At 41.2% G+C, this 125,761-nt stretch overlaps 1 protein-coding gene across 4 annotated transcripts; it reads left to right on the top strand.

Annotated features, from left to right (window-relative positions):
• The first annotated feature begins 1,863 nt into the window (after positions 1-1,863).
• On the top strand, positions 1,864-108,219 carry LOC112231416 (collagen alpha-1(XXIII) chain). 4 transcript variants are annotated; one of them, XM_042311294.1, is made up of 26 exons: positions 1,865-2,400; positions 4,643-4,712; positions 26,381-26,464; positions 77,198-77,242; positions 88,505-88,512; positions 89,809-89,835; positions 91,642-91,668; positions 91,864-91,890; positions 93,475-93,501; positions 93,718-93,744; positions 97,867-97,926; positions 98,943-99,059; positions 100,272-100,307; positions 100,390-100,416; positions 100,701-100,754; positions 100,844-100,906; positions 105,075-105,140; positions 105,339-105,383; positions 105,488-105,532; positions 105,946-106,035; positions 106,147-106,199; positions 106,320-106,376; positions 106,783-106,809; positions 107,057-107,125; positions 107,898-107,960; positions 108,192-108,219. In XM_042311294.1, exons 1-24 carry the CDS (start codon positions 2,122-2,124, stop codon positions 107,076-107,078), a joined length of 1,383 nt encoding a protein of 460 aa, XP_042167228.1. In that variant the 5' UTR covers positions 1,865-2,121; the 3' UTR covers positions 107,079-107,125; positions 107,898-107,960; positions 108,192-108,219. The 4 variants fall into 4 exon arrangements, with proteins under 4 accessions (XP_042167229.1, XP_042167230.1, XP_042167228.1 ...); XM_042311295.1 differs by lacking the exon at positions 100,390-100,416 and having other exon boundaries at positions 1,864-2,400; XM_042311296.1 differs by lacking the exon at positions 97,867-97,926 and having other exon boundaries at positions 1,864-2,400.
• Positions 108,220-125,761: the final 17,542 nt, after the last annotated feature.

Raw genomic sequence — 125,761 nt, forward strand, 5'->3', positions numbered from 1 at the left:
CCAATTAAGGTCCCATCAACCTCCTGTGCTGGAAAGCTCTTAGAGCAGGGTGTCAAACTCATTCCATAGAGGGCCTAGTGTCTGCGGGTTTTTGTTTTTTCCTTTCAATTAAGAACTAGACAGGTGGGGGGAGTTCTTTACTAATTAGTGACCTTAATTCATCATTGAGTTACAAAGGAGGAGTGAAAACCAGCAGACACCCGGCCCTCCATGGAATTAGTTTGACACGTGTCTTTGGCTGCGTTTAGACAGGCAGCCAAATTTCGTATATTTTTTTTCAATCATTGTGGTTTTGACCAATCAACTCTGAAAAAGTTATGATGTAAAAAAAATCTGATGTGATTGGTCAAAAGAATTGGGCTGCATGTGTAAACACAGAAATTCTCACAGCTGTAATCGCTGCCAAAGGTGCTTCTACAAAGTCTTGACTCAGGGGTGTGAATACTTATGTAAATGAGACATTTCTGTATTTCATTCTCATTACATTTGAAAAAATGTCCAAAAACATGTTTTCACTTTGTCATTCTGGGGTTTTGTATGTAGATGCATGAGAATAAAATCTATTTAATACATTTTGAATTCAGGCTGTAACCCCAAAAAATGTATTGATGATATTGGATGTATTGGTGATAGATTGACAGTATGGTTGAGGCGGTATGGCTGAGGAGCGGATCAACGCATCCGTTTTTATTTTGACAAGGGATTAACCCAGCCAGAAATGGAATTATGTCTGTCAGCTATAGATGGCTTCCAGTTTTGGCTCCAATACAATCCAATTTCAAAGACATGTAAAAGTGTGGTTGAACTACTATTTTAAATTGATTGAATGTGGAATGTTAACACTGAGGTCTGTGGTTGCAGACTACCAATTAAAGTTTACCAAAGTTTACCAAACTACCAATAAAAGTTGATTTGAATCTCTTTAATAGTTTTAACAGGGATGTTGGCTTGTGAATAGCAAGCAAAAACACAAACAACAATTAACAAGTAGTAAAGAAAAGGGAAACTAGTAAAACAGGTGACGTGTTGTGGATTCTAAAATACTCCAACATTTCATAAAGGCTACAGACTATTTCGTCATTATACCCACAAATGGTGGGCAAAATGTTGTAGAAGGACAGCTCCGCCGTTCATCTCACTGACTAGACACACTGTATCATGTGCAGTTTATTTGGAATTTCTATTTCCTTATTTTGTCATTATTTGTCTTTTATTTCTGGGGTTTTGATGAGAAGGCCCCGGCCTGTACATTAGCACCTGGCTACAGATGTGCACTAATCAAAAGTCTTAGATCTGTGTGGAGTCTTGCTGCCTTTGGTCCACTAGGACACTGCTGTCAATGTATCACCAATACCCCCACTCTTATTTATAGAGTTTACCTCATGATCTCGACAAAAACACCTTTTGTTATGTTGTGATCATGAGATAATTAAATCATGATCACAACATAAGGAGGGAATAATTGTTTAATTCATATGCCCTCTCTGGCTTTCTGTAGATTTTGAAAAAGGACATGTATTTTTTGTTTGAACAACCTTTTGAATAAATAACATTGAGTGCTAGTCCCCTTTCATGGTTATGAAGTGATATGAATTTCATATTTCAATTATTTTCTCAAAGTACACAACACTGAAATGTATTGTGTATTATGTCAAATGTTCATGTCTAAAATCAATTCATGTTTTCACTCAGGCTATTGATTTTTTTATGGCACATTCATTGGGTAAGAATACGAGTTGAAATACTCTGGTTCTCAATCCATTCACCAGAGAGATGTATTCTTAGGAAGACTCATTTTATTGAATGGACTTCAGGAAGTGATAAAGAACGATTTAAAGGGTATTTGGCATCATGTCTGTGACTGGTCCAAATCGCGCGAGCGCATCCGTAGCCTACACAAGTCCTCGTGCAGCTGTTGTTGCACGCTGTTGCATCCCTTCATGTATCCACAGTTGCGCAGAGATTAAACATTCATTCTTGTGATGGCTCCGCTACAGTAACAAACTGGGATTACAACAATCGAAATATTTCTATTTGGAAATTTGACATACAGGAAAATAGCCTATAATTCATTAACGGAATTTTTTTGCAGTTTGCAGTAATTTTACTGCAGATGCCAGGATGGGATCCCCCGCAAAATCTGACGAAAAGACCATGGAATCAATCAACTACAACAGCCACAAATCCAATTTTTCGCATTGTTTAGGCGGGCTACCAACCGCATTTTGCGTCATTTTGTCGGTGTGTTCTATGGCATTTTGTTTTTTGGTAAACTTCAGGACAGCTCACCTGGAGTACAGAGTGCAGACTTTGGAGATGGAGAGAATGTCCCCGATCCCTTCCGATGAGAATGGAACGGTACCTGGTCTTCAGGATATCATTGAAAAACTAGTGCACGAGGTGAGGTTGACGTTAAAGTCTAATACGATTTAATGAACCTCTTTCAGACAGTGACGCAAGATCAGATGCCATATTTGGAAAGGATTATCTCTCACGTTAGAATGAGCCTACATTAAGGTTGCCTATTTCATCACAACATTGTAGCCGATCACCATAATCATGTAGGAACATGGCCTAATTCATCTAGTTTAACTGCTCATTTGACACCTCAATTCAGACTGATTCGGTAATTTGGAGTCCAATTTGACATCCGTTAAAAAACGATTGTCATGTACTACCACTAAAGAACAATTAGCATGCACGATGGGTTACAATTACAGTGGGATTGACACCCTTGATAAAGTTGAGCAAAACAGACTGTATAAAACAATTATACAAATATCCTGAGCTGTATTGTATGCTCTAAAAAAATTGGGAAATTATATTTTATACAAAATCTGAAGAACATAGGTACTTTCCGCAGGTGCGGGAGTTGTAGGCAAACTCATAGAAAACCGCACACTGCTGCTCATGCTCCCAGGTGTCAACGTTATTAATAACAACGTTTCGACCCTTAGGTCACGGATGCCTGATGAACGAACACCTAAGGGTGGAAAGGTTGTTAAAAATAAAATCACCTGGGAGCATGAGCAGCAATGTGCTGCGTTTTCCTTTCTGTTTTTCATATAAGATTTCTACTAATACAATTGCTCACTGAAATAGATTTAGTTTAACAAGTAATATATATTTTTCTCAGAAAGGTAGGGGTCAAAATGACTGACACCTCTGTTTTCAATACCTTTCAATACCTCATTTTAGGAGGATAATGGCACTGACCCCACAGGGCACAGTTCAACATGTAGTTTTTATTTCCTTTTGGTTGAGTTTTCAACTAACGTGAATTCAACGTGAAATCAACCAAACATTTCACCATGTTATTGGATCTAGGTAAACAGTTGGGTGAAAAAATACGAAATGTCCTTACATTGATGACTTTTCAAATCCAATTAGTTTTCCACTTTGATTCAACGTCATCATATTGGTTTTTTGGGGGGGTTGAATTGAAGTGGAAACAATGTTGAATTCAGACAGTTTTTGACAAGTGGGGAGCCTTTTTCTAAAATGTGTTATGAGTTGGAGAACACATTGGGAGGGATCTTAGACCATTCCTCCGTACAGAACCCCTCCAGATTCTTTTCATACCCTTCCTCTGTTATAGAATTCCATTTTCATGTCATCTGACCGGAGCACCGGTTCCAATCCAAGTGCCAACACCACTTAGTAAACTCCAGGTATTTACATCCATCTCAAGGGGCTCCCTAGTGGCGAAGCAGTCTAAGGCACTGCATCTCAGTGTTAGAAGTGTCACTACAGACCCTGGTTCAATTCCAGGTTGTATCACAACTGGCTGTGATTGGGAGTCCCGTAGGGTGTTTACATTTTTGTGATGAAATGAAAATAGAGCTCTTTGGCCACATACACTATTGAGGGATTTGACGTCAAAATGAGAATGCATGAGCAGAACAGAGCCCCATACTTACTGTAAAATATGTTGGTGGATCTATGATGTTATGGGGCTATTTTGCTTCCACTGGTCCTGGGGCCTTGTTAAGGTCAACGGCATCATGAACTTGACCCATTACCTGGACATTTTAGCCCAAAAACTGGTTGTCTCTGCATGGAGATTGAAACTTGGCCTCAGGTGGATCTTCCAGCAAAACAATAACTCCGAGCACACATCAAAATATACAAACAAATCATCATTTTGTAATGGCCATCTCAGTTTCTGGACTTGAAACCTATTGAAAACCTGTGGTTTGAAGTGAAGAGTGTAGAACATAAGTGCAGACGAATGATATCAAGGATCTGGAAGGATTCTGTACAGAGGAATGGTCTACGATCCCTTCCAATGGGTTCTCCAACTCATAAAACATTTTAGGAAAAAGCCCAGTGCCTTGATCCTCACAAGGTGATGCGTTGAAAGGTATTGAAAACAGCTGTGTCAATCATTTTGACACCTACTTTTAAATAAAATCAAAACAATACTACTTGTTGAATAAAATCTCTTTCTCTGAGCAATTCTATTAGTATAAAATAATCTATTTTCATTTTTATTTTTGCGTACAATATAGCTTAGTATTTTAATTATTTATTTTAAACAGTCATTTTTGCTCATCTTTATCAAGGGTGTCAATAATTTTAGGCCCCACTTTACATCTAACATCTCACATTATTCACTGTGGCTCTTGTTGTTCCCTTTCAGAGACTGACCAAAGCACTGCCCAAACTTCGTGCTGCCAGAGATGTCATTCAAGAGTGCTCCTGTCCTCCAGGTATGTCCCCTGCCCTATGAAAGGCTTCTATGCCCAGGTTTATGGAAGGAATTGAGAATATTCAATATCCAGGGCCTTTTACCTCAGTCCCATGTTCCCTCAGTCCCATGTTCCCTCAGCCCTATGTTCCCTCAGTCCCATGCTCCCTCAGCCCCATGTTCCCTCAGTCCTATGTTCCCTCAGCCCTATGTTCCCTCAGTCCCATGCTCCCTCAGTCCCATGTTCCCTCAGCCCCATGTTCCCTCAGTCCCATGTTCCCTCAGCCCCATGTTCCCTCAGCCCCATGTTCCCTCAGACCCATGTTCCCTCAGCCCTATGTTCCCTCAGTCCCATGCTCCCTCAGTCCCATGCTCCCTCAGTCCCATGCTCCCTCAGTCCTATGTTCCCTCAGTCTTATGTTCCCTCAGCCCCATGTTCCCTCAGTCCCATGTTCCCTCAGCCCCATGTTCCCTCAGCCCCATGTTCCCTCAGCCCCATGCTCCCTCAGCCCTATGTTCCCTCAGTCCCATGCTCCCTCAGTCCCATGTTCCCTCAGCCCTATGTTCCCTCAGTCCCATGCTCCCTCAGCCCCATGTTCCCTTAGCCCCATGTTCCCTCAGTCCCATGCTCCCTCAGCCCCATGTTCCCTTAGCCCCATGTTCCCTCAGTCCCATGTTCCCTCAGTCCCATGTTCCCTCAGCCCCATGTTCCCTCAGTCCCATGTTCCCTCAGCCCCATGTTCCCTCAGTCCCATGTTCCCTCAGCCCCATGTTCCCTGTTGTACCTATGTAGTTTCCCTCCTTAAAATGAAATTCTTAAAAAACTGCCTTTACAGTTATTAGCCCAACGCTCTAACCACTAGGCTACCCTGCCCCCATTATTAGATAATGCAATGTAACTGAATTTCGAGAATTAGAACGATATTCAAAATTCAAAAAGTTGGTCCAACTGTCTGTCTCTGGTTCTCACTGCAGCCCTATTTGTTCAGTCTCATCTCAATGTTTTGGTCTCCCTGGTAACGTACTGTATGCCATCATTCTCTCTAACAGTCCTGCCCCATTACCTACTGTATATTTGGTGAATCCTATATTTGGAGAAGCAGTGCAGTCTTGCGATCAGTGCTCACTGCTCATCATGTGTTGAGAATAGTAGAAGAGTGACATTATAGGCCAACTGACACTGTGGTCAAGGCCACAAGTTGAATAATTTCATAGATTTTATACAGCAAGAAGCCCTCACATGTGGAAGTTATAAAAAGGAAAATGTGGTTTTCAGATCCACAGAGACTGTTTGACAGCCTGGATTTACTGAGCAAGATCGGCCATAGAACATTACGATTTATAACCGTCTGTTGAATGACAGCGGAGAAGACAGGGTATTCTTAACCTTGTATGAAAAAGTACACACTTTTCTCTCATCTTTTATTTATTTTCCCAAAACGTAGTGTTTCGCTTGAAACAAGAATGACAGGTATCCTACAGAATAATCCAAAGTACAGTACTTGTCTCACCATTGCTTTGAAGCATAATGTCTGTCTCTATGTGATTTCACAGCATCATAGCTCACCTTTAAATTGTGGTGCTGCAGGTAGTCTAGTGTTTAGAGTGTTGGGCAAGTAACAAGAAGGTTGTTAGATCAAATCCCTGAGCTAACAAGATACAAATCTGTCGTTCTGCCTCTGAATACGGCAGTTAACCCACTGTTCCTAGACCATCATTGTAATCAGCATTTTTTTCTTAATGAACTAATTTGGCTAGTTAAATAAAGGTAAAAAAAATAGTATGAATAATTCCTCCATTGTACAGCCTCTGCAACATGGGGCAAGTTTAGTTCATTGGCATTGCCAACATTCAGAGGTGGAATGGTTTCATTTCAGTGGGACCTGCCTGAAGGTAGATGACCTAAGTTCAACCCCTCATTGGGAACTGAAAGGATAATGCTTGTGCAACCTCATGACCATTGGTTTGAAGAGCATTGGCCTCCCAATTAAGAGGTTAGACCCAAATAGAAGACAGAATTCTGGACTGAGAGGCCGGAGGTCTTAGGACTCACAAAAGGATCTATTTGGCCATAGCTAGGTTGGCCTCAGGAAAACACTTAAACGGGCAGACAAAGGATGGAGATGGCGAGAGAACATGAACTAATGACGCCAACAAAGCCTGTTAATGGCCTCCTGTCTATGCTAGCTGCACACTCAAATGTCAATTGGTTTGATTTTCATTGACAGGCGGTGCTTGTGCGTTGGTCCTTTGCATCTTAAGGAATTAGCACTTTGTTGTGAAGGAAGGAAGGCTCCATTGTTGGTATAACAGACAGGCTTTGTAACCCTCCATCCTGAGAGAGGGACACTGGTTACCTTGCGTCCGTTCAGATTAAAGTTTGTTCTGGTTTATGATAAACTTTAGTCAAAGCTCAACACACCGGTGGGATTGTCAAACGTTTGCCTGCCGACAGTACTTAGCACCTCTGAACAGGGTGTTGGCAGTCAACCTCTTTTGTGTTCACACAGCAAAGACCTTGGAAGTCATCAGCCACTCAGCCTTGTTAAAACACTCCAAACCAGAAGGTGGCAGTAGCTTTATTTAGCATTGCATAGCCGTGCATATTGCTTATGGTCTAGATCCCACGCTATCTGTGCTAATGTTTCTATTTTGTAGAAAGTCCTTGTTGATACTATCCAGGTGGCCACAGCTAGATAATTACATAGGAAGATGACAAAGAAACTATTTAATTCCCTCTCTATAATCCCATACTGCCAGTGCCAGCCCATAGCCAAATATTTAGCTAGCTAGCTAACGTTAACATATTTACTAGCTAGCACAACATAGCTAGCTAGCTAAGGACACTGCACTCGGCAGCTAACACAGGCAGCTGTTTCATGGAAACTAGCTGATCCATTGTGATTTAATTATAATGTCAATACTAGCTACAGTGGTTAGCTAGCTTGGGGGAAGTATTTAGTGTTGTGTGCATTGTGTCTGTGCACTTAGCTAGCTACCATCCCAAGTGTCACTGGCTCATCTGTGGATGTATGAAGAAAATGCCCTATTTAAAAAAAAATGGCTCAAAGTTAAGTTGTTGGCCACTGACGAACATTGCAATTCTACAAGTAGAATTGGTATGTTCGTTGCTACCAGGTCGACACACAGCAGGTACCACTTTTGTTCTAGCAAGAAAAGGAACGGCCTCCCACTGTGATAAGTACCTATAGGCAGTCTATTGGCAGTGAGATTCTCGCTGTGTTTCATGCTTTACAGTATGTAAACCCGGTTCTCTGAAGGAGATGAGGGCGACATCTCACTATGGGACAAGCCCTTGTGTGGGTCCTTTGCTGAAGCCTTTTTCATCTATCAGCTGAACCTTCTCCTTTCTTTCAGTACCACAGAGCATATTTAACTCCGGTCCACGATGCAGGTGGGCCTTTACTCTTCATCACTGAATTTTTTCACCTATGGAACTGTGGGAAAAGCTAGTCTCTGTACAAATGTTGACATTGTGCATCTCTCAAAGAGACATTGGAATATTTCAATAGATAACTTCTTGAGGGGCTTGAAGTGGAGGCCTCACATTAACTGCTGTTTTCTTTGGTGCTGGTTTGTGACGGAGTAAACAGGCAAATGGCTCTGGAACAAGACTGTCTTACTCTTACTGATATACCTTTGGGTAGATTGTGTAATTTATGCATAATAAGTGTGTGTATTATCTAGCTAGCGCCTAAAGGAATTTGGTTTGTACTCAAACCTCAGACCACTATGTCAAATGCCACTTGTGTACTATTAGAACTAAACAAAAAACAAAGCCTTTTTCGGTGGATGGTTTATTGCCTATAATACTTCACATATCACCTAGGCAGTACATGTACAGTATACAATGTGTTTATTACTCTATCATAATCTTTATTTACAGAATACTCTATCGTAATCTTTATTTACAGAATACTCTATCGTAATCTTTATTTACAGAATACTCTATCATAATATTTATTTACAGAATACTCTATCGTAATCTTTATTTACAGAATACTCTATCGTAATCTTTATTTACAGAATACTCTATCATAACATTTATTTACAGAATATTCTATCATGATATTTATTTACAGAATACTCTATCGTAATCTTTATTTACAGAATACTCTATTGTAATCTTTATTTACAGAATACTCTATTGTAATCTTTATTTACAGACTACTCTATTGTAATCTTTATTTACAGAATACTCTATTGTAATCTTTATTTACAGAATACTCTATTGTAATCTTTATTTACAGAATACTCTATCATGATATTTATTTATAGAATACTCTATCGTAATCTTTATTTACAGAATACTGTATCGTCATCTTTATTTGCAGAATACTCTATCATAATATTTATTTACAGAATACTCTATCATAACCTTTACTTACAGAATACTCTATCATAATCTTTATTTACAGAATACTCTATCATAATATTTATTTACAGAATACTCTATCATAATATTTATTTATAGAATACTCTATCGTAACCTTTATTTACAGAATGGAAGCCAACTCAGAGAAGTCCGATGCTGTAGCATGGGACTGTTTCACTGCTAAGCCTGTGGCCATAATAGACATTAAGAATTTGAGTGTGTACTGAAAAACACTTTTAGTATTGTAGGTCCATGTAATATTTTATAAACCTATTGTTTTTCATAACTAGAGCTTGATATTACATTCTGACGATGGAGAAGAGAGAAGGGGATCGATGCTGAGAGAGGGGAAGAGAGGGAGAGGTGGCAGGAGGGAGAAGTGTTTAGCGTAACTGTTCTGTGACCTGTGCCTCAAGGCTTCAAGGGATGTAAAACCAGTTACCGGCACACGTCCGCTGAGCGGGTCAGAGAGCAGCGCTCAGAACAGGCGAATCAGCCCGGATAACTGTGCCTCTTAACAATGTAAAACCCATTTTATAGGACTTCCCTGGGAGAGGCCTGTAGCTGTAAAACTTCCTCCAGAAGCTGCTGTGAATGTGTATATGTGTCGGACTCTTTGTATATGTTTGTGCGCACACATGCACGGTTTGTATGTGTTGTAATATCCCTCCTCCACACTACAGGGGTTTGTTACTTCTCCTCGACCCCTCATGCTTTTAACCAAAACGTGATAAATACAACCTCAAAGAAAACTCCCTAAATTGGAATGAAAACATAGATAACTAGAGAGGGGAGTGAATTTTTTTAAACAGCTTAGTTACTTGACAAGGTAATCCTTACAAAAAAAAGATAATGGGCCACATGATTTCTTAGGGGGCTCAAAAATGCAATGTACATGTTGGCTATCAGTGTGGATAAATATGCCTACAAACGTCCATGGTTTAGAAAGAAAATGGAGTCTTGAGTCAGGGGGTTTATTGAAATAACCAGTCTGTACATATTTGTCTCAAAATATGGGTAAAAGAAGCAATAAAAGCGTGGTCCTGTAACGTCCCTTATTGAAAGCATCTGTCCAATGGGCTGTTACGGCATTTGGCTGGCTTTCAGCTCCGCTGTAAAATCTCTCTCCCTCTTTTCTCCTCAACATTTCACAATTTCATTGAATAAAACGTGGGGGCTTTTATTCTCTGAGATGGAAAGGGGTATGGGAACAATTATGGCATGTTAAGTTTAATTATCCAGAATCCTAGGTGATTGTTTGAATTGTTAATCGTGTGGCAGATTGAGAGAAATACCCCCCTCTCACTGGGTGTCTCTAGGGGTAGTAAATCCTCAAATCAGGACATGCCTGCTCATTCATTTTAGGTGGATGTTTTTTACCCCTCCACTAAGCTGCTCTGTCCCTTCAGAGTTTTGCAAGGGAAGCCTTATCATTCACTACAACATAGCTTTTATGGTGGTACTGAAATAGACACAGTCCTTGTCACTTAAATCCATGTTTTATTTTTATGTGTGGTACACGCTTTGCATAGCTTTCATTGCTCTTTCCTTTCTAAACATTTCATTCTGTCCTACATATATTTTGTCTCCCAAAAAGTATTGGCTTCGGATTGGACTTGGCAAGACTGTTGCTGTCATAATTTGTTAAACAACCATTAAAGTGCTTGTTAAGCATGTGCTGTGGCCTCACAAAGGTCTGGGGGAAACATGTCCTGTGGCCTCACAAAGGTCTGGGGAAACATGTCCTGTGGCCTCACAAAGGTCTGGGGGAAACATGTCCTGTGGCCTCACAAAGGTCTGGGGGAAACATGTCCTGTGGCCTCACAAAGGTCTGGGGAAACATGTCCTGTGGCCTCACAAAGGTCTGGGGAAACATGTCCTGTGGCCTCACAAAGGTCTGGGGAAACATGTCCTGTGGCCTCACAAAGGTCTGGGGAAACATGTCCTGTGGCCTCACAAAGGTCTGGGGAAACATGTCCTGTGGCCGCACAAAGGTCTGGGGAAACATGTCCTGTGGCCTCACAAAGGTCTGGGGAAACATGTCCTGTGGCCTCACAAAGGTCTGGGGAAACATGTCCTGTGGCCTCACAAAGGTCTGGGGAAACATGTCTTCACGGTTCACAGGCTGGTCCTACACTACAGGTATTCCTGCCATACACACCAGTTCTACACACCAGTCATCATCAGCAAAGTTGTACTTTGTAGTCTGCTTTGTAGTCTGATAAAGTTAGATGTGTCATTTTATGTTTGTGGTTTGTGTGTGTTTGTATGTGTTTTTCAGAGAGAGAGTGTGTGTGTGTCAGAGAGAGCAAGAGAGGTTGTGTGTGTGTGTGTGTGTGTGTGTGTGTGTGTGTGTGTGTGTGTGTGTATGGAAGTGTGTGTGTGTGTGTGTGTGTCAGAGAGAGTGTGTGTGTGTTCATGCGTGCAACTGAGTCTGTTTGTCCCTGTCTATATCTGTTTGTCCCTGTCTATATCTGTTTGTCCCTGTCTATATCTGTTTGTCCCTGTCTATATCTGTTTGTCCCTGTCTATATCTCTTTGTCCTTGTCTATATATGTTTGTCCTTGTCTATATATGTTTGTCCCTGTCTATATCTGTTTGTCCCTGTCTATATCTGTTTGTCCCTGTCTATATCAGTTTGTCCCTGTCTATATCTGTTTGTCCCTGTCTATATCTGTTTGTCCCTGTCTATATCAGTTTGTCCCTGTCTATATCTGTTCGTCCCTGTCTATATCAGTTTGTCCCTGCCTATATATGATTGTCCTTGTCTATATCTGTTTGTCCCTGTCTATATCTGTTTGTCCCTGTCTATATCTGTTTGTCCCTGCCTATATCTGTTTGTCCCTGTCTATATCTCTTTGTCCCTGTCTATATCTCTTTGTCCCTGTCTATATCTCTTTGTCCCTGTCTATATCTGTTTGTCCCTGCCTATATCTGTTTGTCCCTGTCTATATGTCTTTGTCCCTGTCTATATCTCCCTGTCTATATCTCTTTGTCCCTGTCTATATCTGTTTGTCCCTGTCTATATCTGTTTGTCCCTGTCTATATCTGTTTGTCCCTGCCTATATCTGTTTGTCCCTGTCTATATCTCTTTGTCCCTGTCTATATCTCTTTGTCCCTGTCTATATCTGTTTGTCCCTGCCTATATCTCTTTGTCCCTGTCTATATCTGTTTGTCCCTGTCTATATCAGTTTGTCCCTGTCTATATCAGTTTGTCCCTGTCTATATCAGTTTGTCCCTGTCTATATCAGTTTGTCCCTGTCTATATCAGTTTGTCCCTGTCTATATCAGTTTGTCCCTGTCTATATCAGTTTTCCCTGTCTATATCTGTTTGTCCCTGTCTATATCAGTTTTTCCCTGTCTATATCTGTTTGTCCCTGTCTATATCAGTTTGTCCCTGTCTATATCAGTTTGTCCCTGTCTATATCAGTTTGTCCCTGTCTATATCAGTTTGTCCCTGTCTATATCAGTTTGTCCCTGTCTATATCAGTTTGTCCCTGTCTATATCTGTTTGTCCCTGTCTATATCAGTTTTTCCCTGTCTATATCAGTTTGTCCCTGCCTATATATGTTTGTCCTTGTCTATATCTGTTTGTCCCTGTCTATATCTGTTTGTCCCTGTCTATATCTGTTTGTCCCTGTCTATATCTCTTTGTCCCTGTCTATATCTCTTTGTCCCTGTCTATATCTCTTTGTCCCTGTCTATATCTGTTTGTCCCTGCCTATATCTGTTTGTCCCTGTCTATATGTCTTTGTCCCTGTCTATATCTCCCTGTCTATATCTCTTTGTCCCTGTCTATATCTGTTTGTCCCTGTCTATATCTGTTTGTCCCTGCCTATATCTGTTTGTCCCTGTCTATATCTGTTTGTCCCTGCCTATATCTGTTTGTCCCTGTCTATATCTCTTTGTCCCTGTCTATATCTCTTTGTCCCTGTCTATATCTGTTTGTCCCTGTCTATATCAGTTTTCCCTGTCTATATCTGTTTGTCCCTGTCTATATCAGTTTGTCCCTGTCTATATCAGTTTGTCCCTGTCTATATCTGTTTGTCCCTGTCTATATCAGTTTGTCCCTGTCTATATCAGTTTGTCCCTGTCTATATCAGTTTGTCCCTGTCTATATCTGTTTGTCCCTGTCTATATCAGTTTTTCCCTGTCTATATCTGTTTGTCCCTGTCTATATCAGTTTGTCCCTGTCTATATCTGTTTGTCCCTGTCTATATCTGTTTGTCCCTGTCTATATCTGTTTGTCCCTGTCTATATCTGTTTGTCCCTGTCTATATCTGTTTGTCCCTGTCTATATCTGTTTGTCCCTGTCTATATCTGTTTGTCCCTGTCTATATCTGTTTGTCCCTGTCTATATCTGTTTGTCCCTGTCTATATCTGTTTGTCCCTGTCTATATCAGTTTTTCCCTGTCTATATCTGTTTGTCCCTGTCTATATCAGTTTGTCCCTGTCTATATCTGTTTGTCCCTGTCTATATCTGTTTGTCCCTGTCTATATCTGTTTGTCCCTGTCTATATCTGTTTGTCCCTGCCTATGCAGGCCAGATTGATATCTTTAAGTCTTTTCACTTTTAAAAATCCTCTTGACTTGTTCTCATCCATCAACACAGGTACTGTAGACCTCCCTCCCAGCAACAAGTTGTTCAAACAGATTTAAAGGTCATTTAGGGTGAAAGCCCTCTACTCTCTGATGCGTGGCTTTAAATGAGTTGGGATGTCACTGAATGGTGTCCAAAAGAAACAGTTCACTATCAGAGCTCTCCTTTTTCGTTGTGTTGCATCACCTACCACTCTTAAGATACTCTATTTACCCCTGGCACGGTCTCAGGTATTCCCACACCCTCCTCCTTGGCCAGGGAGTCTAAGTTTCAAAGAAGGATCCCTGGATCTCCAAGAGGCTCCTCCTTGACCAGGGAGTCTAAGTTTCAAAGAAGGATCCCTGGATCTCCAAGAGGCTCCTCCTTGACCAGGGAGTCTAAGTTTCAAAGAAGGATCCCTGGATCTCCAAGTGGCTCCCCCAGAGGAAATCTGAAAGAGGGTGTGATTGCAGATGTCACCCGGCATGCTGTCAGCTTGTGTGAGCCTGCTGCTGTGTGTAAGAGCCTGATCAGTTTCAGCGCCGCCAGCTTTAATCTTAAATGCAAATCTCTCAAATACCTCCAGTCAGCCAGAGTATTCCATTTTTTTTGTTTTCCTCCATCTGTGTGGCAGCATGCCATGTTTCTTCACAGTTTAACATCAAGCTCTGCGTGACCCCTGATGTTACCACTGAGATGTTTTTGTAGCCGGGCTGGAGACCTGTAGACTGTGGACTGCTGTTTTCTGCCTGGGGACTTGACTGCGTTTATTATTGTGTTGTTGTTGTTGTATAAAGTGGAAATATAAAGGTTTGTGCTTGGCTGCCCAGAGCCCTGTCTCTTAGCCTGGACTGCTCATACACACACAGACAGTTTATTTAGCTCCTCTCTCTGTTTACTTTTTTCACCTGTTTCATAGTGTTCCATTGCCAAATCTCACCATGTTGATATAATTTAGTTTATCGCAAAATTAAACACAATTTATAAGGTTAATATAAAAACTAAAATGTTATTCAGAGTGTGTACAGTGCCTTGCAAAAGTATTCATGCCCCTTGGCATTTTTCCTATGTTGTTGCATTACAACCTGTAATTTAAATGGATTTTTATTTAGATTTCATGTAATGGACATACACAAAAATGTAAAAAAAATTAAAAACAGAAAAGTGTTGCGTGCATATGTATTCACCCCCTTTGCTATGAAGCCCCTACATAAGATCTGGTGCATCCAATTACTTTCAGAAGTCACATCATTAGTTAAATAAGTTCAACTGTGTGCAATCTAAGTGTCACATGATCTGTCACATGATCTCAGTATACATACACCTGTTCTGAAAGGCCCCAGAGTCTGCAACATCACTAAGCAAGGGGCACCACCAAGCAAGCAGCACTATGAAGACCAAGGAGCTCTCCAAACAGGTCAGGGACAAAGTTGTGGAGAAGTACAGATCAGTGTTGGCTTATAAAAAATATCAGAAACTTTGAACATCCCACTGAGCACCATTAAATCCATTATTATAAAATAAAAGAATATGGCACCACAACAAACCTGCCAAGAGAGGGCCGCCCACCAAAACTAATGGACCAGGAAAGGAGGGCATTCATTAGAGAGGCAACAAAGAGACCAAAGATAACCCTGAAGGAGCTACAAATCTCCACAGCGGAGATTGGAGTATCTGTCCATAGGACCACTTTAAGCTGTACACTCCACAGAGCTGGGCTTTACGGAAGAGTGGCCAGAAAAAATAAGCAGACATGTTTGGTATTCACCAAAAGGCATGTGGGAGACTCCCCAAACATATGGAAGAAGGTACTCTGGTCAGATGAGAATAAAACTGAGCTTTTTGGCCATCAAGGAAACCCAACACCTCTCATCACCCTGAGAACACCATCCACACGTTGAAGCATGGTGGTGGCAGCATCATGCTCTGGGGATGTTTTTCATCGGCAGGGACTGGGGAACTGATTAGAATTGAAGGAATGATGGATGGCGCTAAATACAGGGAAATTCTTGAGGGAAACTTGTTTCAGTCTTCCAGAGATTTGAGACTGGGACTGAGGTTCACCTTCCAGCAGGACAGTGACCCCAAGCATACTGCTAAAGCAACACTCTAGTGGTTTAAGGGGAACCATTTAATTGTCTTGGAATGGCCAAGTCAAAGCCCAGACCTCAATCCAATTGAGAATCTGTGGTATGACTTAAAGATTGCTGTACATCAGCGGAACCCATCCAACTTGAAGGCGCTGGAGCAGTTTTGCCTTGAAGAATGGGCAAAAATCCCAGCTTGGCTACATGTGCCAAGCTTATAGAGACATACCCCAAGAGACTTGCAGCTGTAATAGTGTCACGTTCTGACCTTAGTTCCTTTGTTTTGTCTTTTGTTTTAGTATGGTCAGGGCGTGAGTTGGGTGGGTTGTCTGTTAGTTTGTCTATGATTTTCTATTTCTGTGTTTGGCCTGGTATGGTTCTCAATCAGAGGCAGCTGTCAATCGTTGTCCCTGATTGAGAACCATATTTAGGTAGCCTGTTTTCCATTGTGTTTTGTTGGTGGTTGTTTTCAGTCTTAGTGTGTCTGCACCAGACATAACTGTTTCGGTTGTTTCTTTGTTGTTTGTTATTCAGTGTTCAGTTTTTTCATTAAATAAGATGAACACTTACCACGCTACGCTTTGGTCCTCACCTTCTTCCCACGTTACAAATAGCTGAATAGTTCTGCACGCTCAAGTTTTCAGTTTTTTTGTCTTATTTCTTGTTTGTTTCACAATAAAAAAATATTTTGCATCTTCAAAGTGGTAGGCATGTTGTGTAAATCAAATGATACGAACACCCCAAAAATCAATTTTAATTCCAGGTTGTAAGGCAACAAAATAGTAAAAATGCCAAGGGGGTGAATACTTTTGCATGCCACTGTACAGTAATCATAGCAACCATATTTGGATTTAATTGAAAAAATCTCAATTCTCTTTTGCATGACAAGTATCCCTTAGATGGGCATTGGGCATTTATTTTACCATATTAACACTAGCAAATTGTTCCAGATTATTAGTATCAGTCAGTCCTATGTTTGTGAGGCAATGCTGTGATCTACAATGCTTGGCAATGGAAGTCTTTGTGCAAAATAATGGCTCCTGTTGGTGGATGTACAGTGCATTTTTTCCAGATTTTGTTACGTTACAGCCTTATTCTAAAATAGATAAAATATTTTTTCCCTCATCAATCTACACACAATTCCCCATAATGACAAAGCGAAAAAATAATTACCTAATTTACAATGGTATTCAGACTGTTTGCTGAGCTCAGGTGCATCCTGTTTCCATTGATCATCCTTGAGATGTTTCTACAACTTGACCTGTGGTAAATTCAAATGATTGGACATGATTTGGAAAGGCACACACCTGACGATATAAGGTCCCACAGTTGACAGTGCATGTCAGAGCAAAAACCAAGCCATAAGGTCGAAGGAATTTTCCGTACAGCTCCGAGACAGGATTATGTCGAGGCACAGATCTGGGGAAGGGTACCAAAAAATGTCTTGAATGGAAGAAGTTTGGAACTACCAAGACTCTTCCTAGAGATGGCCGGTGGAGAAGGGCCTTGGTCAGGGAGGTGACCAAGAACCCAATGGTCACTCTCACAGAGCTCCAGAGTTCCTCTGTGGAGATGGGAGAACTTTCCAGAAGAACAACCATCTCTGCAGCACTTCACAAATCAGGCCTTTATGGTAGAGAGGACAGACGGAAGCCACTCCTCAGTAAAAGGCACATGACAGCCCACTTGGAGTTTTCCAAAAGCCACCTAAACGACTGTTAGACCATGAGAAATAAGATTCTCTGGCCTGATGAAACCAAGATTGAACTCTTTGGCCTGAATTCCAAGTGTCTCGTCTGGAGGAAACCAGGTACCGCTCAGCACCTGGCCAATGCCATCCCTATGGTGAAGCACGGTGATGGCAGCATCATGCTGTGGGGATGTTTTTCAGCAGCAGGGACTGGGAGACTAGTTTGGATCAAAGGCAAGATGAATGGAGCAAAGTACAGAGAGATCCTTGATGAAAACCTGCTCCAGAGCGCTCAAGACCTTCACCTTCCAAAAGGACAATGACCCTAAGTACACAGCCAAGACAACGCAGGAGTGGCTTCGGGACAAGTCACTGAATATCCTTGAGTGACCCAGCCATATCCCGGACTTGAACCCGATCGAACATCTCTGGAGAGACCTGAAAATAGCTATGCTGCGATGCTCCCCATCCAACCTGACAGCTTGACAGGATATGCAGAGAAGAATGGGAGAAACTCCCCAAATACAGGTGTGCCAAGCTTGTAGCGTCATACCCAAGAAAACTTGAGGCTGTAATTGTTGCCAATGGTGCTTCAACAAAGTACTGAGTAAAGGGTCTGAGTACTTATGTAAATGTGATATTTCTGTTTTTTATTTTTAATACATTTACAAACAATTCTAAATACCTGTTTTTGCATTGTCCTTATGTGGTATTGTGTGTAGATTGATGAGGAAAAAAACGATTTGATACATTTTAGAATAAGGCTGTAACGTAACAAAAATGGTAAAAGTCAAGGGGTCTGAATACCTTCCGAATACACTGTATTTGTTGTTGTTGTTGCCGAAACTGGCAAAGTCTTTATAAAAAAGCCTAACTGTTGTTGGCGACTCTTTTGGATAGTTTGCGTGCTGAGGTTGTTTTCTGATGACAATCTCCTAATAATATGTACGCAGTGGAGATCTGTGATTGGTTGGGGAGATAGTTGGACTAATCCCCTTTCCACTCTCCCATCTCCATTGAAGAGGCACTTCAGACATTGTTGACACTGAGCGCTTCACTAGGATGTTTTCACTGCTGTTTATTTGTACCACTCTCTCCCCAGAGAAAAACACATGCCTTGATGTCCGATGGCATAATGAAGTGCTGACAGAATCGGGTTAGTTTATCCTTGTCGGGGATACTAACACCTGATAGAATGCGTACAAACTCTGTTGTCACATGGAGATGAATAACATCATGGTCTTTGGTTGAGTGAAAATACATGTGTCTGTTTGCCATTTCTTAGATTTTCAAAGTACTTTCCCTCTCACTCCCACGCGCTAGTTCAAGGAAGTGGAATGGTAAAACCCTTTTATGTGAAATCTCATGGGGCAATGTTGTGGGTGAATTAGAGTTTTTATCACAGATTGTATTACATTACGATCACAATGCAGATATGCAAAACTTATACCAACTGGGACCTGAGCCAAATGTGAAATGGTGCAATTGAATCATATTCTTGGCTCTGGGGAAAAAAAAGAAGAAATTGCTCAGGTGTGATAGAAAGGTGTGACATTACGAAACACTTAGTCCCACTTTGCATTACCTTCAACAACCAACGTATTACCAAATACTGTGTCTAGTATCTACATGAATGGTCATTCTAGTTGTGGTTTGTAGGTTTCTGTTGTACTGGTGACTCAGACAATCACAATATTGACGTGGCAGGGCTCGTGGTCTGACAGGGACCTATAGGCAACCCCAGGGTGTTAGTTGTGACCCTATCCAAACACCCTAACCAGCATGTCATTCTATGTCAGCACGTCACAACTGTATGAAGGAAGTGTGTGTGTTATCCCTGACAGTTTTGCTCTGTTTTCCCCCACATCACGCAGTTAAACAACCATTGAGCAAAAACATTTTATGAGGGTCCAAATTGATGAGGTTAGACAGCCCTGTGATTATGTGGTGTTATCACTTGAGTTCCCTGAGAGATTGATAACAGTGGATTAGGAACACCACACTGACTGGACAGCCTCCTGTATAGTGATATGTCTAACCCATAGAGATAGATAGAGTCCTCGTCTTTGTATCTGCGGTCACGGCATCTGTAACGTCTCCATTTCAAAGTAGTCCATTTAAATTTTTTTTTAAATAGCATACAACTTGCTTTGTTGATTTACCACCAGCAGTGCAACCAATATTGTCATTCATTCATTGTGGCCATTAGATGGAGGTGATATAGCTTAAAGCCATTGCAAACCTTACAGATGTAGGATTGTAATTTGATTGCTCTTTTGTTGCTGGGAATTTTCAGAAAGGAAATGCAAACGTGTAGTGTATTTGAGTTTGAAAAGCATTCTAAAGTTTGTAATTTCCACTTTAAAATTCAGACATTTACCAAACAAAAATTGTCCATGAATTATAATCCATGTAATAATTCACATGTCCTGTTGCTGCAGGATTATTTTCTTGTTGTAGCAAACTGGCTCAATTTAAAAGCCTATATCTGTAGGCATCCCAATTTGAAGAAGAAGACAATGCTCTGATCATTGGCTGACTGCTGCCAACCCATAGGAATCCCCACACAGTTAACTACTTTAAAGATGGAAGCCCTCAAAGGCAATGTCTAGAGTCCTCTATATATCTCTATGGTCTAACCAGACCCGCAAGATCAAATGGTTATGTCAACTGACCAGTCCCCTCCCTCTCAGTTTGGAGGAACACCATGAAGGGTCATTGACAGGTCAGGTTTAGTAAACAAGTCAACCTCCTCCAACAATGGCTTTTGGCCAATTACATAGAATTTATGACCTGACTGATTCATGTTTTTCCTGTAAATAGTTTAACAAACTACGGGGATTTAGGGAATGGTTGTTTTATCACCGCAGTGGAGTTGTAGGGATTTGGATTCTGATAGCTTAGATGTGTTCCAACCTGGTCTCACAGCATTTTGTATTTTGTACGTAGATCCGAGACACTCTATATATGATATGTTACGCTCCATATGGTATGTATTCATTTGTGGATGTCCATAATCCATTCCATATGATATCTTACAAATTACAATTTGTATAATATGTTGCGAATTTGCTAAATGTGCAAAATGTTCTAAATGTATGATATGTTACGAATTCTATCTTGGTGGCTAACATTAGCTAGCTGGCTAACATTAGTCAGGCTAGGGGTTAAGGTTAGGGTTAAGTTTAGGAGTTAAATTTAAATGTTAGGGATAGGAGAAGGATTAACTAAAAGGGTTAGGGGAAGGTTTAGCTTACATGCTAAGTAGTTTAAAAGTAGCTAAAAAGTAGTAAGTAGTTGAACATTTGCTAATTAGCGAAAATACTAAAGTTGTCCATGATGAGATTCGAACTCACAACTTTTGGGTTGCTAGACATTCACATTACACTTTCGTTTTTGCCTTAAGAAACCATCTGTCTTATGTAACAATACCAAATGTAACATATCATACTAATTTGAGTATCCCGGATTTTCATTTACTAAGTTACATCTAGTCTATGAGACCAAGCAGGTTTTTCAGTGTGTCTGTCAGTCTGTGTATAGATCTACTCTACAATCTGTGTGAGTGCGTATGGTGGACTGTGGGGGAGTATGTGTGACCTGTTGAGCATCTGTCTGCTCAGCTTGGGACAGCAGGCCATTCCTCTCCATCAGCACCATATCTGTCAACACCCCCTCCTCCTCCTCCTCCCCCAGTAGGGGCTGACCCCTGGGGGATCTGGCTTCTCTCCAGACTGAGGACATACTGACGAGCCAGCCTCGAGGTCAGACCGTTTTGTAGGAGGTTAGAAGTCAGAGCGACAAAGGGGGTTGCATATGTAAGAGTTAGATTGAAAGTGAAAATCGTAAAGTATGTGACCAACCTTTAGCATGACAGACTCGTTTTACTAGTTTGATTCCTGTTAAAGCTCTTATCTCAAAGCTCTTACTGTGGTTTAAAGTGATGCTCCAGACCTTTTGTATAGTTTCAGCCAGTAGTTTTGAAAATGGTGCTCACGAGCCAGAACGGGTCTCCATTTTCTGTGTACTACGTCATCAAATTGTCTACTATGTCATCCATTTTGTATGATATTTTACATTCTGCAAATGTTTGTATGTCTTATGTTATGTTATAAGATATACATTTCTATAATATGTTATGAATTTGTTGTACTTAAGATCCCGGTCTGCGTATTTAATACGTTTACATGATACTCATCCCCTGCTACTTGCAGTGTGGTCTAAAGTTGTGTTCCTCATCATGTCGTCAGTGTGTTTAATGGCTCCTGGTATCTCTGCTTGACCTGGATCAGTGGATCAGGGGCTGGACCGTAGTTTTAATCAGTAGGACCTTAATCTGCTATTTGACATACCAATCAGCTAAAATGTCTGACAAACTGTGTCATTCTGATGCATAGCGACTATAAGACATCAGCGTATCTAGGTTTCCATATCGATGGGCTGTACAGACAAGCAGGCTCGGGAAGCCCGACTGACAGACAGTACTGCTAGCGAGCTGGCCAGCTAGTGAGAACATCACTGCAGAGCTTTTTTACATTTTTATATCAGGGACAAAGTGTTGGAAATAAAGAAGACAGTAAATGTCAGAAACTAGCCAACTGAAAAAACAAGGATCCCTTTTTCTGTGGCACATCAATGGCCTCTGGAGCATATTAGAGTCAACCCTGACCTTTTACTGGCCACCTTTATCATCACCTCGTGTCATCCCTGAACTAATCTCATAAAGACCAACAGTGACATCACAATGTGTTCCGACTCCTTCCATTTCCACACATTTCGCATTATGTTGGGGGGGGTCATACGATATGACAATGTATAAACTGATTCCAGACCTGCTTGCGGGTCGTGTGAGACTAGAGGAATTCTCACTGTGCAGGGGCGCGCAGCCACAGATGTATAGATTAGTTACAGAGGCAAGAGGTAACCGTACGAATGTCTTCATGCCGCACATGAGTGACGCATGTCTTCCTGAGCTAGTTTCCTCCCATGTGACACAGCGTCCTGAAGGACAGGTTGGGCTGTACGGAGAGAGGGAACAGTTCAATTAGGAATCAACACTTGCTGGGTCACAAGTTTATGTTTTTATTTACAAGAAAGCTCTTCCTTTACTAATCCATTCCAGAAATTGTTTTCCGTATTGCTTCGTTGCACAGGAGGCTGGTGAGGGGAGGCTCATAATAAGGGCCGGAACGGAGTGAAAGGAATCAAACCCCTGGAAACCATGGAAACCATGCGTTTGTTGAATTTGATACCGTTCCACTTATTCCACTCCAACCATTACCACGAGCCCGTCCTCCCCAATTAAGGTGTCACCAACCTCCTGTGGTTTGTTGTGAACTTGTATTGTGCATGTGGTGCCAACACTTAACCCACCAAGTCCTCACACATCCCCTTATGTATAAATTCATTACACACCGTCGTAGATGTAGTTTGCTGGGGTGGGTGTAATCTCTCTTGTACAGACTACGTAAACATAAATGGTATCGAGCATCAGACCATGCATTGCCAGATGGTATGGAGCATCTGAACCGGGACCACCCATATGTTAAATGCATGCATGACTCTTGTGGATAAAAGCGTCTGCTAAATGGCTTAACAGATTTTTGTTAAAGTGATGCTCCAAAGGTTTTGTATCATTTCAGCCAGTAGTTTTGAAAGTTGTGCTCATGTGCCCGAAATGGGTCCCTGAAAATTCTGCACGATTGTGTACTACGTCATCAAATTGTGTACTACGTTATCTATTTAGTTTATGTAAAAAAAATTGCTACAATTATATGATATGTTACAAATTCCAATTCATACAGTATGTTATGAATTTGTAAGTGCTTAAGATCCTGATTGCATCTTTAACTGAGATTAGGGTGGGTGTGGTGGGATTGTTAAGGACAAATCCCAGTTTAATCTCCACTCTGGGCCAGATGAGATGGACTGGCAGCAGTGGTTGTATCACCTAGTTATCTTAAGATGAATGCAGTAACTTGTATGTCGCCCTGGATAAGAGCATCTGCTAAATGACTAAAATATCAAATGTAATGAATGTCGGTTTCTACCTTGATGATGAAAGCCAGGGTGGTTCTGAGATGGCCAGGCCACCACACTATGCATGGAATGCCTCATTGCCATTAGAGATATCTGCAGCAGTAACTGGAGGGGCTCAGAGCAGAGCACATAAATTTACTGTGCTGTCATGGCATGGGAACAGGGACTGAGCAGACAGACATTTCAGTACCAAGCCTCACCGTTGGACTATCAGGATATGGTTATGTCAGTGTGTTCCACTGATCCACATTCTTAAGTGCTTTAACCTCTAAGGAGAACTTTAACTGCCCCAATTAAGCAAACAGAAAATACAATTTAGGAGCAGTTATAGCTTTAAATAAACCTTCAAACATGACTCTGCCATTATAAGTGATTTTAAAAGGCTATTTGTTTCTCATTTCCTGACGATGAACATTGGTGTGTTTTTTTCAGAGGTGCACATGTTTAAGATAGGAGGCACCTGCTGTCCATTAAGTAAAACAACAATATGTTTTTTTCTCCCGCAGTTTGCCTTGGAATATAAACTATAGTAGGTTACTGCCTACTGCATACAAAGTTACATGTATTTTACTTGATTATTGAACGTGTTTAAGAATTATGAATAACCTTTAAAACTATATAAATTGTTACTATTAGTACCTTGGTTTTTCCGCTTTGAATGTAGAATGGTGGTCACATGCTCTTAATGAGAAAGATATCAGATTTTGAATGGCTAGTTTGTGTGAACCATGCCACAGCCTCAGGCAGGTAGAGAATTTCAGACTGAATGCTGAGCAAACGAGCACCTGTTTTTCATTGTCCTAGAAACTTTTCATGAGTAAATATCACGAAGGCCTTTATTAGATTGCTGCATGCTTTTGGGAAATCTATATGCACCAATGAGATGTCCTGTAATTCTGGACTGGTCATTTCTGTGGAGCTTCTGGAGAAAATGAATTGATTTAGAACGTACTCATACTGTACACTTTTTGTCCTCTAGCACAATGTCCTAACTCCCAATACAATCCTTCTCAGGCACCAGTCATTTTCCAACATTGCTAGAGCAGTGCCTGTTTGGTTCCTGTGTCTTACGTTGTCTTGAATGCAGTGGTACAGCATTGTCTGATGTCAGATAGTGCAACAATTCCATCTGCAATGTGGGTAGAGGGGCGAGCAACGCGTAAAGTGGTACAGTACAGTACCTCTGGGCCAGAACCCTGTGCAGTATCTGTGTGGTCTCTCACTACAAGTAACTCCCCCAGCTCTCTTTAGCTCGACCATGTTAAGAGTTGGCCCCACAAAAGCCCAGAGGCACACCGTAGTAAGGGCATTGTGCTATGAGACTTTCCCTTATAGTATGTGGAGGGAGGGAGATGGGGGAGACGGTGCAGTGGAGAGGTCACCTTGTTGAGTCTTATTTGGATCCCAGCCCACAATGTAAGAGAAGGGGAGTGCAGGACTCCTCCATGCCTGGGGTCCATATATCTCCTTCACAAACACAGTTTCACCATCACTGTACTCACAGGAGGCTGTTGAAGGGAAAAGAGCGTCTGCTAAATTACTAAAATGTACATGTAATAATAATGGCTGGAAGGTGTGAATGGAATGGAGTGAATGGAATGGAGTGAATGGAAAGGAATGAATGGAATGGATTGAATGGAATGAATGGAGTGGAATCAATGGAATGGAGTGAATGGAATGGACTGAATGGACTGGATTGAATGGAATTGAGTGAATGGAATGGAATGGATGGAATGGAAGGGATTGAATGGAATGGAGTGAATGGAATGGAGTGAATAGAATTGAGTGAATGGAATGGAATCAATGGAATTGAGTGAATGGAATGGAATGGATAGAATGGAATGGATTGAATGGAATGGAGTGAATGGAATGGAATGGATGGAATTGAAGGGATTGAATAGAATGGAGTGAATGGAATGGAATGGATGGAATTGAAGGGATTGAATAGAATGGAGTGAATGGAATGGAATGAATGGATTAAATGGAATGGATTGAATGTGATGGAATGAATGGATTAAATGGAATGGATTGAATGGAATGGATTGTATGAAATTGAGTGAATGGATTGGAATGAATGGAATGGAATGAATGGAATGGATTGAATGGAATTAATGCAATGGATTGAATGGAATTGATTGAATGGAATGGATTGGATGGGATGGAATGAATGGATTAAATGGAATGGATTGAATGGAATGGATTGAATGAAATTGAGTGAATGGATTGGAATGAATGGAATGGAACGAGTGGAATGGATTGAATGGAATGGAATTAATGGAATGGATTGAATGGAATTGATTGAATGGAATGGTATCAAGCACTTGGAAACCATGTGTTTGATGTATTTGATACCAAACCATTAACTCCTTTCCAGCCGTTACTATGAGCCGTCCTCCTACAATTAAGGCGCCACCAGCCACCTGTGTCCATACTCAGCAGGCTGATTACTGCGTCAGGTGACGCAGTTTAGGTATCGTACGCAGTACCTCTCTTGAAAAAAAAAACATGTAAAGAGAGATTAAATGTTGTTTCATTTTGTTCTATGATCATTTCAATACAACAGCTGCAGCTGAATTGTATTGCTTTGGTATAATCACTGCAGCTGCAATCTTCCTGATTATGGTAGAGTGGACCTGTAGTGCTAGGTTACTGCTAAAGAGAGGATAGAATTAGCCGAAGCATTTCCTCCATCTCTAATAGGGTTTTAATGGTTGGGGATTGCTGCGGGGTGGTTTGTGGAATCGGTTGTTGGTGTTGTAAGTTCTCACTGAGAGTGGTCTGCTGGTTCTGCTGGGGCTAGGGACCCTTTGTCTCCTCTATGGCTGGGGTTCCTGTATTGACTGGAACCCGGTGCCGCTGTTGTTGTTCCTCATGCTGTTGTTTATTTGGCTCTCTGCAGGAGATTGTGGCGAGTTAACGCCAACACACCGCTTCATCGTGTTGGTGGAGGCCCAGGAATTTCAAATCAACTCAACACAATATGGTACCATTCTGATCACTATGCTGATTCTCAGGGTGGACCCATGGTCTTTCCTCTCATATCCTGCACTGTTTACATATAACTACTATGTTTTAACTTTTAATAGTCTGTATTCATTAGTCTTTCACTGTAAGGAAATTAACCTTCAAAGCCTTTAAGATCCTTTCGGACAATTTATGAGCACTGATGCCCTTTGGTCTCTCTCTCTCTCTCTCTCTCTCTCTCTCTCTCTCTCTCTCTCTCTCTCTCTCTCTCTCTCTCTCTCTCTCTCTCTCTCTCTCTCTCTCTCCTCTCTCTCTCTCAATTCAATTCAATTCAAGCTTTATTGGCATGGGAAACATGTGTTAACATTGCCAAAGCAAGTGAGGTAGATAATATACAAAAGTGAAATAAACAATAAAAATGAACAGTAAACATTACACATACAGAAGTTTCAAGACATTACAAATGTCATATTATATATATATATACAGTGTTTTAACAATGTACAAATGGTTAAAGGTGGTTAAAGGGCACAAGATAAAATAAATAAGCATAAATATGGGTTGTATTTACAATGGTGTTTGTTCTTCACTGGTTGCCCTTTTCTCGTGGCAACAGGTCACAAATCTTGCTGCTGTGATTGCACACTGTGGAATTTCACCCAGTAGATATGGGAGTTTATCAAAATTGGATTTGTTTTCGAATTCTTTGTGGATCTGTGTAATCTGAGGGAAATATCTCTCTCTAATATGGTCATACATTGGGCAGGAGGTTAGGAAGTGCAGCTCAGTTTCCACCTCATTTTGTGGGCAGTAAGCACATAGCCTGTCTTCTCTTGAGAGCCATGTCTGCCTACGGCGGCCTTTCTCAATAGCAAGGCTATGCTCACTGAGTCTGTACATAGTCAAAGCTTTCCTTAATTTTGGGTCAGTCACAGTGGTCAGGTATTCTGCCGCTGTGTACTCTCTGTTTAGGGCCAAATAGCATTCTAGTTTGCTCTGTTTTTTTTTGTTAATTCTTTCCAATGTGTCCAGTAATTATCTTTTTGTTTTCTCATGATTTGGTTGGGTCTAATTGTGCTGCTGTCCTGGGGCTCTGTAGGGTGTGTTTGTGTTTGTGAACAGAGCCCCAGGACCAGCTTGCTTAGGGGACTCTTCTCCAGGTTCATCTCTCTGTAGGTGATGGCTTTGTTATGGAAGGTTTGGGAATCGCTTCCTTTTAGGTGGTTATAGATTTTAACGGCTCTTTTCTGGATTTTGATAATTAGTGGGTATCGGTCTAATTCTGCTCTGCATGCATTATTTGGTGTTCTACGTTGTACACAGAGGATATTTTTGCAGAATTCTGCGTGCAGAGTCTCAATTTGGTGTTTGTCCCATTTTGTGAAGTCTTGGTTGGTGAGCGGACCCCAGACCTCACAACCATAAAGGGCAATGGGCTCTATGATTGATTCAAGTATTTTTAGCCAAATCCTAATTGGTATGTTGAAATTTATGTTCCTTTTGATGCAATAGAATTCCCTTCTTGCCTTGTCTCTCAGACCGTTCACAGCTTTGTGGAAGTTACCTGTGGCGCTGATGTTTAGGCCAAGGTATGTATAGTTTTTTGTGTGCTCTAGGGCAACAGTGTCTAGATGGAATTTGTATTTGTGGTCCTGGTGACTGGACCTTTTTTGGAACACCATTATTTTGGTCTTACGGAGATTTACTGTCAGGGCCCAGGTCTGACAGAATCTGTGCATAAGATATAGGTGCTGCTGTAGGCCCTCCTTGGTTGGTGACAGAAGCACCAGATTATCAGCAAACAGCAGACATTTGACTTCGGATTCTAGTAGGGTGAGGCCGGGTGCTGCAGACTTTTCTAGTGCCCGCGCCAATTCGTTGATATATATGTTGAAGAGGGTGGGGCTTAAGCTGCATCCCTGTCTCACCCCACGACCCTGTGTGAAGAAATTTGTGTGTTTTTTGCCAATTCTCTCTCTCTCTCTGTCTCTCTCTCTCTCTCTGTCTGTCTCTCTCTCTCTGTCTCTCTCTCTCCTTCTCTCTCTCTCTGTCTCTCTGTCTGTCTGTCTGTCTGTCTGTCTCTTTGTCTCTCTCCCTGTCTCTCTCTCGTTCTCTCACACACACACACACACACACACACACACACACACACACACTGTATCTGTCTGTATCCTATTATCACTATGCTCAGCCACAGAGGAACTGCTTGCGTGTAGTTAAGAGAACTGAGGCAGAATAAACATTAACACCAATCATGGTTTCTCTGCCGTCCAAGAAAAAAGGAACAAATAACCAGCGCCATGTGTCCTTCCTTCCCTGTTCCCTTCCCTGTTCCCTTCCCTGCCGCTCTCCATTGTTCCTGCTGCTGTAGCTGCTTTATAAAGTCACATGGCAATAACAGGCAGCTGCATACTAATAGACACAAACAACAGGCATCCCGTTAGCAAGGTTTTACTAGTGGTTGTGTAACGTGTAGACTATAGCCCTCAGGTCTAATGGTGATAGCTGCTCTGATGGCTCCATGGGGAGCTCAGGTCAAGAGCTTAGGGAAGAGCTGGCTCAGAGGCCATAAGGAAATGACCAAACACAAGCATGGAGGACTGAGGCTTTACAACAAGGGGGAAGGGTTTAGGACTGATCAAGGATTAATGTGGACTTGACCCTTGAACTCCAGAAAGTATGTGGTTCAGCATAAAACCACTACTTTCAGAGCAACGTGATCTCTCTCTATGATGTGTGTGTGTGTGTGTGTGTGCGCACGTGCGTGCGTGCATGTTGGTCCGCGGACTCGTGTACGCCCATGTGTATGTGTGTATGTGTGCACCATAGCAGAAGTTTGATTGGTGAAGGAGTTTGATCAAAGCCTGCCGTCCCAACGTGAGTACCAGACAGTCTCGGCCTTTACCCTGCACTCCTCCCTGACCTCACCATCCCTCCCATTAGCTGCGTCTGGCTGGAAGCATTCTGTTAGCATTGACTTTCCTGGGATGGTGTGTCCTGCCAGGTGTGATGGCACATCCTCCTCATATATCATGATGAGAGTTGAGACGGTGAGATGTTGCACCCTGAGAACAGATGGAGGCGGTTTGTCTTTGTTACTACAAGTGACCCCACATCTGGATCTCTCGGATGTACGGTTCACTGAGGAGACGGGTCACAGTGTGGGGGAGGCGGCGTGACCGGTGTGGAGCAATGATTTATTATCAGTTTCATAACTATTGTTATCATTTTCATATATATTTAACATTTCTGGAAGGTGTACCATTTGGTTTAGGCTTGACACTTTGATTGACTTTCAATGTCTCTCTCCTTTGTATGTATTTTGGTACCAGACTGATATCACACTGTGAAGGTTGTTTTGAAACTGATATCACACTGTGAAGGTTGTTTTGAAACTGATATCACACTGTGAAGGTTGTTCTGAACCTGATATCACACTGTGAAGGTTGTTTTGAAACTGATATCACACTGTGAAGGTTGTTCTGAACCTGACATCACACTGTGAAGGTTGTTTTGAAACTGATATCACACTGTGAAGGTTATTCTGAACCTGATATCACACTGTGAAGGTTGTTCTGAACCTGATATCACACTGTGAAGGTTGTTCTGAACCTGATATTAGACTGTGAAGGTTGTTCTGAACCTGATATCACACTGTGAAGGTTGTTCTGAACCTGATATCACACTGTGAAGGTTGTTCTGAACCTGATATTAGACTGTGAAGGTTGTTCGGAACCTGATATCACACTGTGAAGGTTGTTCTGAACCTGATATCACACTGTGAAGGTTGTTCTGAACCTGATATCACACTGTGAAGGTTGTTTTGAAACTGATATCACACTGTGAAGGTTATTCTGAACCTGATATTAGACTGTGAAGGTTGTTCGGAACCTGATATCACACTGTGAAGGTTGTTTTGAAACTGATATCACACTGTGAAGGTTGTTCTGAACCTGATATCACACTGTGAAGGTTGTTCGGAACCTGATATTAGACTGTGAAGGTTATTCTGAACCTGATATCGTTGTTTTGAACCTGAGAGGTATACTACAAAGCAGGATCAAGGCATTAACTAGCTTACTTTGAAGACCAACCAGCATTAACCATATATTTTCTGGTTCATTAAGAAAGTATCAAGGCTAAAGGTGAGACCCAAATGCAGACACAGGAGGCAGATGGTTGGAGTCTTACAATGTTTATTTATCCAAAGGGGTAGGCAAGAGAATGGTCGTGGACAGGCAAAAAGGTCAAAACCAGATCAGAGTCCAGGAGGTACAGAGTGGCAGACAGGTCAAGGCAGGCAGAATGGTCAGGCAGGCAGGTACAAAGTCTAGAAACAGGCAAGGGTCAAAACCGGGAGGACTAGAAAAAGGAGAATGCAAAATGTGGGAGAACCGGAAAAACACTGGTTGACTTGGAAACATACAAGACGAACTGGCACAGAGAGACAGGAAACACAGGGATAAATGCACTGGGGAAAATAATCGACACCTGGAAGGGGTGGAGACAATCACAAAGACAGGTGAAACAGATCAGGGCGTGACAGAAAGATCAACTTAGATATGTGTTTTTGGTTATTGAGTCAATGAGACCATGTAATTTATAAATATAGATAGATAGATAGATAGATAGATAGATAGATAGATAGATAGATAGATAGATAGATAGATAGATAGATAGATAGATAGATAGATAGATAGATAGATAGATAGATATAAAAGGCTACATTATTTCAGAACATTAAGCAAGTTACCTGGCTAACTCATTGATCCTACAACAGTAGACAAAACATCACAGTAACAGGTGGCCAATAAGGAGGACATATCAGACAGGAAGAACCAAGAATTATTATTTACGTTAATATCATTATTATTATTATTATTCCTCCAGATTGTCCTCTTCAAAAGTTAGTAACCCTAGTTGGGTTACGGTTTAGGTTCACAGTGTGTGGATCTCGTTTATTGAGGAGGGATTTGTCTCAGTGTAGCATGGCTATTATCTCACAGTGTTGGGGATAATACACAGTGTTTTAAGGCCATGACAATCTCATAGCTATCGATTTTCAGATGTGTAACATCACAATATTGTGGTTTGTGTACATCAGAAAATTATATTCACTCATCATAAACATGTCTTTAACAGTATTCTATGAGTTTTCTCCAACACACATTGACAGAAACAGAATAACATGGCCCTAATGCAAACCGGTTGGTTGGGTCCTTGATGCTGATTGGCTGAAAGCCGTGGTATATCAGACAATATACCATTGGACTGACTCAAAAATACTTGTTTACTGTTATAATTATGTTGGTAACCAGTTAGCAGTAAGGCAGCATAATAGCAGTAAGGCAGCTCAGGGGTTTGTGGTATATGGACAATATACCACGGCTAAGGGCTGTGTCCAGGCACGCCGCTTTAGGTTGTGCATAAGAACAGCCCTTAGCCGTGTGGTACATTATATTGCCCATACACCACACCCCCTCACCCCTTTAATTAATCATTCCTCTTGTCAAGCAATGTTGTATGATAAGTCATTTTAGTAGCTTTTAATGAAGGCTTTTTGGCATAGGTTGCTAAGCAAAAAAGACAAGGCCAAAATGAAACACTGTCCTATTGACATTTTTCCCTCCTGTCAAACAACATTATCAAATCAAATCACATTTTATTGGTCACATACGCTGAATACAACAGGTGTAGACCTTACAGTGAAATGCTTACTTACAAGCCCTTAACCAACAGTGCTTTAAGAAGTTTTTAAGAAAAATAATTGTTTTAAGTAAAAAAATCGAAAATAAAAAATAAAAGTAATAAATAATTCAACAGCAGCAGTAAAATAACAGTAGCGCGGCTCTACATGTATACAGTGGGTACCAGTACAGAGTCAATGTGTGGGGCTACAGGTTAGTCCAGGTAATTATAAAGTGACTATACATAGATAATACACAGAGAGTAGCAGCAGCGTTATGTGACATATTGAGAAAATGTGTGCACAATATAATCATTTCCTGGCATTTTTGTTACTTATGACTTATTCATGTCTGTCAGACAAAAACAATAGATGACTCACCAGGGAATAAAATAGCCAGTCTTTTTGTATTTCACCTATTTTTGTGACATGTATTTAGTTGAGTAGTAAGAGGATATTATATGTGTGATGTTTGACTCACATCTAAGAAGGGTATGTCTCATGAGGTCTGCCTGGCTGAACATGGGCGGCAGGGTAGCCTAGTGGTTAGAGCGGTGGACTAGCAACCGGAAGGTTGCTAACAAGCTGACAAGGTACAAATCTGTCATTCTGCCCCTGAACAGGCAGTTAACCCACTGTTCCTAGGCAGTCATTGAAAATAAGAATTTGTTCTTAACTGATTTGCCTAGTTAAATTAAATAAAAATTGACAGACCGTTGCCTAGACACACTTTCTTAGTGCCATGAACTCTGCTTTATAATTGCTTGTTTTATTGTAAATTTTTATATGCTTTGGTTTTTAAATGTCCGTAAAATAGGACACAAGACCTCTCACCTGTTTCTGTCATGTTCTAATAATCCTGAGTAGTCTTAATCTACATCTTCATCATGATTTTAATGGAGTCCCTGCACACCTGCCACTGTTATGTAGGAGGCAGAGAGGGGAGAGTTATCCACCGCAGGGTTCTGTCTCACTGTTAGGTAGGAGGCAGAGAGGGGAGAGTTATCCACCGCAGGGTTCTGTCTCACTGTTAGGTAGGAGGCAGAGAGGGGAGAGTTATCCACTGCAGGGTTCTGTCTCACTGTTAGGTAGGAGGCAGAGAGGGGAGAGTTATCCACTGCAGGATTCTGTCTCACTGTTAGGTAGGAGGCAGAGAGGGGAGAGTTATCCACCGCAGGGTTCTGTCTCACTGTTAGGTAGGAGGCAGAGAGGGGAGAGTTATCCACCGCAGGGTTCTGTCTCACTGTTAGGTAGGAGGCAGAGAGGGGAGAGTTATCCACTGCAGGGTTCTGTCTCACTGTTAGGTAGGAGGCAGAGAGGGGAGAGTTATCCACTGCAGGATTCTGTCTCACTGTTAGGTAGGAGGCAGAGAGGGGAGAGTTATCCACTGCAGGGTTCTGTCTCACTGTTAGGTAGGAGGCAGAGAGGGGAGAGTTATCCACCGCAGGGTTCTGTCTCACTGTTAGGTAGGAGGCAGAGAGGGGAGAGTTATCCACTGCAGGGTTCCATCTCACTGTTAGGTAGGAGGCAGAGAGGGGAGAGTTATCCACTGCAGGGTTCCGTTTCACTGTTAGGTAGGAGGCAGAGAGGGGAGAGTTATCCACCGCAGGGTTCTGTCTCACTGTTAGGTAGGAGGCAGAGAGGGGAGAGTTATCCACTGCAGGGTTCTGTCTCACTGTTAGGTAGGAGGCAGAGAGGGGAGAGTTATCCACTGCAGGATTCTGTCTCACTGTTAGGTAGGAGGCAGAGAGGGGAGAGTTATCCACCGCAGGGTTCTGTCTCACTGTTAGGTAGGAGGCAGAGAGGGGAGAGTTATCCACCGCAGGGTTCTGTCTCACTGTTAGGTAGGAGGCAGAGAGGCGAGAGTTATCCACCGCAGGGTTCTGTCTCACTGTTAGGTAGGAGGCAGAGAGGGGAGAGTTATCCACCGCAGGATTCTGTCTCACTGTTAGGTAGGAGGCAGAGAGGGGAGAGTTATCCACCGCAGGATTCTGTCTCACTGTTAGTTAGGAGGCAGAGAGGGGAGAGTTATCCACCGCAGGATTCTGTCTCACTTTTAGGTAGGAGGCAGAGAGGGGAGAGTTATCCACAGCAGGATCCTGTCTCACAAGGATTCCGAATGAGCACATCTCCAGGTGCCTGACTCATAGACTGTATACATGTAGTGTAAACCATGGTTTATCACATCTCCAGGTGCCTGACTCATAGACTGTATACATGTAGTGTAAACCATGGTTTAGCTCAGCTTCAAGTGGATATGACACGCACTTATTTGTTTCTCTGTACTGCATCAACAAGTGAGCAGTTAATGCCTAAAACTGATAAACCTCTCCTCAACTGTCAACCCCTTGTTTGCGTACTATACCAAACTGTAACTTGGCCTGAGTGGAAGAGAACCTTGTCGGGTGGATTAGGGCAGAACAGAAAGGAGTGCTGCTTCTGCTGATGTGTGTTCAACATCTGTTTTTTGACTCACCGCTTACTCCTTTTAGTTTCCCGAGCACCCAAAGTACGTACGCCATTTAAATTGTCCTCTTTGTTTTCTCAATTAGGTCCAGGAGGGGAGCTTTAGGCAAGAGGGCTTGTGGTTATGGTTTGTGTAAATTCACTGTAAACGTTGCTCTTTAGTCTGCTGAGGGTGCAGGAATTCACCAGGCCAGGTATAGCTGACCTCCCGTCTGCAGGGGCTGGCGTCTAGGAGAGAGAGGGGGGTCTCGGGGGCTGCTGTGTCAGTATGTGTGGTGTGTGAGACCTCAGTCTGCCTCCACTCTGGCCTCAGCACCAGGCCACGCAACGGACCAGACTCCTGGGAATGAACTGGAATCAATCTCTCTACACATTCCATTTCTCACATGGGATAGGCTATGTCTTCACTTTTCTGCTAGTGATTGTGTACCGGTTTAGTGAGTAAATACATTGTTCGGGGGAAAATGTGTTCTAGAGAAAGCATGAAACTTTCAAGAATGCAAAGTTGTTGGGTTCCATTATCTCCAGTCTAGACTCTTTAGACAAGACGAGTGAGGATGACACAGAAGTTGTTGGGTTCCATTATCTCCAGTCTAGACTCTTTAGACAAGACAAGTGAGGATGACACAGAAGTTGTTGGGTTCCATTAGCTCCAGTCTAGACTCTTTAGACAAGACAAGTGAGGATGACACAGAAGTTGTTGGGTTCCATTATCTCCAGTCTAGACTCTTTAGACAAGACGAGTGAGGATGACACAGAAGTTGTTGGGTTCCATTATCTCCAGTCTAGACTCTTTAGACAAGACGAGTGAGGATGACACAGAAGTTGTTGGGTTCCATTATCTCCAGTCTAGACTCTTTAGACAAGACGAGTGAGGATGACACAGAAGTTGTTGGGTTCCATTATCTCCAGTCTAGACTCTTTAGACAAGACGAGTGAGGATGACACAGAAGTTGTTGGGTTCCATTATCTCCAGTCTAGACTCTTTAGACAAGACGAGTGAGGATGACACAGAAGTTGTTGGGTTCCATTATCTCCAGTCTAGACTCTTTAGACAAGACGAGTGAGGATGACACAGAAGTTGTTGGGTTCCATTATCTCCAGTCTAGACTCTTTAGACAAGACAGTGAGGATGACACAGAAGTTGTTGGGTTCCATTATCTCCAGTCTAGACTCTTTAGACAAGACGAGTGAGGATGACACAGAAGTTGTTGGGTTCCATTATCTCCAGTCTAGACTCTTTAGACAAGACGAGTGAGGATGACACAGAAGTTGTTGGGTTCCATTATCTCCAGTCTAGACTCTTTAGACAAGACGAGTGAGGATGACACAGAAGTTGTTGGGTTCCATTATCTCCAGTCTAGACTCTTTAGACAAGACGAGTGAGGATGACACAGAAGTTGTTGGGTTCCATTATCTCCAGTCTAGACTCTTTAGACAAGACGAGTGAGGATGACACAGAAGTTGTTGGGTTCCATTATCTCCAGTCTAGACTCTTTAGACAAGACGAGTGAGGATGACACAGAAGTTGTTGGGTTCCATTATCTCCAGTCTAGACTCTTTAGACAAGACAAGTGAGGATGACACAGAAGTTGTTGGGTTCCATTAGCTCCAGTCTAGACTCTTTAGACAAAACGAATGAGGATTATACAGAAGTCGATTCAGTGAGGATCATTTGTTTCCTGCCAAAGCTACATCCCTGCTGCTGATGCCATTGCTAACATATTGTGAACAGCTTGCATGGCGACATGCATTGCTTCCTCTGACACTGTTGTCTGCCCTTGGCCTTGCGGTCACAGGAAATGAGCGCTCTGTGATTCCCAGTCATTTCCTCTGTCTGTGATGTAGGGGGCAGGCGTCACTCTCTCACTCCTGTCCCTGGCTCTAATGGGAACCAGGGGTGTGATACTGTTCTATCTCCTACTCTGTCTGTCTGTGGGGCTCGCCCTGTGGTCAGACCTGTCACCAGTGAGAGATAGCAGTTGGAATGGGTTGTGACTGGCTAACTGGTTTATATTACTAGTCTGGAGACGCAGGGGGCTATTAATCACTCCTGTTGTGGTTTTTATCACTTCAGAAATCCAGGTTTATTCAGAGTGAGCTGCTGTGAAGAAGAGGAACTCAACCCCAAAGGTATAGAGAAGGGGAAGAGGGTTTGGTGGTTTTGAGAAGGGAGCCATGGTGGCTGGGTGTGCAAGCATGCACATGCTTAATTAAGTCATCAACTATTCAATGGTCAACTTGAAACGTAAGTGTTGGTCGGTTTAGTATGAGTTTGGTCATCTCCCTGAGATCATAGAGGAACGATATTCTAAATGCAATCTGTTGGACTACATTCTACATTGACACGATACTGTGAGCCTGTATCCACTCTCTCTAAGAAGTTCATTTCCTTGACCTTTCCTTTGGACTGCTCATGCAGCAGAATAATAAATAAAGATGCTAATATTATGGCTACTCCAAAATGTTTACTGTCTTACCCCTAGCTCTGAGTGTGTGGAGTTTATCTAACTCCACAGGATGCTCCTAGATAAATATATGGTTTAATACGGAGCCAAATGGCTAACTTTGTTCCAGATTAGTGTTTGTCTGATCAGAGGCCAACAAGCCTTAGGAGGACCTCATGTTGGGTTTGACACATCGTTATGAGATTATATTATGAGATTATATTATGAGATTATATGATCCAGTCTGTTGTAGGTCGCTATTTACTGTTTGTTTCAGTGAACGACATGACACGTGTGCCATTTTTCACAGAGGAATGAAATGGATACTGCCTTTCATAAAAATGTCTCATATCCTCGGTTGTTCTTACTGTTCTGATTTTGTTGTGTTCCTTCATCCTCCAGTGTCTTGCTTTTCTCTTTTTATGCAAGACAAGAGACAATATATGCACAGACTCAGTGTCTCCTTAGTGCTCAGTGCTGCAGAGGTCTGCTTTCTCAACTGGACCTTCGTAGACCCTGCAAGTCACAGACAGACAGACAGACAGACAGACAGACAGACAGACAGACAGACAGACAGACAGACAGACAGACAGACAGACAGACAGACAGACAGACAGACAGACAGACAGACAGACAGACAGACAGACAGACAGACAGACAGACAGACAGACAGACAGACAGACAGACAGACAGACAGACAGACAGACAGACAGACAGACAGACAGACAGACAGACAGACAGACTACATTAACTAGGTGAGGGAGATGCTGGGTTGGGAAAGTCTTGGACGAGTAATGAACTATTCAATGTGTGTGACTTCAGAGATTAATCAGGTTGTCTTCAAGTTAGCAGTGAGGTGATTCTTCTTTCAGTGGACTATGGGGTGCCAGAAGGGCTGGGAATTGCCAGGGACCTCACAATGCGATATTATCACGATACTTAGGTGCTGATACAATATGTCATGATTTTATTTGTATTGCAATTCGATACTGCAATTTTATTGCGATTCGATGTTCCAACATATTTCTCACTATTTGTCTGCTGCAGAGGAACAAGAGAGGCAATGAGAAAACATGTTTTGGGAGATAAGTGCTTAAAACATGTTTGCACAACATTGTTAAAAAATAATAATAATAAGTTTTGGCGCAGGTACGGCTGACTAGCAATAGCTAATGTTAACTACCTAGCAACTACTATTTTATTTGTACCATTCAATACATGGAGTCACAGTATCAATATAACATTTCCCAAAATAATATTGCGATACTCTACTGTTACGATTTTTTCCCACATCACTAGTAGTCTGAGGTGGCCCATACTATATCTATTGTGAAATAAATTAAAGATGATTTGTTTCACTATGGTAGGATAGCATTATACAATGGTTAGTGGCAACATAATTATGCCATTGTCTGTAAGTACATACATGTGTGATTCATGTTCCCACATACATGTGGTTCAGATCAGAGAGGGTCTGTCCCCCAGAGTGGCCTGATGCCACCCAACAATGCTTAACAAGGCGCGGAAGTGGTTTCCCTTCGTTTCTCACTCTCTCATTTATACATCGTTTGTTCCCTTTGGATGAACAGCGCCTATTCCTGAACAGGTTTCATTCATTAACAAACTTCAAAGGGCTCCGCAAACAAGAAAAAGGCAAAATAGCTTTTAATTCCAAATTTGAATGGAATTGAGACCAGATGAAATGCCACTATTAGATTTATTAAAAAGCAAGTGGTTCATTAAAGATTTAAGTGCCCTTAGCATCTGATAACCTGATAACTGGCTCTCAGTCATGTGTAAATGTATATTGCAATTCATTCAGGACATCCATCCAGAAGTGCTAAAGTTGTTTGAATAGGTAATGCTGTTTTCCATGGCTAATTATGGCTAATTCCAGACTCCTTTCTGTCGGTCAAATATACATCAACGTCACTACCTCAGGGGTCAAATGTGACCCGTAGGCTAAGCAAACTGTTGTCTGTGTGTATCTGCTGGGGAGGTTCTGTGTTTGACAACAGGGTTAGGGGGTATCTCTGCCTGTCAGTCAGGACAGCCCTGTGTTAGATGTTCCTCCTGGGTGGAGAGTGAGACAAAACCCACGTTGTGATAGTCACATATGTCTGATAACTGCTGCATGAGGTTTCCCTAAGAGCAGGCCCGCATTACCGACCAGGCCCGCATTACCGACCGGCCCGCATTACCGACCGGGCCGCATTACCGACCGGCCCGCATTACCGACCGGGCCCGCATTACCGACCGGGCCGCATTACCGACCAGGCCCGCATTACCGACCGGGCCCGCATTACCGACCGGGACCCGCATTACCGACCGGGCCCGCATTACCGACCGGCCCGCATTTCCTGACCGCCCCGCATTACCGACCGGCCCGCATTACAGACCGGGCCGCATTACAGACCGGGCCCGCATTACCGACCGGTCCGCATTACCGACCGGGCCCGCGGGGCACTTGCCCAGGTGCCCCGACCACCAGGGGACTCCCACTGATTTTGTTATAATGTTTGAGTTACTCAGCATAACACCACGGCATAACACCACGGCATAACACCACGGCATAACAACACGGCATAACAACACGGCATAACAACACGGCATAACACCACGGCATAACACCACGGCATAACAACACGGCATAACAACACGGCATAACAACACGGCATAACAACACGGCATAACAACACGGCATAACAACACGGCACGGCATAACAACACGGCATTACACGGCATAACAACACGGCATAACAACACGGCATAACACCACGGCATAACACCACGGCATAACACCACGGCATAACAACACGGCATAACACCACGGCATAACACCACGGCATAACAACATGGCATAACAACACGGCATAACAACACGGCATAACAACACGGCATAAGGTGTGGAATTGCAGGGAATTAGCTTTAAAACTGGAATCCTTAATGGTGAAACTGTCACGTCCGTTTGTGATATTACAACAACAAAGAGCTTACTGAAAACAACGCTGTTTTATCCAGTCTGACATCAACACACGCGCCATGCTGCGCAACGCCCCACAGAAACAATAACAGTACACGGATGAGACAATTTGACCAAAATCAACGCAAAAGAAAAGTAATCTTAGAAATTCAGCAGGCTGTGGTGTGAAATAAGTTATTAGAACTGTGAAATAGGCTATTAGAACTGTGAAATAAGTTATTAGAACTGTGAAATAGGCTATTAGAACTGTGAAATAGACTATTAGAACTGTGAAATAAGTTATTAGAACTGTGAAATAAGTTATTAGAACTGTGACATAGCCTATTAGAACTGTGAAATAAGTTATTAGAACTGTGAAATAAGTTATTAGAACTGTGAAATAAGTTATTAGAACTGTGACAAAGACTATTAGAACTGTGAAATAGACTATTAGAACTGTGAAATAGAACTGTTATTAGAACTGTGAATTAGGCTATTAGAACTGTGAAATAGGCTATTAGAACTGTGAAATAAATTAGAACTATTAGAACTGTGACATAGCCTATTAGAACTGTGAAATAAGTTATTAGAACTGTGAAATAGGCTATTAGAACTGTGAAATAGGCTATTAGAACTGTGAAATAAGTTATTAGAACTGTGAAATGAAATAAGTTATTATTAGAACTGTGAAATAGGCTATTAGAACTGTGAAATAGGCTATTAGAACTGTGAAATAAGTTATTAGAACTGTGAAATAAGTTATTAGAACTGTGAAATAAGTTATTAGAACTGTGAAATAAGTTATTAGAACTGTGAAATAAGTTATTAGAACTGTGACAGCCTATTAGAACTGTGAAATAAGTTATTAGAACTGTGAAATAAGTTATTAGAACTGTGAAATAAGTTATTAGAACTGTGAAATAGGCTATTAGGAACTGTGAAATAGACTATTAGAACTGTGAAATAAGTTATTAGAACTGTGAATTAGGCTATTAGAACTGTGAAATAGGCTATTAGAACTGTGAAATAGACTATTAGAACTGTGACATAGCCTATTAGAACTGTGAAATAAGTTATTAGAACTGTGAAATAAGTTATTAGAACTGTGAAATAAGTTATTAGAACTGTGAAATAAGTTATTAGAAGTTATTAGAACTGTGAAATAGACTATTAGAACTGTGAATAGGCTATTAGAACTGTGAAATAGGCTATTAGAACTGTGAAATAGACTATTAGAACTGTGAAATAAGTTATTAGAACTGTGAACATAGACTATTAGAACTGTGAAATAGACTATTAGAACTGTGAAATAGACTATTAGAACTGTGCTATTAGAACTGTGAAATAGGCTATTAGAACTGTGAAATAGGCTATTAGAACTGTGAAATAGGCTATTAGAACTGTGACATAAGTTATTAGAACTGTGAAATAGGCTATTAGAACTGTGAAATAAGTTATTAGAACTGTGAAATAAGTTATTAGAACTGTGAAATAGGCTATTAGAACTGTGAAATAAGTTATTAGAACTGTGACATAAGTTATTAGAACTGTGACATAGCCTATTAGAACTGTGAAATAAGTTATTAGAACTGTGAAATAAGTTATTAGAACTGTGAAATAAGTTATTAGAACTGTGAAATAAGTTATTAGAACTGTGAAATAGGCTATTAGAACTGTGAAATAGACTATTAGAACTGTGAAATAAGTTATTAGAACTGTGAAATAAGTTATTAGAACTGTGACATAGCCTATTAGAACTGTGAAATAAGTTATTAGAACTGTGAAATAAGTTATTAGAACTGTGAAATAAGTTATTAGAACTGTGAAATAAGTTATTAGAACTGTGAAATAGGCTATTAGAACTGTGAAATAGACTATTAGAACTGTGAAATAGGCTATTAGAACTGTGAAATAGGCTATTAGAACTGTGAAATAGGCTATTAGAACTGTGACATAAGTTATTAGAACTGTGAAATAGCCTATTAGAACTGTGAAATAAGTTATTAGAACTGTGAAATAAGTTATTAGAACTGTGAAATAAGTTATTAGAACTGTGAAATAAGTTATTAGAACTATGAAATAAGTTATTAGAACTGTGAAATACTATTAGAACTGTGACTATTAGAACTGTGAAATAGGCTATTAGAACTGTGAAATAGACTATTAGAACTGTGAAATAGACTATTAGAACTGTGAAATAGACTATTAGAACTGTGAAATAGACTATTAGAACTGTGAAATAGACTATTAGAACTGTGAAATAGACTATTAGAACTGTGAAATAGGCTATTAGAACTGTGAAATAGGCTATTAGAACTGTGAAATAGGCTATTAGAACTGTGAAATAGGCTATTAGAACTGTGAAATAGACTATTAGAACTGTGAAATAGGCTATTAGAACTGTGACATAGACTATTAGAACTGTGACATAAGTTATTAGAACTGTGAAATAGGCTATTAGAACTGTGAAATAGGCTATTAGAACTGTGAAATAGGCTATTAGAACTGTGAAATAGGCTATTAGAACTGTGAAATAGGCTATTAGAACTGTGACATAAGTTATTAGAACTGTGAAATTAGAACTGTGAAATAGTTAGAACTGTGACATAAGTTACTATTAGAACTGTGAAATAGGCTATTAGAACTGTGAAATAAGTTATTAGAACTGTGAAATAAGTAGGCTATTAGAACTGTGAAATAGGCTATTAGAACTGTGAAATAAGTTATTAGAACTGTTATTGAACTGTGACTATAGAACCTATTAGAACTGTGAAATAGGCTATTAGAACTGTGAAATAGGCTATTAGAACTGTGAAATAGGCTATTAGAACTGTGAAATAGGCTATTAGAACTGTGAAATAGGCTATTAGAACTGTGAAATAAGTTATTAGAACTGTGAAATAAGTTATTAGAACTGTGAAATAAGTTATTAGAACTGTGAAATAAGTTATTAGAACTGTGAAATAGGCTATTAGAACTGTGAAATAGACTATTAGAACTGTGAAATAAGTTATTAGAACTGTGAAATAAGTTATTAGAACTATTGAACTGTGAAACTATAGAACTGTGAAATAGTTATTAGAACTGTGACTGTGAAATAAGTTATTAGAACTGTGAAATAAGCTATTAGAACTGTGAAATAGGCTATTAGAACTGTGACTATTAGAACTGTGAAATAGAACTATTAGAACTGTGAAATAGGTTATTAGAACTGTGAATTAGGCTATTAGAACTGTGAAATAGGCTATTAGAACTGTGAAATAGACTATTAGAACTGTGACATAGCCTATTAGAACTGTGAAATAAGTTATTAGAACTGTGAAATAAGTTATTAGAACTGTGAAATAAGTTATTAGAACTGTGAAATAAGTTATTAGAACTGTGAAATAAGTTATTAGAACTGTGACATAGACTATTAGAACTGTGAAATAGGCTATTAGAACTGTGAAATAGGCTATTAGAACTGTGAAATAGACTATTAGAACTGTGAAATAAGTTATTAGAACTGTGACATAGACTATTAGAACTGTGAAATAGACTATTAGAACTGTGAAATAGACTATTAGAACTGTGAATTAGGCTATTAGAACTGTGAAATAGGCTATTAGAACTGTGAAATAAGTTATTAGAACTGTGACAAAGACTATTAGAACTGTGAAATAGGCTATTAGAACTGTGAAATAACTATTAGAACTGTGAAATGGCTATTGAACTGTGAAATAGGCTATTAGAACTGTGAAATAGGCTATTAGAACTGTGAAATAGGCTATTAGAACTGTGAAATGGGCTATTAGAACTGTGAAATAGGCTATTAGAACTGTGAAATAGACTATTAGAACTGTGAAATAGGCTATTAGAACTGTGAAATAGACTATTAGAACTGTGAAATAGTTATTAGAACTGTGAAATAGACTATTAGAACTGTGAAATAGGCTATTAGAACTGTGAAAATTAGAACTGTGAATTAGGCTATTAGAACTGTGAAATGGGCTATTAGAACTGAACTGAAATGGGCTATTAGAACTGTGACATAGACTATTAGAACTGTGAAATTGGGCTATTAGAACTGTGACATAAGTTATTAGAACTTTGAAATATACTATTAGAACTGTGACAAAGACTATTAGAACTGTGAAATAGACTATTAGAACTGCGAAATAAGTTATTAGAACTGTGACAAAGACTATTAGAACTGTGAAATAGGCTATTAGAACTGTGAAATAAGTTATTAGAACTGTGAAATAAGTTATTAGAACTGTGAAATAGGCTATTAGAACTGTGAAATAAGTTATTAGAACTGTGACATAAGTTATTAGAACTGTGACATAGACTATTAGAACTGAAATAAGTTATTAGAACTGTGAAATAGGCTATTAGAACTGTGAAATAGGCTATTAGAACTGTGAAATAGGCTATTAGAACTGTGAAATAGGCTATTAGAACTGTGAAATAAGTTATTAGAACTGTGAAATAAGTTATTAGAACTGTGAAATAGACTATTAGAACTGTGAAATAAGTTATTAGAACTGAAATAGAACTGTGAAATAAGTTATTAGAACTGTGAAATAGGCTATTAGAACTGTGAAATAGGCTATTAGAACTGTGAAATAGACTATTAGAACTGTGAAATAAGTTATTAGAACTGTGAAATAAGTTATTAGAACTGTGACATAGCCTATTAGAACTGTGAAATAAGTTATTAGAACTGTGAAATAAGTTATTAGAACTGTGAAATAAGTTATTAGAACTGTGAAATAAGTTATTAGAACTGTGAAATAGACTATTAGAACTGTGATAGGCTATTAGAACTGTGAAATAGACTATTAGAACTGTGAAATAAGACTATTAGAACTGTGAAATACTATTAGAAGACTATTAGAACTGTGAAATAGACTATTAGAACTGTGAAATAGACTATTAGAACTGTGAAATAGACTATTAGAACTGTGAATTAGGCTATTAGAACTGTGAAATAGGCTATTAGAACTGTGAAATAGAACTATTAGAACTGTGAAATAGGCTATTAGAACTGTGAAATAGACTATTAGAACTGTGAAATAGGCTATTAGAACTGTGAACTATAGAACTGGCTATTAGAACTGTGAAATAGGCTATTAGAACTGTGAAATAGGCTATTAGAACTGTGAAATAGGCTATTAGAACTGTGAAATAGGCTATTAGAACTGTGAAATAGGCTATTAGAACTGTGAAATAGGCTATTAGAACTGTGAAATAGGCTATTAGAACTGTGAAATAGGCTATTAGAACTGTGAAATAGGCTATTAGAACTGTGAAATAAGTTATTAGAACTGTGAAATAAGTTATTAGAACTGTGAAATAGGCTATTAGAACTGTGAAATAAGTTATTAGAACTGTGAAATTAGAACTGTGACATAGCCTATTAGAACTGTGAAATAAGTTATTAGAACTGTGAAATAGGCTATTAGAACTGTGAAATAGGCTATTAGAACTGTGACATAAGTTATTAGAACTGTGACATAGCCTATTAGAACTGTGAAATAAGTTATTAGAACTGTGAAATAAGTTATTAGAACTGTGAAATAAGTTATTAGAACTGTGAAATAAGTTATTAGAACTGTGAAATAGGCTATTAGAACTGTGAAATAGGCTATTAGAACTGTGAAATAGGCTATTAGAACTGTGACATAAGTTATTAGAACTGTGACATAGCCTATTAGAACTGTGAAATAAGTTATTAGAACTGTGAAATAAGTTATTAGAACTGTGAAATAAGTTATTAGAACTGTGAAAAAAACTATTAGAACTGTGAAATAGGCTATTAGAACTGTGAAATAGACTATTAGAACTGTGAGTTATTAGAACTGTGAAATAAGTTATTAGAACTGTGAATTAGGCTATTAGAACTGTGAAATAGGCTATTAGAACTGTGAAAAGACTATTAGAACTGTGACATAGCCTATTAGAACTGTGAAATAAGTTATTAGAACTGTGAAATAAGTTATTAGAACTGTGAAATAAGTTATTAGAACTGTGAAGTTATTAGAACTATGAAATAGTTATTAGAACTGTGACATAGACTATTAGAACTGTGAAATAGGCTATTAGAACTGTGAAATAGACTATTAGAACTGTGAAATAAGCTATTAGAACTGTGAAATAGACTATTAGAACTGTGACTATTAGAACTAGACTATTAGAAAATAGGCTATTAGAACTGTGAAATAGGCTATTAGAACTGTGAAATAAGTTATTAGAACTGTGACAAAGACTATTAGAACTGTGAAATAGGCTATTAGAACTGTAAAATGAAAGCTATTAGAACTGTGAAATAGACTATTAGAACTGTGAAATAGGCTATTAGAACTGTGAAATAGGCTATTAGAACTAGGCTATTGAATTGGGCTATTAGAACTGTGAAATGGGCTATTAGAACTGTGAAATAGGCTATTAGAACTGTGAAATAGACTATTAGAACTGTGAAATAGGCTATTAGAACTGTGAAATAGGCTATTAGAACTGTGAAATAGCTATTAGAACTGTGAAATAGTTATTAGAACTGTAGAACTGTGAAATAGGCTATTAGAACTGTGAAATGGGCTATTAGAACTGTGAATTAGGCTATTAGAACTGTGAAATGGGCTATTAGAACTGTGAAATGGGCTATTAGAACTGTGACATAGACTATTAGAACTGTGAAATAGGCTATTAGAATTGGGCTATTAGAACTGTGACATAAGTTATTAGAACTGTGAAATATACTATTAGAACTGTGACAAAGACTATTAGAACTGTGAAATAGACTATTAGAACTGTGAAATAAGTTATTAGAACTGTGACAAAGACTATTAGAACTGTGAAATAGGCTATTAGAACTGTGAAATAAGTTATTAGAACTGTGAAATAGTTATTAGAACTGTGAAATAGGCTATTAGAACTGTGAAATAAGTTATTAGAACTGTGAAATAAGTTATTAGAACTGTGAATACTATTAGAACTGTGAAATAGACTATTAGAACTGTGAAATAGAACTGCTATTAGAACTGTGAAATAGCTATTAGAACTGTGAAATAGGCTATTAGAACTGTGAAATAGGCTATTAGAACTGTGAAATAAGTTATTAGAACTGTGAAATAAGTTATTAGAACTGTGATAGCCTATTAGAAGTGAAATAGTTATTAGAACTGTGAAATAAGTTATTAGAACTGTGAAATAAGTTATTAGAACTGTGAAATAGACTATTAGAACTGTGAAATAGGCTATTAGAACTGTGAAATAGACTATTAGAATGAAATAGTTATTAGAACTGTGAAATAAGTTATTAGAACTGTGACATAGACTATTAGAACTGTGAAATAGCTATTAGAACTGTGAAATAAGTTATTAGAACTGTGAAATAACTATTAGAACTGTGAAATAGGCTATTAGAACTGTGAAATAGAACTGTGAAATAGACTATTAGAACTGTGAAATAGACTATTAGAACTGTGAAATAAGTTATTAGAACTGTGAAATAAGTTATTAGAACTGTGAAATAGGCTATTAGAACTGTGAAATAGGCTATTAGAACTGTGAAATAGGCTATTAGAACTGTGAAATAGGCTATTAGAACTGTGAAATAGGCTATTAGAACTGTGAAATAGGCTATTAGAACTGTGAAATAGGCTATTAGAACTGTGAAATAGGCTATTAGAACTGTGAAATACTATTAGAACTGTGAAATAGAACTATTAGAACTGTGAAATGTTATTAGAACTGTGGCTAATAAGTTATTAGAACTGTGAAATAGGCTATTAGAACTGTGAAATAGGCTATTAGAACTGTGACATAAGTTATTAGAACTGTGAAATAGGCTATTAGAACTGTGAAATAGGCTATTAGAACTGTGAAATAGACTATTAGAACTGTGAAATAAGTTATTAGAACTGTGAAATAGGCTATTAGAACTGTGAAATAGGCTATTAGAACTGTGAAATAGACTATTAGAACTGTGAAATAAGTTATTAGAACTGTGAAATAAGTTATTAGAACTGTGACATAGCCTATTAGAACTGTGAAATAAGTTATTAGAACTGTGAAATAGGCTATTAGAACTGTGAAATAGACTATTAGAACTGTGAAATAAGTTATTAGAACTGTGAAATAAGTTATTAGAACTGTGACATAGCCTATTAGAACTGTGAAATAAGTTATTAGAACTGTGAAATAAGTTATTAGAACTGTGACAAAGACTATTAGAACTGTGAAATAGGCTATTAGAACTGTGAAATAGGCTATTAGAACTGTGAAATAGACTATTAGAACTGTGAAATAAGTTATTAGAACTGTGAAATAAGTTATTAGAACTGTGAAATAGCCTATTAGAACTGTGAAATAAGTTATTAGAACTGTGAAATAGGCTATTAGAACTGTGACATAGGCTATTAGAACTGTGAAATAAGTTATTAGAACTGTGAAATAGACTATTAGAACTGTGACATAGCCTATTAGAACTGTGAAATAAGTTATTAGAACTGTGAAATAAGTTATTAGAACTGTGATATAGACTATTAGAACTGTGAAATAGGCTATTAGAACTGTGAAATAGACTATTAGAACTGTGAAATAAGTTATTAGAACTGTGACATAGACTATTAGAACTGTGAAATAGACTATTAGAACTGTGAAATAAGCTATTAGAACTGTGAAATAGGCTATTAGAACTGTGAAATAAGTTATTAGAACTGTGACAAAGACTATTAGAACTGTGAAATAGGCTATTAGAACTGTAAAATAAGTTATTAGAACTGTGACATAGACTATTAGAACTGTGAAATAGGCTATTAGAACTGTGAAATAGGCTATTAGAACTGTGAATTGGGCTATTAGAACTGTGAAATGGGCTATTAGAACTGTGACATAGACTATTAGAACTGTGAAATAGGCTATTAGAACTGTGAAATAGGCTATTAGAACTGTGAAATAGACTATTAGAACTGTGAAATAGACTATTAGAACTGTGAAATAGGCTATTAGAACTGTGAAATAGACTATTAGAACTGTGAAATGGGCTATTAGAACTGTGAATTAGGCTATTAGAACTGTGAATTAGGCTATTAGAACTGTGAAATGGGCTATTAGAACTGTGAAATGGGCTATTAGAACTGTGACATAGACTATTAGAACTGTGAATTGGGCTATTAGAACTGTGACATAAGTTATTAGAACTGTGAAATATACTATTAGAACTGTGACAAAGACTATTAGAACTGTGAAATAGACTATTAGAACTGCGAAATAAGTTATTAGAACTGTGACAAAGACTATTAGAACTGTGAAATAGGCTATTAGAACTGTGAAATAAGTTATTAGAACTGTGAAATAAGTTATTAGAACTGAAATAGGCTATTAGAACTGTGAAATAAGTTATTAGAACTGTGACATAAGTTATTAGAACTGTGACATAGCCTATTAGAACTGTGAAATAAGTTATTAGAACTGTGAAATAGGCTATTAGAACTGTGAAATAGGCTACTATTAGAACTGTGAAATAGGCTATTAGAACTGTGAAATAGGCTATTAGAACTGTGAAATAAGTTATTAGAACTGTGACATAGTTATTAGAACTGTGAAATAGGCTATTAGAACTGTGATAAGTTATTAGAAGAAATAAGTTATTAGAACTGTGAAATAAGTTATTAGAACTGTGAAATAAGTTATTAGAACTGTGAAATAGGCTATTAGAACTGTGAAATAGACTATTAGAACTATTAGAACTGTGAAATAAGTTATTAGAACTGTGACATAGGCTATTAGAACTGTGAAATAAATTATTAGAACTGTGAAATAAGTTATTAGAACTGTGAAATAAGTTATTAGAACTGTGAAATAAGCTATTAGAACTGTGAAATAGGCTATTAGAACTGTGAAATAGACTATTAGAACTGTGAAATAAGTTATTAGAACTGTGAAATAAGTTATTAGAACTGTGAAATAGGCTATTAGAACTGTGAAATAGGCTATTAGAACTGTGAAATAGACTATTAGAACTGTGACATAGCCTATTAGAACTGTGAAATAAGTTATTAGAACTGTGAAATAAGTTATTAGAACTGTGAAATAAGTTATTAGAACTGTGAAATAAGCTATTAGAACTGTGAAATAAGTTATTAGAACTGTGACATAGACTATTAGAACTGTGAAATAGGCTATTAGAACTGTGAAATAGACTATTAGAACTGTGAATTAGGCTATTAGAACTGTGAAATAGGCTATTAGAACTGTGAAATAGACTATTAGAACTGTGAATTAGGCTATTAGAACTGTGAAATAGACTATTAGAACTGTGAAATAGAAGTTATTAGAACTGTAAAATAAGTTATTAGAACTGTGACATAGACTATTAGAACTGTGAAATAGGCTATTAGAACTGTAGAATTGGGCTATTAGAACTGCGAAATGGGCTATTAGAACTGTGAAATAGACTATTAGAAATAGACTATTAGAACTGTGAAATAGACTATTAGAACTGTGAAATGGGCTATTAGAACTGTGAATTAGGCTATTAGAACTGTGACATAAGTTATTAGAACTGTGACATAGACTATTAGAACCGTGAAATAGGCTATTAGAACTGTGAAATAGGCTATTAGAACTGTGAAATGGGCTATTAGAACTGTGAAATATACTATTAGAACTGTGAAATAGGCTATTAGAACTGTGACATAGACTATTAGAACTGTGAAATGGGCTATTAGAACTGTGAAATGGGCTATTAGAACTGTGACATAGACTATTAGAACTGTGAATTGGGCTATTAGAACTGTGACATAAGTTATTAGAACTGTGAAATAAGTTATTAGAACTGTGACAAAGACTATTAGAACTGTGAAATAGACTATTAGAACTGAAAAATGTTATTAGAACTGTGACAAAGACTATTAGAACTGTGAAATAGGCTATTAGAACTGTGAAATATACTATTAGAACTGTGACATAGACTATTAGAACTGTGAATAAGTTATTAGAACTGTGAAATAAGTTATTAGAACTGTGACAAAGACTATTAGAACTGTGAAATAGACTATTAGAACTGTGAAATAAGTTATTAGAACTGTGACAAAGACTATTAGAACTGTGAAATAGGCTATTAGAACTGTGAAATAGACTATTAGAACTGTGAAATGGGCTATTAGAACTGTGAAATAGGCTATTAGAACTGTGAAATAGGCTATTAGAACTGTGACATAGACTACTAGAACTGTGAAATAGACTATTAGAACTGTGAAATAGGCTATTAGAACTGTGAAATAGACTATTAGAACTGTAAAATAGACTATTAGAACTGTGAAATAAGTTATTAGAACTGTAAAATAAGTTATTAGAACTGTGACATAGACTATTAGAACTGTGAAATAGGCTATTAGAACTGTGAAATAGGCTATTAGAACTGTGAATTGGGCTATTAGAACTGCGAAATGGGCTATTAGAATTGTGAAATAGACTATTAGAACTGTGAAATAGACTATTAGAACTGTGAAATGGGCTATTAGAACTGTGAATTAGGCTATTAGAACTGTGACATAAGTTATTAGAACTGTGACATAGACTATTAGAACCGTGAAATAGGCTATTAGAACTGTGAAATAGGCTATTAGAACTGTGAAATGGGCTATTAGAACTGTGAAATATACTATTAGAACTGTGAAATAGGCTATTAGAACTGTGACATAGACTATTAGAACTGTGAAATGGGCTATTAGAACTGTGAAATGGGCTATTAGAACTGTGACATAGACTATTAGAACTGTGAATTGGGCTATTAGAACTGTGACATAAGTTATTAGAACTGCGAAATAAGTTATTAGAACTGTGACAAAGACTATTAGAACTGTGAAATAGGCTATTAGAACTGTGAAATATACTATTAGAACTGTGACATAGACTATTAGAACTGTGAAATAGGCTATTAGAACTGTGACATAGACTATTAGAACTGTGAATTAGGCTATTAGAACTGTGACATAAGTTATTGAACTGTGAAATAAGTTATTAGAACTGTGACAAAGACTATTAGAACTGTGAAATAGACTATTAGAACTGCGAAATAAGTTATTAGAACTGTGACAAAGACTATTAGAACTGTGAAATAGGCTATTAGAACTGTGAAATAGGCTATTAGAACTGTGACATAGACTATTAGAACTGTGAATTAGGCTATTAGAACTGTGAAATGGGCTATTAGAACTGTGAAATGGGCTATTAGAACTGTGACATAGACTATTAGAACTGTGAATTGGGCTATTAGAACTGTGACATAGACTATTAGAACTGTGACATAGACTATTAGAACTGTGAATTAGGCTATTAGAACTGTGAATTAGGCTATTAGAATTGTGAAATAGACTATTAGAACTGTGAATTAGGCTATTAGAACTGTGAAATAGACTATTAGAACTGTGAAATAGGCTATTAGAACTGTGAATTAGGCTATTAGAACTGTGAATTAGGCTATTAGAACTGTGAAATAGACTATTAGAACTGTGAAACTGTGAATTAGGCTATTAGAACTGTGAAATAGGCTATTAGAACTGTGAAATGCTATTAGAACTGTGAAATGGGCTATTAGAACTGTGACATAGACTATTAGAACTGTGAATTGGGCTATTAGAACTGTGACATAAGTTATTAGAACTGTGAAATATACTATTAGAACTGTGACAAAGACTATTAGAACTGTGAAATAGACTATTAGAACTGCGAAATAAGTTATTAGAACTGTGACAAAGACTATTAGAACTGTGAAATAGGCTATTAGAACTGTGAAATATACTATTAGAACTGTGACATAGACTATTAGAACTGTGAATTGGGCTATTAGAACTGTGAATTGGGCTATTAGTACTGTGAATTGGGCTATTAGAACTGTGAAATAGACTATTAGAACTGTGAATTGGGCTATTAGAACTGTGAAATGGGCTATTAGAACTGTGAAATGGGCTATTAGAACTGCGACATAGACTATTAGAACTGTGAAATGGGCTATTAGAACTGTGAAATGGGCTATTAGAACTGTGACATAGACTATTAGAACTGTGAAATAGGCTATTAGAACTGTGAAATGGGCTATTAGAACTGTGAAATAGACTATTAGAACTGTGAAATGGGCTATTAGAACTGTGACATAGACTATTAGAACTGTGAAATGGGCTATTAGAACTGTGAAATAGACTATTAGAACTGTGAAACGGGCTATTAGAACTGTGAATTGGGCTATTAGAACTGTGAAATGGGCTATTAGAACTGTGAAATGGGCTATTAGAAATGTGAAATGGGCTATTAGAACTGTGAAATTGGCTATTAGAACATTGAAATAGTCTATTAGAACTGCGTCGTTAATGCCGTCGTTGATGTGCTTCAGTGTGTTTATCAATGCACACGGACCTTATTTCTTTCCCACACCTGTCAATTAAATGAATGTATTAAAGTCAAACAAAAGATTCACTTTGCGTGAACATTCAAATGCATCCTGTCATTACTACATGTGTAATGTGATAGGTGTTTTACTATTTTTAACACACAAAACGTTTTGATTGATAAAATATTGAATCAGTCGTCTTCCTCAAATGATGGGGATGATGACTCAAGTTAGCCTGCCCCGGAGTTGGTTAGTTCTGAAGGATTCATTGCCATAGAAATGTACCTGGCTATAAGGTGAGCCACTTTCGTATGAACGGTTATCCCGAGTTGAACTCAGAGTTGACCAACGTTACCTCGCTACTGTAACCTGATTCGTAGTGTAGGGCTCTGGTTTGGAATGACAGACTTAGGCCCTCGTTAGCTTACATGTCTGATTCCCATAGCAATGTTTTTTTATGATGTTATGTCCTAAGCAGATACACATGTTGTTTTGATTCCAACAAACACACACCAACACTCATATTCTATTTCAGTGAAGAAGTTGTTATTTTAGAAAACGTTGGGGAACAACAGACAAGAGACGATTGTGCAATAGGACATTTGGGTGGATTGGTGTCGCTGCATTGCAGCTGAAAGGCTGGAGTTTCAGTCCCTACACACGACCGGGTGACTTCTGGTCTTGCTCAACTGTGGTCAGCCAGGAGAGGGAAACCGAAAAGCAGACGGGAGGTCCTTTTCAGCTACAGTTTATGGAGTCCAGAGTATATCATTTCAGTCCAGAAACGCTCAAATGTCCACAGTTTGTTTTAAATTACATATATTTTCAATTCAGTTTATTTTATTACACCCACATGTCCATATTTAGAACAGCAGGCTCTGTGAGTGCCATGCTGCAGTAGCTGTTGCTTTATCGTGACCTGAGTGAAAGTTCCCTTTTGTTTTGAAAGTTATGGGTGTACAAATGCATGCCTCAAAACACAGTACCCTGGCCACTGACACAGTTATCACCTGCAATATGTATTTTACATAATTACTACACAAATGTATCCTCTTTACTTAGATACAGTACAATACTATATGAATAGTAAAAGGTGGGCTTCTTAGGGTTTCACACAGGGGGATTTCAGACACGTTTCTAAACTATTCCTCCTGAGTGGATGATCGACTGACTTAGGCTACCATGTGGTCTCAACTCTGATTCTGGTCCAACTCTCTCCTTGTAGTGAGAATCGTGGGGGTTCAAGAATGAGGAACACTGTGAATCCACTCCATTGTTATTTTCTGATGACGACACTCAATGTGTGGTAGAAATGTGCAGGGAATGCCAGAGCTGTCACTCCTGGTTTCTGACTGGGCTTGATGTGACAGAGTTGGGTCTTCTACATTATTTTGATCCTGTGAGGAAAATTGAATCCATCAGCTTTCATTGTCTCAGTGTCTTTTTTTGTCATCTGATCTTATAAAGTTCAGTCATCAATCTGTGTGCTACAGAATATTCTGTGACTTTTGTGTGTTGATTTAAGCCACAACCACTGCTAGTTAATAGCATGCTGCTCATGTCAAGGTTGAAGCTAAGGGAACTTGTCGTCACTGACCTCGGCTGGGTTTAGAGTTATATAAAGAGAATATCAACTATTGTTCAAAGTTATTTATTTTCTCTTGTGGTAGGTTTTCAGTGTTGTGGTTAAGCAGTTTAGGATTAAGTTGGAATGTAGGCTATATGTTTTCACTTGGCTGTACCGTATCCGGTTAGAGGTGCACAAGAATGGAAGTTAACCTTTTTCAACTTAAAAATGATACCCACAGCTTACCCATGATCTTGCACAACGATTGAAGTCAATAAGTTTACTGTTTTAGACAAAGTATGATATATTTGTGCGTGATGTTGGGAAATCTGAAGTGGTAACATAGGATATTTTCCATTCCCCTATGAGATGACTGTCACGGCCGTCGAAAGAAGTGGACCAAAGTGCTGCGTGGTGAGCGTACATTTTCCTTTTATATAAAATGTCGCCAACAAACGAAGAAACAACCATGAAGCTTACAGGGCTATAGTGCCATTAACAAAAGTCAACTTCCCACAAATAACAAAGGGAAAAAAGGCTGCCTAAGTATGGTTCCCAATCAGAGACAACAATAGACAGCTGTCCCTGATTGAGAACCATACCCGGCCAAAACATAGAAGCACAAAAACCTAGAAAACAAAACATAGAATGCCCACCCAACTCACACCCATATCAAATCAAAATAGAGACATAAAAAGGCTCTCTCAGGTCACGGCGTGACGATGACATGCTAATATGTATCAGTCTACGTTTATTTTCAGGGCTGGGTTTAATTTGGATGTCACCACCCACCAGCATGTTTATTAATCAGAAACACTCCGACGTTCTTCCTCTTTGAGTCGCGACTGATCCAAACATTGCCGTAGCCCTCACTTGATCACCTGAGCCATGAAGCATATTAAAACAGTGGATTCAAACACATTTTGTTTACCTCCAGTGGATAATTAGTAAATGTTCACTTATTTTTTAGCTTAATTAAAAAAAAAAAAAAAAAAAAAAAATATATATATATATATATATATATATATATACAGTATATATGTATATATATATGTGAAAGCTATAATCCCTTATTGATGTCTCTTCAATCAGTGTAGATGAAGGGGAGGAGACAGGTTAAAGAAGGATTTTTAAGCCTTGAGACAATTGAGACATGTATTGTGTACGTGTGCCATTCAGAGGGTGAAAGGGTAGGACAAAATATTTCAGTGCCTTTGAACAGAATATGCTCGTAGGTGCCAGGCGCACCGGTTTGAGTGTGTCAAGAACTGCAACGCTGCTGGGTTTTTCACGCTCAACAGTTTTCCGTGTGTATCAAGAATAGTCAACCACCCAAAGGACATCCAGCCAACTTGACACAACTGTTGGAAGCATTGGAGTCAACATGTGCCAGCATCCCTGTGGAACGCTTTCGACACCTTGTAGAGTGCATGCACAGACGAATAATAGTCTGTTCTGAAGGAAAAGGCGGGTGCAACTCAATATTATGAAGGTGTTCCTAATGTTTTGTACACTCAGTGTATATAACCATTGTATAAATGGTATAATTGTGTGATATGATTGTATTTTGCAGCCCTGCTCCCCCTGTCACCCCAAGATGAATGGTTTTGATATAAAAACAGTTGTTAGATTGTATCAGACACTGTATTGTATCGGACACAGTCAGCACAAAGCTAATCGGTAGGACAGTTTTCATGGGCCTTGTTTTCGTGAGCACCTGTGGACTTAACATTGTGTCTTCTTTTTCCCGAGTGGGAGCTGTGGTGAGTAGGGAAGAGGGAGAGCAGGACCTGCTGCCTTGTGTTTTTCACGAAGCTCACATGCCAGATCCATGTTGAAATCTCTCCTGCTGACTGTCTTGTCAAGGCATTGCTTGTACAACATGTGCGCATTGATAGCAGCCATGTTGAGCATGTTGTAGAACACCGCAACAGGCCAGCAGTGAGTACCTCCTTTTACAGTGCAGTCATGGTATCTGGTCGAGTGCATCCACACCAACCTATTGCATAAAATCAAATAGAATAGAAAAGCTTAGAATTATAAAGAATAATAATACTAATAACAATAATATTAATGTTCAATAATACTATATATAACATATTTTGTTTTTGGCAAATGGAAAGGCTATCTGGAGAGAGAGATGCATTAGCGCCTGGCTGTGTACCAACGTCCATTGTCTTTGCGGATTAAGTTAGGAATAGGTGTGAAAGAAAATGGTAAAAAGTGTCGTGACTTGACTTCTAACATTAATCTGATGACTGTTATTTATCTAATCAACTAACTACAACAATTAATTTGGGGCACCACGAGAGCGGTTCTTTAAAGAGTTACCATCTTCCAAATTAAACTCTAAACGTCTTTACCTACATTATTTTAACTTGACTGTTTACCTCTATAAACAGTCAAGTTATTAGTCATAACCTCGTATCATATCATCATTCTGAACAGTCGTAACCTCCTTGTATCCGTAAAAACCCAGGCTTTACTTATGATTCAGTACTACACAAATTTGTTTGATTATTTATTTACTAGCTAACTAAATGGTAACACAAGATAAACATACACACTTAATAGATTAAAAACAGGTCCCTAGCGGACTGACAATAATATCTTGTTGCTTGTTACAAAAGACATGGAGAGGGCGAGAGAGATAGAAGGACAGAGACACTTAACGTTGGTACAGTTAGAAACTACTCTCACTTATACTTTGCACATGAACCGCCACCCGCTTGGAATAAGAAATCATGAATGTATTTACGTAGAAATGCCTTGGTTCGCCGTGTAACTCTCTCTGAGCCGGGCCACCTTGGAAAGGGGGTTGGGCCTTTTCGCGACACGCTTATAAGGCTCTGATTGTCCAAAAGGGGTTTCTCTGTTGTTCTGCTCTACAGTTTTCTGGTATCCGGTGACTTGTTGTGTAGTCCTGAAGAGAACTACAAGTTTATTCTCCTTCCATTCGCTCTGGAAGATGCTTCTTTGAAGATAGGCCAGCCAGCCGTGTCGGTGGTTTCCAGTGGGGTGATGAGAGTAGAGTAATATGATGGTTTTAAAAGAGTAGTAGAATGGTCCCACTTAACTTCGCTTTTCTACTTTATTTAGGACAGCTAATCAGCCATACCAATGAATGTCCGGGAGGTGACTTTATCGTCTCTACCTCGTGTTGAGATTCAGAGTTCAAACCACTTGAAACGTGAGCTGCAGCTCTACATCTTTCTGGTCTAATATGTTTATTCTTAACCCATCATTTTATACAATTTGTTCAAAGGGGCGGTTCCATCAGGCTGACACTCTCTCTGACCTCACTCAAGGGGGTGGTGACTACTTACTGTGCACAGTTATAGAAACAATTTCCTTTTATAGTTTCTAAAATCACACCCCTATCTTAACAAAAACACTTTATATATCATGCACAACGCAGAGGATGGAATCTTCGCACATGTACAGTAGTATGTATACTTTCCAAGTTACAGTATTTCCTTTATAAAATGATTAATGACATCACAAAATAACACAATATGACATTATTGTTCTTTAGAGCATCTCTGACCATTCCCCATGTTCTATGTTAGAAATATTGTTCCAGTATTTGCTTTAGAACGTGTTAGTGTTTCTGCGGGAAAAGTCTGTGAAACAGGGGCACATTCCTGTGCTGAATTTGGAGAGGGAAAACTTTATCTTTTCTCCTTGATTTACAACAGGGTGTGAGGTGTTAACCCCCGCCAGACCCCCCTTTGCGTGTGAGAGGGGTCTGGTTGAAGTTATTTATTGCAAAGTAGATCTGACCTACTTGGATCCTCACAGGACGGTTATGACAAAAGTTTCCAAATACTTTTTTGTTTGTGATTTAAAAATTCGGACAGTAAAATACAAACATTTAGGAAAAGTCAGGGAAGGAGCAGGACAGAGCTTTTTTGGGGGGCTGATTTTTTAAATTTACAAAATCAAATGTCAGTTGCCGTTGGCCTATAGTGGTTCTAGTGTTAATAAGGCATTGGACCACCACGAGACGCCAGAACCACTTCAACGCTCCTTGGCATAGATTCTACAAGTGTCTGGAACTCTATTGGCAGGATTCAATGCCATTCTTCCACGAGAAATCTAATAATTTGGTGTTTTGTTGATGGTGGTGGAAAACGCTGTCTCAGGCGCTGCTTCAGAATCTCCCATAAGTGTTCAATTGGGTAGAGATCTGGTGACTGAGACACACACACACACACACACACACACTTTAAACCCCCTATGCTCCTTTGAGACCCCTCTTTCAAAGTCACTAACATCTCTTCTTCTATCCGGGTAGCCAAAATAATGGGCAACTGGGCCTTTTTATACATAGCCCTAAACATGATGGGATGTTAATTGCTTAGTGACCTCAGGAACCACACCAGTGTGGAAGGACTTGCTTTCAATACACTTTGTATCCCTCATTTACGCAAGTGTTTCCTTTATTTTGACAGTTACCTGGTCTGATGAACTCATAGTAACAATGCAAGGCAGATAGTGAAGAGGATGTCACCATTCATTTTTCTCTACATCAACATCCCAAATCCAAGTTGATTAGAATCTAATTTCATTATTAAACGCCCGCACAAGTAGAAATTCACTTTTTGAAGCTGAAAGATGACGGCCAGAGCTTACCCATGATGTTACACAACGATTTAAGTCAATTAAAGGAATCGTTTTAGTCAAATTATGATATATTTTGGCTTAAAGTGACAAATCTGAACTGCCCAGTTCGTGCAAATCCTTGTGAATGCAGTGTCACACTGATCAACTCTATGTGAAGGAGATGTGTTGCACTGCATGAGGCAAATGGTGGTTACACCAGATACTGTCTGGTTTTCTGATCCACGCCCCTACCTTTTTTAAGGTGTCTGTGACCAACATATCTGCATATCTGTATATCTGATTTAGTTTTCTCTAAATCAATGCTTATGACAAATCCAGCTCCATAACCAGCCATAGAGCTAGCTGGCTAATCTTTTGAATATGGTAGAGTTAAAAAAAAGCTATCCAAAGTCAAACCACTTTTGCCATGGCAAAATGTGTGAAATAATTTGGCTAGCTCATCCCACCTGCGAACATACACAAGAGACACCCACAACAAACCACACCCCAAAACCAACTCACGTTTGATTTCCACTAGAATTTGAATCTGTTTTAAGTCATGACTGCTAGCATTTCCTAATGAACCAAATCTAAAACGAGGCCAAATCAGGAAGTGCAGTCACACTTTAAATGTATGGAAACAGATGAAGCCTACTCCTAATGTTCAATTCAATCAAACTCACATTGCTGTATTTATGCAGTATAGCTCTTTTTTTTAACCATAGGCAAACAGTCACAGAATGCTTTGGGGTACTGGGTTCTGGATACTATTACCATTCCAAGGCCATGTCCATCAAAACTGAACCTGTGATATACCTTCCTTTCATCTGACCTATTGGCTAGGGAACCATTTGTAAGAAAAACTCAAAAGATGCCTGTTCTCAGTTAGAATAAAGGAAGTCCACTATATTCTTTATGCAACTTCACCCAAACTCAAACCAGGGTGGGATAGAAATTGTCCGCTCAGCCCCTCTACTTGAGCTATTTCCTCCCAGTATCATTGGACCAATAGCAGACTGTCAGGTGACCTGTATTTCACACTGCCAGAGTCATCTCACCTGGGGTTTAGTACATCCATCTCTAGTCTGAATGATTACTGAGACCACTGTGGGGTTAACTTCTGTATGTTATAACAACTATTGATAATAAAAATGGACGTTGACGTACATTAAGACATTGTCTCTAGTATTCACTGATTGGGCCCCCATCCTTCTCATATCAAACTCATGTGATCTCAGGCTTGTAGAGAATATGTTGAAATAATTTCTGAATCAGCTAAACACTCCTGAAGCAAGGCTGATGGGAGGACCAATAGGAGGATGGCTCATTGTAATGGCTGGAATGGAATAAATGGAACGGTATCAAACACATCAAACATATGGAAACCACATTTGACTCTGTTCCATTAATTCCATTCCAGCCATTACAATGAGCCCGTCCTCTTATAGCTCCTCCCAACATCCTCCACTATCCTGAAGAATATGGTATTGAGAAAGTTAAAGCAGAAGTTATCTTCTTTTTTTTTTTTACATCTGTCATGTTCTGACCTTAGTTCCTTTGATTTGTCTTTGTTTTAGTATGGTCAGGGCGTGAGTTGGGTGGGTTGTCTATGTTCCGTTTTCTATGTTGTGTTTGCGTTTGGCCTGGTATGGTTCTCAATCAGAGGCAGGTGTCGTTAGTTGTCTGAGAATCATACTTAGGCAGCCTTTTCCCACCTGTGTTTGGTGGGTGTTTATTTTCTGTGTCTGTGTGTTCCACACGGAACTGTTTCGGTTGGTTATTTCACGTGTCCTTTATTGTTTTGTTTCGGTGTTCGATTGTTTTAATGAAGAGCATGAACACGTACCACGCTGCGCATTGGTCCTCCGATCCTTACTACTCCTCCTCGTCAGAGGAAGACAGCCATTACAACATCTAAATCTGTATTTTGGATGTAAATGTTATAGAAGTATCAATACACTTTAGCGATTTGACTTTCTGCAGTATGAAGGAAAAAATAAACTATAGTTTCGGCAAGTTGGTTAGGACATCTACTTCGTGCATGACACAAGTCATCTTTCTAACAATTGTTTACAGACAGATTATTTCACTTATAATTCACTATCACAATTCCAGTGGGTCAGAAGTTTACATACACTAAGTTGACTGTGCCTATAAACAGCTTGGAAAATTCAAGAAAATTATGTCATGGCTTTAGAAGCTTCTGATAGGCTAATTGACATCATTTGAGTCAATTGGAGGTGTTCCTGTGGATGTATTCCAAGGCCTACCTTCAAACTCAGTGCCTCTTTGCTTGACATTATGAGAAAATCAAAAGAAATCATCCAAGACCTCCACAAGGTCTACAATTTCCAACGCCTGAAGGTACCACGTTCATCTGTACAAACAATAGTATGCAAGTATAAACACCATGGGACCACGCAGCCGTCATTCCGCTCAGGAAGGAGACACGTTCTGTCTCCTAGAAATGAATGTACTTTTGTGTGAAAAGTGCAAATCAATCCCAGAATAACAGCAAAGGATATTGTGAAGATGCTGGAGGAAACAGGTGCAAAAGGATCTATATCCACAGTAAAACGAGTCCTTTATCGACATAACCTGAAAGGCCGATCAGCAAGGAAGAAGCCACTGCTCCAAAACAGTCATAAAAAAGTCAGACTACGGTTTGCAACTGCACATGGGGACAAAGATTGTATTTTTTGGAGAAATGTTTTCTGGTCTGATGAAACAAAAATAGAACTGTTTGGCCATAATGTCCATCGCTATGTGTGGAGGAAAAAGGGGGAGGCTTGCAAGCCGAAGACACCATCCCAACCATGAAGCACGGGGGTGGCAGCATCATGTTGTGGGGTGCTTTTCTGCAGGAGGGTCTGGTGCACTTCACAAAATAGGTGGCATCATGAGGGAGGAAAATTATGTGGTTATATTGAAGCAACATCTCAACATTGAAGCAACATCTCTCTTTAAAGCTTGGTCGCAAATGGGTCTTCCAAATGGACAAAGACCCCAAGCATACTTCCAAAGTTGTGGCAAAATGTCTTAAGGACAACAAAGTCAAGGTATTGGAGTGGCCGTCACAAAGCCCTGACCTTAATCCCATAGAACATTTGTGGGCAGAACTGAAATAGCATGTGCGAGCAAGTGTGTGCGAGGCCTACAAACCTGACTCAGTTACACCAGCTCTGTCAGGAGTAATGGGCCAAAATTCACCCAACTTATTGTGGGAAGCTTGTGGAAGGCTTCCCGAAACGTTTGACCCAAGTTAAACAATTGAAAGTAAATGCTACCAAATACTAATTGAGTGTATGTAAACTTCTGACCCACTGGGAATGTGATGAAAGAAATAAAAGCTGAAATAAATCATTCTCTCAACTAATTATTCTGACATTTCACATAAAATAAAGTGGTGATCCTAACTGACCTAAGACATTGGATTATTACTAGGATTAAATGTCAGGAATTGTGAAAAACTGAGTTTAAATGTATTTGGCTAAGGTGTATGTAAAACTTCCGACTTCAACTGTATATACAAACACCCCCGGCACAGCTCTGTATAGAGAACAGCTTGAGTCGCACAAAATGGAATATAATGTGTCAGATCATGTCCGGAGTGACACAATTTCATGTGTACAACATCTAAAGATCTACATCTCTATACTGAATGTGTCCGTTTCTAACAGGATGTATTTGAGTGTTTTTGGAGCTTTTGTTCATTTTTACATTTTTTGTCCCCACGCTGCAGACCGAGGATGAAGAAGTAAATCGTTGTTTGGGGTACGTTTCTCAAAAACATGTCAAATCACAAAAAAAAGTGTCTGGACAACTATAACAGATTTGGTTGTAAAAAAGTGAACTTCTCCATCTTAACCTGATGCCTGAAAATGGCTTTAATGTTTGAGAAGCATCTGAGAATCCATTTTTTAAAAAACCTTTATTTAACTAGGCAAGTCAGTTAAAGAACAAATTATTATTTTCAATGACGGCTTAGGAACAGTGGGTTAACTGCCTTGTTCAGGGGCAGAACGATAGATTTGTACCTTTTCAGCTCAGGGATTTGATCTTGCAACCTTTCGGTTACTAGTCCAACGCTCTGAAGACAGATGAAGACAGATGAAGTAAGAGTTCACGTGCCTGTCTGAGTGGAGGGTACACTTTAGCTCACCCATTTGGCAATTCAAAGAAAAACAACAACAAACTAGGAAATTGATTGCACTCAGCACAGTAACTAGAAATGCTGTTAATTATTGCATTTGCTGTACTGTTCCACATGAAAGAGACTGAGATGCAATCCAGGTTTCTTTACAGAGCCCGTCTGGTGCACAGAGTGGTCTCTCCACGGAAGACCTTTTAAACTATTGGGCTCCGGGATGCCATGCCCCTTTACACATGATCACACCACGGGAATTAGAGCACTTCTACCCATCATGCCTTAGAAGAGATATTTGTGTTAATCTCTTTATCATTTTCTAATTGTCTTCCAATGTGTCCTTAATACCAGCAAATGGAACACTAGTCAATCGAATAATGCTTACATACTGCTTTACTCATTTCATATGTATATACTGTATTCTATTCTACTATATTTTAGTCAATGCCACTCCGACATTGCTCGTCCTAATATTTATATATTTCTTTATTACATTCTTTTACTTTTAGATGTGTCTGTGTTGTGGTGAATTGTTAGATACTACTGCACTGTTGGAGCTAGGATCACAAGCATTTCGCTACACCCCCAATAACATCTGCTAAATATGTATGTGATTTGAATTTTTAATAGGTCTCTCTGCCCTAGCGCAGCCAAAGTCCCAATTCGAGTTTGTGCAGTCTTGAGGACTTGTGAAAAGTCCTCCAAATGTCGGATGTTGATTATAATGTTGTATGTTTCAATGTAAATCATCATTAAGACTCTTTCTCTATCCCCCTCTCTGTCTCTATGTCCACTTGATTGACGCATCCTGAAGCGTGAGTTCTGAATCTTCAATCTGGAAACAGTAGACACTGAGAAATTATAGTCTCTCACGAATATAAAATATGTTGTAAAGAAAGGTAAACATACCTCTGAAGTCTCATTGCTGTGGCATTTGAGTTGGTTCGGAGTCAAAGACACAAATATGTCAGTAGAAAGGATGAAACTGTCATCATGGCTTCAATTATGGCTCAGGCTTTGTGTTTGATTCTGATGACTGGTTTTATTGAACAGACACACACATCCTCATGTTTAGTTTGATGGAAAGCTCTATATGCAGTGGTGAATGATGAAGTCTGTCATCTCTCACTTGGGGGGGGGGGCAGTTGTTGGTTCTGGATATTGTTGTCTCTTAGTCTGTAAACCATCACCATCCAAATGTGCTCTGCTAATATATTACTGTAGCTTCTTGTGGTCTTTTTAGTGTGTTAGGCATCATTTCAATACAACATCCCAGGTGAGGAATTGTTGAATAATAATTACTGTATAAATTCAACGCGTGTCAAACATGTCAGTTTAAAACATTGTTTTTGTTTGTAACCAATTGCACAAACATTTTTAAGTAAGATGCCCTAATGATAGTGATAATATCGTTGAATGAACATGAGACAATTTGAGACAAACAGATCATTTTAAATTTACTGAATTTTTTCCAATGTTTTCTCAAGTTTGGGATTTTTTAAATAATAATTAGTTGAAACAACTACATTTGTGGTTGTTGTTCTTGTCGTCTGTGCCCAGTACTAAACTTGTTTACGGCTTGGTTGTTTTCTGAGCGTGCCCGTTTCCAGTCTGAATCATAGTCTCTTCTCTGTTGTCTGTGCTTGCCAAGTAGAAAGCTCCTGCTGTGTTCATGTCTACTTTGTCATTTGTTTTCAAACCTTTTTATCTGACAATGCCAAAGAATACACTCTAGCCATCACTTTGGCAGTCGTGAGAAAACACTCTAGCCATCACTTTGGCAGTCGTGAGAAAACACTCTAGCCATCACTTTGGCAGTCGTGAGAAAACACTCTAGCCATCGCTTAGGTAGTCATGGAGCCAACGAGCTGAGTGAATATATTAGACCACCCTTGTAGGTGGGTAGGAGGGCTTTAAACCTTAAACTCCACCACTTTTCTACCTCATTTTCATAATCTCCAGCACAATACCAGTGTCAACATATGTGTAAAAAATATATAAAGTAAAACACTTCTACCCAATGACATCATCGAAAGTTAAAGCATTTTAAAACCATGAGGTTCGCAGTGACGTGGGGAGCAAGAAAATACCCTCCCTTGGGCTGCAAACTTGTTGCAAGTTTTGAAAATCAGATTTTTTTTAAATCCTGAGAAGCATTGTGACTAATCCTATTCACAGAGAAGCATTGTGACTAATCCTATTCACAGAGAAGCATTGTGACTAATCCTATTCACAGAGAAGCATTGTGACTAATCCTATTCACAGAGAAGCATTGTGACTAATCCTATTCACAGAGAAGCATTTTTTAGGACCTTTCTTCTTATCTTTTTAACAACAGATCATAGAAATATGCTATACACTGAGTGTACAAAACATTAGGAACACTTAGCTAAAATTGATTTGCACCCCCTTTTGTCCTCAGAACCACCACAATTTGTCGGGGAATGGACTCTACAAGGTGTCAAAAGGGTTCCACAGGCCCATGACCATGTTGGCTCATGTTGAATCATGTTGACTCCAATGCTTCCCATAGTTGTGTCAAGTTGGCTTGATGTCCTTTGGGTGGTGGACCATTCTTGATACACACGGGAAACTGTTGAGTGTGAAAAACCCAGTAGCGTTGCAGTTTTTGACACTCAAACCGGTGCGCCTGGCACCTACTACCATACCCTGTTCAAAGGCACTTAAATATTTTGTCTTGACCATTCACACTCTTGATTGTCTCAAGGCTTAAAAATCCTTCTTTAACTTGTCTCCTCCCCTTCATCTACACTGATTGAATTGGATTTAACAAGTGACGTCAATAAGTGATCATAGCTTTCACCTTGGTTCACCTGGTAAGTCTATATATTGGAAAGAGCAGGTGTTCCTAATATTTTGTACACTCAGTGTATGTAGAAACTAGTTTGGTACTGTATATGATGAATAAGTGCTTGAAAAGTGCCAGAATTGCCCTTTAAACCTTAAAGTTGTTGATGAGGGGTGAAAAAACAGTCCTTTTTCATTAGTGTGAGAAGTAGTGTGGACTTACATTGGGGCTCAAAAGGCTTACGGGCCTGTGAAACTAACAGGAAAATGGTACTGATTAAAAAGCCACAGATCAAATATGAAAGGAAATCTATTCGGGCATTATAACTTTTCCCCCTAATTCAATCCACATTTTAGAGGGGAGGTTGAGGAGGGTGAGGAGGGTATGGGGGAGATTGAGAGGGAGGTTGAGGAGGATGAGGAGGGTGAGGGGGAGGTTGAGAGGGAGGGTTGAGGGGCTGTTGAGGAGGGTGTGAGGGAGGCTGAGAGGGAGGTTGAGGGTAGGTTGAGTGGCTGTTGAAGGTAGGTTGAGTGGAGGTTGAGGCGGTTGAGTGGAGATTGACGCGGTTGAATAGGTTGATGGCCCATTTTGAGGGGGAGGTTAGGAGGTTGAGGAGGGTTTGAATGGTGTGTGGGGGGGGTTAAGAGGGAGGTTGGGAGAGAAGGTTGAGGGGAGGTTGAGGAGAGTGTGGGGGTCCTTTTTCGTATAGTGCAGAGCAGGTTTTAAAGCCCAAATTACTGTCTGTTAAGCCAAGTTCTGAAACCCATTAGGTGATGGCCACGTCAATGTTAGTTCCTGTATCAGATAGAAGCAGTTTATAAAATGCTTACGTCAGATGTCCTTGTCCTGTTGTCCAGTAATCTGGGTAAAACAAATCCATACACGCCCACACACAAACCCCCACCCCACCACTCCCCACAAACCCACGCACACTGAAGAGATGTTTTGGATACGTTTGGAAGAGATGTTTTGGATACGTTTGGAAGAGATGTTCAGCCTAAATAATGGTCATATTACTGGACTGAAAGCTTGCAGACTGCCCCAGACACCCCTTCAATAACCCTGCTATATACCGGTAGGCCTACGTGTCATGATGTTTTGCAGTTGTAACTTCCCCTCTGCTTTAACTTGTGCTCCTCTACAGCCACAACAAAGGATCAGGTTTCCTCAAAGTGGAAAGGGGGTTTCAAGGCTAATTGCACACTCCAATTTTGACTTGTGGATTCTTAAGGATAGTACATTTTCGTGTTAATGTCTTAGTAGTTCACACAATGTTGAACATTGATGTGTATTGATATATCCATGCTTTATTAAATCATTTTACATAATTCAAATGGAAACCATGGGAAATCAAAGACGTATGTAGTCTCTGGTTTGACATATTGATGATATGGCCAGCCCTTCGTTGTAGCAGGACTGGCTTGACGCAAATTATTCGATTAGACCATATTAAAAGTCATTGCCTTTATTACAATATCATTAACTAGGAGAGAGAGAGAGAGAGAGAGTACAGACACAACATGGCCTTACAGACCACATCTCCTGTCTTTATTTGATAGCATGTTACCTTGACTTTTTCACTATTTTGTTACATTATCTACACACAATACCCCATAATGACAAAGTGAAAACAGGTTTTTCGAAATTTTTGCAAAATTATAAAAAATATAAAACAGAAATAACTTATATACATAAGAATTCAGACCCTTTGCTATGAGACTTGAAATTGAGCTCAGTTGCATCTTGTTTCCGTTGATCATCCTTGAGATGTTTCTACAACTTGATTGGAGTTCACCTGTGGTAAATTCAATGTAATGGACATGATTTGGAAAGGCACACACCTTTCGATATAAAGTATCACAGTTGACAGTGCATGTCAGAGCAAAAATCAAGCCATGAGGTTGAAGGAATTGTCTGTAGAGCGCCGAGACAGGATTGTACGGAGGCACAGATCTGGGGAAGGGAACCCAAACATTTCTGCAGCATTGAAGGTCCCCAAAAACACAGTGACCTCCATCATTCTTAAATGGAAGAAATTTGGAACCACCAAGATTCTTTCTACAGCTGGCCGCCTGGCCAAACTGAGCAATCGGGGGAGAAGTACCCTGGTCAGGGAAGTGACCAAGAACCCAATGGTCACTCTGACAGAGCTCTAGTGTTCCTAGGTGGAGATGGGAGAACGTTCCAGAAGGACAACCATCTCTGGAGCACTCCACCAATCAGGCCTTTATGGTAGAGTGGCCAGACGGAAGTCACTCCTTAGTAAAAGGCACATGACATCCCACTTGGAGTTTTCCAAAAGGTACCTAAAGACTCTCAGACCATGAGAAACAAGATTCTCTGGTTGGATGAAACCAAAATTGAAGTCTTTGTCTTGAATGCCAAGAGGCTGTAGCGTAACAAAATGTGGAGAAGTAAAGGGATCTGAATACTGCAATTGTTTGGAATCCATAAATATGTGCTGTATATCATATTTCATGGATAAACCCTAACCCCAGTCTTTTCACTGTGAATGATTTGATATTGTACCTCTCATCAGTGTTAAGCAGCGCTTGGTTAGGGATAGGCTGTTGTTCATGGGATAGGCTGTTGTTCAAGGGATAGGCTGTTGTTCAAGGGATAGGCTGTTCAAGGGAGAGGCTGTTGTTCAAGGGATAGGCTGTTGTTCAAGGGATAGGCTCTTGTTCAAAGGATGGCTGTTGTTCAAGGGAGAGGCTGTTCAATGGATAGGCTGTTGTTCAAGGGATAGGCTGTTCAAGGGAGAGGCTGGTGTTCAAGGGATAGGCTGTTGTTCAAGGGAGAGGCTGTTCAAGGGATAGGCTCTTGTTCAAATGATAGGCTGCTGTTCAAGGGATAGGCTGTTGTTCAAGAGTTAGGCTGCTGTTCAAGGGATAGGCTGTTGTTCAAGGTATAGGCTGCTGTTCAAGGGATAGGCTGTTGTTCAAGGGAGAGGCTGTTCAAGGGATAGGCTCTTGTTCAAATGATAGGCTGTTGTTCAAGGGAGAGGCTGTTCAAGGGATAGGCTGTTGTTCAAGGGTTAGGCTGTTGTTCAAGGGTTAGGCTGTTGTTCAAGGGATAGGCTGCTGTTCAAGGGATAGGCTGTTGTTCAAGGGATAGGCTGCTGTTCAAGGGATAGGCTGTTGTTCAAGGGATAGGCTGCTGTTCAAGGGATAGGCTGTTGTTCAAGGGATAGGCTCTTGTTCAAAGGATAGGCTGTTGTTCAAGGGATAGGCTGCTGTTCAAGGGATAGGCTGTTGTTCAAGGGATAGGCTGTTGTTCAAGGGATAGGCTGCTGTTCAAGGGATAGGCTTCAAGGGATAGGCTGCTGTTCAAGGGATAGGCTGTTGTTCAAGGGATAGGCTGCTGTTCAAGGGATAGGCTGTTGTTCAAGGGATAGGCTGTTGTTCAAGGGATAGGCTGCTGTTCAAGGGATAGGCTGTTGTTCAAGGGATAGGCTGCTGTTCAAGGGATAGGCTGTTGTTCAAGGGATAGGCTGCTGTTCAAGGGATAGGCTGTTGTTCAAGGGATAGGCTGCTGTTCAAGGGATAGGCTGTTGTTCAAGGGATAGGCTGCTGTTCAAGGGATAGGCTGTTGTTCAAGGGATAGGCTGCTGTTCAAGGGATAGGCTGTTGTTCAAGGGATAGGCTGCTGGTCAAGGGAGAGGCTGTTCAAGGGATAGGCTGTTGTTCAAGGGATAGGCTGCTGTTCAGGGGGGAGGCTGTTCAAGGGAGAGGCTGTTCAAGGGATAGGCTGTTGTTCAAGGGACTAGAGAAATGTTTAAGATGAAATAAGTTTGCTAATATGGGTGATTGTTAATGGGACAATTGATGGCTACAGCAATCAAACTACTAGTAGTTTAAAGGATAATACATGGTTATTATCCTATAAACTGTGGTAAACTATGGTTCACATTAATGTTATAAACTGTGGTTCACACTAATGTTATAAACTGTGGTTCACATTAATGTTATAAACTGTGGTGCACATTAATGTTATAAACTGTGGTTCACATTAATGTTATAAACTGTGGTTCACATTAATGTTATAAACTGTGGTTCACATTAATGTTATAAACTGTAGTTCACACTAATGTTATAAACTGTGGTTCACATTAATGTTATAAACTGTAGTTCACACTAATGTTATAAACTGTGGTTCACATTAATGTTATAAACTGTGGTGCACATTAATGTTATAAACTGTGGTTCACATTAATGTTATAAACTGTGGTTCACATTAATGTTATAAACTGTGGTTCACATTAATGTTATAAACTGTAGTTCACACTAATGTTATAAACTGTGGTTCACATTAATGTTATAAACTGTGGTGCACATTAATGTTATAAACTGTGGTTCACATTAATGTTATAAACTGTGGTTCACATTAATGTTATAAACTGTGGTTCACACTAATGTTATAAACTGTGGTTCACATTAATGTTATAAACTGTGGTGCACATTAATGTTATAAACTGTGGTTCACATTAATGTTATAAACTGTGGTTCACACTAATGTTATAAACTGTGGTTCACATTAATGTTATAAACTGTGGTTCACACTAATGTTGTAAACTGTGGTTCACATTAATGTTGTAAACTGTGGTTCACACTAATGTTGTAAACTGTGGTTCACATTAATGTTATAAACTGTGGTTCACACTAATGTTGTAAACTGTGGTTCACATTAATGTTGTAAACTGTGGTTCACATTAATGTTATAAACTGTGGTTCACATTAATGTTGTAAACTGTGGTTCACACTAATGTTATAAACTGTGTTTCACATTAATGTTATAAACTGTGGTTCACACTAATGTTATAAACTGTGGTTCACATTAATGTTATAAACTGTGGTTCACACTAATGTTATAAACTGTGGTTCACATTAATGTTATAAACAGTGGTTCACACTAATGTTATAAACTGTGGTTCACACTAATGTTATAAACTGTGGTTCACATTAATGTTATAAACTGTGGTTCACACTAATGTTATAAACTGTGGTTCACACTAATGTTATAAACTGTGGTTCACACTAATGTTGTAAACTGTGGTTCACATTAATGTTGTAAACTGTGGTTCACACTAATGTTGTAAACTGTGGTTCACATTAATGTTATAAACTGTGGTTCACACTAATGTTGTAAGCTGTGGTTCACATTAATGTTGTAAACTGTGGTTCACATTAATGTTGTAAACTGTGGTTCACATTAATGTTGTAAACTGTGGTTCACATTAATGTTGTAAACTGTGGTTCACATTAATGTTGTAAACTGTGGTTCACATTAATGTTATAAACTGTGGTTCACACTAATGTTGTAAACTGTGGTTCACACTAATGTTGTAAACTGTGGTTCACATTAATGTTGTAAACTGTGGTTCACATTAATGTTGTAAACTGTGGTTCACACTAATGTTATAAACTGTGGTTCACATTAATGTTGTAAACTGTGGTTCACATTAATGTTGTAAACTGTGGTTCACACTAATGTTGTAAACTGTGGTTCACATTAATGTTGTAAACTGTGGTTCACATTAATGTTGTAAACTGTGGTTCACATTAATGTTGTAAACTGTGGTTCACACTAATGTTGTAAACTGTAGTTCACATTAATGTTATAAACTGTAGTTCACACTAATGTTGTAAACTGTGGTGCGCTTTAATGTTATGAAGTTATCATTCTATTTATTGTTATTATTATTGTCATTGCGATGACGGGACTTTTTTGTCCATATAGCCCATGTCTAATTACGGGCTCATCCTCATCAGACCTATGTCACTAGATTAATCGCATTTGTTCTAGGATCTGTTCATTCCACCATAATATGCTACCTGGAGAGTTCTACTTTGAAGTGCCGTGTGCTATTAGTCCTGCTACTGGTAGAGCTGCCTGTTGTCTAGACTTCAAATTCCAACACATTGTAGAAGAAAAGTGTTGTAGCTTTAATGCAGAGGATGTGCGTTGAACACTTAGGTGAATATTGACCGAACTTATAACACTGCTGTCTTCGTATGAGCTGTTTCTAAGCTTTAGGGCTGGCAGAGAGCGTGGTCATTATGTATGGCTGGTGACATCACCTAAAGTTGCTAACCACAACATGGATTTCTCATTGAAACCAGATCTGCACCATAAGAAACTGTTCAGTTGTTGCTTATTACCAATACCAACACTCTTCTTCTGTATTAGGGATGAAGGAAAGGTGACACAGAGGAAGTAGATCGTTTCTATCCACCATTCACCCCAAAAGGAAGATTGTAACGAGCATAAAATGAAAGGTTTTGTCTCAATTTCACTTTTTAAAGAGGAAATCTGTAGTTTAAACAACAAAGCAGCCACCCTTCCACTGTTTTTGATAACAGCTGAGAGATGGGGTTGGTGAAATGTAACCACTCTCATAGATGTATCAGAGAGTTATAAATGCAAAGACTGACCATCCATGAAATCAAAGTATAGTTTTAACCATGTTTTGAGGCTATATAGTGTTTGTTTACATGTACACTGTTTGTATTCGTATTTATTAAGGATACCATGAATTCCTGCCAAGGCAGGAGCTACTCTTCCTAGGGTTTATTATGGATCCCCATTAGTTCCTGCCATGTTGGGAGCCAGGCCCACTCACTGGGGAGCCAGGCCCAGTCAATCAAAATGTATTTCCCCACAAAAGGGCATTATTACAGACAGAAATAATCAGTACATTTAAATCAAACCTTTCCTGTCTGTCATCTTCAAACCTTCTTACAACAGTTTCCTGTCTGTCATCTTCAAACCTTCTTATAACAGTTTCGTCTGTCATCTTCAAACCTTCTTACAACAATTTCCAGTATGTCATCTTCAAACTTGGATTATCGTTGTGTTTTTTTTGTGCAGTTCCTACTGACACTACTAGTACCAGGGAAACAGAGCTGGAAACGTGTGCTCCCTCGTTGTCTCTACAGACCCAAGAGAATATCAAAGATAAAAAATATTCCTTAATATATAACTCACAATAACTCTAGTATATATAACTCACAATAACTCTATTCTCCCTAGATAATATTGCACTATTACTCAGCTTGTGTATCAGACATGCTCCCTAAATAAGTAAATCTCAAAGTAGTTTAAATGTTTTGTATCAGACAAGTTCCAAATATTTTTACTTCAGGGCTATTTAGCGATCTAAAATTAAGCTTCAAAAGATAATATTTAGTTTGAATGTTCTGCCAGGTTGATTGATCTGTCAAAGTTAATAAGCGTGTATTTTTAATCTAAGAGGGCTACTGGATTTAGACAGTTCCATAAAACACACACAATCTTCACCCAGAAAAAAAAATCTCCTTCCTGTGTTGGTCATTTCTGCTTTAAGTTTCCTTTGGCTCCATCCTGCCGCGACACTGTGGTATCTTAAGATGTGGATAAGCACCACTAATCTACGTCTGGTCTGAATTGGATCCCAAGTGGGTGGGTGGAGGGGCGTCGACCCCAGTTATTGCTCTTTCCTCCTCCTTTTCACACCCTCAGCACACTATAGGTTCTTTTGTGGTGTTACAAATTAAACAAGCTAACACGTACCACCTGCTAAATTACTGTCCATGGAATTCATTATGAATTCCCTCTATTCATGTGCATATTCCAGCACCTCTAAGACTCTTAATCCAAACCTGGTGGAGGTGTGGGTTTCTGGAACACCTATATGGTACCTTGAAGATCCCTATTAATTAACATAGTGTCTGGGTGCCAGGTAGTAAATACATATTGAAGATCCTAATTAACATAGTGTCTGGGTGCCAGGTAGTAAATACATATTGAAGATCCCAATTAACATAGTGTCTGGGTGCCAGGTAGTAAATACATATTGAAGATCCTAATTAACATAGTGTCTGGGTGCCAGGTAGTAAATACATATTAGAAGATCCTAATTAACATAGTGTCTGGGTGGCAGGTAGTAAATACATATTGAAGATCCCAATTAACATAGTGTCTGGGTGCCAGGTAGTAAATACATATTGAAGATCCCAATTAACATAGTGTCTGGGTGCCAGGTAGTAAATACATATTGAAGATCCCAATTAACATAGTGTCTGGGTGCCAGGTAATGAATATGTATTGAGGATTCCTATTAATTAACATAGTGTCTGGGTGCCAGGTGATGAATATGTATTGAGGATTCCTATTAATTAACATAGTGTCTGGGTGCCAGGTGATGAATATGTATTGAGGATTCCTATTAATTAACATAGTGTCTGGGTGCCAGGTGATGAATATGTATTGGGCCAGATGACTGTTTCCTCTCTCTCTCTCTACTGGATCTCTTCCATCCATAGTAAAGATCAACACAGAGTCAGCTACCCAAAATAACTTTTAGTTCACTATAGTAACTCTGATTATAGCCATACCAGTCTCGTTTTCGTACTGTACATTTAGAGAAAAGTACAGGTATGTCCTCTGTGGCTCAGTTGTTGACCTCTGTAGCTCAGTTGTGGACCTCTGTAGCTCAGTTGTGGACCTCTGTAGCTCAGTTGTGGACCTCTGTATCTCAGTTGTGGACCTCTGTATCTCAGTTGTGGACCTCTGTAGCTCCGTTGTGGACCTCTGTAGCTCAGTTGTGGACCTCTGTAGCTCAGTTGTGGACCTCTGTAGCTCAGTTGTGGACCTCTGTATCTCAGTTGTGGACCTCTGTAGCTCAGTTGTGGACCTCTGTATCTCCGTTGGCAGAGCATGGTGCTTGCAACGCCAGGATAGAGGGTGTTCAATTCCCTGGACCATGACTGCAAGGATAAAAACGTCTGCTAAAAATCTTCAGGACAATGGATTGAGTTAAATCACATTTGTTCTTCTGTGAGCTCATTTCATTGAGACAGAGCCAGTTGGCCTTAAAATTATTATTTCAATATCTTGCTGTATGTTTTATTTTGATTCGTTCTGAAGAGGGGAAACATCACACACACAAAGTTTAGTGTACAAGTCACATATTCCTCCTTTAATAGGATTTACATGTCATTTAGTGTTGTGATTTTTCAGCAGACAGTCAGAAGGTGGCGTAAGGGGTTTATTCATCATAGATGTGTAAGTATATCTCCAGTTTTAAAAGACGTACTGTATACCGTACACTAACTATAGAGTGCGGGACATTCACTCCTGCAACATTGACTATTTGGCCTGTGCGTAATAGGCATGTAAATCACACATGTTGGATCTGTTGGATAAAACAGAGGACTTTCACGTTAACATTTAAATGGTAATTCAATCTCTTTTGTTCCGTTTTGCGTAGTGGTGTGTCCCATTGGTAAACGTTATACTGAGCTGACGTCATCTGAACGCGTAGCTACCCTCCCCCTGCTTGTGAGCTAAAGCAATTAGCCTTTGGAACAAGTGCTGTGGTAAAATAATATGGTGTTACAGTATTTTCTTATTAAAAGCATAAACCGTTCTTGAGATCTGATACCTTGGACTATGACTTGGGCCAGTGCGTCAGGGTGAAGGCATGTTGAACATGTTATCTGTGCTGTGGAGAATGTGGGCCAGTTGGTCTTGTTGGATCTCAGTGGAAGGTGTGTAATCAAATCAAATCACATTTGCTTGGTCACATGCACCGAATACAAGCGGTTTAGACCTTACTGTGAAATGCTTACTTTACAAGCCCTTAATCAACAATGCAGCTGTAGCCCCTGATCCTTGTGGGGGTTATCGATATGAGGCATCCAGCTACGTATGGCCTGGCTTCAGACTGGAGGGATAAGTCCACACAGCCACCAGCAAATGAAAAACAGAGGGAGAGTTGTACAGCACGTTGAAACTCTATTCTCATCACACTTATATTGTGATTCACAATTTCCCCGTCTAAGCCATATCACATTTGAATAGGTTGATAAAATGCATGCAATAAGTAGATTTTTTTTTAAACCAGGCAATTCCAAAGCTTTGATGGTATCTCAAATCCTCATCATCCATGGACGCCTGACGTGTCTAAACTGAAACCCTGATGGAAGAGCCTTCCCTTCATCATGTCTGGTCAGGTCACCACTCACCAGTGTGTGTTTTTAGATAGAACTCTAAACATTATCTTTATGAGAGGCTGCACTGTGCCTGGACTCTAATTAGAGCAGGTTGCTCAGCGCTGACAGACATAATTATTTGTTTGGCTTGTGTGTGATGTCACTGTTGGCTGGGGCCTTCCTGCAGATGCAGCCAGGGGAAAGTTGAGGTGATGGTGTCTGTGTGTCCCAATCGCTGCTGTCAGGAATAGCCCTTTTCCCAGCCGGGCCTCTTATCTTCAGGGTGGACACACCAAGGGAAGCTTCCACACTGATCACTGAGCCTGTCTTCAGGAATGGGAAACAGAAAAGCTATTTTTCTCACGCTGTCTATCAGCTTCCTATATTATATCACCCATCAGTCAGTTAGTGATCTGTTAACCCATTGTCATAACATCGGTTTTGGCAGGTCATGTGTACTATCTCCTCCTGTCTCTACACACAATTGATACTCTGTAATGGAAGAATCTTATCGGACTTGTACAAACACGGTCCAGACTAGTTCAGATATCTGAGAAGTAAACAGATCATTCCTCATTGGTAGCTGTGCAAGTTGCACACTATGACATATAGGTTGTTGTTTTTCATTCAGCTGTATCCCCTACTTTGGTGACAACAAAAGACAGGCGATGAATAACATCCATTTATCTCTCTCTCTCTCTGTCATCCTTCTAGGGCCTCCAGGAAAACGGGGAAGGATGGGAAGACGAGGCGACTCTGGTAACCAGTCTCTCTTAGTTCCTTTGTTCCCTCAGTGTGTTCAGTGCTTATCGTCCTGAGCACTGTGTTAATGTGTATGTTTATGTGAGCCAGAGGGTAGAGTGTATCAGAGTGACCAACAGATCTGAGTGAACTGTACAGTACCTCCCTACAGTCCCTGGTTGCAGACAGCCGGGGGAGATTTGACAGTGTGCAGCTGCTGCAGGCTTCTGAATGACTTTTCACCCTGCCAGTGTTGCCTGCCTGGTGGCCTCACTTTTCTCTCTTTCATCTGAAGGAATCCATCCATTCTCAGGAATAATTAGACACAGACTTCTGTATTCTTCAAATCGTTTCAGCGATGCCTACGGACACCGGACTGCAAAGGGCTGTTGTGGAACTACAGCATTAAAAAGGGGGATGTCCACTGCTATAATTGGGTTCTTTCTTATCGCATTCTTAGTGTTCAGTTCAATTTGCTTGGAATGTTCTTTGACATTTGTAATATCAGGAATTGTGGCAATTCTGACCTGTTTTTCCCCTCTGTGGATATGAAACACGATGGCCCTATGCAAGCCTTATCACAGCATCCTTAGCCAGAGTTCACAGGCCATTCATGATATGATAATCGAAACACCTTATTTGAAAATGCGAGAAGAAAAAAATCCCCAAATAATCAAGAACACCTTGCTATAGTGTTACAAAATGTCCTTGATGATTTAGCAAGGTTTTAGTGCAGATGTCTGAACTTTCCCCCTAGGAGTGTACTCCTCCCCTATTATAAAGATTAAAGAGTGTGACCTTGAGAAGAAACTAAACTACGCTACATCAGATACATACAGACATCCGTAATCTGGACAGTAGCCTGAACTCCCCTTGTGCAGACCAGAGACAGATCTCATCCATAATGTATAGTGGTAGGTGGCGTTAGAGATAAATAACAAGGGTAAATCACAATCTCATCTCATCACTACATTCTCACGTCATGGCTGGCCCAAGGGGTCTGCCTATATCTGAAATATGTGGCTTCTACATGTCAGTTCGGCCCTTGACAGTGCAGAACACACATGCAACTTACCTAGGGGGATGGGGGGAATAGTTGCCTCTTTTTTTTCTGTGCAGGGGATTGAGTAGGGCTACTCCACTGGCTCCAAGCCCCCAGCCCAGCCACATACATCTCCATAAAAACCAGCCATCTGGGATCTGTCTGCTGAGATGACTCCACTCCACTCCTGACTCATAAAGGGTCTTCCTGGACCAGCATAGTTCCTCAGTGGCACATTCCATTAGCGACAACAAATGTCTTATGAGCATCATTACTAGTCTGTGGTGACCTAAATGCCAGAACTGGACAGGAACCTGACACTCTCAGCACACAGGGGGACAAACACCTACCTGGAGGTGACAGTATTCCCTCCCAAATATGCCCCCCTAGACACAGCTATGACAAAACAACCAACAAAAACTTGTCACAACTCCTGTAGCTCTGTCGCACGCTGGATCTGTACATATTCAATGGTAGTCTTCGAGAAGACTTCTATGGTAGGTACACCTACAGCTCATCCCATGGCAGTAGTACTGTAGATGACTTTATCACTGACCTCAACCGAGAGTCTTTCAGATCACAACAAAATCACAGTCTACCTGAACAAAGCAATACTCAATCATGAGGCATCAAAGCCAAGGGAACTGAACAGTATTAAGAATAGCTATAGCTGGAAGGAAAGTAGTGTAGAAACCTACCAAAAAACAATTAGGCGACAACAAATTAAATCCTTTTTAGACAACTTCCTTGACAAAACATTTCACTGTAATAGTGAAGGTGTAAACTTGACAGTAGAAAGCCTAAACATTATATTTGACCTTTCAGCTTCCCTATCAAATCTTAAAATGTCAAGCAGACAACCTACGAAAATGGAAAACAATGACAATTGGTTTGAGGGAGAATGCAAACACCTAAGAAAGAAATGGAGAAATCTCTTTGTGTAAGTGTAAGCTTGAGCTAACTGAGAGAGACAAAGGAAAAAAGCTTTAGCCGTGAAAAAACAAGTGTTACCGCTACAAAGCTTCATTTGATTCAATCCACAATAGATTTCCATTCAACTGAACTGATTTATTCCTATTTTAAAAGGGTCATCTGTATTTCAAACCAAATACTGAGGGTTTGGGCTGGAGCTATGAGTGCAAGGACTGACCATCCATCATATACAAATGTTTAGTTTTAACCATATTTTTTGAGGCTATACAGTGTTTGTTTACAATTACATTGTTTACAAACAACGGAGTAAAAATAAAACATGTGCCAGTTTGTTTTTCTCGGTTCCATTGTGTTGATGGTGGCGGATTGATTGATTTCCACAGTTTTGAGATTGTTTTTTTTTCTTCAGGATGAGTGATGAGTCTTCTGGCGCATTGGGTATCACAATGCACCCTGTGTTTCATGTCCTGATATATACAGACCGATGGATTGGGAGTGGGTTTACATTATAGTGCTTTTGAAGGTCAACTTTCTAGCTCCGCCCATAACTTTTGGACTTTGTAGCCTTCCCAGAAAGCATGGATTATTGAGTCATTGTGGGTTTCACAACACTGGTTGTGAATGGAGAAATTCAACCACTCTTACATTCGTAGACATACAGTGCCTACGGAAAGTATTCAGACCCCTTGACTTTTTCACTATTTGGTTTACTTTATCAACACACAATATACACCCCATAATGACAAAGCGAAAACAGGTTTTTCTACATTTTAGAACATTTATTTAAAATAAAAAGCAGAAATACCTTTACATTAGTATTTAGACCCTATTTACATTAGTATTTAGACCCTTTCCAATGAGTTTTGAAATTGAGCTCAGGTGCATCCTTGAGATGTTTCTACAACTTGATTGGAGTCCACCTGTGGTAAATTCAATTAATTGGACATGATTTAGAAAGGCACACACCTGTCTATATAAGATCCCACAGTTGATTCATCTCCAAGGTGGCATAGCAGTTCAGACGTCTTTTGTCCTCGTCTTGTCGTGTCCTGTATATATATATATTTACAACTTTTTTTCACATAATTTCATTTTTATTTTCCATCAACTCATCTTCAAAACACTCTCCTGCAACCCGCCTCACCAATTTATATTTATAAAAAAGTATTATTTACCTCAAATCTGTAATCCTCCAAGAAGCTAGCCTGAAACTAGCCAGAAGCTAATCCAGAAGCTAGTTAGCTTCTTTACCGTCAAATCGTTAGTATTCAGCTAACCACGGTTTGTTGTCATCAGCTATCCTTTAGCTCGAAAATCTATCGCCAGTTCTGTATGGCGCAGCGCGGCTCGGAACGGAACGGAACATACCGGACCAATTTCTCTCCATGTCCCTGGATTTCGACTGCTCTCTGGACATTCATACCCGGATCTCACAGCTAGCTAGCTGCTATCCATGTGACTATCGGCCTTCGTCGATTCCGGAGTAAACATCAATTATTCCGGAGCTAGCCAGCTCCGTCAATCACTCCTGAGTTCCATCAATCACTCCTGGGCTGCAGTCACCTATCCGGACCCGTTCTACTGCCTACGCGGAGCCCCACCGGGCCTTCATAACTGGACTGCCGACGTTATCTACCCGAAGGAGATCCGGCTGGCTCCTCCGTCGCGACGTTACCTGAACGCCCATCTGCGGCCTGCTAACCGTTAGCTATCTTACCGGCTGCTATCTGAATAGACAATCGGACAATTTATTTATTTTTATTATTATTATGTTTTCTTCTTGGGCATCTATAACTATATCTATTGTTTTTATTTTTGTTGTTGTGTGATTTGGATTAATCCCCTCTACCACACGGAACCCCACTAATCTACTGACAGAACGCAAGAGGTGGCTAACAACAGACCTCCATCCTATGCTAGCTTGCTACCGATGGCCTGGCTAGCTGTCTAAATCACCAACCAACCTCTCCACTCACCGGACCCTTTTGATCACTCGACTAAGCATGCCTCTCCTTAATGTCAATATGTCTTGTCCATTGCTGTTCTGGTTAGTGTTTATTGGCTTATTTCACTGTAGAGCCTCTAGTCCTGCTCACTATACCTTATCCAACCTATTAGTTCCACTACCCACACATGCAATGACATCTCCTGGTTTCAATGATGTTTCTAGAGACAATATCTCTCTCTTCATCACTCAATACCTAGGTTTACCTCCACTGTATTCACATCCTACCATACATTTGTCTGTACATTATACCTTGATGCTATTTTATCGCCCCCAGAAACCTCCTTTTACTCTATGTTCCAGACGTTCTAGACGACCAATTCTCATAGCTTTTAGCCGTACCCTTATTCTACTCCTCCTATGTTCCTCTGGCGATGTAGAGGTGAATCCAGGCCCTGCAGTGCCTAGCTCCACTCCTATTCCCCAGGCGCTCTCTTTTGATGACTTCTGTGACCGTAATAGCCTTGGTTTCATGCATGTTAACATTAGAAGCCTCCTCCTAAGTTTGTTCTATTCACTGCTTTAGCATACTCAGCCAACCCGGATGTTCTAGCTGTGTCTGAATCCTGGCTTAGGAAGACCACCAAAAATTCAGAAATTTTAATTCCAAACTACAACATTTTCAGACAAGATAGAACTGCCAAAGGGGGCGGTGTTGCAATCTACTGCAAAGATAGCCTGCAGAGTTCTGTCCTACTATCCAGGTCTGTACCCAAACAATTTGAACTTCTACTTTTAAAAATCCACCTCTCTAAAAACAAGTCTCTCACCGTTGCCACCTGCTATAGACCACCCTCTGCCCCCAGCTGTGCTCTGGACACCATATGTGAACTGATTGCCCCCCATCTATCTTCAGAGTTCGTGCTGCTAGGTGACCTAAACTGGAACATGCTTAACACCCCAGCCATCCTACAATCTAAACTTGATGCCCTCAATCTCACACAAATTATCAATGAACCTACCAGGTACCTCCCCAAAGCCTTAAACACGGGCACCCTCATAGATATCATCCTAACCAACTTCCCCTCTAAATACACCTCTGCTGTCTTCAACCAAGATCTCAGCGATCACTGCCTCATTGCCTGCATCCGTAATGGGTCAGCGGTCAAACGACCTCCACTCATCACTGTAAAACGCTCCCTGAAACACTTCTGCGAGCAGGCCTTTCTAATCGACCTGGCCGGGGTATCCTGGAAGGATATTGATCTCATCCCGTCAGTAGAGGATGCCTGGATATTTTTTTAAATGCCTTCCTAACCATCTTAAATAAACATGCCCCATTCAAGAAATTTAGAACCAGGAACAGATATAGCCCTTGGTTCTCCCCAGACCTGACTGCCCTTAACCAACACAAAAACATCCTATGGCGTTCTGCATTAGCATCGAACAGCCCCGTGATATGCAGCTGTTCAGGGAAGCTAGAAACCATTATACACAGGCAGTTAGAAAAGCCAAGGCTAGCTTTTTCAAGCAGAAATTTGCTTCCTGCAACACTAACTCAAAAAAGTTCTGGGACACTGTAAAGTCCATGGAGAATAAGAACACCTCCTCCCAGCTGCCCACTGCACTGAAGATAGGAAACACTGTCACCAATGATAAATCCACCATAATTGAGAATTTCAATAAGCATTTTTCTACGGCTGGCCATGCTTTCCACCTGGCTACTCCTACCCCGGACAACAGCACTGCACCCCCAACAGCAACTCGCCCAAGCCTTCCCCATTTCTCCTTCTCCCAAATCCATTCAGCTGATGTTCTGAAAGAGCTGCAAAATCTGGACCCCTACAAATCAGCCGGGCTAGACAATCTGGACCCTTTCTTTCTAAAATTATCTGCCGAAATTGTTGCCACCCCTATTACTAACCTGTTCAACCTCTCTTTCGTGTCGTCTGAGATTCCCAAAGATTGGAAAGCAGCTGCGGTCATCCCCCTCTTCAAAGGGGGACACTCTTGACCCAAACTGCTACAGACCTATATCTATCCTACCGTGCCTTTCTAAGGTCTTCGAAAGCCAAGTCAACAAACAGATTACCGACCATTTCGAATCTCACCATACCTTCTCTGCTATGCAATCTGGTTTCAGAGCTGGTCATGGGTGCACCTCAGCCACGCTCAAGGTCCTAAACGATATCTTAACCGCCATCGATAAGAAACATTACTGTGCAGCCGTATTCATTGATCTGGCCAAGGCTTTCGACTCTGTCAATCACCACATCCTCATCGGCAGACTCGACAGCCTTGGTTTCTCAAATAATTGCCTCGCCTGGTTCACCAACTACTTCTCTGATAGAGTTCAGTGTGTCAAATCGGAGGGTCTGCTGTCCGGACCTCTGGCAGTCTCTATGGGGGTGCCACAGGGTTCAATTCTTGGACCGACTCTCTTCTCTGTATACATCAATGAGGTCGCTCTTGCTGCTGGTGAATCCCTGATCCACCTCTACGCAGACGACACCATTCTGTATACTTCCGGCCCTTCTTTGGACACTGTGTTAACAACCCTCCAGGCAAGCTTCAATGCCATACAACTCTCCTTCCGTGGCCTCCAATTGCTCTTAAATACAAGTAAAACTAAATGCATGCTCTTCAACCGATCGCTACCTGCACCTACCAGCCTGTCCAACATCACTACTCTGGACGGCTCTGACTTAGAATACGTGGACAACTACAAATACTTAGGTGTCTGGTTAGACTGTAAACTCTCCTTCCAGACCCATATCAAACATCTCCAATCCAAAGTTAAATCTAGAATTGGCTTCCTATTTCGCAACAAAGCATCCTTCACTCATGCTGCCAAACATACCCTTGTAAAACTGACCATCCTACCAGTCCTCGACTTTGGCGATGTCATTTACAAAATAGCCTCCAATACCCTACTCAACAAATTGGATGCAGTCTATCACAGTGCAATCCGTTTTATCACCAAAGCCCCATATACTACCCACCATTGCGACCTGTACGCTCTCGTTGGCTGGCCCTCGCTTCATACTCGTCGCCAAACCCACTGGCTCCATGTCATCTACAAGACCCTGCTAGGTAAAGTCCCCCCTTATCTCAGCTCGCTGGTCACCATAGCATCTCCCACCTGTAGCACACGCTCCAGCAGGTATATCTCTCTAGTCACCCCCAAAACCAATTCTTCCTTTGGCCGCCTCTCCTTCCAGTTCTCTGCTGCCAATGACTGGAACGAACTACAAAAATCTCTGAAACTGGAAACACTTATCTCCCTCACTAGCTTTAAGCACCAACTGTCAGAGCAGCTCACAGATTACTGCACCTGTACATAGCCCACCTATAATTTAGCCCAAACAACTACCTCTTTCCCAACTGTATTTAATTTTTATTTATTTATTTATTTTGCTCCTTTGCACCCCATTATTTTTATTTCTACTTTGCACATTCTTCCATTGCAAAACTACCATTCCAGTGTTTTACTTGCTATATTGTATTTACTTTGCCACCATGGCCTTTTTTGCCTTTACCTCCCTTCTCACCTCATTTGCTCACATTGTATATAGACTTGTTTATACTGTATTATTGACTGTATGTTTGTTTTACTCCATGTGTAACTCTGTGTCGTTGTATCTGTCGAACTGCTTTGCTTTATCTTGGCCAGGTCGCAATTGTAAATGAGAACTTGTTCTCAACTTGCCTACCTGGTTAAATAAAGGTAAAATAAATAAATAAAATAAATAGTGCATGTCAGAGCAAAAACCAAGACATGATGTTGAAGGAATTGTCCGTAGAGCTCCGAGACAGGATTGTGTTGAGGCACAGATCTGGGGAAGGGTACCAAAACATTTCTGCAGCATTGAAAGTCCATCAAGAACACAGTGGCCTACATCATTGTTAAAATGGAAGAAGTTTGGAACCACCAAGACTCTTCCTAGATCTGTTCTCCCGACCAAACTGAGCAATCGGGGGAGAAGGGCATTGGTTAGGGAGGTGGCCAAGAACCCGATGGTCACTCTGACAGAGCTCTAGAGTTCCTCTGTGGAGATTGGAGAACCATCTCTGCAGCACTCTCCACCAATCAGGCTTCTATGTTAGATTGGCCAGACGAAAGCCACTCCTCGGTAAAAGGCACATGACAGCCCGCTTGGAGTTTGCCAAAAGGTACCTAAAGACTCTCAGACCATGAGAAACAAGATCCTCTGGTCTGATGAAACCAAAGATTGAACTCTTGTGTCACGTCTGAAGGAAACCTGGCACCATCCCTATGGTGAAGTATGGTGGTGGCATTAACAGGCTCTGGGGATGTTTTTCAGTGGCAGGAACTGGGAGACTTGTCAGGATTAAAGCAAAGATGAATGGAGCAAAGTACTGATCCTTGATGAAAACCTGCTCCAGAGCGCCCAGGTCCTCAGACTGGGGCAAAGGTTCACCTTCCAACAGGACAACGCAGGAGTGGCTTCGGGACTAGTCTCTGAATGTCCTTGAGTGGCCCAGCCAGAGCCCGGACTTGGACCTGATCGAACATCTCTGGAGAGCCCTGAAAATAGCTGTGTAGCGACTCTCCCCATCCAACCTGACAGAGCTTGAGAGGATCTGCAGAGAAGAACGGGAGAAACTCCCCAAATACAGGTGCGCCAAGCTTGTAGTGTCATACCCAAGAAGACTCGATGCTGTAATCAATGCCAAAGGTGCTTCAACAAAGTACTGAGTAAAGAGTCTGAATACTTATGTAAATGTAACATTTCAGTTTTTTAAAGTTTTTTTTATATATTAGCAAACATTTCTAAAAACGTGTTTTTTGCTTTGTCATTATGCGGTACTATGTGTAGATTTTAGAATAAGGCTGTAATGTAACACAATGTGGAAAACGTCAAGAGGTCTGAATACTTTCCGAAGGCACTGTAGCTTTGGATGCAAGGACTGACCAACCATGATATTAAAATTATAGTTAACCACATTTTGAGGCTATGCAGTGTTTGTTTACAGAATCTAAAATGTTGGGTTCTGATGGGGTTGACAGTTGAACTAAGCTCATGAGGCACTAATAATGTATATTATTCAATAATCATTGGGCATACACAGGAGCGTAACTTTGGTTTTAGAAGTTGGGGGACATACTTTTAGTTTTTTTGTTCACAATAAAATCACAGTATTGAATCGCAATACATATAGAATCGTGCAAATCACGAGAATCGCAATACATATCGTATCAGCAGCAAGATAGGATAATACTATTTTGTGAGGTCCCTGGCAATTCCTGGCAGCCCTAGTTGACCCCCATCTCTGGTCCTCATATAGCTGGAACAGCAGCCTTTTCTAGTGGGTATGACTCCTGGCAGGCTGGCATTTAGACCACACGGGTGACAACAGAGAGAGGGATTGTCATTGCCCAACCAGTCTCTGTGATTAATCAGTAGGGAAACATTACATAGGCCTGGATATCCTCAGGGTGGTGTGTGTGTTTGTTTGTGTGTGTACATGTTTGTCTGTTTCGTGTAATGCAGGACAGATACACACGCGCGCACACACACAGGGAGAGAACAAAGGCAGAAAAGTGCCTTCTGTAATCAAACTCATCATGTCTCTTGATTGCAATGACAACCAAACAAACAGAGCATCATGGGAACTGGGGTTTTGTTATGGCAACGACTGATAAAGAGTATACAGTACCAGTCAAAAGTTTGGACACACCTACTCATTCAAGGGTTTTTCTTTATTTGAATTATTTTCTACATTGTACAATAATAGCGATGACATCAAAACTATGAAATAACACTTATGGAATCATGCAGTAACCAAATAAGTGTTAAACAAATCAAAATATATTTTATATTTGAGATACTTCAAAGTAGCCACCCTTTGCCACTTTGCACACTCTTTGCATTCTCTCAACCAGCTTCATGAGGTAGTTAACTGGAATGCATTTCAATTAACAGGTGTGCCTGTTAAGTTAATTTGTGGAATTTCTTTCCTTCTTAATGCGTTTGACCCAATCAGATGTGTTGTGACAAGGTAGGGGTGGTATACTGAAGATAGCCTTATTTGGTAAATGACAAAGTCCATATTATGGCAAGAACAGCTCAAATAAACAAAGACAGTCCATCATTACTTTAAGACACAAAGGTCCGTCAATGCGGAACATTTCAAGAACTTTGAAAGTTTCTTCAAGTGCAGTCGCAAAAACCATCAAGCGCTATGATGAATCTGGCTCTCATGAGGACCGCCACAGGAAAGGAAGACCCAGAATTACCTCTGCTGCAGAGGATAAGTTCCTTAGAGTTACCAGCCTCAGAAATTGCAGCCCAAATAAATGCTTCACAGAGTTCAAGTAACAGACACATCTCAACATCAACTGTTCAGAGGAGACTGCTTGAATCAGGCCTTCATGATTGAATTGCTGCAAAGAAACCACTACTAAAGGACACTAATAATAATAAGATATTTGTTTGGACCAAGAAACATGATCAATGGACTGATGAGTCCAAATTTTAGATTTTTGGTTCAGAGGATATCCGCATGTGTGGTTCCCACCGTGAAGCATGGAGGAGGAGGTGTGATGGTGTGGGTGTGCTTTGCTGGTGACACTGTCTGTGATTTATTTAGAATTCAAGGGACACTTAACCAACATGGCTACCACAGCATGCTGCCACGATACGCCATCCCATCTGGTTAGTGGGACTATTTGTTTTTCAACAGGACAATGACCCAAAACACACCTCCAGGCTGTGTAAGGGCTATTTGACCAAGAAGGAGAGTGATGGAGTGCTGCATCAGATGACCTGGCCTCCAAAATCACCAAACCTCAACTCAATTGAGATGATTTGTGATGAGTTGGACCGCGGAGTGAAGGAAAAGCAACCAACAAGTGCTCAGCATATGTGGGAACCCCTTCAAGACTGTTGGAAAAGCATTCTTCATGAAGCTGGTTGAAAGAATGCCAAGAGTGTGCAAAGCTGTCATCAAGGCAGAGGGTGGCTACTTTGAAGAATCTAAAATATAACATATATTTTGATTTGTTTAACACTTTTTTACTTACTACATGATTCCATATGTGTTATTTCTTAGTTTTGATGTGTTTACTATTATTCTGCAGAAAATAGTAAAAATATGTAGAAAAAAGTTAAAATATAGAAAAACCCTTGAGTGCATAGGTGTGTCCAAACTTTTGACTGGTACTGTATGTACAGTACCTTTTGTTGTGACACAGGACATATCATGTTGGGTGTATTTTAATAATCAACCTCCCACTGAGTTATATTCCAACTCCGAGGTAGAACATGAAAGTTACTGGAGTGAAACTGATCACACTTCATCATCACTAACTGCATTTTTCTGTTTTCTGTTTCAGGATCTCCGGTAAGTACTGTTAAACCATGGTTAATGGGGTTTAGTAGATGTTTCAGGATCTCCAGTAAGTACCGTTCCACCATGGTTAATGGGGTTTTAGTAGATGTTTCAGATCTCCACAAGGTACTGTTAAACCATGGTTAATGGGGTTTAGTAGATGTTTCAGGATCTCCAGTAAGTACCGTTCCACCATGGTTAATGGGGTTTTAGTAGATGTTTCAGATCTCCAGTAGGTACTGTTAAACCATGGTTAATGGGGTTTAGTAGATGTTTCAGATCTCCACAAGGTACTGTTAAACCATGGTTAATGGGGTTTTAGTAGATGTTTCAGATCTCCAGTAGGTACCGTTCCACCCATGGTTAATGGGGTTTTAGTATATGTTTCAGATCTCCAGTAGGTACCGTTCCACCATGGTTAATGGGGTTTTAGTAGATGTTTCAGATCTCCAGTAGGTACTGTTAAACCATGGTTAATGGGGTTTTAGTAGATGTTTCAGATCTCCAGTAGGTACCGTTCCACCATGGTTAATGGGGTTTTAGTAGATGTTTCAGGATCTCCAGTAGGTACCGTTCCACCATGGTTAATGGGGTTTTAGTAGATGTTTCAGATCTCCAGTAAGTACCGTTCCACCATGGTTAATGGGGTTTTAGTAGATGTTTCAGATCTCCAGTAGGTACTGTTAAACCGTGGTTAATGGGGTTTTAGTAGATGTTTCAGATCTCCAGTAGGTACTGTTAAACCATGGTTAATGGGGTTTTAGTAGATGTTTCAGATCTCCAGTAGGTACCATTCCACCATGGTTAATGGGGTTTTAGTAGATGTTTCAGATCTCCAGTAGGTACCGTTCCAACATGGTTAATGGGGTTTTAGTAGATGTTTCAGATCTCCAGTAGGTACCGTTCCACCATGGTTAATGGGGTTTTAGTAGATGTTTCAGGATCTCCAGTAGGTACTGTTAAACCATGGTTAATGGGGTTTTAGTAGATGTTTCAGGATCTCCAGTAAGTACCGTTCCACCATGGTTAATGGGGTTTTAGTAGATTTATGAGTAACCTAGTGGGCTGTGCTTCAGATAAAGTAAGTGAATGGACACATGGGAGGCAACAGCAGGTAAATAATCATTCTCTGTTCATCTCAAGTGTATTTGCTGTAGTTTTCGACCTCAAGGTGTCAATCGCAATACTATTTGAGAATTGCGGCATTAAAATGAAAAGTCTGCCATAATATGATTGTTTAAAAGCATCCTGATTTTAATCCTAATCCTGGCCTTTAGTTCTCTTTTCTTCTCTGTGTAATCCTAACAGGGCACGCCTGGACGGGATGGTTACCCGGTAAATGTCACACTTAATCTCTTTTCTGAGCAAGCACTCTATTATTCTAATCCCTTAAACCAGCACGATTTACCCTAGAATATGGGCATCCATTAACTCCAGTCCTAGACTATAGTGATCTTCCCTCATAACCTCCAGTCCTAGACTATAGTGGTCTTCCCTCATAACCTCCAGTCCTAGACTATAGTGGTCTTCCCTCATAACCTCCAGTCCTAGACTATAGTGGTCTTCCCTCATAACCTCCAGTCCTAGACTATAGTGATCTTCCCTCATAACCTCCAGTCCTAGACTATAGTGATCTTCCCTCATAACCTCCAGTCCTAGACTATAGTGATCTTCCCTCATAACCTCCAGTCCTAGACTATAGTGATCTTCCCTCATAACCTCCAGTCCTAGACTATAGTGATCTTCCCTCATAACCTCCAGTCCTAGACTATAGTGGTCTTCCCTCATAACCTCCAGTCCTAGACTATAGTGGTCTTCCCTCATAACCTCCAGTCCTAGACTATAGTGGTCTTCCCTCATAACCTCCAGTCCTAGACTATAGTGGTCTTCCCTCATAACCTCCAGTCCTAGACTATAGTGGTCTTCCCTCATAACCTCCAGTCCTAGACTATAGTGATCTTCCCTCATAACCTCCAGTCCTAGACTATAGTGATTTTCCCTCATAACCTCCAGTCCTAGACTATAGTGGTCTTCCCTCATAACCTCCAGTCCTAGACTATAGTGGTCTTCCTCATAACCTCCAGTCCTAGACTATAGTGATTTTCCCTCATAACCTACAGTCCTAGACTATAGTGATCTTCCCTCATTGCTCCAGTTAAGTGGTTCAGCTATTGTGTCACCTGCACCTCTCCTCGGCCTGGTTTCCCAAAAGCATCTTAAGGCTAAGTTAATTTTAAAACCTTAAAAGGGCCTGTCATGCCAAATAGTGTCCCCCGGCCAAATTAATATAGCAACGTACGCTAATAGTTTATCGAATCCCATTGTGACGTAGAGGGGGACATTATTTTTCAGGACGTCAGAGGATAAGACAGCCCCATCTACTGAACAGCTATCTTGTACTACATAAATAATTCAAACAAGTCTACTGACTGCATCTTTCACAAGTTTCTCCTCAATGAAACAATGTTTTTATGATGCTGCTGCAACTTATCCATCTCTCGGGAACTTAAAAGGTGTTATGTTGTGGTCTCAAGCAGTCACACATTTGGTGAACATCAAATGGTTCATTCTATTCAGACAAAGGTTTGAGCCAGTTTTTCTGGCAGTAGGTCCAGATGCATTGGGTTGCGTGTGTTGGCATCCCACATGCTTAGTTGGGATCAACAGGGAAATGCACTAGCCTGTGAAGTCGCTCCAATAATAACAGTGATGTGAGCCCAAATTCTGTGTTCAGGACAGAACCACATGTGGGCCCAGTTGGACTCACAGGTCCCCCCACAGTATTCACAGAACAGTTGATGTATGTCTCTTTTGTTTTGAATCCTTGCTTCATTCATCTGTCTTTTTCACTTCAATGGCTGTGGAATATTATGATAGTTCTTTGGACAGAGTTCAAGAGCATTTCAGCACTTGTGCAGCACTGGACAGCGACCTACATAATGACTTTGCTATACAGTGAACATGTGAACTCTAGACTGACTGGAGTTTTTACCTATGTTTGTCTATGGCCTGCTAAATAATTTGGCCAGCAGTGCACCCAATTGATATGATATTTTTGCTACCAAAAGATGAATGTACTGTACACAACTGTGTTCATTTTAAACATAATATTTATCCTCTATCCATGTTGTTGTATTCTAGGGCCCACTTGGGATGGATGGGAAGCCTGTAAGTAGCCTTCTTCATCATGCTAATGTTGTGATAACGATGTTGATATTCAGCTCACAGTCTACTTCATACAATACGTCTCTAATTAACGATGTGTTTATTTAATTACCATAAACATTGTATGTGTTCTACTCTTGTCATGAACGACTTGTGATGTGATCGTTTTGTGAATGAAACATTGTCTTCCATATACAGGGTGGTCCTGGTCCTATGGGAAGCCAGGTATGTATGATGATCTTTTTAAATCTCTCTTTAACTCCACGTTTTTGGATGATCAAACACCAGATGTGGACATGTGATGTAGCAGATGTCTGCCAAAACACTCCAGTGTTCTCTACCTGTCAGCTCATTAGTAGGGCTCAGTTGGTAGAGCATGGTAAATGGAATATATAGTGTATCCATTCTTCTGTGTGCTATATGAGTCTCTAAAGTCAGCCTTGAAGTCAGCTTTGAAGCCAGCCCTGAAGGCAGCCCTGGAGACAGCCCTGAAGCCAGCCCTGAAGGCTGCCCTGGAGACAGCCCTGGAGACAGCCCTGGAGACAGCCCTGAAGCCAGCCCTGAAGGCTGCCCTGAAGCCAGCCCTGGAGACAGCCCTGAAGCCAGCCCTGAAGGCTGCCCTGAAGCCAGCCCTGGAGACAGCCCTGAAGCCAGCCCTGAAGGCTGCCCTGGAGACAGCCCTGAAGCCAGCCCTAAAGGCTTCCCTGAAGCCAGCCCTGAAGCCAGCCCTGAAGGCTTCCCTGAAGCCAGCCCTGAAGCCAGCCCTGAAGCCAGCCCTGAAGCCAGCCCTGAAGGCTTCCCTGAAGCCAGCCCTGAAGCCAGCCCTGAAGGCAGCCCTGGAGACAGCCCTGAAGCAAGCCCTGAAGGCTTCCCTGAAGCCAGCCCTGAAGCCAGCCCTGAAGCCAGCCCTAAAGGCTTCCCTGAAGCCAGCCCTGAAGCCAGACCTGTGTTTATATCCAAGGGGATAAATGGGGTGTGTCTTGACTGAAGTGAACCTCTTTAAAAGCCATTTCTTATTGGTCAACTGTTTAGACAGTTTGGAAAGTGAAATAGGGGCTACTTATAATTTAGCCAGAGTTTATTTAAAGTACCATTTTCTTAGAAGATGATCTGATTCATTAAATAGTTCCGAAGGCCTTGGCTTTTCAACACTATCCCTGTACCTCATTAAAAATGTGCAATTACTTTTGATGGGCACAGAACACAGAAACACACCATCATATTATATGGCATCCATCCCCACATGTAATTACTCAATGATGTGTACTATATACAGAGGAAATGGTTGCAAGACCTGTGTAAAGATGTTGCCTTGCGTGTGGAGACAGTCTGGGCTTTGAGGCTCCTGTTATTCTACAGTGTAGGAACATGCAGCAGCCCAACGCTCCAACACCAGTATAATATATATATACGGATAGAAACTACAGATAGAAACTCAATCTGTGTGTTGATTATAAACCGCTGTCCATTCATTCACAAAGCCCATTCAATCTAAACACACTCCAAGAAGACATCACAGAATTAATTGTAGAGTGTAATGCACTCAAGGCCTAAACTCATAATATGTCCTCCAGCCGTTGTAAGAGACACAGAGAGTTAATTATTGAACAAAAGCTGTGTTGCTCAAACCCACACAACCCTGATCCCTGTTAGAGGTACAAGGCATGACTTTTTGGGGGGGGGGTATCTGCATGGAAAGTGAAAAGAATCGCTGTGAATATCTTGGAAGGAATGAGATGTGTCAGAGATCGTTAAAGTCCAGTATTTCCTTGTTCATGATCCTGTTTCGTTTTTCTCCTCTGTCGTCAGGGACTGTCTGGGCCAAAAGGAGAAAAGGTATGACAAAACACCCCTTTTTCTATTGTACAATTCATTCAGTTATGATACAATTTGAAACATGAAATGCAAAGAAATTTTGGAAGCATGATAGTAACTTGCTTTCTACCTTTGATACCTGTGGTATACCGTGATCCCCGTAGTGTTCCTATCTGATAGTTATCGGATGACTTCCTATTTGATGTAACATTTTCTAATTGTCCTGTTTTTTTCTAGGGAGACCAAGGAGATATGGGGCCCAGGGTGAGAGAGTTAAATATGTCATAATATCAATCAAATACCACCAGAACTCATTTTACCAGCTCCACATACCCTCATCCATTGTTTTAGCCTACAGTTTTAGCCTCCCACCACAGGGAGAGATATGGACCATGTCAAATCAGGAATCCTGAAGAAAATCATGTTTCATTTGCTATATATATAGCCCCATCAGGCAACCCTACTGATTCCCCTGTAACCCACAACCCAACACACTTCTATTAGAAACAGGTGCCCTGGTCTGGCCTGTTAAATTACTATTGCCCTGTTATTGTATTTAAGCCCCAACTAAAATACATTCTGCTGTTCACTATGCACATAAGTCTAGATCTCTAAAGAAAGACCCGATTACCAACTGTCTATGATAAGACCAAAAAGAAACCCATGTTTTTCTGGCACTGCAAGAATGCCCTTTGGATTCATATAGTCAACAAAACGTTGTGTACTCTGAGAAACAAAAAGAGAGCAGCTTCACATCTCTCTGCTCAGGCTGTTGTCTTTGATGTATCTTGGTAACCTGGCAACCTGTTTTGATTGATAAAATGCCTGAGTATATTACACATAGATTCACTTGACTGTTACCCCCCCCCCACACACACACTTACTTTAGCATCAAGTCTTACTGTAGCATCTGCCTTAGACTGTCTGTCTATTTAATTCATTGCCTGAGTTATCTTTGCAATATCCCGCGAATCTGAACTCTCTGACTGTGAAGAAATAAGGGTGTGAATGTGTAAATGTCCCAGTTAACAGCAGCTTGGCAGGAGTACATGTCACTGGAATTGTACTATAATGTAGCAGCTGTTTGGGCCTGTGTTGTGTTGCCTCTCCTGACCTTGGATGTGAATTAAAGCTCTTGGAGCAGTGTAGACATCTGGCAGAGCCCAGCGTAGAGCACATGTGGATGACTGACCCATCGGACACTGGGCTCCTTACTGTTGGGCTCCTTACTGTTGTCCTCTCTGCTGGGGTCAAGGCAAGTAGCACCGCGGTTAGTCATGTTCATATATCTCTATTAAGAAGCAATTAGTTTACCATCAGTTACTCTTAGCTATTAACATACTTTACACATTAGTTCATTTTTATATTGTGTTGTTGAGGCAGATGCAATGATGTGTTTGAGACCCCCTAAAGACGGGGGGACGGGGGGACTGGGGGACCGAGTCAAGGCCGGAACCGGGAGGGGGCGAGGGGTCTGAGACCAAGTAAATTGTAATTGCTTCAAATCGCGACCATACTAAGAGTTCAACAAGTCCAGTGTTCATATTTCAGCAGAATTCTTTAGAATGGTGAAAAGAATGCAGAGAGCCACTATAAATGAGCCCTGACCCAAACAGGTTTATAAATGAGCCCTGACCCAAACAGGTTTATAAATGATCACTGACCCAAACAGGTTTATAAATGATCACTGACCCAAACAGGTTTATAAATGATCACTGACCCAAACAGGTTTATAAATGATCACTGACCCAAACAGGTTTATAAATGATCACTGACCCAAACAGCTTTATAAATGATCACTGACCCAAACAGGTTTATAAATGATCCCTGACCCAAACAGGTTTATAAATGATCACTGACCCAAACAGGTTTATAAATGATCACTGACCCAAACAGCTTTATAAATGATCACTGACCCAAACAGGTTTATAAATGATCACTGACCCAAACAGGTTTATAAATTATCCCTGACCCAAACAGGTATATAAATGATCCCTGACCCAAACAGGTTTATAAATGATCACTGACCCAAACAGATTTATAAATTATCACTGACCCAAACAGGTTTATAAATGATCACTGACCCAAACAGGTTTATACATGATCACTGACCCAAACAGGTTTATAAATGATCACTGACCCAAACAGCTTTATAAATGATCACTGACCCAAACAGATTTATAAATGATCACTGACCCAAACAGGTTTATAAATGATCACTGACCAAAACAGATTTATAAATGATCACTGACCCAAACAGGTTTATAAATGATCACTGACCAAAACAGCTTTATAAATGATCACTGACCAAAACAGGTTTATATTAGATTTTTTTTTTTTAAGACAATATACACTTAGAATACAAAACTTTAGGAACACCATAGACTGACCAGGTGAATCCAGGTGAAATATATGATCCATTATTGATGTCACTTGTTAAATCCACTTCAATCAGTGTAGATGAAGGGGAGGAGACAAGTTAAAGAACGATTTTTAAGCCTTGAGACAATTGAGAAATGAATTGTGTATGTGTGCCATTCAGGGGGTGAATGGGCAAGAAAAAAGATGTAAGTGTCTTTGAACTGGGTATTGTAGTAGGTGCCAGGAGCACCGGTTTGTGTCAAGAACTGCAACGCTGCAGGGCTTTTGACGCTCAACAGTTTCCCGTGTGTATCAAAAATGGTCCACCACCCAAAGCTCATCCAGTCAACTTGATACAACTGTGGGAAGCATTGGATTCAACATGGGCCAGCATCCCTGTGGAACGCTTGCGACACCTTGTAGAGTCCATGCCCAGATGAATTGAGGGGGTGCAACTCAATATTAGGAAGGTGTTCCTAATGTTTTGTACACTCAGTGTATGTAACAACTTCCCCCGGTCTCCCCTAATAATACTGAGCTTGAAACTTTCAAACAATTTCCCCCATTCTTCCCTACTAGGGAATCAAGGACATTCTGAAGAGCGCAACAAAGTTTGAGGATATTTTTCAACGAAAGTATAGGACATTAATGTTACTAGTGAAGTAGAAAGCCCAGGTTTCAATAGGCAATCAGTTATGAATGGGTCATGAGGGAGTGTGGATATTTGGCATGTCGAAGTGGTTTTATGAGCTGAATGAATGGGAGCTGATAATTATTATAATTTTTACTCGGGAAGACATTAAGAATTCTCATTGTCTGAAACCTAGTCAAGTCCGAGTTAAAATGTATCTGACACAGAGACAAGACAGAAAAACTCAATATGTGGTCTTGAATACTACAACACTGAGCATATGCATTCCATTCAATCTGGAGCCCTCTCTGTCTGTCTCAAAGTTGTTTCTGGCCTGGTTTCCATTTGAGTTCATTGTTTCCTAGTCGACAGTCCAAAGGGACTCTTAAGGAATAAGTACTTTAGAGTTCATAATATTAGACATAGCAGGGCACTGTTATGCTATTTTAGCACTTCATTGTGTATGTGAATTCACAGGAGGGTGTCCATACAGGAGGGTGTCCGTACAGGAGGGTGTCCGTACAGGAGGGTGTCCGTACAGGAGGGTGTCCATACAGGAGGGTGTCCGTACAGGAGGGTGTCCATACAGGAGGGTGTCCGTACAGGAGGGTGTCCATACAGGAGGGTGTCCGTACAGGAGGGTGTCCGTACAGGAGGGTGTCCGTACAGGAGGGTGTCCGTACAGGAGGGTGTCCATACAGGAGGGTGTCCATACAGGAGGGTGTCCGTACAGGAGGGTGTCCGTACAGGAGGGTGTCCGTACAGGAGGGTGTCCGTACAGGAGGGTGTCCGTACAGGAGGGTGTCCGTACAGGAGGGTGTTCGTACAGGAGGGTGTCCGTACAGGAGGGTGTCCGTACAGGAGGGTGTCCGTACAGGAGGGTGTCTGTACAGTCTACTACCATGTTCATGGGGGGAAGTAAACCAAATCTCCTTCTTTGAAAAGCAATTTAAATTTCAGTGTACTTCCTGAATTGACTGGAGTCGACACCAGGGAGAATAAGCCACTAAACCCAAAGCAATTCATATTGACCACAGCTCTGACACAAACATCATGGACCAGACTGCCAGAATCTCTCCATGGACGGTCGATAATTATATGAAGTCAATCATAAAACTTTGGGCCGCGAGACAACTGGGCTTCTATTGTTTGAGGCTTGAAACCAGACAGAAGGGCTATTATCTTTGTATTCTCTCGTCTACAGTTATGTTTGAGCAGCTTTACACATGCTGGAACTGTGCCAACACAGATGGATCAATAACCTCAATAACATCCCTCTGTTGTCTCTCACTCTACTCACCCTCGTCTTTCATTATCCCCTTCTTACCCAACCCCTCCTCACTCCTCCCTCCATCCTAACTCTTCTTTCCAACGCTGTCTAAACCTCAACCCAGGGACTCCCTGCACTCGCGGGCTCTGCAGGTCTGCTCAGTAATCAGATTCTCACGGTCAAGGTTTGTCCCACCTTCCTCACCCGTCTCTCATTGACCGGGTCCTCTGTCTCCATCCAGCCAGTCCCTTCTCTTTGCTTCCTTCTCCATCTCTCAGTTGTAAATGACTGTTTAACCTCTCTCTCTCTCTCTCTCTCTATAACTAATTTGATTTTACTCTGTGTCTCTGGTGGCTTCTCTCCCTCTCTTCCCTTTCTCCCTATCTCTGGAGTCAGATGGTCTTCCCTCGCTTTGACCACGGCTTTCTCTCTGGCGACCAGCACACATTTCACAAACGCCTCCTGAAGGTACGATGGGCGCATCTCAGCCCTCTTTTTCTTGCCTCGTCTCTTCCTTCAAGCTGGCTCCCCCTCTTCGTCTGTGACTTTTTCTTGCCTCGTCTCTTCCTTCAAGCTGGCTCCCCCTCTCTTCGTCTGTGACTTTTCCTCACTCTTTTACATCTCACACATGTACAATGTGATTGGTCTCAAGCATTTCTCTGTTTGCCACTCTGCCACTTGTTTTCATGTCTGCTTCAAATTAGAGAGAAAATGAGTGGTAAAGTAAATTCTGCCTCTTTGGAAAGTGAGTTTGAATAAATGACATTGCTTGCGGATGATAATTGGTGGAAGGAATGCCAGTCAGAACTATGCAAATTGGAGAATAAGAATAGCTTGTTGTTTACTTGACAATATAAATGGCTGATAATATGACTGTTAAACATCTTGTTTTGAATACAACCACATCCGTCATTCAACAGTCGAATAGAGTGAATGTTATGCATAGCAGGAGTTTTAGAGTTTTAGACTTACTTTTGCACATTGGCGAAGATGGTTGGCGACAAACACCAGACACTGTGAAAAGAGACAAAGTTTTGAATTAACTTTACTGAACATTGCTCAAACTGAAGATATTGAAAGTGGTTCAGTAACTTGTCTGGGGTGTCACAATATAATTGTTTTGCAACTTGTTTGATTGATAATACTGTGGGAATTGGGATTGTTACTTCATCTCATACTTCTCCCTCCCTGTCCATAAAGGGTGACCAGGGTCAGGCTGGCCCCCCTGGACCCCCGGGGCCCCCTGGATCACCAGGGCCCAGAGGACCCCCTGGGAACACAGGGAAGGATGGGCCCAGAGGACCCCCTGGAGAGCAGGTACAGTAAGACAGCTCTGCTCCTCTCATCCCTATCACTACAGTCGTCTCACTACATATTGTGATAGGAGAGAGAAGAAAGGCCAAAAGACGATTAGTTGGTTTAACAAAAATATGCTTTTTATTTACTTCCATTGTCCTCCAAGAGTTACTGAATCTCCTCTCTACTTCAGTTTGCTCCTCAGTTCATTCTTGGTTGGAAAGCGAGGCAGTGGCAAGGATCCCTTCCGTTTTTACTGGTAGGAGAGATAATAATAGATGTATTTTATATAGCGCTTTTTTGAAGCAGACTTGAGTAGGGGGTCACATCCAGTACGGGGGGGACAGAGAGGCTGCCATTCCCAGCCTCTCTGCAGACTCTGTGGGTAGATTCTCCTCAAACAACATGTAATACCCACCTGGGTGAAGCCAGTGGTACTACATCTGCTAGATTTCACTTGGGTGCCAGAGGCTCACTGCACATCACTTATTGGGATTGTCCACTTTGGAGTGAGAGATCCACTCAAAACTACAGCAAGCCTCTGTGATGTCCAAGCCTGTGCTAATCTAGCCTCTGGGCTATCTTGACAAGACAACTGACTTGCCAGTCTTATGACACAGCTGAATCGATATATAAATAATCAAAAATTACTAAGCTAACAAAAATTTAAGTTGCAAAATAAACAACATTAAAATAATACAATATTTAGAAATTTACAGGAGCTCTCTGCTTAGGCCACCTCACAACCCATGTGACCCCAATGGTTCAAACCCCTCCTGTTGGCAGAGAGAAAGATGCGCAGTTCTAAAGCTCATTTCCTGCAATTCTACACATTTTTCATGTCTTATGTGTTTTCATGTGATACAAGGAGTTGAATCTCGACCAAAATCCAAAAGAATGCAACAATATTTGTGGGTCCTGATTCTGGGTCAGGATTCGGCCTGCGGTTTGCCTTTTGAGTATGGGTACTGTAGGCCTTCTACTGAGAGGAGGGGATTAAGAATTATCATTTTGCTTTTGTTGTTTGTTTTTTATAAATGCAAATTGCTCTACCATCCCAGTAGGTGCAGCAGAAACAGAAACGCGTCACTAATTTACTGGAGGAAAACAACACTATTAATGTATTTGTGTGAAATACTGCCATCTTGTGGAGGATCAACGGAATTGCTCTGCTCATCAGTTAGATCTTACTTCACATTTGGATGGATGATTGACCTTGAGCTTTCTTCACAGGGTCCACCTGGTCAAGATGGAATCGATGGATTAGAGGTAAGCCTTTGTTTATTTCTGATATTATAAGGTGGACTGTATATGCCACACATCATGCTGATAACGTGTCCTCCTTACACAGGGACTGATGGGTCCTCCTGGACAGAAGGTCAAATATCTACATTTCTCATGCAGACACACTTCCACACCTGTATACATGTATTATATATATATATATATATATATATATATATGTAACCTAAATCATCTGTGATTCATTAATGCATTTCAATCATCTAATGTCAATAATCTAAATGTCTTTAGATTAATTATGGAATTATGAATTTAAATTCATCTGAATATTGTACATGTAAACTCCCCAATGAAAATAAAATAATATATATAATGTCTTGCAGGTTAATGAATATGTTCCATGAATGTAATGTCTTGCAGGGTGAGGATGGACAGCAGGGCGTGCCTGGATCACAGGGGTCTCCGGGGCTAAAGGTGTGACATCGTATTATTTCCTCCTCTTCCTCCTCCTCCTCCTCTCCCTTCTCTTGCCCAGTCTCACTCTATCTCCATATCTGTGACAGGGGGAGCAGGGGGCTGCTGGTGACCAGGGCAGGACTGGCCTTGATGGACTACCAGGGATGAAGGTAAATATAGGAGGAATTTGGAAAAAGATGTCTTGAAAGATGAAAAGATTGATGTTACATAGAGCGATGACCCTGAGACATTCGGCACTGAATATTGACCCTCTGGGCACAGACTGGTTGAATCAATGTTGTTTCCACAACATTTTTATCAATAAATGTCAATGTCATAACGTTGAATCAAGGTGGGAAATTGATTTTATTTGCAATTGTTATTTGTTGATTTCTCTTTGAATGCACATTAGTTGACAACTCATTTAAAACTGCGTTTGAACTGAAGTATGTGCTCAGTGGGGATGCACTGGAATGGCAGGCATGCTGAGGTCTTACTGTATGTATTCACTCTATGTAGGAGGGGACAGGAGACACAGGGGGAGAATGGGGAGACAGGGGGAGAAGGGGAGAGGAGACAGGGGGAGAAGGGGGAGAGGAGACAGGGGGAGAAGGGGGAGAGGAGACACAGGGGGAGAAGGGGGAGACAGGGGGAGAGGAGACACAGGGGGAGACAGGGGGAGAGGAGACACAGGGGGAAAAGGGAGAGAGGAGACAGGGGGAGAACGGGGAGAGGAGACACAGGGGGAGAGGAGACACAGGGGGAGAAGGGGGAGACAGGGGGAGAAGGGGGAGAGGAGACACAGGGGGAGAAGGGGGAGAGGAGGCACAGGGGAAGAGGAGACACAGGGGAGAACGGGGAGACGGGGGAGAGGAGACACAGGGGGAGAAGGGGAGAGGAGACACAGGGGGAGACGGGGAGAGGAGACACAGGGGGAGAACGGGGAGACGGGGGAGAGGAGTCAGGGGGAGAACGGGGAAAGGAGACAGGGGAGACGGGGGAGAGGAGACACAGGGGGAGAAGGGGGAGAGGAGACACAGGGGGAGACAGGGGAGAGGAGACACAGGGGGAGAAGGGGGAGAGGAGACAGGGGAGAACGGGGAGAGGAGACACAGGGGGAGACGGGGAGAGGAGACACAGGGGGAGAACGGGGAGAGGAGACAGGGGAGACGGGGAGAGGAGACACAGGGGGAGAAGGGGGAGAGGAGACACAGGGGAGAACGGGACACAGGGGGAGAAGGGGAGAGGAGTCACAGGGGGAGAACGGGGAGACGGGGAGAGGAGACACAGGGGAGAGGAGACACAGGGGGAGAAGGGGGAGACAGGGGGAGAGGAGACACAGGGGGAGAAGGGGGAGACAGGGGAGAGGAGACACAGGGGGAGAACGGGGAGACGGGGGGAGAAGGGGACACAGGGGGAGAAGGGGGACACAGGGGGAGACAGGGGAGAGGAGACACAGGGGAGAAGGGGGAGACAGGGGAGAGGAGACACAGGGGGATAAGGGGGACACAGGGGGAGAAGGGGGAGAGGAGACACAGGGGGAGAACGGGGAGACGGGGGGAGAGGAGACACAGGGGGATAAGGGGGACACAGGGGGAGAAGGGGAGAGGAGACACAGGGGGAGAACGGGGAGAGGAGACACAGGGGGAGAAGGGGGAGAGGAGGCACAGGGGAAGAGGAGACACAGGGGGAGAACGGGGAGATGGGGGAGAGGAGACACAGGGGGAGAAGGGGGAGACCCGGGAGAGGAGTCACAGGGGAGAACGGGAGAGGAGACACAGGGGGAGACGGGGAGAGGAGACACAGGGGGAGAACGGGAGACGGGGGAGAGGAGTCACAGGGGGAGACGGGGGAGAGGAGACACAGGGGGAGAAGGGGGAGAGGAGACACAGGGGGAGAACGGGGACACAGGGGGAGAAGGGGGAGAGGAGACAGGGGGAGAAGGGGGAGAGGAGTCACAGGGGGAGAACAGGGGAGAGGAGACACAGGGAGAGAACGGGGAGAAGGGGGAGAGGAGACACAGGGGGAGAAGGGGGAGAGGAGTCACAGGGGGAGAACGGGGAGACGGGGAGAGGAGACACAGGGGGAGAAGGGGAGACGGGGAGAGGAGTCACAGGGGGAGAACGGGGAGAAGGGGGAGAGGAGTCACAGGGGGAGAACGGGGAGAAGGGGGAGAGGAGTCACAGGGGAGAACGGGGAGACGGGGGGGAGGAGTCACAGGGGGAGAACGGGGAGAAGGGGGAGAGGAGACACAGGGAGAGAAGGGGGAGAGGAGACACAGGGGGAGAAGGGGGAGAGGAGACACAGGGGGAGAAGGGGAGAGGAGGCACAGGGGAAGAGGAGACACAGGGGGAGAACGGGGAGATGGGGGAGAGGAGACACAGGGGGAGAAGGGGGAGACCCGGGAGAGGAGTCACAGGGGGAGAACGGGGAGACGGGGGGAGAGGAGTCACAGGGGGAGACGGGGAGAGGAGACACAGGGGGAGAAGGGGGAGAGGAGACACAGGGGGAGAACGGGGACACAGGGGGAGAAGGGGGAGAGGAGACAGGGGGAGAAGGGGGAGAGGAGTCACAGGGGGAGAACAGGGAGAGGAGACACAGGGAGAGAACGGGGAGAAGGGGAGAGGAGACACAGGGGAGAAGGGGGAGAGGAGTCACAGGGGAGAACGGGGAGACGGGGGAGAGGAGACACAGGGGGAGAACGGGGAGACGGGGAGAGGAGACACAGGGGGAGAAGGGGGAGAGGAGACACAGGGGGAGAACGGGGAGAGGAGACACAGGGGGAACGGGGAGAGGAGACACAGGGGGAGAACGGGGACACAGGGGGAGAACGGGGAGAGGAGGAGACACAGGGGGAGAACGGGGAGAGGAGACACAGGGGAAGAAGGGGGAGAGGAGACACAGGGGGAGAACGGGGAGAGGAGACACAGGGGGAGAAGGGGAGAGGAGACACAGGGGGAGAACGGGGAGAGGAGACACAGGGGGAGAACGGGGAGAGGAGACACAGGGGGAGAAGGGGGAGAGGAGACACAGGTGGGAGAACGGGGAGAGGAGACACAGGGGGAGAAGGGGGAGAGGAGACACAGGTGGGAGAACGGGGAGACGGGGGAGAGGAGACACAGGGGAGAACGGGAGACGGGGAGAGGAGACACAGGGGGAGAACGGGGAGAGGAGACACAGGGGGAGAAGGGGGAGAGGAGACACAGGGGGAGAAGGAGGAGAGGAGACACAGGGGGAGAATGGGGAGAAGGGGGAGAGGAGACACAGGGGGGAGAACGGGGAGAGGAGACACAGGGGGAGAAGGGGAGAGGAGACACAGGGGGAGAACGGGGAGACGGGGGAGAGGAGTCACAGGGGGAGAGGAGACACAGGGGAGAACGGGGAGACGGGGGAGAGTAGACACAGGGGGAGAACGTGGAGACGGGGGGAGAGGAGACACAGGGGGAGAACGTGGAGACGGGGGGAGAGGAGACACAGGGGGAGAACGGGAGAGGAGACACAGGGGGAGAAGGGGGGAGAGGAGACACAGGGGGAGAACGGGGAGAGGAGTCACAGGGGAGAACGGGGAGACGGGGGGGAGAGGAGACACAGGGGGAGAACGTGGAGACGGGGGAGAGGAGACACAGGGGGAGAACGTGGAGACGGGGGGAGAGGAGACACAGGGGGAGAACGGGGAGAGGAGACACAGGGGAGAAGGGGGAGAGGAGACACAGGGGGAGAATGGGGAGACGCGGGAGAGGAGTCACAGGGGGAGAATGGGGAGAGGAGACACAGGGGGAGACGGGGAGAGGAGACACAAGGGGAGAACGGGGAGACGGGGGAGAGGAGTCACAGGGGGAGACGGGGAGAGGAGACACAGGGGAGAAGGGGGAGAGGAGACACAGGGGGAGAATGGGGACACAGGGGGAGAAGGGGGAGAGGAGACAGGGGGAGAAGGGGGAGAGGAGTCACAGGGGGAGAACAGGGGAGAGGAGACACAGGGAGAGAACGGGGAGAGGAGACACAGGGGGAGAACGTGGAGACGGGGGGAGAGGAGACACAGGGGGAGAAGGGGGAGAGGAGACACAGGGGAGAACGGGGAGAGGAGACACAGGGGAAGAAGGGGGAGAGGAGTCACAGGGGAGAACGGGGAGAGGAGACACAGGGGGAGAAGGGGGAGAGGAGACACAGGGGGAGAACGGGGAGACGGGGGGAGAGGAGACACAGGGGGAGAACGGGGAGACGGGGGAGAGGAGACACAGGGGGAGAAGGGGGAGACAGGAGACCCCCTTCCAATACCTTTATTTATCTTTATTCATTCATTTGTTTCTGTGTGTTTGTCTGTGTCTCCCTCTGCAGGGCTTACCAGGAGAGAAGGCTGTTCCTGGCTCCTATGACAACATCGGCCTTGGCCAAGTCGTTCAGGTGAGTTCTATATTGGGTCCTTTTTGTGTTGATCAAAAACAACATTCTGCTTTCCATTACAACCCCACAAATTTAGAATATACCATTTTATTTATTGTTAAAAGTTTCCCTCACGCCATAATATTTGTCTAGATATACATTCTGTGTAACAGTCCCCTGTGCAGTGTGTATTCTCACTTTCCTTTTCTTTTCCTGCAGGGTCTCCCAGGGCCACCAGGGCCCCCAGGAGGCCAAGGGTCAAAGGTGAGAGTTAGTTGTGTTTGAAGAGGTGTCCGAGTGGTCCTCCTGTTTACCTGTCTCCTCATGTTTCCCCTTCTCATGTTTACCTGTGTCCTTCATGCCAACAGGGAGATTCAGGCTCACCTGGTGCACCTGGAGCTGATGGGGATAAGGTAAATTTGAAAATAAAAGAGAGCCTCACACTCTAGGAGCTCAGATGCAAAAATGTAATTACCAACATTTCGACAGCCAAGCTGTCTTCATCAGGGTATAATCACAAAGACTGCGGGAGGACTCGTTTATATAGTGTCAATAGACACAGGTGTCTGTAATCATGGCCAAGAGTGGCCTAATATCATTGGTTAATTCTCAAATATTAAAATGGCAAACAAAGAACAGCATAAAAACAACAAATGGATAGCATACGATCATAGTTTCATTTTAGACTACACAAGCTTACAAACAATTACAATGGCAAAGTAACAATATGGCATGACCTGTAATGACTAATTATTCTTGTACTATGAAATCAATGAGCAGCGTTCCTCAGTGCTATCGGCGTCATGTTGCGCCTCCTCTCTTATAGGGAGCCAAAGGGGATAGAGGTGATGATGGGATGCCTGGAGTGGCAGGGGAGAAGGGAGAGCGAGGCCTGATGGGCCAAACTGGGCTTGCGGTAAGTGTGATATGAGCTGTCTCCTGATGGACACCCAATGGGCTATGGGCATGGCACAGAAGTCTACTATCCCCCTGCCTTTTGTCCATATGGTGTATTTTTTTCTCTTAGGGAGCTGACGGAAAAAGGGAGAGCGAGGGGATTCAAGGTTTGAGGACAGTCTGGTCAGTAACGGTTTAGATTCCAAACTTGTATCTGTTAAGTGTGATACCTCACCAAGGTCTTGTTGTGTTATATGATTGTGTAACGTCTGGTTATCTTAACACTAATGCTCTCTGCTCCAGGCCCAGAGGATCTCTATCCCAGGCCCTCCAGGGCCTCCCGGGCCCCAGGGTTTCATGGTGGGTAACTGGTCCCTCTGTCTTCTTAATGATAGGGGGTCCTCTGTAGCCTAGTTGGTAGAGCATGGCGCTTGCAACGCCAGGATAGTTGGTTAAATTCCTGGGACCAACCTTACTTAAAATGTATACACTCGTGATTGTAGGTCGCTTTGGATAAAAGCGTCTGCTAAATGGCTTATATTATATATTATAGGGGAATATCAAAAGCTTAAACTCTCTCTATATATATTCTCTCAGCAAATAACTTAGATCCTTGACCAACACTCCATAACCTCAACTTGTTCTCAGAGGAACCTAGTACATCTCCAATGCTGTTCATGTTTATTTAATGCTATATGTTCTGTTATAGGCTCTTGTGATGAACAGTGTTTACAAAGAGAATGACGTAAGAAATGGTGTTTTTCAGGGACTTGATGGAAGGCCTGGCCCCAAGGTGAGATAGTCAGGGCTCTGATCTCCTCCCGCCCCTAAAACAAAACAACACCGGGTTCTTTAGGTTACTGAAGCTGCACTAGAATGCCCTGTCATTCAAACTTTAGCCCTACTAGATAATGAAATGCTGGGTGGAGAATAGTGAATGAAATGTGTATTTATAGAAAGTCAGAGACAAGATGGATTGCAATTCACAAGGAAAAATGTAAGCACCAGCTTGAAATTGTGTTTTTGTCAATGTCTCACAGGGGGAACCAGGTGAGGGAGTGAAAGGAGATAAGGGAGATGCAGGCGACAAAGGTCCTCCTGGGTTAAGGGTAAATATTTCCTTTTCCGTCTCACTCAGACTGCATATCAGGGTTAGGGTCAATTCAGGAATTTCGGGAATTTAATTCAATTCAATCCATAATTTGAAATACTAATTTGAAATGGACACACCCCACAGGAAGCAGAATTAGAATTGAATTTGAGTTAAAGGAAATAGAACTGAATGTAAATCTATTCTGCTGAGACATGAAGCATAACGTTATCATTCCTTTGACTAATCTTTTACCAAAAGCATCTTACACTTATTACTGCAAAGAATACAGACACCATTTGATTTACAACTGAAACGTGTCACACGTTATATATTAATATATGTGAGATTAGGTTGATCCCTCCCATTCTGAAGTGTTTGATGCAATCTGGGAAATGTATTTTATTTCAAATTTAATAAGGTGGAACTGAATTATAATGTGTCAATTAATTGTAAACATAAAAAAAGTATCTTAGAATATGTAATTATGTGTAATTAATTTAGAGAGAATTCATCTTTAAAAGTCAAATGTTTCATCGATAAGTTTTACATATTACTGGTCACATACAGTATGTCAAAAGAAACATATGTATGGTTGAATGTAGAATAAATAGTCATTTCAATTTCATTGAATTTTATTGAATTGAAATCAATTTCCGAATTCCAAAGTCATATTCAAGAATTTAATAGGAATTAAAGAACAATTCGCAACTCAATTCAGAATTGTCCCTAACCCCTGCTGCATATCATGTTACGGATAACATAAGTGATTACTCTATTTCTGCACACAGGGTACCCAGGGTCTTCCAGGTTCTACAGGGTTGGTTGGTCTCCCTGGCACCAAAGGGGGAAAGGTTAGAAGCATTTTTCATGCCCTGTTTTTGTGGGAATGGAAAGAGAATGAGAAAGGGGTATACCTAGTCAGTTGTACAACTGAATGCATTCAACTGAAAGATGTCTTCCACATTTAACCCAACCCCTCTGAATCAGAGAGGACAGGATGTCAGAGACCCTTCAGAGACAGGTACATTTTCCAAAGTAAGCTGCTTCTGAATGAATTTGATCATATTTAATTTCTTCAACAGGGAGAGCAAGGATTGCCGGGATTAGATGTAAGTATGTCTAAATCTGTCACATTTCTATGGAGGGATTTCCATGCCAACCTTAAATTGCATTTGAATTCCATAATTTAGAATTTGTATTAGGCTATTGAATTTAATATTTTAGAATTTGTATTGCACAAATTAAATAATTTAATTCATAAATTAACTTTGATTTGAAACTGAGTTGAGTGAATATTGCATTCAGTTTAATCATTCAATTTACATTTAATTGAATATTCAGTTTCAATATGGTAGATATTGCATAAATTTTCTGTGTATCAAGTTTACAAACTATGGTATAATTAAAGTTTATCAAAATGTCATAATTTCAACTTCTCAAATGCATTCAAATTCAGTTTTCAAATTCAGTACTCTAAATTCAGATTGAAAACCAGAGACAACATCTTGGTACTTTGCCAGCCAGGAAAAGTAGAGGAGTACAGATAGAATGAAATGGTCTCTGTGGTAAACAGAAGCTTCTGGCGGCCTCTGGAGCCATCATGGCATGTTTCATTTATTTTATTCCTATGAATTTGGCGGTTCAAATTTTGTCTATAAGCGATGTGCCTTCTGTTCCTCTCTTTGACACAGTCTTGTGACATGCAGGACAGCTGGTTTGAACCCTGTCAGTCACAAGAGCAAGATTAAATACGGAGTGGAACAGCTATGACAAGGCTCTTCAACTGTATTCTTATGGGGACCAAATTGTTTGTTTTTTTGTGACACTAACAACTAGTCTCTTAAAGTCACTTCATTAACCACCACCTCTTTCAGGGTTTCCCCGGGCTGATGGGACAAAAGGGGGAGAGGGGGGGCAGAGGAGACAAGGTGGGTATCAGGCACAACAGTGGCTACTGTGGCTGTGTTTATTCATCTTCTATTACCTAACATTAGTCATTTACATGTGAGTCATTTAGCAGAAGCTCTTATCCAGAGCCACTACAGTTAGTGCATTCATCTTAAGATAGCTAGGTGGGACATCCACATATCACAAGCAAAGAGCATTTTTCCTCAATAACGTAGCTAACCGGTGCCCCCACACATTGACTTTGTACCGGTACCCCCTGTATATAGTCTTGCTATTGTTATTTTACTGCTGCTCTTTAATTATTTGTTACTTTTATTTCTTATTCATATTTTGTTTTTTAACTGCATTGTTGGTTAGGGCCAGTAAGTAAGCATCACACGCCTGTTGTATTCGGTGCATGTGACAAATACAATTGGATTTGATTTGATTTGATCAGTAGAGTCAGAGCTAGAAAGGGGGTCAAGTGCAAGTGCTGGTTACGTAGTTTTGGGGTGGGTGTCGAGGGGAGGAGTTGGAGGATTATTTAGTTATAGTGTCATCTGGAGAAGAAAGGAATGCTCGATGAGAGACTCCTCTGTGGGCCTCTGTAACTCAGTTGGTAGAGCACGGCTCATGCTACCCTTGGATAGTAGATTTGATTCCCTGGACCACCCATACCTAAAACATGTATGCAGCCCAGACTGTAAATCGCTTTGGATAAAAGCGTCTGCTAAATTGCATATATTATTATTATTAGGGCTGCCCAATGATGAAAAACAATGTATCTAGTTAATCGCAGGATTTGCTTTGATTAATCACGAAGATTCCAAATTCAGAATTTGCTCAAATTACAAAAATCATTACAAGAAAAGTGACGTCTTGATTTTTTCCAAAGTAACGGTTAGCAAAATCAGGAAGCATAATTTCTTCAACATCAATGTCCACTTGTTTTGACATCACATTGTTGTTTTTATTTGTATAGATGATGTATTTTGGATATTTTCAGTGTATTTTAGATGTTTTCAGACTATGTAATATATATATTTTTTATTATGCACTAAAATGACAAAAGGTTAACTTAAGTTAACTGAATAACTCTAATAGCCCTAATTATGATATATTATTGTTTTGTCTCTCTTCTCTCTCAGGGTGACAGGGGGATGCTGGGAAAGAAGGGACTGAAGGGACAGAAGGGCGAGCAAGGCCCTCCTGGACTGGACCAGCCCTGTCCTGTGGTAATGACACTTCTTCCTGTCTCCTCTCCGCTCACGCTTCACTCTAACACTGCCTTTTCATTCAAACCTTTCTTTCTCTAAATAACACAATTATTAGGTTTCATTGGAGTGTAGATATTTATAGGTATATGAGATGTTTACATAATGGAAATGTTTATATATGACTGAGATGTGTGTATGACTGAGGTCAGGACTTGAGTACGTGGCTATAGACAGACAGTATACACAGTACTGTATCAATTGAATGAAGGAGTGACATTTTCGGAATGGCTCTTGCTGACAGGGCACCAATGGGGGTGGAGAACACCCTGGGGAGGCGGGGCAACCCTCAGGCGCCCCTTGCCCCCTGGTATAGTATTTCTGCTTTCTGTCTTTCTGTCCTCCACCCCTCATTAACCCCATCCCCTGTCTGTCTTCCTGCTTTCTGTGATGCAGTGGAAGCCATACTTAGCCCCCCTTTCACTCCCTAGTTAGACATACTTAGCCCCCCTTTCACTCCCTAGTTAGACATACTTAGCCCCCCTTTCACTCCCTAGTTAGACATACTTAGCCCCCCTTTCACTCCCTAGTTAGACATACTTAGCCCCCTTTCACTCCCTAGTTAGACATACTTAGCCCCCTTTCACTCCCTAGTTAGACATACTTAGCCCCCTTTCACTCCCTAGTTAGACATACTTAGCCCCCTTTCACTCCCTAGTTAGACATACTTAATGTCTAACTAGAGAGTGAAATTGGTAGTCTAATGTTAGCGGCATAACACAATAGTCAGATCCTCAAAACATGATAACCTGGGCCAGCATGTCTACCACTGCAGCAGAGCTACCTGTCCTTTACTGTGCTGAATGTGCTCGTCCCTGCCTGTAGTCTAGCTGAACAGAAACAGTGTTTAAACTCTTATCACCGTGGGTGTAGTGTGTAATGTTGTGACATCGGTGTTGTGCTCCTCCTATGTGAAGTAATGTTGTCAGTGTTTTACAATGTTACGTCAGCTACTGAATCATGAGCTGGGATGTCACTGTTTTTAACCACTGTAACATGGTATTAGTTTAATGGAAGGTTTGACAGCATGACTGCTGTGTGCTGTTAGATATCCCTCCTCCTAGCCCTGTGTTGTTACAGACCATCTGTGTTTATCTGTTGGCGATGCAATACTGCATGTGTTTCTTTTCTGTCCCCAGGGTCGGGATGGATTACCCATACCTGGATGTTGGCATAAGGTTTGTACAGCAACACTACTTCTATGAAGCCCTTTTTGGGTGTTAGGCTGTATTAAGGTATCTGCATACTAGGTTCGGTTCGCTCCTAGCAGAACTCGGCTAAGGGAAGTGAACATCTGTGCCTGGCTTAGTCCCTTATAAAAGGCCTTCTCTTAAAAAAATACAAAAAGCGGGAATAGTACTGCTTTTCCATCTTGAGAAGCCGTAGTCAGTATACACTTCCTCAAAATAGTCTGAATTCATCTAAGATAACTCAAGAAATCTGTCATTAATTTTGACGTTTTTGCCGAAGAGATCTTAGTCGCCCAATTTTACATCTAACTAAGATGTTTGGTGCAGTATTTTTATATGAAAAAATTTGTATGAAAACGAGTCGTCTCTCGTTGAATGACAACAAACACTTCATCGAAGAATCCCTACTGTTGACAAATGACTGACGAAGGGGCGTAGACTTCATCGAAGAATCCCTACTGTTGACCAATGACCGACGAAGGGGCGTAGACTTCATCGAAAGAATCCCTACTGTTGACCAATGACCGACGAAGGGCGTAGACTTCATCGAAAGAGTCCCTACTGTTGACCAATAACCGACGAAGGGGCGTAGACTTCATCGAAGAATCCCTACTGTTGACAAATGACTGACGAAGGGGCGTAGACTTCATCGAAGAATCCCTACTGTTGGCCAATGACCGACGAAGGGGCGTAGACTTCATCGAAAGAATCCCTACTGTTGACCAATGACCGACGAAGGGGCGTAGACTTCATCGAAGAATCCCTACTGTTGACCAATGACCGGCGAAGGGGCGTAGACTTCGGCTTGCCTCGAGAAAACATTTCTGTGCACAAACAGCCGAAAAACCCTTGCTGAATACCATAAAGAACAAAAACGGCACAAAATGTTGTCATAATGTATGCACGAACTGTTGTCATAATGTATGCACGAACTGTTGTCATAATGTATGCACGAACTGTTGTCATAATGTATGCACGAACTGTTGTCATAATGTATGCACAAACTGTTGTCATAATGTATGCACGAACTGTTGTCATAATGTATGCACGAACTGTTGTCATAATGTATGCACGAACTGTTGTCATAATGTATGCACAAACTGTTGTCATAATGTATGCACGAACTGTTGTCATAATGTATGCACGAACTGTTGTCATAATGTATGCACGAACTGTTGTCATAATGTATGCACGAACTGTTGTCATAATGTATGCTCGAACTGTTGTCATAATGTATGCACGAACTGTTGTCATAATGTATGCACGAACTGTTGTCATAATGTATGCACGAACTGTTGTCATAATGTATGCACGAACTGTTGTCATAATGTATGCACGAGCTGTTGTCATAATGTATGCACAAACTGTTGTCATAATGTATGCACGAACTGTTGTCATAATGTATGCACGAACTGTTGTCATAATGTATGCACAAACTGTTGTCATAATGTATGCACGAACTGTTGGGAACCATTCAGACGCCTTTAGGGGTGTTTAAGAACTTATATTTCATCTTACATAGTGTACAGTGTCATCTTACATAGTGTACGGTGTCATCTTACATAGTGTACGGTGTCATTGTACATAGTGTACGGTGTCATTGTACAGTATTATTTGCCTGCTAGTGAATGTGTGTCTCTGCTTTTGCTCTTTTTCAGTGATGACTGACCCGGGACCTGGGATCTGTACATATCGATATATATTTTTCAAATAAAACTCAAGTGTTGTTTTTTGTTGTTGTTGCCAATTCTAATTTAATATATTGAGTTTTTCGTATTGGAATTTAGATTGTGGGTCTATCACAATCAATATTTTGTACTTTTTGCATATGAAAAGAAAACTAGTTTTTTTTTAGTTTAGAGATGACTTACAAGAAGGATATCATGCACACAAAGAGGAGAGACTGGTGACAAACGGAAAACAGCAGCAAATGCACTCAACACCTACCGGATGGACAAATGTTGCTGCTTTTATCTATACGGTGAGAAATAAATCATTGATTCTGACGAACAGGCTCACTAGTGTTCCCATATTGGAGTGTACAACTCCACCTGCACCTTGCAAACAAATCTACCCCATCACTCCTGTGAATGCTGTTTGCTTTGAAAGGACCAGTCCTCACGGCAGGGACCCAATGCCAGGTACCCATCCCAACCTTAGGAGAGAGGTATGGGGAGGCACAGAGGATGGCCCTCACAGTTGAATAGGAGCCACACAGACTGACTGCGCTGGACAGAGACAGATGGCTACACCAGCATGGAGGAAATATGGCTTTCACTCTTCAGCTGCAATCCTAACTGGTACTGGAGGGACTTGATTCAAACACCAGATCCCTCACAACAAATTACAGACACACACTAGCTTAGATGAATGGATTTATTTCAAGTCCTTCTAAATCCCTTAGCAGTGTGTTATCCATTACATGCGGTTGTGTGTTTTTGTCATAATGTGTGTAAAAACGAATCAGATCTGAAATGAACACGTGTTTTAATACCATGATGTTTGGATGGCTTTTTAGATTTAACCTTTGTAGTCGTTTTCTTAAATGTCTTTCATGTTTAGATCAATATTGGTTTCAAATGTTTTAGAATGTTTATAATGGTTTCATCAAATGCTTTCTCATTCCTCTGAGTGCTCTAACCAATTAATTGACACAGAACACTGTAAAACTTTGTAGATAAATATAATGAGATATTCTTGTGTGTAGGTTTTGTGGAAATTCCTTGGATCTGTCTTATATTCAAGTTACATACATTTTCATTTCATACATAGCCCCTGAAAAAGTTAGAGCTATTCAAACAGTCAGATTTAGATTTTCATGTAAAATGAATGATAGCGAGCCTAAAAAGGGTCAGGACTTTTTACATCTGACATCAAGAAACACTATGAAGAAACACACCAAACCAGGGTCGCCTTTCTTTCCAACTGTTTCTTTTTATATTTGCAATATCCAAGTGAATTTACAGTATTTGCACAATCAATTACAGTTCTTTAATACATTTGTTTTGGATAATTATTTCACAGACTGAACTGTGAAAGTGCAACAATTGAAAAGTAAAAATATTATACACAATACAATAAAAACTCTTGGTGTCAGAGTCCAGGGACAGGTGGGATGTTACAAGGTAGGAGCTTTATTCTTACTGCCCAAGAATCTGCCTCTTCTCTATCTCTCCTCCCCCACCCCTGTACATTTTTCTAATAGTTAAAAACTTCAATATTTACATAACATGTCAGGAATTTATTGGACAGTGCTCCTTATAATATAGCTGTAAAATATAGTCAATGTCCTTAAAAATATATCAAATCAATCACACAATAAAATGTCATGGTTTTTACTTTTTACAGTTCTGTCAACATATCCATAAACACAAAGAATCAAACAATAAAAACTAGGATATATTTTAAGAAAATAAAAAATTATAATAATGGAAGGCTTTTAATTCACAAACATAAGTTTACAAACAAAAAGCTAAAATATCAATAAATATCAATCCCTTTAAAATATGGTCCATTTGGCTGGCTGGACTATAACAATGTACAAAATGGCAGCCAGGAAGTAATCACGTTGTAACGGTTTTCTAGTGGTGATGAAGGAGAGTCGGACCAAACTGCAGCGTGTCGATTGCGATCCATATTTATTAAACAAAAAAACGTAAACACGACTAAACACTAAACACTAAACACTACAAAACAATAAACGTAATGAAAACCGAAAACAGCCTATCTAGTGCAAACTAACAGAGAGTACAAGTAAGACACTAAGGACAATCACCCACGACAAACTCAAAGAATATGGCTGCCTAAATATGGTTCCCAATCAGAGACAACGATAAGCACCTGCCTCTGATTGAGAACCACTCCAGACAGCCATAGACCTTGCTAGACAACCCACTAAGCTACAATCCCAATACCACCACCAAAACCCCAAGACAAACACACCACAATTACAAAAACCCCATGCCACACCCTGGCCTGACCAAATACATAAAGATAAACACAAAATACTTTGACCAGGGCGTGACACACGTGTCGAGTGCATGTTGACACTCTTCTTTTTTTTTCTCTAGCACCAGAATTTTGTGGCTCGCACACATATACCCCGAGAGTGGTCATTTTGACATCTTCCATGTGGATTATTTACAATTTGTACATTTTGGTAAACACTACCAACAATACACTGTACTTTACATTTTTACATGTACATTTTGGTAAACACTACCAACAATACACTGTACTTTACATTTTTACATGTACATTTTGGTAAACACTACCAACAATACACTGTACTTTACATTTTTACATGTACATTTTGGTAAACACTACCAACAATACACTGTACTTTACATTTTTACATGTACATTTTGGTAAACACTACCAACAATACACTGTACTTTACATTTTTACATGTACATTTTGGTAAACACTACCAACAATACACTGTACTTTACATTTTTACATGTACATTTTGGTAAACACTACCAACAATACACTGTACTTTACATTTTTACATGTACATTTTGGTAAACACTACCAAACAATACACTGTACATTTTGGTTACCAACAATACACATTTTTACATGTACATTTTGGTAAACACTACCAACAATACACTGTACTTTACATTTTTACATGTACATTTTGGTAAACACTACCAACAATACACTGTACTTTACATTTTTACATGTACATTTTGGTAAACACTACCAACAATACACTGTACTTTACATTTTTACATGTACATTTTGGTAAACACTACCAACAATACACTGTACTTTACATTTTTACATGTACATTTTGGTAAACACTACCAACAATACACTGTACTTTACATTTTTACATGTACATTTTGGTAAACACTACCAACAATACACTGTACTTTACATTTTTACATGTACATTTTTCGTAATTTAGCAGACGCTCTAAAACATGATCCAAACATGAATACTTTCCCTAAAGGAACATTGTTAACAGAGATTTGTCACAGAGTACAGTGATAGTCTTGTACACTCATGCTGGGTCATGGCCATTTTTAACAGGCTGTCTCATACTCCAACAATGTTCTAGCTCAAACACAGGTCTGAGAAGAAAAATGGATCAAATTCACACAGAAGTGTTTTTAAAATCAGACATGCATTAATTCCTTTCTTCAGCACCATGTCGATGATGGCACGTGCCTTGTCTGCCCTCTCAGCTATCACATTCACGGAGTCTTTTTCATCGTCATTGACCACTTTCTTCTGCAGCAGCCCATCTAGGAGACGTTTAATAGTAGGTTCTGTCACATTTTCCACAAACTTCGGACGCACAAAACGCAGCTGATCCACAGCACTGACCTCCAGCCCACCAATCAACACAGTATCTGGGGGATGGAAAATACCTTCTACATTTACGTGTAGATAATTCACTATATATTACGTTCACATTGTAAAGGGGCTGGTAGTTTCATTCATCAGACTGTGATAGCAATTGTTTTCACGGTCTGAAACAATTTATTACTAAACAAAAATATCAACGCAACATATAAATTGTTGGTCCCATGTTTCCTGAGCTGAAATCAAAAGAAATCACAGAAATGTTCCCTATTTTGGCCACAAATTTGTTTACATCCCTGTTAGTGAGCATTTCTCCTTTGCCAAGATAATCCATCCACCTGACAGGTGTGGCATATCAAGAAGCTGATTAAACAACATGATCATTACACAGGAGCCTCTTGTGCTGGGGACAATAAAAGGCCACTTTAAAATATGTAGTTTTGTCACACAGCACAATGCCACAGACGTCTCAAGTTTTGAGGGAGTGTGCAATTGGTATGCTGACTGCAGAAATGTCCACCAGAGCTGTTGCCAGAGAATTTAATGTTAATTTCTCTATTAAGGCCTAATTCATTTATTTCAATTGACTGATTTCCTTATATGAACTGTAACTCAGTAAAATCTTAGAAATGGTTGCAAGTTACATTTATATTTTTGTTCAGTATAGTTAAATTGCTTGGGAAGTTTACTCTCATGACCTCTACAAGCCAAAATGTTGAATTAAGGTACATTTGGTCCTTATGATTCTCAATTTTTGAAAAAATATCCACAGGAAAGTATTATTAAATAGACTTTCCAAATGTGGGTCTGCTGCAGACCCTCTTCCTCTCTTTCAAAATAAAGGTCCCCACAAGTTATCCCTTGCTTGGCATGTGGAGGGACTATTATTTTGCCATGAGGTGTAGAGGAGAGAGGGTGACATGCCAAACACCTGCAGCAGACCCACGTCTGCAAAGTCTGTTTTAATAATACATTCCCTTGGAAAGTTTGTTTAAAATTCAGAGTTATAAGGAACAATCACCCAGACAATCAGAGTAAGCTAAAAATTGAATTGTATTTAAAAAAGACCCACTCCAGCCTCCATAGCACCTTATTTATTACCTGATTTACTTAACAAAAGGTGCATTTCAGTAGCTGGTGAAAGTCTTCTCAATAAAAGCGGGGGCAATGACATGCTGAAGGGATTTGATAAAGCTGCCCCGGGTTGCACCGGGTGAAGCCAGTGAGGAAGGCACGCCCTGCTCATATCAAACAGTAATCTTCACCACTCGTCATATTGTCAACAAGGCAGCATAATACATCATTCAGAAACATACACTATCTCTTTTCCATAAAATACACTACATGACCAAAAGTATGTGGACACCTGCTCGTCGAACATCTCAAAAATCATGGGCATTAATATGGAGTTGGTCCCCCTTTGCTGCAATAACAGCCTCCACTCCTCTGGGAAGTCATTCCACTAGATGTTGGAACATTGCTGAGGGGACTTGCTTCCATTCAGCTACAAAAACATTAGTGAGGTCAGGCATTGATGTTGGGCGATTAGGCCTGGCTCGCAGTCAGCGTTTCAATTCATCTCAAAGGTGTTCGATGGGGTTTTCCTGGCATCTGCCAAACCCAGATTTGTTCGTTGGACTGCCAGATGGTGAAGCGTGATTCATCACTTCAGAGAACGCGTTTGGAACTCGGTAGTGAGTGTTGAAACCGAGAACAGGCCATTTTTACACGCTACGTGCTTCAGCACTCAGGAGTTCCATTGTGTGAGCTTGTGTGGCCTTCCACTTCACGGCTGAGCCGTTGTTGCTCCTAGATGTTTCCACTAACAGGGTAGAAATTTGACAAACTGACTTGGTGGAAAGGTGGCATGCTATGATGCGGTCTCGTTGAAAGTCAGTGAGCTCTTCAGTAAGACCATTCTACTGCCAATGTTTGTCTATGGAGATTGCATGGCTGTGTGCTGAATGTGTACACCTCTCGGCAACAGGTGTGGCTGAAATAGCCAAATTCATTCATTTGAAGGCTTGTCAACATACTTTTGTATATATCGTGTATATGTTAGAGTTTTCAAACTAGTTTTCATTGGGAAGGCAGATAAAGCGTGTTTATCAAAAGCAATCACTTTTGCATGTGAAAAAACAGAACCCTACTCATTACTCCAAGTGCTTAAAGGGGAATAACGGCACATTTCAAAAATGTGTATAAATTCCTAATGGATGGTTCGAAATGTACAGAATGGGGACCTGGAGGAAAATGGAGGAGGGTCATGCTTTTTCAATTTCAGTCAAGGGGAAGGTTTCGTAATTTTTTTACCTAGGCAAGGGGAGAGTCATGTAATTTGTAATTGATGACGTTTTAGTATTAGTTGCTTATTTGGCTAAATATACAGTTCCAGTCAAAAGTTTGGACACAGCTACTCATTCAAGGGTTTTTCTTTATTTTTACTATTTCTACATTGTATATACAGTACCAGACCTTTTTCTTTATCTGTACTATTTTCTACATTTCCCAAATAAACGCTTTACAGAGTTCAAGTAACAAACACATCTCAACAACAACTGTGTGAATCAGGCCTTCAGAGGAGACTGTGTAAATCAGGCCTTCATGGTCAAATTGCATCGGGCAAATATCGATGTTTGCCCGATGCCACCCCTCATCTCTGACTCTCCTGGGTCCCAACATCTATTGCCCCTATAGGTTATTTATTGTGGTCTCACTCACATGATCTATAGGCTACAGGCTAGGCTATATGAAGTGCCTGCTCGGAGAAGCAAAGAGCAAAGTTATATTTCTAAGAAAATGTACTTCCTTCTCAAGTCTTTTGCGCTGCTGGGATGGTGTGAAAAAAACTAGGCTGCATTACACACCGCAATGGATATTCCAACCTGAGCCCCGGCCTGCTCTGCTGTTGCTGATCAAAACCTTTTTTCTGCTGCCTAACCAATGGCTGTGCTGTGTAGGCCTGCGGTGGCAGTTCAGGAGACTCAAAGGCTTCTTCCCCTACATTTTTTTTTAGGCCTAGTCCAAAAATGTAATATCCGGTGTGCAGACTAGACTATGTCTGTCTGTCAAAGTGAGCACCTCTCTCACTTTGGTAGAGCTAACGTGAGCTACGTCACCAGGTTATACAGTGCCCCACACACTGCAGCACTGGATAGAACTTTGTGGAATAATGAAAAATATATGTTCTGTCACAGCGGAAATACTACATTTGATTGTGAGATATGACATATAAATTTTCTGTGATGAATTTGGGTTGCGGAACATTTTTCACCCAGTGCAAACTCCACCTTCCGGGCACCCCGGACAGCATGATCATGATTGAATCCCCTCAATGGATCACCCTTCAGACCAACCCCTGCAAACTCCTTGAATGGCGAGCTCCTTGAAATTCACAGTCGTGTGTAAAAATACTGCTCAAAACTGTTACTTTTTTTTTTTACAACCTATTTGTAAGCAATGCTGGTTAGTGTCATTACACCAGCGTCCCTAAAAGTGTTTAAGGGGCTGGATGGGTTTAAAGAATAACTTACCTATTAGTGGTACATCACGCATCCATACCTCCTCACCCCACTCTTCAGGAGCCGTAGCTCCACATCCTCTGTGTCTGATCCAAGGAGCACCTGGAAGGTGGGGTGGTAGTTGGGGCCGTAGTCACGCCAAAACATTTCCGTCTGAAACACAGCACATGTAGAGTCAACATCAACGCTCCATCCAGAGCCTTGAAATGTCAATCAAAATTGCTCAAACTAGCATTCAGCACAGCTCACATTTTCAAAAAACATTTTATCGTGTCAACTTGGTATGATCAATGTCACATTCAATGGGGGTTCACAAATACATGATGATCTAAGACATTTATGGAAACATTTATTGTACCAAAGGTTGTATCTTATTTTTCTCAGTAGAATCACAGCAGAGTTTGTATGTTTCCCCACAGGTGAGCAGGCAGTTGGAGGGCATCCGAATGTAGTTGTACGCCTGCTGGAGCTTTTCTACCTATAATAGAATAGGAGCTGATTATAAATAAAGGTCCTCCGATTATCAGAGGAGAGTCCCGTGTGGCTCATTTAATTCCCACAGGGGACCAGTATGAAAATGTATGGTCTCACTACTGTAAGTGGCTCTGGATAAGAGCGTCAGCTAAATGACTAAAATATCAAATGAGAGCCAACTGACATGAGTGCCTAAAGTCAGATCCATTTTAACAAAGAAAGTGAATGTAAGTTTATGAGTTTGAGTTTATACCTCATTGACCAGCACATTCTTTGGAAGTAAATGCACATTCAGAGTTGGCTTGCGGAAGTGAGGTTCGTGGAACAGCAGCACTTGTCCTTCCACTGAGGAAGAAAAGTAGGAGGATACCAGGCCCCATAAGGAGAGGTCTGTGATGTCTACCACCACATGTGAGTCAGTCACCATCAACGGCTGTAAAACCTCCACACTGTCACCAGTAACATGGACCACAGATAAGGATTGCAAGCCTTCCCCTGCAACAGAGAAAACAGTCATTAATGTACTGTGTATTGATTGTGTAACAGGTTGAATATTTCCCTGCTACTAGCAGTGGAGGCCCCCTCAGAGGTGAAGGGGAGGACCATCCTCCTGAGTAAAATTTCATACAAATAAAAACAGTGAAACATTTAAAAAGTTATCCTTTTTTAGATAAAACTATATTAAATATATGCATATATTACCAAATAATTTATTAAAATACACTGTTTGCAATGAAGGTCTACAGGAACTTCAACAGCACTGTCTGGGGTAGCACCATGGTGTAGCCGGAGGACAGCTAGCTTCCATCCTCTGGCTACATTGACTTCAATACAAAACCTAGGAGGCTCATATGCCTCACCACCTTCCATAGACAAACATGGTAATCATGAACACTTCCGGAGGACGTCCTCCAACAAATCAAAGCTTTTGTAGTATAAACTGACATGTTGTACATCCAATCATAGAATTAGGATCAGAGAATGAACCTAGTGTGTTGTATTAGGATAGTGCCATTGAGCATTATGGTGGTTCTATGTGCTGAGAAGCTTGGTGACATTGTTGGATAGAGATAAAGAGCGAAGAGTGATAGATAGATTTTTACATTATTCAATTCAAATAATTTTTTCAAATTACAGGAGAAGGAGGAGGTATATTATGAATGGTTTTCTTGGTTTTAGAACTTTATTTTTGTGTCCAGTTAGAGAAATGTATTTACATTTGCCTTGCTAACTTCCGTAGCTAGCTAGCAACCAGCGCGAGTGTGCAGTTATCTCCACCAGAATGATAGAATGGCCAACACTGCCGAAAATTGTGGACTTTTTGTTGAAGAACTCCTTTCATTATCTGGGGTACACGGAAAAGGTGCGAATTAAAAGCGAGGGTCGACCTCTGCCTGAGATCAGTTTCATTAATAATCCCAGCCCCCGTTCCCACAGGAGGCCTTTTGTCTTCTGTTAGGCCGTCTTTGTAAATAAAAATTTGTTCTTAACTGACTTTGTGACTTTATGAATAAAGTGATGTTACATATTTGTTTAAAATTATTCTCCAGCTTGATAATTAATTTGTCATTATTTGACACAGATAAACCAAATACAAAAATGAATTTGATCACTTCAACCACTCTTCCACAAATGAACACACACACGCGCACACACACACACGCGCGCACACGCACACACACGCGCACACAACTATCAAGTAATTTTCCTCAATTGTAATAAATTCAGCTAATGTACATTTGGGATAAATGGGTTGGATAAATTATAACTATCCAGGCATTGTAAGATCTGGAATGCGTCTGCAATGTAGTCGGGCAGGAAGTTGTTATATTATTCTGAAACAAATTACAAATTTAGAATAAAACGTAGCAAATGTTTATCTGAACGGAAACGGTGCTGATATAAATGACCACAACTGAGAAATTTCCCAAAATTCCAAATACAAATCATGTTAATGGAATTCAGCTCTGGAGGTCAATATAGAAGGAGTTCCATGACTACAGAGATGTACTCTGGTAGCAGCTTCAGAGAGTGTTCAGTGTCTCCATGACTACAGAGATGCACTCTGGTAGCAGCTTCAGAGTGGTCAGTGTCTCCATGACTACAGAGATGTACTCTGGTAGCAGCTTCAGAGAGTGGTCAGTGTCTCCATGGCTACAGAGATGTACTCTGGTAGCAGCTTCAGAGAGTGTTCAGTGTCTCCATGACTACAGAGATGTACTCTGGTAGCAGCTTCAGAGTGGTCAGTGTCTCCATGACTACAAAGATGTACTCTGGTAGCAGCTTCAGAGGGTGGTCAGTGTCTCCATGACTACAAAGATGCACTCTGATAGCAGCTTCAGAGAGTGGTCAGTGTCTCCATGACTACAAAGATGTACTCTGGTAGCAGCTTCAGAGAGTGGTCAGTGTCTCCATGACTACAGAGATGTACTCTGGTAGCAGCTTCAGAGAGTGGTCAGTGTCTCCATGACTACAAAGATGTACTCTGGTAGCAGCTTCAGAGAGTGGTCAGTGTCTCCATGGCTACAAAGATGTACTCTGGTAGCAGCTTCAGAGGGTGGTCAGTGTCTCCATGACTACAAAGATGCACTCTGGTAGCAGCTTCAGAGTGGTCAGTGTCTCCATGACTACAGAGATGTACTCTGGTAGCAGCTTGAACCAAATCTTCCATAACAAAGCCATCACCTACAGAGAAATTAACCTGGAGAAGAGCCCCCTATGCAAGCTGGTCCTGTGGCTCTGTTCACAAACACAAACAGACCGCACAGAGCCCCAGGACAGCAACACAATTAGACCCAACCAAATCATGAGAAAACAAAAAGATAATTACTTGACACATTGGAAATATTTTTTTTTAAACTGAACAAACTAGAAAGCTATTTGGCCCTAAACAGAGAGTACACAGTGGCAGAATACCTGAACACTGTGAATGACCCAAAATGAAGGAAATATTTGACTATGTACAGACTCAGTGAGCATAGCCTTGCTATTGAGAAAGGCCGCCAAAGGCAGACTTGGCTCTCAGGAGAAGACAGGCTATGTGCTCACTGCCCGCAAAATTAGGTGGAAACTGAGCTGCACTTCCTAACCTCCTGCCAAATGTATGACCAAATTAGAGACACATATTTCCCTCAGATTACACAGACCCCCACAAAGAATTTGAAAACAAATCCAATTTTGATAAACTCCTATATCTATTGGGTGAAATACCACAGTGTGCAATCACAGCAGCAAGATTTGTGACCTGCTGTCACAAGAAAAGGGCAGCCAGTGAAGAACAAACCCCATTGTAAATACAACCTATATTTATGTTTATTTATTTACTTTAACTATTTGTACATCATTACAACGCTGTATATCGACATAATATGACATTTGAAATGTTTTTATTCTTTTGGAACTTTTGTGAGCATGATGTTTAGGGTTAATTTTTATTGCTTATTTAACTTTTGTTTATTATCTATTTCACTTGCTTTGGCAATGTAAACATATGTTTCCATTCCAATAAAGTCCCCGCACAAAAAATGTAATTGAGTGTCGGGTGTCTTCACGACTACAGAGAAGTACTCTGGTACCATCTTCAGAGAGTGTTCGCTGTCTCCACTCTGGTAGTAGCTTCAGAGGGTGGTTGGTGTCTTCCTTGAAATTGTAGAAGTATGGGACAACTCCCTGGGTGGAGATGTGTGTAAACGAGTTGCGTCAGCCTGAGCAGTTGTCCCCCTATACGTCTGGACCCTGGCGAAACAGTCCCGGGCAATCCGAGATCCTTGGGACGTCCCTATCCTAACCCCAAAGTCAACCTCTACCCTTAACCCTAACCATTACGTAACCCTAACCTTAACCCAGGGTTTCCCAAACTCAAACCTCAGGACCCCAAGGGGAGCATGTTTTTCCCCCTAGCACTAACAATCAACACTAATAATCAAGGACCGAGTTTGGGAAACACTGCCTTAACCCCTATCTTAACCATTTCAAATTTAAATTTGTTGCTGGAGAATTTAAAATCTGAAAACAATGCTCCCTAAATTTTATCAGCATATCAAATGCACGACCCGGGCTGGCAAAACCCTGGATCATTGTTATTCTAACTTCCATGACACATACAAAGTCCTCCCCCCGCCCTCCTTTCAGAAAATTTGACCACAACTCCATTTTGTATCTCCCAGCCTATAGATAGAAACTAAAACAGGAAGCGCCCGTGCTCAGGTCTGTTCAACGCTGGTCCGACCAATCGGATTCCATGCTTCAAGATTGCTTCGATCACGTGGACTGGGATATGTTCCACATAGCGTCGGACAATAACATTGATGAATGCGCTGAGTTGGTTAGTGAGTTTATTAGCAAGTGCATCAGTGATGTTGTACCCACAGAGTCTATTAAAACCTTCCCCAACCAGAAACTGTGGATTGATGGCAGCATTCGCACAAAACTGAAACACGAACCACTGCTTTTAATCAGGTCAAGGTGACCGGAAATATGACCGAATACCCACCATTGTTCCTGTTCCCAAGAACACTACGGTAACTGAGCTAAATGACTATCGCCCCGTAACACTCACTTCCGTCATCATGAAGTGCTTTGAGAAACTAGTCAAGGACCATATCACCTCCACCCTACCTGACACCCTAGACCCACTCCAATTTGCTTCCCACCCCAATAGGTCCACAGACGACGCAATCGCAATCACACTGCACACTGCCCTAACCCATCTGGACAAGAGGCATACCTATGTAAGAATGCTGTTCATCGACTTCAGCTCAGCATTTAACACCATAGTATCCTCCAAACTGGTCAATTAAGCTCGAGACCCTGGGTCTCGACCCCGCCCTGTGCAACTGGGTCCTGGACTTCCTGACGGGCCGCCCCCAGGTGGTGAGGGTAGGAAACAACATCTCCACCTCGCTGATCCTCACCACTGGGGCCCCCACGGGGTGCGTTCTCAGCCCTCTCCTGTACTCCCTGTTCACCCATGACTGCGTGGCCATGGACG

This window comes from Oncorhynchus tshawytscha, linkage group LG33, assembly GCF_018296145.1.
Source record: "Oncorhynchus tshawytscha isolate Ot180627B linkage group LG33, Otsh_v2.0, whole genome shotgun sequence".
In the NCBI taxonomy this organism is placed as follows: domain Eukaryota; kingdom Metazoa; phylum Chordata; class Actinopteri; order Salmoniformes; family Salmonidae; genus Oncorhynchus; species Oncorhynchus tshawytscha.

Coding starts and splice junctions, on each gene's coding strand:
- LOC112231416 (XM_042311294.1), top strand. CDS start 2,122: ATGGGATCCCCCGCAAAATCTGACGAAAAGACCATGGAATCAATCAAC. Junction 4,713..26,380: donor AGAGTGCTCCTGTCCTCCAG/GTATGTCCCCTG, acceptor GGCTCTCTGCAG/GAGATTGTGGCGAGTTAACG. Junction 106,200..106,319: donor CAAGGTTTGAGGACAGTCTG/GTCAGTAACGGT, acceptor TCTCTGCTCCAG/GCCCAGAGGATCTCTATCCC.